We start from the raw sequence: 144179 nt of genomic DNA, 5'->3' as shown, positions 1-144179 counted from the left end.
TGTGTGTGTGTGTGTGTGTGTGTGTATGTGTGTGTGTGTGTGTGTGTGTGTGTGTGTGTGTGTGTGTGTGTGTGTCTATGATGTCCTATCTTCAACAGCCAACTGCCAGCTAAAAGTCATCTTTCTGCTCTTGTTCAGGTTTGGCCAAAGACGTCATTCTTTTGGACCTTAGTTATACTGGAATTATATTTTCCAACAAGCTGCTGCTGCTGCATCGATAATATAATCCGCTCTTTCCGTCGAGAACGTCAGCAAAAAAAGAATATATATATATATATATATATATATAAATCGAGAGTTCATCTAATAATAAATAATAATAATAAAACTTTATTTATATAGCACCTTTCATGACATGAAATGCAGCTCAAAGTGCTTTACAGAAAAATGGAGAATAAAAGAAAAGCTGTTCAAAATCTGTTCATTTCAAAACAGAATCCTGTTAACGGCATCCATGAAGCTGTTTATATTATCACCTACCAGAGCAATGTCACATAGTCTAGTAAATACAAGACACACACACACACACACACACACACACACACACACACACACACTTTAGAGCGACAGTGTGAAAGGTACACGTTAGTCCAGGGGTAATGAGTTAGCATGTTTGCTCTCGTTGCTTCCATTCTCTTCCTGTGTCATTAATGAAGCCTCAATTGGCCTCACAGCCAGGCCTCCTACCATCAGTCCTGCACCTGTACCGTTCGTTCTGCTCTCCAACAACCCACACTGGAGTCTCCGAGCTCTCATTCATTCTTTAAAACTCCACTTGTATACTTAATGAGTTGTTGTTAATAGTGGTTATTATGACAGAACGTGTGTGCGTTGTTATGTCTGCTAAGTTCTAGTGAAGGTGAAGTCATACCGGTGGTGACTCACATGCAGCAGGGCTTTGGCTGGACACTGTGCAGTGTTTTGTCTCAATAACAGTGACCTTGTATGTATGCTCTGTCACACGTGTGAGCTGCTACCTTTCCCATTCATCCATTCATTCAGGATGTTCAAGAGATGATTGAAACAAAACATTAGTGCGTTGTACTAGGTGGGACAGCTTAGACTGACCACAGAAAAACGGACATAAAATACGAACAGTCAGACTTTTCAGATACAGGTTTTGCTAACACAGGAGAGGGAGCTATGCCTTATTATTCTGAAAAGAAAACCAAAGAGTGAAAATAAAAGAGTGCTGGCTATTGTGCGATAAGACTATAGAAGCCTTCATTCAAGCATTCATGGGGGCAGACGGAGGAGTATTGAGGGCAATGGAGGAGGTTTCAACACCTTATTATCACGTTAAAGAGGACTGAAACTGTACAGTATGCATCCCACATGGCTATACGGCCTGGGGATTAGAAGCATGTGTGAGCAATAATGAGAACCAGGCAGGCTCAACAGTACTGTGCACTCTGCTCCATGTGAATGAGACGTATATACTGTAACTGTAACTGTACTGTACTGTACTGTACTGTACTGTACTCACATTACTGCGTAAAAGTAATAATACCACACCATATAGAAATACTTAAAAGTCCTGTATTCAAGAAATTACTTAGCATTGACATAAAGTACTAAAATAAATCTAATAGCCTAAGTATAAAGTATTAAGACAAGTGGCTGATGAATGTTTTGTAACATAACCATTTAAATATGCAAAGCAACTATAGTAACTAAACTTTTTGTAGTGTAGTTGAGTGTTTTCCGCTGAGATGTACAGTAAAGCGAAGTAGAAGTAAAAGTATAGAAAATTGGAAATATTCAAGTTAAAACAAAAAGAAAAATCTATAGAAATCGTACTGAGTTTGAGTTTGAGTCTCTCAGCCTGCCCCTCAGACCATGCAGCCCGGGTGACCCCCAATCCACACACGCATGCACTTACGGGTATTTATGCGCGCGCACACACGTTTGCTTTGCACCCATGTATGCCCACACGCACACACACACACCCACACGCACGGTGAAACCCTCAGTGTTAATGTATCCATTCGTAACTCTGAGAGTGTACAAATGGACCCAAATGGACCCCCATGATATAGCGTAGGTACACACACACGCACGTACGCACGCTTGCGCACGCACACGCACACACACACACACACACACACGCACACGCAGTCACACACACACAAACACACACACTGCATTTTTTCCCACCCGTCATCAGCATGCCTCCTCCAATGTCCTGAGAAAGTTTACGATGCGTATTATGCGAGACGTTGTCCAGGGCCCCTGATGAGAGCTACAGTAGGTGTTTGTGTTTTTGCCTGAGCGTGCCCTATTTAGAGGCAGAACAAAAACAACTCACTCCATCCAAATAATATATATATATATATAAAACGGGTATTAACTATCGGAAACAAGCGGAAGGCAGACTGAATGGCATGCGGACAGAATACACAGTAATGCATGTGAATGTGTGTGTTATGGGTCGTCTGTGTTGTTCTTAATGAATTGTTTTTAATGGCTGCATTTATATGAAACAATCCTTGTCCAGGGCTGTCATTTGTCAAAGTCTGTCTTATCTCATGCTCTCCGTCTGTCACCCACCCACTCCTCAACGAACCATTCTCAGCGCGCTCATTTCTGTGTGTGTGTGTGTGTGTGTGTGCGTGTGTGTGTGTTAGCGCATGCAGAAGGAGAGAAAGTAAGAGATAGACTAAGTAGCTGCAGTTTGAAGTATTTGCATAACAACGCGTTCACATTTTACAGTCATATAGAGCTAAAGGCAATGAGGCCCGTGGCCGTGGCAACAGAGTGTTGAGAACCTGTCTTTAATAGTTTCTGAGATGGCCATCTCGCGGCCCAGTCCCAGCTTTTGGATGAGTTTATGACATCAACCTTTGTTAGGGCTTTCACATTCCTGTCCTCCTTTCCCAGTTCTCTGTGTGGCAACCTTGGAATCTGCAAGGCAAACAGAGAGGTCAACAACTATCCCCGATGTCCCTGTCACTTTGTCAATATGGAAGGAAGGACACTCAGGGCTCATACATACTCCAGTTTCTGGTGATAGGTTATCACCGCGGTGTAGTTTTTAAAGGGTTGGAAAACTAGAACTACACCATTACGTCAGTCGCGGTGATGATCAGCTATCACCGCGGACACAGACCCATCTCTCTGTTTTTACTATCAGACAAGTCTTTTCACTCTGGAGCTATCACCCCGTTCACGGTCTAGAAGTTGGGTAAACCACAGGTCAATCCTTAAGGACATCACCGCGAGTATGATGGCCTCAACTCTTATCACCGTTTTAGGTGATAAGCTATCACCTAAAACGGTGATAACCTATCAACAAAAACTGGAGTTTGTATGAGCCTTCAGAGAGATGAAGAGTACTGTGGCTCAGCTCACGAAAACCCTGAAGAGTATATGATTATAGTTCCAAAATGCTTACCCCCATTTCAACTACCAACGTGAGGCACTTCGGACAGTCACTCAGCTTTGAGGCCAGTTAAAACCATGTTTTCAGCGTCACAGAGAGCCCCTCTTTTTGTTACAAATTGGCCCAATTTCTGGCAAGTATTGACGGCCCTCAAGGCAGATTCCTGAGCTACTTATACTGCTATGGGCTAACATGTACCTCTCCATGACGTCACGTATCTGTTGGTACTCTGCATGGACCGTATAGACTGATCTTATTGGCCCGTCCACCTCTAACACAAGTCAACAGGTGACGGATTTCCTCAGTATTCACAGTTTTACAATTGAACCTTTGTCCTTTGACTCTTCTATGGAGGTCACGCTGAAGCGGCATTAAACTGGACCGTCAGAGTGGAGCATATAGCATGTGTACGCATGCCCCCATGTATTCTACGTTGTATGAAAGTGTCCCATGACGAAAATAGCAGGCAATCTACGATCTATCGACAGGGACCTGGCGCAAAACTGAATATAGTGCACCATGAACAGTGTAAAGTGTAAACGTACAACAGTGGTTTTCGGATTGTGGCGCGGGGGGGGGGGGGGGGGGGGGGTATGGGGGAAGAGACATGCAGCAAGGGTCGTCATGAGCGGGACTCGAACACGCGGTCAGGCCAGAGCCTATATGTGGCATGCACACCTGGACAACCAGGCCACCAGGTGCCCCCAATTAGTCTTTAATTTTCAAATGTCATTGAAATGAAACTAAACTTAATTGTCATACGATATCACTTGTCTCTACGACTACGAATGGGGTGTCTATGGCCCAATTTGGGGGTCTCTGTACGGAGAACAAGTTTGAAAACCCCCTGCAGTACGAGACAGACATATATACGCAGAATATTGGTGGGTATTGGCATCCCCATGGAACACATGCTCAGCCCCAGTCTCAGCACAAGTGAAGAACGACAGATCCATAAGTTGTCAAATCCGTTCAAACAAAAGACAAATCCACGCATACAGCTTATCCTGTTTGTTGGCAATCACATTTATAGGCTATATATAGTCTCCATGATTTTCTTTAAATCCTTGTGCTCCCTTCCCACTGGCCCAGAAGGCACACCCTAATCCCCCCACCTGCTGCACGGTGGTGGGGGGTATATATACGTGAGAGGGGGTTTCAGCTCAAGTCTCCCAGTTTCACTGCCATACACCATGTGACGGCACTAAATCACATTTAAGAGCCCCCTTGTGTCATTCTAAAAGTGCCATTCTCATCACCAACAAGGCCAGGGGTTTGTTATTCTGTTTTTTTGTAAAAACAATCTTGTCGCTCACTCGGTGGGGGCTCTCAAGACTTAAACCCCCCCCCAACCTCCTGCCTCCTCAACGGCCTCAATACAATACACGTTACAATACCAGGGGTAAGGAGTGAGAAAGCTGTGGAAGGTCAAAATCCCACAGCCCCACTTTATCTGAAAAATGTGGAAATGATCGGTCATCTGTCACATTCTGTACTGTACACACATGCTGTACAGTAGAGAATGTGGGCTGAAGCGCGGCACGGCTTTCTGCGTCTCTGTTGTTTTTGTAATTCTCTCACTAAGTGTGCAATGTGTCCCCTGCTTGGAGAGGCCCCCTGGTCAATGTGTCCCCTGCTTGGAGAGGCCCCCCGGTCAATGTGTCCCCTGCTTGGAGAGGCCCCCTGGTCAATGTGTCCCCTGCTTGGAGAGGCCCCCTGGTCAATGTGTCCCCTGCTTGGAGAGGCCCCCTGGTCAATGTGTCCCCTGCTTGGAGAGGCCCCCTGGTCAATGTGTCCCCTGCTTGGAGAGGCCCCCTGGTCAATGTGTCCCCTGCTTGGAGAGGCCCCTGGTCAATGTGTCCCCTGCTTGGAGGCCCCCGGTCAATGTGTCCCCTGCTTGGAGAGGCCCCCTGGTCAATGTGTCCCCTGCTTGGAGGCCCCCGGTCGTGACTCAGGTCTGCCACCACCATTAAGACCAAAACGGTCTACACAGGGAATTAGGCTAATGGCATGATTCCACATATGGGCTATATCTTGCGCTATACCCCTTAACCCTTATCCCTAAACGTATTTGCCATTTTTTACTATTTAAAATAGTTCAAATAGCTGAACTATATATCACTAAATATCTACAAGCTCACAACGTGTAGATGTAGATCGGCTAGTTGAACTATTTTAAAAGGTTTTTTTTAAATAGTAAAAAATGGCAAATAAGCTTAGGGATAAAACCCCTAAGCTGGGGATAAAACCCCAAAACGTCTGAGAGTGTGTATGTATACTCTGTGACTGTGTGCATGTGCGTGTCTGGAAATCAAGGTAACGGGTCGCACACACCAAGACTCCATTTTAGTTTTTTTTTATTCTTGCACGATGGATGGAAGACAAACGTTTCATCGGTGTCTCTTCGATCCATCATCCAAGAATAAAAACTAAAATGCAGTCTTGGTGGTGTACAATGCGACCCATTACCTTTTTCCAGTACGTATATGATTTGAGTTTGTAAGCGTGGTGGTCTCAGGAAAAGTTATCTGCATGTGTGCGTCTGCCTGCCGTACATGTGCCTGTGCCTCTTCATACGCGGTGGGTTTATTTAGTTTTGGGAGTTTGCTGTGAATGTACAGGCCCTGCTCCCACTCCCCCACTCACAGATGGCCCGTACACAAAGACTAGTCTTCACACAGCGGTGTCGCACCCAAGTCCTCATTCGCGCACGCACACGTGTACACACAGGCATGCCATGTGTATATATGCATGGCGCGCACGAACACACACACACACACACACACACACACACACACACACACACACACACACACACACACACACACACACAAATTAGGGTGCAGAGAATGGTGTGTAGAGGAGTGGGTGAGACAGAGTTTGAGAGGCACACACACACACACACACACACACACAAAAGTGTCTGCTCTTCTACAGTATTTTCGCTGCACGCACGCACGTACGCACGCACGCACGCAGCCATGCAGCCACGCAGCCATGCAGCCACGCATGCACGCAGCCACGCACGCACACACACACACACACACACACGCACACGCGCCGGCCCACAGTCCCTTGTCTCAATCAACAGGCTGTAACATTCCAGTCACTCACCCGGGGCTGTCCGTGGCTATGACATCATTGCACCACGAGAGACGGGCACAGGGTTTACGAGGTTTGAGGGCCGAGGCGACGTGGTGGGGGGGGCGAGCCAGCCTGGTTTCAAAAGGCTCTCTCTCTCTCTCTCTCTCTCTCTCTCTCCCATGGGCCTACGTGAAAACAGCCGTTTATCCAAATGACAGACTTTACATACAGGACATCGAACGCAAACAGAATGAATCAACGATTCACTTTTGGAGGAATGTGCCTTTGTGTGCGCGACATGAGCATGGCACAGTGCGAGTCTGTGGCCACAAACCTGTGTGTGTGTGTGTGTGTGTGTGTGTGCGTGTGCATGTGTGTATGCGTGCGTCTGCATGCGTGTGTGTGTGTGTGCATGCTTGTGTGCGTCCTGGATGCATGCGTGTATGTATGCGTTGCGTGTTGCAGTCTATGTTAGCGTGTGGGATAATTGAATGTAAATGTAAAGTCACAGGACGGTTCAAAATGCACACAGAATCCTTAACTCCCCCGCCATCACACTATGGTACAACTAGCCCTGTTTTCATTCTACCACCCGTATACCTGCATGGAGCGAGTGGGACTGGGAGATGATCATATAAGTGATTTACTGTGAGACGTGTCTGTGTCAGACAAGTGCAGATAGAGTTTAAATCATGACATGTGGCATGTGGGACGTATACAGATCTGTAGACCAGTGGTGCGTGGGAGAGCGGAGACAGACGCACAGGAGGAGCGTGGGTTGGATTAAACTCCTCGGAGAAGTGTAAGGTATCAGAAAGTCAGCAGTCAGCACTGCAGCACACACACAACACAAGTAGCGGAATCTCCTTCGACGTTAACCCTTTAACCCATTTAGGAGGACTGAGACTTTAATGTCTACTAAATGTCTTCTAAAATCATTTTCTAAAAAAAACCTATGTTTCTATGTCAGTGGTTCATGTCAAGGCCGGACCCCAAAGATTTTATGTAGGCTATTATAAGGACCAAAAAGAAATCCTCACAAAATATACACTCAATTTCAAACGTGCATAGAAGTTAGCATGAGGTCAGTCCGCTTATCACCCCCCACCCATGCGTCACCCCCCCCACCCCCCAGAAGCAAAGATTTGAGTCAAAAACGTTGCTATATACTTTCACAGAACCGTTCTTCTGCTTTTGCTGAATGTTTTTTGCCTATCATGACATGCTCAGTATCATGAGGTCATGAATGTGGATAATGACCTACGACCTACGCTGTAGACGGTATATCATTTGTTTTGGGCGGAAGTTGCGGGATTTCGGCGGGAAGTATACATACCGCTCAAGGAAATGACGTCGACGCTTTCACAAATCAGTTTACATTCTCCGTGTATGAAACGAAGTGTCGTGATTGGTCGGGGGACATCTGACGGATGTTCCTGGCCCGACACTTCCGCCGATATACCGTCTCTGCATGGCCTTAGGTTGTGACCAGGCTTTTCTCTTCGTAGATGAGGAAGCCTGGGAGCGAGGCTATAGATAATGACCTCTCCCCTCCTCTCTTGACTTGCAGAACATAATGTGTAGCACTTCATGCATAAATCATTTCTGTTTAGATCCTCGCTCTAAGTCCTTCCACCTGCTTTGCTCACCTGACCTATCAAGACCTGTCCAGCCCATTATAGACCCTAATTCTTGCATTTTGACGTGAGGTGAAATTAAATTTTATTTCAGTTTTCTCCATTGACACTTTTCATTGTGAACTGTTGGCATTGGCATGAGTATACTGTATTTCTTCCAGGTGCATATCTTTGGTCCGAACAGTTCGACACCTTATACCCCAAACCCTATATAACCTAAAACCACACACGCAGAAGCCACGGGTGAGTCTTAACCCGCCACGTATCTGTCTTAACCAGCAACGCATGTCGGAGCCACGGGTGACGCACGGGCGGGGGGTGGGAAGCGGACTGACCTCATGCTATAACTTCTATGCACGTTTGAAATTGAGTTTATATTTTGTGAGGATTTCTTTTTTGTCTTTTTTTGTCCTAATAAAACAATTTGTATGAAACATCACATACTGTCGTCGGGACCCTCACAATTGTCCCACAACCTCAAAATGGGTCCTTATTTTTTGAAAACACTGAATTAGCACGTTGGATGCCATACTGTACGCTGGAGGAGGAGGTCAGGCTGAGTGCAGAGCAGGCAAGACGTACAGTACTGTACATGATGAAAAAACTATTCCACTAGGTGTCCAAAGCTATTCCTTTTTTGATATTATTTTCTTTTTTAAACAACCGATCTACAATCTCACAATGTGCTATTTTCTCTACATTTGCGCGACATTCCTTTATGATGAACTACTTGGGCATTAGGCCTACCTGCAATTTACGAAAAAGAAAAAAAAAACCCAAAAAGTTGAAATGTGGAAATACAAGGTGACAACAATGTCATGACCTCCCACATGTCACATTTCATCACTGAACATACTGTAGTATGCGGAAGGGTCAGGGGTATAACTGGCATTGGCAATCCTGTCTCTCTCTCACACACACACACACACACACACACACACACACACACACACACACACACACACACACACACACACACACACACACACACACACACACACACACACACACACACACACACACACACACACACACACACACACACACGATGGGCCGAGAGATGCAATATCTTGTTAAGAGGCGGGCCCCCTCCTCCTTCTCTTTCTCTATTAGCCTTTCCATTCACTCATTCTATCCAATAAATCATTTAACTAAAGAACTCATTCCCCTTTAGGTGAAAGGGTAAGGTGGTGGGCTATAAACATGGCTACTTACTGAAAGGGATTGTGGGTAGGGGATTCTGCAATGAGGTGCAAGTATGCATGGAATGCTCACAGTGCTCAGTGTTGACCTGGGACAAACAGAGAGCATGCTGGGATACTGCATATGGGGCCGAGTCATTTATGCACGGTAAAAGTCCCCAGTGTTAATTTAACTCTAAGAGTGTACAAAATGTAACTAAATGGTTATACACACATAGCTCAGATATTCAAAGCGATACGTTACTCAGTTACCGTAGTCTCGCATAGCCAGATGTTTCGATATCTCCGCCTATAGCTCTGCCTATAAGAAACAGTAGGCGCAGATCTCTGAAAGCCTAGCTACAGTATGTGAGACTAATGTTATTATAATGCTGAGGATTTTACATACAGTAAGCAATAGCAAACCGAAAATGAAAACAACTTTGACAATGGAGAGGTCCACTATATTTCCACAGTCACTCCAGAGGGCCACATTGCAAATTCTGTCGTAGCAACAATATAGACGATCTACAAGCTCAAAACGTGTCGCACTGTGACACATTTTGAACTTGTAGATCAGCTACTTTTGCTATATTTGAATTGAAATACTGATTTCTTTTGCCGTTTTTGAATTGTATAATTTAATTGTATAATTTAAAATGCATAGTTAGCATAAAGTTGACTTTATGGACTAAATACAAATAAAGGCAATAACAATTAGACTGAAGTAATTCAAGCGGGTCATGTTTGTAATTGTAACAGCTGAATAAATCAGTATTCTGATAAGCTGGGCTGCATTAAGTGGTGGTGGGGGCCAGTGGTGGTGGTGGTGAGGGCCCCCGGGCAGCCAGTTGCCCATTTGTGTTCTATGCAGCATTGCCTTATGGATTATTATTATCCAGGACGACCTAATCTGAGGTATATCATTGGCAGTCATAACGAGGCCGCCTGAGAGCATCTTAATTCCCCACGCCACCGTCAGCCATCTCTTCCAAACCGACCTCACCAGAGCCTTTCCTTTTCATGGCAGGTAGAGTTGTCCCGATGCCATTGGCCAATGGCAAAGGCCAAACATGTTTGCGAGGGTGGAAACCTTTCCGAACCCGAAGGGAGTCACCGAAAACACTTTCCTTTGGTAAACATTGTCTGAATTTTTTTCTTTTACCGTGTGCTATTAGTGCTAATGCATGATGATAAACACCTGTAGTCTGATTCCGTCAAAGAATAAATATTTAGACCCGTCTGGATGGATGAGCACATTACCACATTGGAACAACTGTTACTGTATCCAAAAACATGAGTCTCCATGAAGCGTCATGAATGACGAAGGGTGTCTGATTAACATTTGTATGTTGATTTTGCTCTGCCAAAGAATTACATCACCACATAGTGACAATACTTGACACTATAGTCTTTAACCCATTCTGACCTGAGATCAGATTCATACGAGGTTTCCACGGGACACACACTGGTCTGATTAACCCATTCTGACCTGAGATCAGATTCTAAAAATGTCAGTCGTTCTTCGAATTTTTCAAAAATAGCAGACCTACAAGCTCGTATCGCGCCACTCGGTGGCGCGATATGAGCTTGTAGATCTGCTATTTTTCAATAGCTAAAGCATAACATGATGCCAACACCAAAATGGGTGCCCGGTCAGAATGGGTTAAGTTATTTAAAAAATAATTTCATGACACGTATCCCCCTGCCACCACCAACATATCCAGCTCACAGAAATTCATGCCCTATCAAACATAACAGAATGTTCACAAGATTCATGTTTAATGTGTCTGCCTTATGTGGGTGAAAGCATGCTGAAAGAATCTGTATAATGACATATAAATGTTGGCACTGTGCACAAACCCCGTCCGAGTCTGCAGGGAGAACAGTTTGTGTACAGTCCACATTCCCCCGTGGCCCATAATAGTCGGACCACTGTACTAACCACTGTTATTCTACTCTACATACTGTGGCCATCATTAGATTATCAAAATAAGGCCTGTGACATTAAATGCAAAGCATGTCAGATATAATTTTCCTGTGAGAAATGTGGCTGTGTGATTTATGTTAATACAGACGCATGAAACAGTCTGTGGTTTTTAATATATTTGGATTCTAAAAAGGTGCTCACATCACGTCGTGACATTGATTTGTTTAAGTAAATCATACACTCTGTGCACAGGCTTTAGAGAACCTGCATCCTTTAAGCACTGTACACGCCCATGACCGCCAGCATGTTTTATGCTGGACTGCAACCGCAGGGCAATCCCTATAAATGTGAACGTCGCAGACTGACCGAATGACTGCATGGAAATGTTACACCACTGGTTGGCCAAAACAGCCAAACGACAATCTTGCCAATCGCAGAGCAATCATCACTCAGACGTTTGAGGGAGGTAGGTCCTGAAATCCTACGCTGCTACCACCCAGAGCATCGTGACGGGGGCAATCACGGTCTGGTATAGACCGTATTGATCATCATGCATCATTACTTAGCACGTAGCACTTGCCCTAGCCCCCTTAGATAGCACTTCATGTAGACTTATAGCCTTTTATACAGACTTATAGTATGTTACGTAGACTAGCACTAGAATTGCATTTTATGTAGTCAGAGCACTTTATAGTACATATGTATAGTATAATATAGTATATAGTAATATAGTATGTATAGTTTATATATAGTTTCATTACATAGATATTCCACTGTTACGTTCTTAGCTCACGCATGTTTCATGATAACTACTAAGCCTTGCTTTTTGTTATTGCTTAAATTTAATGTCGCTCTGGATTAAGAGCGTCTGCTAAATGCCTAAATTGCAAGCAGAGCGCGCAAGCACTGTAATCGGCCGCGTATGTCTGTGTGCGTATGTCGGTGTTGTCCGTCGGGCCAATGGGGGACCACCATTCTTGATGACGTAACTAAGGTACGTGGGTAAGAATGGTGGTCCCTTATTGGCTGTTGATGATGATGTAACTAAGGTACGTTTCAGGGTTGGCCATGTTGGCCTAGTTGGCACCTCGACAGAGTGCATTACTAGTTTAGTATTGTTCATCATAGGTTTGCCTAGTAGAAACAGAAAAGCATTGTATTATAATAACGCCAATGATGAACTTGAATAACAGGAGAACGTTGACAGTGACAGAGTGAGTAGCTTAGTGCCAAACATCGACCCCAGCAGAGGAAGTAGAGAACATTATACTGAGCTGAGCTTCAGCCTCAATGTTATGGCCCTGCAGGCTGATCAGAACCCAGGTGTCCTCACTCGGTGGTTAGACACAGCAGCGAGCTGATCAATTACAATTTACAGTTACAATTTAGGCATTTAGCAGATCGACGCTCTTAATCAAGAGAGATTTACAGTAAGCAAGAACAACACATGGTAATAACATCAAAAACATAACAATACTCATCGAGAATCATAAGGAAGCTAGGAACCTATAGCATCTGTCTAACAGTAGAAAAACTGTACAGTAAAGCTATGAGTATACATATATAGAGTGCTCTACATGAAATGCTATCTAAATGACATGAGTTTAGCCTGTGGGCAGAAACCGCGAGCAAATGGAGGGAGCGAAGAGGGGGGGACGGGGGGACGGGGGACGGACGTGAGAATTTTGGCTGGTTGAAGACCAAGCGTTCTGGATCAATTGGAGGCCAGTAAGGAGAGAGTTACAATAGTCAAGCTTTGATATGACTGATGTCATAACATGCTGGTCAGGGTGGCCCCATGGAGACACTGCACAAAGCCACAAACCCAACAAGACGACTCCACTAACCATGGTGTGGTCTGGATAATGATGATTGATTGTGAGACATTGTGAGACCCCCTGCACTGTAACTGTGAATGAAACTCACAAAAAAAAACAAAGGCAGTAGAAATGTCCAAGTGTCGTTCTCTTTAGAAGACTACAATTACCTCTGGGACCTCAGGACAGGAGCCCTGAGGACAAAGTGTTGTTGTAAACCCTGCAGCTCTGAATGCAGTTGCATTCTGGAGGCAGTGCTGAGCATCGAGGAATTACATTATACTGTATGTTTTGTTTTTACATTTTACTGTTTTTTTCCTGTCATTTTGACAGAGTAGGCAGGTATTTTGGAATGGTAATAACCTTGAATCCTCTTGTCTCCCTCCTCAACCCCTCCGTCAGGCAACATAATGTTAAGTGCATATCAAGCCTCTTACTTTTCAATTCAATTTGATTCTTAAAGTTAAAGGTATATTCAGTGATTTCACTTAATTCAAATAATGATAATCCTCTCTACTATAGAGTGTGCTGACCATATAAGGAGTTCCTCCCTGTCCCCAGTTAACCCCTGGGGGTCAAAAAACCTTAGGTTTCGTTTTTGACTCTCTATCCTGATGGGACGAAGGCTTAGGTCCCACAGCCAAAAACGAAACCTACGGTTTTTTGAGTGAAATCACTGAATATACCTTTAATACATGACAACGGTTTGATCTTAGACACTGAACGAAGCAAGATTATTTTTATAATTTTTTAAGATCTTTTTTTTTGCCTTTATTGATATGTTGAAAGTAATCCGACAGGAAATGGGGGGAGCGATATGGGGGGGGGGTGGGGGGGAGACACGCGGCAAAGGCCGTCGGGATCGGGAGTGGAACCCGCGGCACGCCGTCAGGCTGGCTCAGAGCCAGGACGGTTGAGCTCAGGCATGCAAACAGGCCCAAGGTGAAAAAGGTGACAGTGTGCGGGGCCGACGCTGTGCCGCGGCGCAAATCTTTTGAGCGTTTATCGGTACTAAACCCACTTTTTTTGGGGGGGGGGGGGTCGTGGGGGACAGTACATACTGCACTTAAGAGTCATCAGCACAAATCTATTACTCTCAGTATGTAGAAAGATGTTCAAATGAATTACTTCCTGTACTGTACTAGCCCTCCTCCCCGGCCTGTGTGTCTGTGTGTTAGGTTGTGCAACAGTGACACTTGGTGGTGAACAAATGCTATAACGCTATGTTCGTGCTCGGACACAGCCAGGGACACAGGGACACAGCCAGGGACAGACCCAATGACACAGGGACACAGCCAGGGACACAGCCAGGAACAGACCCAATGACACAGCCAGGGACACAGCCACACACACATACTGTAGCTGTCTATAGTGTGGTTGAGTGGCTGCACCACTCAAAAATGACAGATTTACTAAATCAGTACAAATCTAGTCATTATTGATCAAGATGTTAACATTCATGTCCCGATAGTCATAGAACAATTAATTTACTCCAACAGGAGCACTAGCCCCTCCTATATTCAGTAGATTTGTGTCCTAAATGCCATTGACAATGAATGGAGAATAATTGTCATATCTCAGCTTTTTGTCCTACACAATCCTACACATTCATTGTCACAAAAATGACAATGAATGGATGATGTATGATTATAAGAGTGCCGCTCACTTCACACGGGTGTGATTAAAAAAAACAGGTCCAGCACTCGCACTCCCATCTCAAAATCCCTTACAGTTACACTCTTCACATCATGTAAAATAGAAATTATATTCACTGGCAAAATAATACATTATAATACAAATAAAATGTTTACTTCAATATTTTAGCCTTAGTCAATTTAAGACATGTAGAGTAACATCCTCTCCTTATTCAACAGTAGCTGCATGTTTTCTTTTTTAATATATTCATTTAGTATAAGCCCTGGGGGGGGGGGGGTGTAGTACTACAAGTTGTATGTATCAAGAGTTTTATTTATTTACTCACACGCACGCACACACACACACACACACACATGTGCGTGTTTATTTACTCGCACGCATGCATGCACACACACACACACACACACACACACACACACAGCGAGAGAAACTGACGCCGGCGTGTCCACACCACAGACAGTATAACGTAAGGTGCTAACGTTGCTAATGCTAACTAGTAGCAGCTTAACTATGGAACTGACTGGCGAGTCACAGAGAGTCTGTCCCAACTCCCGCCGAGTGCCGAGTCCACACAAGCGGAGCGACCAGCGGCGGCGCACATCATGCCGCCCAGATGCAAGCAGAAATATCGTTCAGAATCATTAGTGATCGACTCACGAGACTAGTCCGTCAGTCTCGTCAGATAATTCTCCGGGCAGCGGGCTCGGGCTCCACCCCCACCCACAGACCCCCTCACCCCCCCCAAACATTTTTTTAACGGATTTGCATGAATCACACAGGTCCTATATTTGGGATAAAAACGGCGATTTTCGCCGAAAAGCTACACTTTTGCATGCCTGTGAGCTAACCGTCCGGGCAGCGAAACCCGAATGATGAATGCGCAGAGCAGAGTGATGACTATGCCACCGTCTCGGCCAAAACCACACTCTGAATCTCATCTTCTCTTAAACAGTCGGAGATGTATTGCACTATAGGCTGGCTGAAGTGCTTAACTCACCGGCCCCCCCCAGCCAAAACCCACATCTGACTGTTTCTCACTATAGGAGAGATAAACAGAGATCGCTACAGTCACAGAGCAGAACCGTGCGCTGCCACAGCAAGAGGAACACATGATAGTACCGACACAACCTCTACCACAGGAAGCCATCCGGTATCACAGTGACAGGACTCAAATCAACCAGCGTAAAAGACACATTGATCTAGACCCCTACAGTCTGGAGAAACCAAATAAGACCACAAGAAGACAAATGCCACCAGATGGCTCCCACTGGACAATTGACACAGACACCATCTCCCATAGGCATGCTAAGAGTTTGCAGTGTTGTACAGTACACACACACACACACACACACACACACACACACACACACACACACACACACACACACACACACACACACACACACACACACACACACACACACACACACACACACACACACACACACACACACACACACACACACACACACACACACACACACACAGATGAATGATCTAAAACACCTGGCCTTTGCCTTGTCTAGTATAGTATAGTATTCTGCCCCATTGAGATGACATGGGTCCTTGGCTGTGCGGTCAGCCCGGGTCTGACTCTTGTTTGTTTGGAGTGCGGAGTCGAGTCCCGCCTCGGTGGCAGCAAATTAACCAGGTGAGGAAAAAGTGGGCACTCACTCACCTCCTCTTAGGAGTGGAGTCATGGGCAAACAGTCTGGTCTACATCCCAGTGGTGGCACTGAGAGGCTTTTTGTATCCGCTGCAGGGCTGCGTGCCTGAGGCTTGGCATGGGGACGCTTACCAGCCGTATATAACACTGAAAAACCACATGGTCAAACTGGCTTTGTGTCAAACAGAAGCACAGTGAGGAGACCTCCTCCATACTAACGTCTACTATAGTCACGCTGGGCACACACACCGACTGTATGACTCTCTAGGAACAGAACCCAAACACACATATGTCACGCACATATAATGCTTTAAGTCTCAAAATGGAGCCAAACCTTCAGAGTTCAGTTATATATTTGAGTTGCCTTTCCACCAACGGCTTCCTGTCTTCCAGGAAAGCACGCATTATTTCCTTCCTTTAAATTCCCCAAAGTACACAACTTCTCTGGTCAACAGGTGTGGCACCTTCGAAACATGAGTGTTGAGACTGACACGGGACAGTTTGTTTGTGGGAAATATTTTGCTTATTTCCGGCTTTGGCAGCATAACTTCCCAAATGTGTAATGTAGCATATCCTCAACTCCCCCCAGAGTTGGTTTAACGGAGCAAAACCATCACATAGCCTCAATACATCAATAATATAAATGATATAAAATGAAACCAGGAACCTTCTATCGGTGAAGGTCATTGTTGAACTCCTTGGGAGACTTTACACAATGTGTAACAGGACCTCCATGATTGGGACACACATGCACACGTGCATATGCACTCAAGCACACAACACACTTGTGTGTGCACACACACACACACACACACACACACACACACACACACACACACACACACACACACACACACACACACACACACACACACACACACACACACACACACACACACACACACACACACACACACACACACACACACACACACACACACACACACACACACACACACACACACACACACACACACACACACACACACACACACACACACACACAGCTCCCTGTACCATATCCAAGGGGGAATGACTCATAAGGAGGACCTCCTAGAAGTTGACCGTTGAACTCAGTACAGTTATTGGTGCTTATTTAAACTACCTTGTGGGGTCAAACAATCCCAAACTGTCCCTCTCTGATGCCAGTTAAATAGCGCTACTGTAACAAACAACGCTGCTTCGGACATGTTAACTGTGTTTGACTTTGAATGAAATACGGCTGTGTCCGCCGGTTTCAGTGGAAAAATATTTCTAATGGAATAGAGTTGTTTAGGGCCCGAATGTCCCTTCCTTCCATAATGTACCATATTGCTTGATTCGGAGACAATGCTGAGTAAAGAAGACAAATTGAATGTAAGGCTGTATTGCCAGGAGAGGCGGAACATAATGTTTGACACTAACTGTATAAGACTTCAGACTCATCCTATACAATATAGAGAGAAAGAAAAGACAAACACAGTGTATTTGGTTAATGTATGCATCAAGCCTGTTGAGTTTACATAGGGGAATCATGCAGAATGGAAAGGAAAATACACAGCACCTGGTGCAGGAATGTATCGTGGCCAGACTGATAGGGCTAAGCGTTATTCATAGTCTGGATTTTCGGTGGTGAGGTGACCACCGGACTACGACATGGCGTCACGAGCCGCGGTGAAGAGCAAACCACCGCCAGTGGTTCTAGACAGACTCCTGGTCTCAACCATTGCAACTATAGCCCCTGGCCTGACCCAAACCCCTGATTCCAAATCCAGCCACAGTCACTGCTGTCCCTTAGCAATCCCTTTATAGCTACACCTGGCCAACAGGGCACTGCTCCATGGATGCAGTGCCCTGTTGGCGAGCTGTATAGCTAATCAGTGCTGTACCCCTCCGTGAATTCGTCTATACGGATTTACCCTGCATGTCAATTAAAGTCAAATAAGGCATTTTTCTTAAACAAAGGTTAAGTATTGTTTGTTTCCATTAAGGAACGTTTTCTCTTCTAAGTGCTACCCTCTCTGGAATATCTCATCAAACCTGCCGTCCCCACAGAACAACGCAAACAAATTGTGTGATTTTCTATTGCTCATTTGCATGTCAATTCTTTAGCAGCAGCAGCAGGAGCATCTGCCACCGGGACAATTTAGGTAGTGAATTCTGAACTCTGTGTGGGAAGTGTTTGTGTTTTCATTTTGTCAGGAACCGTGTGAGACTCTGTTTGAAACTGGGACAATCCTGGACAAAAGGGGACATCTGGCCACTGTACTGTATGGTAGAGAGGGCCCTCTAGACTAGAGGTCTGCTACTCCTGACTCCCAAACAGGGCGAGTATAGCTTGAACCAACGGACATTGCCATCGTTAGAGCCCTGCATGTGTGCTCTTCTCCAGTGGGGCTAAGAAATTAAAATAAGACATTAATAAGCTGTCTTATTTATAGACCGGAGGGTGGCGCTAGAGGAAAGGTCATGGGGTCAGCCAATGCGTTTAGGCTCGCTCAGCAAGTTCCACAGCAATTCACACATTCCAATTTGGGATACTGCATCTAGCGTGTGAGTGGACATTTTTGGTGGCTTCTTCTTAGGACATTATACCATAGCCTTTCGTCTATATAGTGTCACCACTAAGGCCTGACTCACACCTTCGCAACAGATTGATGTATGCTTGTTGTATGAGACTTATTGACTGATGCAAGCTCACGGTGCATTTCCAATGGGAGTCACATGGTTTGACACAACATTTGTGTTCTATGAGGGGGAGGGGGGGCAGTCGAAACACAGCCGAAAGCCGTACAACAAAAATGTTGTGTAAAAACCATGTGCCAAAACCAAATGCATTGACACTTAACCCTTTGTTTACATCTAGCATGCATCAATGTTGTGTGCTAGATCAAAAGGTGTGAGTGAGGCCTAAGCCTTATAGGCCAGGTGACAGGCATGAGCATGTGTGTGCTCGCACGTGCATGCATGTGTGTGTGTGTGTGTGTGTGTGTGTGTGTGTGTGTGTGTGTGTGTGTGTGTGTGTGTGTGTGTGTGTGTGTGTGTGTGTGTGTGTGTGTGTGTGTGTGCGTGTGTGTGTCTGTGTGTGTGCTTGAGCGTGTGCTTGTGTGTGTGATAAGTGGCACAGTGGCAGTGCTTCTACAGTGAAGAAGCAAACAGTCACATTCCTCTGCCGGTCAGGGCAAACAGCAGCTCATGGAGGAGGTCGGACGCCAAACAGCAGGCCATAATGACCCTGACCCACCCGTCCAGATCCAGGCTCCTCAATGACCATATACCAATACGGCAACTTCGTTACAAGTAAAAGTACGGAATTGAAAATGTACTTGAGTAAAAGTACAAAAGTATCTGCATCAAAAGGTACTTAAAAGTACTAAGAGTAAAAGCACTCATTTTGCAGAATGTCACATTTCACAAGTTCAATATGTGTAGAAAATCTATTGTAGAAAATAGCCGAAAATAGCCGAAAATAGCCGAAAATAGCCGATCTACAAGCTTTTATTAACTCCCTCCGCGCCATTGCCTTAGATTACCGTATATGTATTATTATTTTTTAAATCCATGTCATACTCTATACTGTATACAGAATGAACCAAAGAAAAAAGAATAATGTAGATCATGAGTGTGTGAGATGTTCAAGATGAGAAATCGAAACTCGAAAGTGAAGATTCATACCTGGCCTGATAATGAATTAAAGCTTAAAAATGATGCGCGCAACAACAGGTGCCATTTCATTGTAAAAGGGTTTCTGTAAGAGTCATCATGGGCCATAACAAGCCAGATGTGTTTGCTTCAATGAAGTGCTTAATCTGTATTCTAGCTGGTATGATAGCTTGTGTATGCTTCACATATAGGCCTATATGCCGATATGATGGAGTCCTTTGGGAAGAGTATACACATGACATACCGTAACACCATCTGCATTGTCTCTCAATGCAAAGCATGGTCTAAACTCTAAACTAAAGAATGAAGTTCATAGATCTGTTATTGTCAGCGTGCAACACATCTTCCGACAGTGTATAAGCATAATTTGACACAATACCTATATATACTGTATGTATTTGAGTGTGTGTGTGCGCACGTGTGTGTGTGTGTGTGTGTGTGTGTGTGTGTGTGAATGAGCTCTTTGTACAGTTGTTTATCCGTGTGTGTGTGTGTTCCACACTCCAAGAGGAGTCTAGTTGAGACAGAATGACACCCATCATTTACAGTCATCCCTGATTTGGAGGCTCTGTTCGTTGCTTATTATTGAGCGGGCCCACTCGTCTGCCAGAGTTCCTCCATCTACAATAAATTAGAGGCTCCAAACCATCTGTGCGGAGCATGGGATTACTTATATTGGTATATCCTCTAGGGATATTTGTATAAATGGGCGCACAAACATATGTCTGTATATTTGCATGTATGCGTGTGTATGTATAGTACGACTGTACACGTGTACGTACTGTATGTGTCTCCAGCATCCCAGAGGACGGGGCACTGTGGTTAACGGTCATATATATCGGTGGACCACCGGCCGCGATCCCCCACCAGGCCACGGGTGGTTCACTGAACCTGACTCAGCAAAGGCACAGATGTTTATTTGCAGAACGGAAAAATCGAACAAACCGGTAGCTAGCTAGCTTTACCCCTGTGTCTCCCACATAGTCTCCCCCCCCCTCCCCAAAGACACTGACAACCACAGACGGACCCTAGATATTTCAAACATAAGTGCGGATGATGGACTACACACAGACTACACACGCACACACACACACAGACATCACACACACAAAGAATCCCTCACACATGTACAGACGTGTCTTCTACACTCATATAAACACATTGACAAATGAACACAAACATGGATGCAAACATGCATAAGCGCACGCACATGCACATGCACACGCACACGTTCTGTTGTGTGATCAACCAGAACTCTGTCTTTAGTGCAACATAGAGAACTTTCTTCATCTAAATCAAATCAAACCTATTTCCTAATACATTCAAATGTAATACAATAAACTTTACATTAGACAATCATAATGACAGCTTCAGCCATGAACATTTTCCATTTCATTGACTAGTATTAAGATGTCAATATGTCGTCATCATTAAAGGTCCCTTGGCCAAACAGGGATTCCCTCGTCTTTTCCATGAGCTTTTTGGTCTCCCACATGGTAGACACAAGTTTGAATCCCGGGTGACACACACACACACACACACACACACACACACACACACACACACACACACACACACACACACACACACACACACACACACACACACACACACACACACACACACACACACACACACACACACACACACACACACACACACACACACACACACACACACACAGTGTCTCGTATACTGTAGAGAGTCTGCACACAGGTGTTTTCTTTGGTTGCTTTGGTTCCCATCCTTGCTATACAGGTATACAGCAGGTATATTATTCCCTCGGGTCACCTTTGACCCCTCTCTTACTCTTTGGGTTATTGAACACAAAGTGCTTCCCGGAAAGAGAATGCCATGAGGCCCCATGATCCTGTTACACTGGAGACATATGCCATGGTCCGTCTCTCAGCAGTGCCCTTAAATGTTGGTTGTGTTTGGCACAGAGCTGTGTGGCTGTGAGAAAAGACCTCACCCTCACCACTGAAATGAAACATTAAGTATGACATCACCTGCAGAGAGTCGGCGGCTCTCAAACTTCGAGCAGTTAAACAATTTAGGCAACAACGTCTTTTTAAAATGTCTTTTTTCAGTGGTGCTCAATATTTCATGTCAAGGACCCCAGAAACTATATGTAATATGCCGCCGACCCCCATCTGAAAATATGTTGTTCCAGGGACCCCCCCCCAGAAGCAAAGATTTGAGCTAAAAACTGAAACTCTGAAAGAATATATTCAAAGATTTGAGGCACATTTTCACTATTTTTCAAAAATAGCAGACCTACAAGTTCCGCGCTATGAGCTTGTAGATCTGCTATTTTTCAATAGCTTAAAGTATAACATACTTGCACCAAAAGGGATTCCTGCCCAAAATGGGTTAAGGTGCTAGATCGAGACAATGTCTGTTTGTCTTCTGCGGTCTTACAGTCTCACACCGGACCTCTGTCTGGTTGGGACGTTAAGGATTCATTTGCATTTTCTCCCACATTGTGAAAACATTTGTGGTGAGAGGAACGGCCAACACGCATACATGTAACAAATGTAATGTGTGTAAATGCATGAGGAGGAAAGAATGATGGCACAGTCCAGAGGGTGCCCACTATGGTAAAACTTGGTGGTGCCCTATACTGACACCTGGTGGCCGTATTATGTTGTGTAGTGTGTACTAGTGCGTTGATTTAACTTGGTGGGGTAACTACTACAGATGGTGTGTGACACTGGCACCAATCAGAAGAAAACTGAATAATAATTAAATATGCCACATGTGTGAGAACGTACCGTTTAAACTGCATTGAACAGCAAACACGACAAACTGCATCAGATGGTACAGAAACAGTGCCAACGGTACTCCTACTTCCAGGGTGTTGTTGGTGTTGGTTACCTGGAACTCCTGACCTGGAAACCTGGAAATCTGGAAACTCCTGACCTCCCCGGTCAGTGTCAGAACCTTGGCGGAATTCTTCAAAGTCCACTCTCTCCTTCAAAGCTCTGTGTGTTGGAATGCCAATCGGTTAGCTGCAGCCCTTCTAGAGCTGACTGGTCGAAAACAGTCCCATATCTTAAGTAAAACTTCTAACATTTGCAGGAAATTCCAGTAATTTCAATGAGATATTTAAGTAATTTACAACCCATATGTGCTTCAAAAGGCTATCATTTTTGTAGAAACCTTTCCATATCTATGTAGAGCAGAAAGCAGAACCTACAGTACCACTTCTAAACACTATACCATCCCATTTACAGTAGCCTCAAACTGCCTATAGTATTTATTACCGTTTAAAGATGAATAGGTACTAAATTTAACATTGTCTTTTTCATGCTGCCATATTTCTAATCCCATCTCTCCTAATAATAACTTGGGCCTGGTGACCAGATGGTATATACTTTAGACACAATCAAAGAGCCATTCATCTCCACTCGCGACATCTTCAAAAGGGGACGGCAGACCTGCGAGTGTGTGGTGATGACAGACGACTGTAGCATCATTGAAAAGAAGCGCCGGAGCACTAAATTCTGGGCTCTTTTTCCTCCCTGGGTATATCCTTTTGAAGTGCATGAAGCCCAGGGAGAAGCCTGGTTCTGCCTGTCATTTCCCATATTGGTTCCGGTGTTGGTTCTTGTCTAGACATGGAGCAGGGTCACGTAATGCCTTAACCCATTCTGAACGGGAACCCATTTTGGTGTTAAGCATCATGTCATGCTTTAGCTATTGAAAAATAGCAGATCTACAAGCTCATAGCGCGCCACCGAGTGGCGCGCTACGAGCTTGTAGGTCTGCTATTTTTGAAAAATCAAAGAACGACTGACATTTTTTAGAATCTGCTCTCAGGTCAGAATGGGTTAATCAGACCAGTGTGTGTCCAGTGGAAACCTCTTATGAATCTGATCTCAGGTCAGAATGGGTTAAGCTCTCTCATTCTCTCTCTCTCTCTCTCTCTCTCTCTCTCTCTTCATCTGTATGTTTACCCACTTGGCTGACACAAACCCTTCTTGACTTGTCCGACTGAAACTATGTTGTCTTCTTACATTTACCGTATATGTACAGTACAGCACGACTCTAACTACACACTGCCCGATGTGCAGTACATGTTGGTCAAAGTGGGAACCTATTAAAGATGAAATATTTTTGAGTGGTGCAACCACTCCAAGGAACAGCAATGTCCGTGTACTGTTCACCTATGTGTTGGTTCACCTATGTATGTGTTCATGAGCACCAGTATGACTTACTACCAGCAGGAGTTGCACCACTCAGTTCACACAGGTGTGATTTTAATATATAGGGGGCTGAATCCTATTAGTCTGTGTACATCAGTGTCCATGAATTAACATGTTTCACTTTGTAATAGTTTGTCTTACTGTATGTCAAATGGTAAATTCAAATAAACATAGTAACGAAAATATCTGAGAGATATATGCTGTCTGGACTGGATCCAGGCAGCATAATTATGTCTCATATATTTTCATTCAGGTAGTTGTGAAGGTATATGGATTAATTGAATAGGACTGACGTGTGTTGTTCATACAGTATTATCAACATGAATCAGGCTTGCCTGGAGTAAAATACAGACAGATATTAGGATTTGTGGAATGGCCAGCTAATGCCAACTTGCCCTATAGAGCGCCGCAGTCCCGCCCCCTTTCAGAAAAGTTTCAGGAAGTGGAAGCCCCATGCATTCTCCCATCGGCACTTTTAATATAATTTATTTAAAGACGGTTACGCCGCGGACAAAGCCAATTCGGATCGTGACGAATCATGACAATGAACACAATATTTTGGGCCGATCAAATAATTTACAAGACGAAAAATAAAACAAATGGTGTTGTCTCCTGACTTTCTTTTCTTCTTTCTAATGATTTGATCGTCCCAAAATTTTGTGTTCATTGTCATGATTCGTCACGATCCGAATTGGCTTTGTCCGCGGCGTAACCGTCTTTAAATAAATTATATTAAAAGTGCCGATGGGAGAATGCATGGGGCTTCCACTTCCTGGGCCACTCGCTTTTCTGAAAGGGGGCGGGGACTGCGGCGCTCTATAGCCTCGACGGATACCTGGAGAACTCGCCAGTTTACCAAGTCGCCACGACGAAGATTCTTAATCAATGTCTTCATCGTTATGCAAAAAGATGCTGTCTTCGTCAGTGTAGTATGTCAAAATCACAGATGTTATAGTTCATTTCCAAAGTGATCAAATTAAATGGTCAGCTAGAGGATGATAAAAAGGTGAGTACCAATGATAAGTAGGCCAAGCTCACGAGCTTGTAGGTCTGCTATTTCTTTTTTTATCGAAGAACGACTGACATAGAAACGTAGCTTTTTCAGAAAACTGTCAGGATGTAGAAGACATTTTTAGAATCTGATCCCAGGTCAAAATGGGTTAAGAGCGTCTGCTAAATGCCTAAATTGTCAATTGTAACTCGACATAGCTCTTTGAGTCCACTAAGTGGCATACTGCAGCCCACCAGCAGGTGTCCCCACTTACTACAATGTCTCAAAACAAAAACATTACCCATGTAATGATACTTCAACGACATGCAACAGACGGACAAGACAGACAGACCTTGAACTTTACTAGATACCTATACTTCCCACAGCGGGTGGTTCTGCTACAGTGTATTTACAAGAGCAACAGGCATGTTTTGAGAAAGAGAAGAAGATAAAAACACACCAAGAGGAGATGCTCGCAGGGCCTTGCAGAGACCACTACTAGACGGCGGCCAGGTGCTCAAAGTTCAAAAGGAGCACAGTTTAAATACATTTTAGAGATAAATGCATGAGAAGGTCAAGTGAAGTGAAGAGTCCCAGAAGAGTGGCTCAGCGGTCCAGACACCTTGGCTGGTAGTCCAGTCTGGCAGTGTGCCGCGGGTTCAACTCCCGATCCCGACGGCCTTTACTGTCTCTCCCCATTTCTCCCCTGTCAGCCTACTGTCTGAATCGTCTCCGCTTCTTCACTCCCTCCATATAACAATGGTGAATGTCTGCGAGGTCAGATTGATTGGTCAACTTAAACTGTACTTTTTTCCCTGTATTTTGTTTGCATTTCTTTCCTCTGTTTGTCCCCCCCCCCCCCCCCTATGTGTGTTAGATGTATTGTATACTGTATATTATTATTTCTGTTGGTGTAAATAGGATAGGCAAAATAAGCCTATACATTTTTGGTCTAAATATTAAGATATATAATATAAATATAAATCAAATGTAATCAATGTAATGTTCATTCTATGGCCAAAATAAACTAAACTGAACTGAAAAACTGAACGGAATCCGGGGAAAAGGGGTATTTTGATTGTACGACCATGGTTATAGGAGTTATAGGACCAAACGTGAAGAGGGCTTGAAAGATTAGTATGGTTCCTTGGCCTACTGTGAGTTTGCATGCAAAGGCAATCCAATCGAGCCACTGCCACACATTTTGGAAGCCAATTGTAGTCGATCGGAATGTAAATATGTAAAATATGACTGATCTTGACAATGACAGAGATTAAAATAGGGCACATTTTGCATCCCAGAACGCAGTTTATAGTTAAGGGACGCAATAAAACAAGCTCTGCATCCACGGGAGGCTCTACTGTACTACTGTACTGTTTTTTAATTCTAGTTTATTTTTGCTAGCTTTTAGTTATAATAATCATTTATTCTTCCGTTTTTCTACATGAATATGTATAAAAAGGTAGGTGGCTAGCGCACATCCAGTTCCTGTCTGGTGCTCGACTAAGGTAAGTACAGTGAAGAGAGGAGAGTCCGCACACAGGTTTGCTCCAAGGTGTTTGCTTTTTATTCAATACACCATGTTTTTATTCAATCACCTGATGAACGGCCTTCATCAGGTGATAATCGGCAGTATATGTGACACCTCCCTTTTAAACCCTGCAGTCGTCACATCACGTGACTGATGACGACTGCATGGGCAGGTGATTCACTAACACCAATAAGTGACATGACAATAAGTATAACAATAACTATGAACATGAATGACCACCACAGCAAGCAAGTTTACAATAAGGCAACACAGTTTCAAAAGAACAGTTTCAATAAAACTTGCTGGTATTCTTGCTTGTTACAGACTGTTTTAGTATTTTTTGCAGCTACCCCGGAGACGGCGGAGAGGTGGTGGGTGATATCCATAACCTCCTCCTAAGAAGGGAGGCATATTGGACCTACACCCTCCGCACCCTACAACCCCATGGACTAAATGAGGACTATGAGTTATCTGCCCTCCTGTAAATAGTGAGCAAGGATTTAACATTCAGATTCTTCTGTGTGAACTGAACTGCATGTTGACTCTTTATTCTATTCTTTTTGATATTTATACTTATTTTGGTTTTGTAAAGTATACTTCTCGGTATTTGTCTTGGGTTCTGTCTGGGTTCGTCCACTTTAAATTAAATTAATCTTGATGGCTTTACTGGCCAATGTCCAGAGAACCATTGATTGATCTTGAATGTTAGCCTTCATGTGTCTCTCACCTGTTCCCTTTGATATTGTTCTGACTGATTAACACTATTTTGGAGCAGATTGCCCAAACTGTAAACTACGTTTGGTACCAAAAGCTTTTTAAACCTTAAATCTTAAAAAACAAAAAAATGCAAAATCTCAAATATATAAAAAAATATTTAAAAAACGTATTTAAAAAAATACTAAAACAGTCTGTAACAAGCAAGAATACCAGCAAGTTTTATTGAAACTGTTCTTTTGAAACTGTGTTGCCTTGTTGTAAACTTGCTTGCTGTGGTAGTCATTCATGTTCATATTTATTGTTATACTTATTGTCATGTCACTTATTGGTGTTAGTGAATCACCTGCCCATGCAGTCGTCATCAGTCACGTGATGTGACGACTGGGTTTAAAAGGGAGTGGTCACCTCTTGCCAGTCTGAATCGAGACGATAAGATTCACGTTCAGATCAAACACAGCTTCCAGTGAGAGAGAACAGACTGTCTTTAGATCCACAGCTAGAGGAGGGAACACTGACCCAGACCACTGGAACTACCTGAACACTGACCCAGACCACTGGAACTACTGTACCTGAACACTGACCCAGACCCAGACCACTGGAACTACCTGATCACTGACCCAGACCACTGGAACTACCTGAACACTGACCCAGACCACTGGAACTACCTGCTGGCTCTATCAGCTGAATGGACTTTAACAACAACCACTTTCACAGTCAAAGTAAACTTCATTAGAATAATTCTAAAAGAAGGAGTGTTACCACCACTGACTGCATTTCCTGTCTTTGTAGCTAAACTCTGAAACAAAATGGCTTCCAACGCATCTCGCCCAGAAGAGGATTATTGCTGTCCCGTGTGTTGTGACATCTTTAAAGATCCTGTTATACTGCCGTGTAGCCACAGCTTCTGTAAAGCCTGTCTGCAGGAACGGTGGAAAAAGAAGGAAACAAAGGCATGTCCCACTTGTAAGAAGAGACATTCAATTGATTATCCACCTCTAAACCGGGCTCTGAAGAACGTGTGTGAGGCCTTCGTACAGGAGAGACATCAGAGAGCTTCAACTGGGTCTGGGCCCTCTGGGGTTCTCTGCCGTGTGCACGCTGATGAGAAATTCAAACTGTTCTGTCTGGAATGTCAACAGCCAGCGTGTGTCGTGTGTCGAGATTCTAAAAGACACTCCAACCACATTTTCAGACCCATCGATGAAGCTGCACCAGAACACAAGGAGAAAGTCCAGAAATCACTGAAGCCTTTAAAGGAGAAACTGAAGGTTTTTAATGAAGTTAAAACAAACTACGACCAAACGGCAGAACACATTAAGGTCCGGGCCCGGCACACTGAGACACAGATGAAGGAACAGTTTAATCAGTTTTATCAGTTTCTACATGATGAAGAAGAGGCCAGGATCACTGCACTGAGGAAGGAAGAGCAGCAGAAGAGTCAGATGATGAAGGAGAAGATCGAGGGTCTGAACAGAGACATATCAACCATTTCAGACACGATCAGAGCCACCGAGGAGGAGCTGAGAGCCGAACACGTCTCATTCCTGCAGAACTACAAGACCACAGTGGAAAGAGTCCAGCTCACACTGCAGGACCCACAGCCGGTCTCAGGAGCACTGATAGACGAGGCCAAACACCTGGGAAACCTGGCCTTCAGAGTCTGGGACAAGATGAAGGACATTGTCTCCTACACTCCTGTCATTCTGGATCCCAACACTGCACGTCCAGAACTCACCCTGTCTGATGATCTGACCAGCGTGAGACGGGGAGATGTACAGCAGCTTCCTGACAATCCAGAGAGGTTTGACACATTGCGCCGTGTCGTGGGTTCTGAGGGCTTTAACTCTGGGACTCACAGCTGGGATGTTGAGGTTGGAGACAATACAAACTGGGCACTGGGTGTGTTAGCGGAGTCTCATCAGAGGAAAGGAAACGCAGCGGGTCAACGTTGGGTCATAGAGTTCTATGAAGGTAAATACGGAGCAGGCCCCCCCTCAGGGTCAGTCACTCTTCTCTCATTGAAGCAGAAGGCCAAGAAGATCAGAGTCCAGCTGGACTGGAACAAAGGAACTCTGTCCTTCTCTGATCCTGATACCAACACACACATCCACACCTTCACACACACCTTCACTGGCACACTCCGTCCATACATTAACATTGGTCATACTCTCCCTCTGAAGATGTTACCATGGAAGGTCAGTGTGACTCTGGAACCACGTAGTTAGACATGATGATGATGATGTCGTCGTCATGTTATGGATATATTACTGCCTACTGTCAATAATCAAAAATGTTATACACAATATTTAGTTTCCATTGTCTGCTATCACTTTTCAATATAATAGTATGTATATGTAATAATATTAGGATTATTTGAATGATTTTAAAGGTGATTAATATTAGGGATTCATGTAGACATTAAATGACCTCAGTAGTAATCATGTTGAGGAATTGAGATACTTCACCATAAAATGTACACTATTATATTTATACGGTATATCTCTGCTGTTAGGAAGAAACCACCTAACTCCAACATGTTCAGTTTTTTCAGGAAATGGAAAATATACATTTATCAGGAAATTAAGAAAACCTTATATTTTGCAATACTGCCTCATCACAGTTGGTGTTGTGACTTTATATAGTCAATTAGTTGCATGAGAGGGAGAGAGGTGGTAGAGTTAATTCGCTGTTTTAGCAGACAGTTTGAGGGTCCAATGGAGTTAAGAGGTTTTGTCCAAAGTGCTTTTTACTACTTTTCATTGGTTCAATAATTTCTAAACAACACACTGACGTAAATGGTGTTTAATAGCTCTGATTTAAGCAAATACATTTTAATAAATAAGAAAAGTTAGGTATAGTTTCCTCCCGTGCAAACCTTTACACTTAACTGTACTGTACTTTTTACACAATGTCCTAAAATGTAATAATCAGGTTGGATGAATCTCTTTATGACATTATATAGTTTTATGATGGTTAGCAGAGGTCAGTATGTTAAATATTAGTTAATGTTAATTACTTTAATGAAACCACAGGATGAGGTAGACTATGAACCCTGCAGTCACTTGAATCACTGATAATAAAATGATAACATAAAAAAAAAATCCTTGAATTGACTATAGAATCATTTCAGATGTTGATTTCCATGACTATTTTATCATCTTACTATTTTATTCTATAAGGTGTCATTGAGCAGTCTGGGTGGGAGGGACTGAGGGTTTTCTTTTTGTCTGTTTTTTGAGGGGCGTTACATGTTTAATGTTTGTCTTTAGTTCAATGTTTGTTTGTAAACGCATTGACAATGAAGGGAAAATTTACGTTATAATGTGCCATTTCCGTCATATTGTCTCTTTATTGTTAATGGCATTTAATGTTTGTTTTACATCACCTAATCAACATGAGTTAGACTTTAATATATTAGCGCCCCTCACTTCACACAGGTGTGATTTATTTCTTTCCTTTCTTCTTTTTGTTTTAATAAAAAAGGGAAAAAATGTATACTGTACCAATGATATAATAATTTATGCCCTGCTTTTAATAAAAACGTATTTAACAAAAAGAAAAGAAAAGGTTAATCAATCAATGCATACAGCTGCCCCATACATCCCATAATACCATCCACTCCGACTTCTGATTGGCTGATAGATCCACAACCAGATGGAAAGAGAAGCCCTGTCTAGCAGTGTTGTTTTTGGCAGCAAATTTACATTTTAGTTTCAGTCATAGTCTCTTGAAACATTTTCATTTAGTTTTAGTCACGTTTTAGTCACCTGGAATGTTTTAGTGTTTAGTCTAATTTTAGTTGACTATAAATATCATGAGATTTTTGTCGACTAAATCTACAGTTGATTTAGTCGACTAAAATGTGTTTCGGCGGGCCTTAATGCCGTTGTAATGACTTAAACTTGCTGAAAATAGCAGATCTACAAGCTCACAATGTGTTGCGGCGCGTTGTGAGCTTGTAGATCGGCTATTTCCAATATGCAACCAAGTGTAAAATGACGTATAGTGGATCTCTTGTCCACTAACCCTTAAGCCAAGGTGTCGTTCTCACTTTAGACCAGGTAAATGCACAAATCTAATGTCACTTAGAACACACACCAGAGAAGTACTTACTTACTCCAGGTGTTCTTAGGCCGTCCTCTCTTCTGCTTCCCCTGGGGGTTCCAAGTCAGTGCCTGGCGCGTTGTACTAGCTGCCGGTTTCCTCAGGGTGTGGCCAATCCATCCCCACTTTCTCCTTAGGATCTGTTTCTCCACTGGTTCCTGACTCCCTTTCCTCCAGAGATCTTCACTTCTAATTTTGTTTGGCCACCAGATCTTGAAAATGCGCTTCAGACAGCTGTTGATGAATGTCTGGATCCTCTGCAATGTCCTCTTAGTCGTCCTCCACGTCTCTGAACCGTAGAGCAGTATGGATTTGACGTTGGAATTGAAGATCCGCACTTTGAGAAGTAGTCATGTAATATGGCACCACCTGGTGGAATAGCAACAACATCTCTGGTAAACCTCGATCCCTGAATCACAATCAATGTTCCAAAAAAAAAGTATGTGTGAAACATTAACAGGCAAGGTATATGCAAGGCAAGTAGAATGAAATAAGCAAAACAGTTTACATTAACCGATAAAGAATAGCTGCCAATGATGATCAGTTACAATCGCTGGTAAGTCAAATCTGCCACTGTAGAGAGAGACACATTTGCATGTAGCCTGGCTACAATACATCCACACTAAGTCATGTCATAATAACACAACAGGCCCATTCTAATCATAAGATCATCCACTCATTCGAAGGAACAAGGACATTAAAGTAAACTAGTTTCACTCAAGATAATATATATCTCTCTGACTTCAAAACGTCTTCCATCAATACTATTATGGGTTTAGACCAGGGGAGTAGTAGCCTAGTAGGTAGCCTACATAGCCTATTACAGTAGGACACACATACACAAAATATAAAATAGACGTGTTGGGCACCCATTTTGGTGTTGGCATCATGTTATGCTTTAGCTATTGAAAAATAGCAGATCTACAAGCTCATATCGCGCCACCGAGTGGCGCGATACGAGCTTGTAGGTCTGCTATTTTTGAAAAATTCGAAGAACGACTGACATTTTTAGAATCTGATCTCAGGTCAGAATGGGTTAATCAGACCAGTGTGTGTCCCGTGGAAACCTTGTATGAATCTGATCTCAGGTCAGAATGGGTTAAATCTGTATCCATTCCATATAAATGCGCTGCGCGTCATGCAAATTCAGGGAATAGAGGGGAGGGGGGGGGGAAATGTGTGGTGGATAATAGGTGGAAATAAAAGAAGGTTCAATCCACCAAATAAGGCCTGTCAGAAGAATTACTGACAAAAGGAGACAGACTGAGACACATATAGGGGCTACCAATTGACAATTTGTTCCCGTTCGCAGATGACTCGAGCCACTGCTGGTCTCAGACAACAACAAACACTGTAGGTTGAAAAGGCCCTCGGCTCTGAACTCGGTAGAATCTGCACTTGGCTCACTGATAACCTATCGTTTGTTACACCACCATGATACCCATGTACCTGTGTCTAAATACTTCCTTAATGTCAACGAATTCAACAAACTATGTGCAACCCAGATTCGGCACAAACAAGGGACTAAATTAGTTTCGCTCCTATGCCACCAAAATGTGGAACAGCCCATTAAGACATGCGAATCCCTTGAATCCTTCAAAAACATACAAGGTTTATTTGACTATGCATGCACCTCATGGTACCACAGCACCTCAAAGGCCCTTAAAACAAGGCTCCAGACTTCCCGAAACAAACTGAAACTGGTCAGGCTACTACTTGGCCATACTCCCAGAACCCACCTCACACCTGCCTATTTTGATAGGTTGGAATGGCTTAGGGTAGTACAGCAACTGGGCCTGGTCTACAAGATTCACTACACCACTAAGATACCCATGTACCTGTAAAAACACTTCATAAATGTCAACCAAGTCCACTCCACAATCACAACACCAGAGGGAGTTCAACAGCTGTTAAGAAATGTGAATCCCTAGCTTCCGTCAAAAAAAATGTGTATATTTGTGTATGTCTTTAAATGTTTTGATGAATTGAAAATGGAGGACCCTAATGTTTACAAACAAGTGTTAGTGCTTTCTGCCTTTTCTGGTTCTATGATTCTATCCTCCCTTAGCAGTATTTGTATTGGCCTGTACCCATACTGATACTACCCATTAGCCATGATTATTCTACAACCTGTTCAATAAATCAATCAGTCAGTCAGTCTGTCAGAATAATTACTGACAAAAGGAAAGGAGAGACAGACTGGGGCCACCACCACAAATATGATGTACAGGAAATAATATGAAGCGAGTGTGTGGCCAGTCAGTGCCCTAGCTGCTGTTCCTGGCTTTATTCGGTACAAATCAATTCGACTGACTCTTTCTTCATCATAATACTTACTGAATGTTGAGAGAGGGAACGCTTGCTGAACACCGGGACCATTTCGGACCACTTGGGGGACTCGGGGATTCCAATTGCAGAGTGGGAGGAGGAGCGGAAGTGGAGGAAGTCGTTCCACAGATTGGATGTGTGTTACGTGGTGTGTGTGTGTGTGTGTGTGTGTGTAACTGTGTGTAAAGCAGCCCCGCAGTTGCTTCTTCGATAGTGGGAAATCGGGGAATAGAGCGTAGCACTAGCACAGAGAACAGTCGAGCAACGGTCGGGGAGAGGCAAACGGAATTCGCAGAGGGGAGCCACGTAGGTCTACTCTAGAGGACTAGTCGGAACTGTCGGAAGTTTTACGGGGTCCGTCGGTGTCTCTTTTCTTTTCTGCTTTGTGAATAAACACGGTGTGGCCGCCCGGTGTGAAGCGAGCATTATGCATTCGGACTGCAGACTGCTATGGGCAGAGCGGTAATGGTGGGCAGGGGACCGACAGGGGCCGGGGTTCTCCTCCTGTCTATTCTCATCATTCTCCACGCGAGGAGCGCTCGGACGCAGAAAGGTTGGTTTCTCCACTCAACGGTCAACACCGTGTTGTTGTCATTTACTTTAACGGTCGGCGCAGGTTTATTGTGACGACGTCGACGCACGATCGGATACAGTGTTGTTGTATTTTTGCATTATTATTATTATTATTACGCACAGACTGGTTCAAAGTTAACAGCCTACCTTACATGGCTCTGTTGCACGTTCCCAGCCGATCCCCGAATCTGCGTGGAAGAAAAACACACCACGGTGTGACGGTGCTGCAATCCCACTTTCTTTTATTTGACTACTGTCATGTTTATATGCTGTTTAGACCAAACAGTGCTTGGATGTGATTTAACGGTATATTCAGGTAGTTCAAAGATACTGGAGGGGGAGGGGTTGAGCTGGGAGTATGACAATACAATACACATGACTCCAGGAGGTATTGTCATGCATTTGCAAACAGTTTTCTAACGTCCAGACACAGACGGTACATGGCAATATGGACATGTTAAGCCTACTCGTGAAATGTTTTGAGCAGGGTGATGTCTTCCACAAAAACCCCGTGGAATGCCATCCAGTTGTTCAGTAACAGTTGTGAGTCAGGGACAGGGGAAGCAGCTTTGTTTTTGTCCAATTCATCTGGTTAACGTCCATGTAGAGACAGTTATGTAACACCACACAGACCAAGGATCCACTTAGCGGCATGACACGACTGTTCACTGTCGTTGACAACAACACATACATAGACAGGCTTACTCGTTCACTATTGTATAACTTTCGAATTGCATTGTGATTTACAGTGACACTGATAGTTCCTCAAATCACAACTTTAAAGTGCAACAGCAAGCGAAGTAATTAGGACTATAGGAGTGGTTTTGTTTCTTAAATAGCCTCTGGGCTCTATACAGCACACTATAGCCTCATTTATCATAGTGCACCTCTATTCTACAGTTGCATCTCCTCCATTGCCCCCAAGGAACCCATTATTCCACTAAAGTGTGTGTGTGTGTGTGTGTGTGTGTGTGTGTGTGTGTACATACATCTTCCAGGTGATGGCTGTGGTCCCACTGTACTGGGCCCCATCAGTGGTACTCTGTCCTCTCTGGGTTATCCCGGGACGTACCCCAACCACACGGTGTGCGAGTGGGAGATCACCGTCCCACAGGGTAGCAGGATCCATTTCCACTTCGCAGAGTTGGACATAGAGGACCGCAACTGTCAGGTCAACTACCTCCGCCTTTACAACGGCATCGGACCCCAGCGCAGTGAGATTGGTGAGGAGAGAGAGAGAGAGTCAATGTAGGTCAGGAGGCTGTGGAATGCACAGTTGTTGGACTAGTACAAGGTGTATTTAGGGATACGATGTCTTTACAAGTAATTCATACCCAGGAAAACTCATCAAAAGTGCCATAACACTAACAGGACATTCCCTTGATCATGATGTGATGTATGACACACATGCACTTGGCCACTTGTGGAGAATTTGGTAAATGCACTACTTAACTCTCAAATGTGCATTCATCTTTGTAATGAGAGGTTAGTAGGGTCTGAAAAGCGCCGCATCCAGGAAGCCAAACTGAAGCGTCCACTCCGAAAGACCAGAGCCAGTTCCTCCCTCTCACCCAGCCCAGCCCCCAGACATCTCATGCCCTCACTGCAATAGGACATTCTGTCCTCAGACATCTTCGCACCCACAAGACGTGAAGTCAATTGGTCATCTTCGCTTGCGAAGGACGAACATGACCATAACGTCCTCTAATAATTTATTTACATGCATTGCACAGTCAACTGAGGAAGAGTTGCTTTTCTGTTTTTCCTTCCATATCACACGAATGCACAAGAATCGTTGTAACTGCTCCTAAACCATCTTCATCTGGTGCAGAAATAAGAAAACGTCCCAACTCATATCGAGAGGGCTTTTTATTAAGCGACAACGTGAAAAACTGCAAAGAAATCACATAATATTTTTTAACCACAATTAATTATTACCACATGAAATTATGAATGCCCTTGTCAGTCAGTCATGCTGTCTTTTTTAAATGACCATGAATTGTCCATATTCTTACAATGAAATGTCACAAACAAATACACGATACAATGGCAATATAACTTTTACACACACCAAACAAAACAACTGGGAACATACCGTATGTGCCTTCTGCACAGACTTTTAGGAGTTCAGTTAAGTTCTTGTTCTTTTTTATATTATTTTCTTTCTTATCTTTTGTGGAGACTCTCTGACATGAAAGAGCTCCTCTCTTCACCTCTGCTCTGTTTGTTCTGCTCAAACGTGCCCAAACCCAACAGGTGATTGAAATGAGGTGATTAGCTGCTTAGGTGAGCCTAATTCAACCTGCCCATCAAACAGACAAACAGACAAATACAGAGCACAGTAGATGGCACTATCTCACCATGCATTTACCATACAAATACCGAAATATACAGTTTGTTGCTCAAAACAAAAATACTATTTACCATATGCATTTTCAGAAAAATAAGCTAAATAGAATATTACAGCATACCCATAACTGGGACAGCTACAATCGTGATCATCGAATGACTGTGCTTTACACCACCATGTCTGACCATATTTACGGATGTCTTTCCCATAGATGAAAATGCAGATCATGTCACTCTTCCTATTAAAATACTAGTCAGTTGAGCTTCGATGATAATTGCTTACTGTAATTGAATCACGCAGTACACCTGTATGGAATGCATCTGTATTTGCTAGGTTTCTCCACACAATGTAACATCGGTTACAAAATATTCAATTTTGTGACATCGGTTACAAAATATTCAATACCAAGATTGACTTCTGGTATAATTTTTAAATGTATATATTATCCTCTTCTAACTGTACATCTTTAGGTGTTTACTAGACTGACCAGAAACGCCTGTGTTTCCATGTCATTCTCCCGTGGGGCGGCTGTGTACTGTGGAGCAGTGAAGTACTGTGGTTTAGGTCTAGATGTTGGAGTGCTGATTGAGTCCACGGGGAACCAGGTCACAGTGCAGTTCATGAGTGGAACCCATCGCACCGGACGAGGATTCTACCTGACCTACTCCACCACAGAGCACACAGGTACGGGAATGAGTCATTCATTATTGGCCATCTTAAGTTACTACTGCATCTTGGTCCATAAGCCGGGCCAAGCTGGGTTGATATTCCGTTGGAGTCATCTTGGGGTTGGAACGTGGTCATATTTCTGTTTTGGCCAGACTGTTAAAGTTGCCTTGACAATTGAGTGAGTGTGTGTGTGTGTATGTGTTTGTGTGTGAAATGCAATGAGTGAGCAGGAGTCTCATGTGAGTCTCATTACAGTCGCTTCTGTCCATCTCCTCCCTCTGGCTCCCCCATGGCATTTTACTGTATTGGAATAATAGTATTGTTGTCCAGCCTAGGCATGGACATCATAACAATCATGTGTTACTGTTAATTGAACTCTACAAGTGTAAAAATGGACACAAATCTGGACCTGTAATATATGTTGTGTTGTGTCAAAATGCTTACTTGGATTTGCTCTGTGCCCATATTCAGAAATGTGTGAGTGTTGGTGAGATGAGGTAATTGTGTGTGTGTGTGTGTCACATGTTGATAAAGCCATATATGTCCATGTGGTAGATTATTGGTAAAAGGAATAGTTCCCCCTTTGTCCATTAGACTGTAACGTAACAGTGCCTGTGGCGCCTAGCCCTAGAGGGAGTGAGTAAATATAGGGATGGCCTCATTCTACAGTTTAGTGGCAATGTTTTTGTATACTCTGAGTTAAACGAACACTGAGGAGTTTAATGTGCTCACAAAATTACAGGACAGGGGGGGACAGGACAGTGTAGTGTTTTCTTGAGTGTACGTGTACAGTACACACACACACACACACACACACACACGCATGCACACACTCACAAGATAAGGAGGTACTCTGTAGTGAATGTTACATTCTGAACAGCCAAATGTCTGGCATTCCAAACCTCAGTGCACAGGGTCAGCATGTTGGTGTGGATCATACGTTCACTCACTGCTTGGAGAAAGTGAATGAAAATGACATGCTCCTGGACAGCGATGTGAGAAGTGAGAGAACCACAGGATGTACCGTTGGCCGTTCAGAAGCTGCCCCTGATCCCTGTTCAGCAATGTTTCCGTTTCTGCGTTTCATCAGATTCACACTCCCAAGTCTTTGTGTGTATACATGAAGAGTGACTCATATAAATGTAGGTGCGTGTGCGCGTGGATGTGTGTAACTTGAATCCAGCTTCAATAGCTAGAGCATAACATAATGCTTACACCAAAAGGGGTTCTCGCCCAAAATGGGCTAATTGTGTCACTGAAAAAGTGATTATATACATACAGGTAATGACAGTGTTTCTCTACCGTTTTACTTTCAAGGACCACCAGTTTGTTGACAAAGAGGGTGTACAAATGGAGTCCTAGGGGTCCATTTGGTGACTCTCGGAATAACAGACCTAGGCTACAGTATATTGTCATCCAAACCCGGCCCATAATAACTACATTAGAGGACACCTAGTATGGGTGTAATATTTATTTATTGTTTACGGGGGAAGTAATTAAAAATATAATTTAACTTGGTCATTTGATGAAAAGGAATTGTGACAAACCCCAACCACTAATTATTATTGGAATATATACAACTACCGGTATACTCATTGTCTATCAGTACTTTGTGGGGCACTCATTTCCCAAATTCTGTATCCTAAAACTCATTTTTTTTAACCACTTTCAACCTACAGTACAGTATATCCCTATCCCTGTATCGGGGTCATTTTATAGGCAACAGTTTTTAATTTGAATGCAAATCTCTTTTTCACAAACAAATGGCAAATCTACAAGCTCACACAATGCTTGTCGCTTTTGATGCATTGTGAATTTGTGAGCTTATAGATCGGGGCTATTTATTGCCAGTATCAATACAGGCGTGCCTTGAGACTTTGACTTGCCCATCGGTGTCGTGTAGCTCGGGCACAAAAATAAAAGTTTGAAAACCACCGGCCGTAGATCAATGAGCGGTGGACTGATCCGTTTTTCTATGGTATGTGTATTTTCTTGTCGATGCCGTCACGAGCAAGGATTAGCGTGGGCTGAGACAGTTTGCACAGCTAAGTAAATCAGTGGCGTTACCATGGCGACTCGTGGTTCCTTGGGGGGGGGGGTAAGGTCACTCATGGTTTTGACTCACCGGTTGGCTAGCCGGGTGAGTTGGCCTGATGATGATGATGATGTAGAAGAGACATCAAAGGGTGACGGCCACCGTTGGGTAGAGTTTCCGACAGCACACACCATCCCGTTGTACATTTAGGGTGTACATTCAGTATGGTAAGAATTTCGTGTGTGTGGGTGGGTGGGGGGATGGGAGATTACTTTCCAATGAAGTTACTTACAAAAATAAAAATGTGGGAGAATACGCTCTGGACAATCTTGATGACGCATTATACCATGTTGTTTTCTTTGGTTGACTGCGCTTTAATTCGGTCTGCACTTTCAAACATTTGAAAATTCAAAAAAAGAAAGGGGGAAAAGAATGCAGTCAAAATGTTCTAAGCAGAAGTGGAGAAGGTTACAGGATACAGGAGGAGGTTTCTGGTAATTAGTCGTACAGAAGAATTGTCTGGACGGAAAATCTGAAGGTGATAGAGTTGGGCAAAAATACACTGCTGACACAAACTTGTTTGCTTCCTCGCAGATCTGATCACCTGCTTGGATAAAGGAATTGATTTCACCGAGGCAGAGTTCAGGTAAATAGATTTACGTGTGTGCGCGCGACACTGTACGCAACAATACGTTCTTGTGATTGTCCTAACAATATAACGTTTAATGTAATGTTTCATTGTCTTCTTTTTAGTAAATATTGTCCGGCGGGCTGCTTGATGTCATTCGGGGAGATTTCCGGAACCATACCCAATGGTTATCGAGAAGTGAGTACACGAAAGACCCGTGTGGCGCAATAATGCATCATGGCTGTGGTTGTTGTCCTTGTCTTCAGCTCCACATTCCCAGGTGAATCATGTTGCCCAGCCCCCCCCCCTTATCTCAGCTCATCATGCCCAAGGCAACCACTCGTCCATCTCTCTCATTTGTCATGGTGTTGTTCAACCCCCCCCCAACCTCCTTTTGCCAAGGAAACCGGTCTATACAGTCAATGGAATCTGTATCTTTTATTTAACACCGACCGAGCCCTGTCTCTCTTTTCTCTCCTTCATTAAGCTCTGTGTAAACATGGCCTCTTTCCGCGGTATGTGCATGTCCCGGACTGATGACCTAAGAGCTCGCCCCCACTGTGGTGTGGTGTGTGAGGTCATGTGGCGCCTGAGTCTCTCGCTGATGACCTCATGCTCAGAGGTCTGAGCACAGAGGGGGTGGGCCGTGGGGGGGGGTGGATGGGAGGGGGTGTGTTTTAGGGGAGAGGTGCCCCAGAGGCACAGGGGAGGGGCAGGGTCAGGACTCGAGAGGTGTGTGGGAGGTGAGCTAATTGTTTGGCCGAAGAAATGGTCCTCTCTCTAATCCAGTCCAGCTGCAAGAGGGTGCTGAGCGGAGTATCGTGCAAGAGAGAGAGTGTGTGTGTGCGCGTGTGTGAGAGAGAGAGAGAGAGAGAGAGAGAGAGGAGCTTGGGAATGTGACTGAGAAGATGAAAAATCACACCCGTGTGAAGTGAGGGGCGCTCTTATCGTCGTACATCATCATGACGTAAAATAGACTATATGTTCAGACACTGTGACGTAACATTTTCCATTCATTACAATGGGAAAATAATGTTTGCGTAGGACAAAGTTTGTGAACAATGAACATGCACTAAAAGCTGGATATATGAGGGCTAGCGCCCCTCAAAAATGCCGTATGCAATAACGAGGGGTATGCATGTGCACATGCATGTTCTCGTAAAGTGCTATTACTGAACAAAACATAAAAACAAAAACAAAACAATGAATGTTCTTCCAATTTCTTCATTACACTGTGACCTAATGGCAACTGGAGGAATGATGGAGTGTACGCATGCCATGTCCATGAGCCAATATAGCTGACAAGAGGTCAGCGAGCGTACCCCACCCACACAGCTCTCCCGTTTCTTTTTCAATCTGCCCCGGCTTGAGCTTTTCCTACCGTCATTCCCACATCCAGCCTATATCATCACGCGTCGCTTTGGATGTGTGTAAATCATGTTGTGTGTCTGGTTTCCTCTCGTAGAGGCAGGGTGCGGTGGTTTGGAGCTGTGCTTGATGTTTGTGTTAGTGGTTTGGTACGGCACTCCTTTTGGATGTGTGGTGTGGGTTTTCTTCGGGGGGGGAGGGGGGGGGGGGGGGGGGCTTACACTCAATGGGTAAGCCTTCATTGCTTGTGGCAGCTTTGTCCGTGTTTGTGTGTGAGAGAGCGCGAGAGAATGCGTGCACATGTTTACGCATGCTCGCAACCATATAGGACGGTCCACCAGGTTTCCCCCCCCCCACACAATCGTGTCAGCTGTGAAAAACCACTGTGTGCATCTTTTCCAGTAAAGTCATTCCCCCACTTCCCTCAACCAGCTGTTCATGGGGGGTAGGAGCTATACAGTGCTCGGAATGGAACCCAGGCTTTGTCCTTTTTCTCTGTGGTGATCGGGGTAGACTTGGTTTGACTTGGAATGCAGCCCGCAGTGAATCATCACCAATGCCACTCAGTGTTCCCCCTGCAGGCAGGGGGGGTGACATCATGTTGACTCATCAGCCTTTATCTACCACAGGGTTGAGAGCTTGATCTCTTGATCGCATCATAGAAACGGCACTTTTCCCATTAAAGTCCCACTCGTCTGGCAAAAAAATACACGCCCTTGTCTCGCTGTAAAATATGTTGCCGTGTTCTGTTTTGTGCTGCGTCTGTATACGCATATCTGTTAATATTTCAATAAAGCATTGTGTTAAAGGAAGGGGTTACGAGGAGGTGCATGCATGTGTTGCCGACTTCTCCTCCTCATTCCCTTCCTCTTTTGTCCTGTCTTTTCTCTCCAGTCATCTCCCGTGTGCTTGGCGGCCATCCACGCAGGAGTGGTGTCGAACGCCGTGGGAGGGAGGATCAGTGTGGTCAGCAGCAAGGGCATCCCTCACTATGAGGGCACGCTCGCCAACAATGTCACCTCCACGGGGTAAGAGTCCTCTGAACCACTGCCGCAGATTAGCCTCCTCTCCTCACTCCTTTTAATGGCTTTCACCCTCGCCTCGTCCATCCTCGCCTGTTTCACCTTGCCTCTCACCTCCACCTCACTAGTCATTCTCTAGTGCCATCTTTACGAGCGGTGTCTTTTGTTGGGTATATATATTGCACGTGAATCCTTCATGTTGTTTTGTTTTTCTCTCCTCAGGGGCACCTTGTCCAACAGCCTTTTTACATTCAGGACGGACGGTGAGATTTGTTTGCCTCTGTTGGCCATCTCTTTTAAAAACATATATATATATTTACAGAATAGTTATTGGTGAACGACGCTACAGTGGTGTTGATGGCACGAACCTTCTCTGTGCTCTTCAGGATGCATTGGAACGCTGGGCTTAGAGTCTGGGGTCGTTGCAGATTCTCAGCTCTCTTCTAGCTCCGAGTGGGAATGGAGCAACGCATGGGCGTCGTCTGGGGCACGCCTCAAAAAGCCAGGACTGCCGTGGGCCTCGGCTCAGGTCGACCAGCACCAATGGCTGCAGATAGACCTGAAGAGGGAGAAGAGGATCACAGGTACACACACACACATGACATGCACTTCCACGGGCATTTGTGTCAAGTACTGTTGCAGAATAAACTAGAAAAGGTGCCCCTCGGGGCACAGGTCTCCACCAGGGCAGGTCATGGTTGTGGCCTCCTGGTGGCGCTATAACAGGCCAATGTGAAAAGGGTGACATTTCTTCTTACGCCTTGGATGGCAATTGGATGATTTGAGGCATTTTGTTCCAAAAATGTGTTTTGCAAAAACCCACCTGTTGGTGGCGCTATAACAGGCCAATGTGAAAAGGGTGGGATATACTCTTCAGCTTAGTAGTAAAGTCTGTGAAAGATTTCACGTAAATTGCACGCTGCGTTCATGATTTGAGCCTTTTTGTTCAAAACGGGCCAATCCTGCAAAAATGTAAAGCCAATGTTAGCCAATTGGGAAGGAATCTGAAATATTGGACGGATCCGCCTTGAGCACATGACTATAGAGATACTGTGTAACGATTTGCGGGATGTACTGTGTTTTACAAAAGTCGGCCTCCTGGTGGCCGTATAACAGGCCGTTCTGGAGAATTTGGGGCAGAGGTTCATCGTTTGTATCAAGGGAATGTGTGTGCAAAATCTGGCATCGACCAGGTTAACGGTGCAGGAGATTATTTGTTAACAGACACACACGGACGGACGAACGGACCAGAGTGCAAAACATGGTGGAGACAATAATGGGCCTTTTATATGAAAATGGTTGAAAACCACTTTAACTGCCCTAAGGATCATTATAAAAAAAAACCTTGAACGATTACTATTGCAATTTGTTTTGGGTCACGCCACTTTTTTTTAGCTTAGATTGACTGACCTAATACTAGAGCAGTTCCACATAGGTCTTATCCAGTCTGTTAAACTCTTTCAGCGCCACCTGGTGGTCACCAGTTTAGGCTTTGAGTGCCAATTCTCCCATTATAAAGAGAAAGAATTTGTAATTATATTATGCATGTAATGTGCATGTCATCACCTGTACACCAGATTCGAGGAATTTTCAAAATATGGAAAAAAAAGGAAGACGTCTTGTCGTCTGTGGCATCCGGTACTTAATTGGAAATTAGACGTCTTGACGTTTATGGCTCTTAAACTGGTTTAACTTCCTCTCCATGTGCTCCTCAGGCATCAGCACCACCGGCTCCACCCGGAGAGAGTACTCTTAAACTGTTTTAACTTCCTCTCCATGTGCTCCTCAGGCATCAGCACCACCGGCTCCACCCGGAGAGAGTACTCTTAAACTGTTTTAACTTCCTCTCCATGTGCTCCTCAGGCATCAGCACCACCGGCTCCACCCGGAGAGAGTACTCTTAAACTGTTTTAACTTCCTCTCCATGTGCTCCTCAGGCATCAGCACCACCGGCTCCACCCGGAGAGAGTACTCTTAAACTGTTTTAACTTCCTCTCCATGTGCTCCTCAGGCATCAGCACCACCGGCTCCACCCGGAGAGAGTACCAGTTCTACGTCTCGGCGTATCGCGTCCTGTCCAGTAACAATGGGCAGGACTGGCATCCTTACCGGGAGGTAGATTCTACTCAAGACAAGGTAATGCATCCGGGCCAAATCAATATTATCCCATTCTGACCTGAGATCAGATTCTAAAGACGTCTTCTACAACCTGGCAGTTTTCTGAAAAAGCTATGTTTCTATGTCGGTGGTTCTTCGATAAAATTTTTTTATAGCAGACCTACAAGCTCGTAGCGCGCCGCTATGAGCTTGTAGATCTGCTATTTTTCAATAGCTAAAGCAAAACGGGTTCCCGCTCAAAATGGGTTATGCTGCTCTCTAGACAGTTGCATCATTGGCGTGGCTTTTTGTTTCTGTCTGCAAATTACTGCAAATGGACAAAAATGGACACTTTAGAGGTTTTGGGGAAGGGCTGCACTTGGATTGTTTCCATGGCGACTGGTATCGACTACGGGATGTTTATGGCAGGAAATGGGGAGATGGTCAGATGTCAGTGGTTTGAGTTAAGTGCTGTGGTAGACAAAGTCTGTACGCTGGGGCATGAATAATGAATGGGGGATGGATTTAGTGGGCTGCCTTGTTAGGCTTTAGCTACCACTACATATTCTATAGAGATTCCTACAGCACGTTATGGCAAACGGGAAAGTGGTTATTAGCTTGCCCAGCTGAAAACTAATCCGCTTATGCCTCATATTGTATTAGCTCATGGTTTGAAACAGGACCCAGTCCACTGAGGACAATCTTTGGTGACCCCCCCCCCCCCCCCCCCCAACCATGAGCCTTTGTATTTTAACATGGGGTTCTTTTCCTTCCTTGGTAGATTTTCCAAGGGAACACAAACTACCTGCACGAGGTCAGGAATAACTTCATCCCTCCCATTGAGGCCCGCTTTGTCCGGATAAATCCGACCCAATGGCACCAGAGAATTGCCCTGAAGTTGGAGCTGCTCGGCTGCCAGAAACCGGGTGAGCAAAATGTTGCTTGATAACTGTATCTGACAAAACAAAAACCTTTTAGTATCCACAATCTTTACATTTTTTTAACGTTTCCTTGTAGTGCTAATGCGGCCGAGGATGTCTCAACCCCGACCAACTCGCCCACCTGTGGTCACATACACCCCGCCCCTTTATGGAAGCACAACACGCACCCCTGACATCAGGAACACCACCATGCCTCCCCACACCAGCAATGGCAAGTCGTTTTTGTGTTTTATAATCATGTTTTTGAGGGGCGCGAGTCCCTCCTATTATGCACAGCGTTGTGTTTGTAGCACGGAATGTGATGATTTCGCTGGCCCCACCTATACAGCGTTTGACCCCTTACAGTAGTAATCCTCTTTAACGTGGCGTTTTCCCTCTTAACTAGACGTGGCGCTGGCTGCGGTGCTTGTGCCAGTGTTGGTCATGGCTCTGACGGCTCTCGTCCTGACTGTGGTCTGTGCCTGGCACTGGAGGAACAGGTAAGCTCTTCTCATTGTCTCCTGTGTTTTAGTCCTATACAGAGGAAAGACATTTTTATGTAGACATATAGCACTATAAAGTATACATGCGTGATTCCATTATATAGATATTCCACTGTTACGTTCTTAGCTTACGTACTGTATGACTCATAACTACTTTTTATATATGTGATGTATTCCCATGCTTTTGTTACTCTGGATTAAGAGCGTCTGCTAAATTATTGTAAAGACGACACTTAAAAAAGTTGTGTCTCTCCCATGGTCGCTGCACAGGAAGAAGAGTTCAGAGGGAACATATGACCTACCCCACTGGGATCGCACAGGTCTGTCTGAGTTGTGCAAAAGGATGCATTTATTAGCCCGAGGTCGACTTATGATGGCGTGTGCATTAGTCTGCTCACGGTGCTGGGTGTGATTAATAACATGCCATCTCCTCTGTATTTGGGTTTCCGTTTTTAGACTGGTGGAAGAGCATGAAGCAGCTGTTGCCCCTTAAGATGGCAGAGGGGGACGACTCGGTTCGATACAGCAGCAGTGAAGTGGGACGTCTCCGAGGGAGAGGGGTCACCCCCAGACTACGCGCTGAACCTGCAGGTAGAGCCTGTTAAAACAACCCCTCGTGAGCCCACTGCGTGTCATGTGTTATTCATGACCTCACGCTGCCCTTATCCGTGTTCCTCCTCAGAGTACGCGCAGCCCCTGGTGAACGGAGGGGTCACGTCCCTGGGCGCGAGGTCAACCTTCAAGCCGGAGGACACGACGTCTGACCCCGGATACACCGACCCCGACCTCTACGACGCCCCCATCTCGCCAGACATCTACCACGCGTACGCCGAGCCCCTCCCCGCCTCCGGAGCCGAGTACGCCACGCCCATTGTGATTGACATTGGCGGCCACGTATCGGGGAGCGGCTCCATCATGAGCCAGCCGACCATAGTGTCCAATTATCCCATGAGCTGTGGGCCCGCCTCCTCCCTGCTCACCAGGACGACAGACAATGGCCAGCCGGGGGGAAGGTCGGCATACGACACGCCTAAGAGTGCCACTGGCCAGGCCACTCCCACCGCGGAGCTGGCCTATCAGGTGCCGCAGAGTAGCACCCAGAAGTCGGTAGAACAGGGATGAAGTACAAGGCTTGGATGAAATGTATGGATTTAATTCAATCCTCACTCATAATAGACAAAAGGTAGACAGAGGGTGGATGCCCATGGGTGTGTACATGGCATCTGTGAGCCCTGGATCCTGGGATTGAGTCTTGAAAGAATGCTACCTTAGCTTTTTTAGTTTCCTCTGGAGATGTCTGTATGTGTGTGTCTACCTGTCTGCGCATGGCCACAACAGTCCTATCACTGAAACCACAGAGATGAATGTGTATGTTGTGAGATAGGAGGACATGGATAGAGGGGACAGCGAAGAACTGACTACTACTTGATAGAACTTTTAGTCCCCTCTCTGTGATTAGTAGTTTTTGTGTTTTGTCAAACTGTGATTGCCATATTTGTTTTACTGTCACATACTGAACTGGGTCCTTTTTTAAAAGCTTAAATGACGAATGACACATTCATCAAATCGAAATGGTTCTCTAATGATGTTTTGCATAAATCCCACCACGTCCCCATGTAAACCATACCACAAGGAACATTTCTCTAAATTTCAACGGTACATTTTTTTTTAAACGTTCTTTCTCTCATACCTTCAAAACACGACCTAACCTATTGTATATTGTTTCGACAAATTCCAGCAACACAAACCTGTGTGAAATTTTCTTTTAAAAGTTATTTACTGATATTTATTTTTCTTTTGACATCCTGCTGAAAAGGAGAGGCTCGCTTATTAAGGGAAAAAGCTTATCTGCCCCAACCACTACCCTCGTAGATCAAATTAAATGATGGTTGCACTGTTGTCAGGGTTACACTGTCATTGACCCCTTGCATTGTTGTGCCACACTTTGTTGTGATTGGTGGATCCGACCGACACATTGCTACGTTCTTTGATATTGACGTTGACTTGAAGAGGCAGAATTCCAAAAGGGTCAAAACAAAAGGAACTGCCCAAAGTAGAAAATGTCTTCTAATATATAGATGACCAAATGTTTGCCTTTGTCTTTTCTGGTCTTATTATATTCACACCAAAATATGGAGTTGCCAGTGTAGAAATAGTCTAGCTAAACACAAAAAATATATATAATACACCTCGACATTAGCAGAGCTAGTTCTGTGATCACAAAGCCTAGAAAATACGGTACAGGAGAACAGGGGAATTTGATAACTTCACAGAAACCTCTCTGAAGACAAGCATTTCCGTGTGTTGTGCATAATTTGTGGGTTCCGAGCGTTTTGAGTTGCTGTTCTGCATGTCATGGATGTATGTCTTTTAACTGTGTGATTACTCTGTATTCTCAGTGACTTGTGTGTGTGTCTGTACAATTCCATATCTTTGTCTGTGAATGTGTGCATCAGCACCCCCCAATGTCAAGCGGAGAGAGAGAGAGCTGTTGTGTGTTTGGCTGTCGTCTGTGTAGCAGTGCTTCTGTGTAGTGATCATTTTTGGACTAGTCTATAACGTGGCTTGTAGTGAGATGCCTTAATTCACTGTCTGAATCATTATCCACAGTAGCTGACCATCCGTCTGTACAACTGGCTCTGCCGAGTACTTGGTGGCATTGCAGATTGGAGCAGCAGTAGAAAAGGCTGCTCCTCACAGAAGGGATTGCTTTGTTTTGGACATTTAGAACCGTCAACAAATCTGAGGCTTCAGTTCTCTAGAGAGCTAAAAGCGAAATTTATACTTTGTTGAATGACCAGCACTCTGTGAAAGTAAACTTTTCGGTTTTTCTGTGACTATCTCCGATTCAACTGAAAAACGTGTCAAAAGTATAAGTTACGCTTAAGGCAGTTTACATGCAAGGCTTTGGTGCTGTCTGGTCGTTCTAGATGAGTTGTCTGTGTGACTCACTGATTGTATATAGAGAAATAAAGACTTTCTAAAAACAGGTATATTTTTATTTTCACAAATGCCACCCAGCGATCTGAACCTCTCTTTCTGACCATGATGGCTTATCGTATACATTTTAATGTTATTTAGAATACAAAAAGGTCAGCATCAGTAAATGGAGTGTACTATACTATAGTTACATAATTATTACAATCGTTTTTAACCGTTCATGTTTACTTGACACTCGTTCACAATACAATTGGTGAAAATTGATGGTCAAATGTATTTTTGATAAACCATTTCTTTAAATTGAATTACCGGTAGATAAAAAAAAAATCAAATAGAAATTTTAACAGTACAGAAGTGTGCCATTACCATACAATAAACCTGGGGATGGTCCATTTTCTCCCTCCTTATCCCGTTGGTGTGACGTCATCTGCATCCCTTTCCACTCAACTGCAAACCTTCATGCCTATTCCCCTTCATTCCTCCATGTTCTTTCCGTTCTTGCCAAACTTCCACCAGACAACGGTGAGGATGACAGCCAGCAGGAAGATCAGGCCACTGCTCACTAGGTAAGCAATGGGCAGGAAGCGGTTCTGACCTCCAAACCAGGTCACCGTTGACAACACTACCTCCTTTTTGCCCCTGAAGAACTGCACCGGGAAGTCTGGAGAGGAGAAGGTCAAGGCTGAAATAGCTGCCCATGAAAAAAACCCAAAACGAAGTGCTTAAAATAGTCAATTTAGTTAACTAAAATAGAACATTTTAGTTATATTTAGGAAATAAGATAACTCAATCCTGCCAATTCCTACGACCAAACGGCAAACGGAAGTCGACATCGACTGTGTAGAGCTGCCTTGTTCCCATGTTTGAGGGTGAGAGAGAGAGTGGAATGTGTGTGGTGCCTAAAGTTTGTAGTCTTTAAACCCAGGTTAGTGTTTTTGCGTGTCCAATTCCCTATAACAAAGTCTACAGGGTTGTTGAATCCATGGGTTTTTGGTTAGATACCTGAAATAAGGCTTAAATGCTCATATGATGGCACCATTTTTGTCGGTGGGGATTCCAAGATAACACCACAGCCTTTCTCTGCCTGGAAAGTTAGCATGCTGAAATAGATGATTAATGAAATTAAAGCTACTCAGGATTGATGCGAGTTGGGAACTTTGTATGTGTTGTTAAAAAGTATCCATTGTACCCGTCTGACTGGGTCTCTTTTATGCCCATATATGGGGATTTCGGTGTCTGTCTTTTACTGCTCGGTTAACCCATTATGTTATGCTTTAGCTATTGAAAAATCGAAGAACGGCTGACATAGAAACATAGCTTTTTCAGAAAACTGTCATTTTCAAACAGACATTTTTTTAATCTGATCTCAGGTCAGAATGGGTTTAAGGATACTGTAGGAGATCTCAATGCTGTAGTTCCCCACTGGCAGTCCATCGACGAAGGGCCCTCTGCGGTTCACGATCCCATAGAGCTTCTTGAAGTTGGGGAAGGCCGCCTCCCGCATCCACACGATCAGGTCCTCGTTGATGAAGCCATTGTTACTGGGGTCATGGGGGGCCAGCTCATAAACCGGTTTCTGCCAATATGGCGGCTTTGCTGTGCCTGTGGATGGAGTCTGTGTTTTTATTTTTATTTCTAACGTGCAAATGAAGCACTGACGCCTTTCTTCGTCCTTTTTTTTTCAAACTCGACTACGGTAGCGGTGGTCTCAAAAACATAAGGGAAACTTTGACGGGAAAAGACTCGCTCACCGTATAGAAAATAGTAAAACTCCTTAGACTGAGACTTGAGATTTTTTTTCCCTTTTATTTTATCATGCTCATAAAGTGCTCTGTGCTCAAAGTGCAATTAAAAAGCAAACGTTTCGGTCCTATAAGACCTTCGTCAGTGCTATATGATTTTCACAGACAAAGAACTTGCTCTTAAAGAGCTCCAAAACAATACAGCTCAGGTGCTGAGAATTACTAATATGATGATGATGACATCAGCAGATTGTGGGCATGGACATTACAGAATAGATATACAAAATCACACAGTTGTATAGGAAACAAGATTATTAATGTTCAAACATTTTACGTTCAAGTAGATAATACCTATTAAGGAGCTACCAGAAACTACAATATATACTTATAGCAGATCTACAAGCTCATAGCGCGGCTAAATCGTGAAAATGTGGCGCAAAAATGTGTTCTCAGCCTGTCAAATCTGACCGTACCAAAACACAGAAGTGGACTATGGTATTACTGTTCATTAAATGAGTGAAAGGATCAACAAGGTGGTGCTTTACTGTTGCATCTTAGTAGTACACAAGAGTCAAGCGTATTCTTGTTTGGCTTCCTTCGGACAATGACAACAATACGATCACAATTAACTAGATATGGATACTCAGGGCACGGAACAACATTACTAATGTGAATGTTGACCAGTGTGGGATGGGGCTGCAGTGCTGCACAGGCACAGTTCCAAGCAATTGGACCTAGTGTGACAGCAGCCTATATACAGTATGTATGTAGTGTATCTCACTGTCTGCAAATATGTCCACCAGAGGGTGCCACTAACTGTTTTTATTATATTATTTGTTATATCAATTTTCATTAGTCGTAGACAATTTCATAATTCATAATTTATTTTGATACGTTTAGGTCGTGGGAGACACCACTTTTTTATTATTTGGGGCTTAAGCTGAAACAGTTTGGGAACCCCTGCCTCTAGGTCGTCTCGTTTTGAAATAGCTGTACCCCAAAAATTCACCTTCAAACACCTGTGCCAGAGTCTGGTTCTCTGGCTCTCTGGTCGGGTTACGGAACTTGATGTTCTGGTCTGTGTACCAGGTGATGCCCTTCCTATGCAGAGGAACCGGCAACGTCAAACCTTCAGGGCTGTGGTACGTCAGAGTGAAGGAGTCTGAGGGGGACAAAACACAAACATCAAACGGGTTGCTGTCTGAGGTGGTGTGTTGACAGGGAAAGGCACAGGGGGGGGGAATGCACTTTCGACAGGAAAAGAACAGAGCATGAAAGCGAATTTTACCATTGAAAATACTGTTGGCCACCGCACCACACGGGGCAATGGGGAGTCCGGCTGAATTCAGCCTAAAAGGCAGGCAGTAAGAACTGGGCGACTATAAAGAGAAAAGGTTCATGGAATTAAACACAATGTTTTGAAAAGAATGGATAATAGTCTTATAGACAGACAGAAGTAGTTCCTCGGTGGCAGAGCTATACTGCACCTTGAGATATGATTTCCTGCCAACCATCTGTGTATCGTCTCTGGAGTCCATGTATCTGCGGAGGTTCTGGTGGAAGTTTATCAGGCCATAATAGAAATACACATTACCCTGAGACAAAGAAATGGACATGTGTGTGATTAACAAAGGCACATATTAGAATATTGGCGACGCACAATTGTGTCTTCAAAATGAAAAAAATCGGCATTATAATATGTTATACGGGAGGACAGCAATCTGATCTGAAACGGAACTCACCGTGAAGGCTTTTTCAATGGGGAACATCACTGTGCAATTGCAGGGCTTTAATGCGTCGCTGACATTTTTACGCTTCTCAAAGCATCGATCGCATGAACCGGCTAATGTGTAATCCACCTGGGAAGGAAGAGAGACGGAACAAATAAACCGACTTCTATTCTCACATCAAAACCTTGTTTACATCAAAACCTTGATCTCTTCTCGACATGTCACTCTCCCTTTTATGGCATCCTGGTTACTCTGCTTATCTTATCAGAGCAGAAATCACCTAAAGCTTTTTTTCCCCTCATACTGCTATTTATTTGCAGTGCACATCACATAGTATCGGTTTCTCTCTTCGTATACGTTATATAAAACAGCCGGGGTTGTTTTCTGTAACCTTAACTGACTGTCAGACCAAACAGTATTACAGGAAATGTGTGCTCGCCCACCCACACACACACACACACCCACACCCACACACACACACGTGTATGCTCTATACTATAGTCTACAGTATTTTCAAATATTTTACCCGAAATGTGCAATACCAAGTACGTAACCAACTCATAAAGTGAGAACACCACACTCACCCACCTTCAGTTCCTGTGTGCCTTGCACAGTAATGAGCAGCCAGACTCCCAGCAGCATGCACAGCACAGACATACAGTAGAAAAAGGGCAGGACAGTGCTAGCCGTTAGCATGGGAGACCAGGCCGGCAGCCTCTGCTGTTTGAAGGCCGAGTTGTCCGGCCTCCGAGCCAAGGGCCCGGTTCTGGCCTTCACTTTGCCCATGAAGAGAAACGCTTATAGCTGGAGTCAAGAGAGCTAATTCGCGCAGGGTTCGATAGCCAGAAAACTGGCTGCGTGGACAGCAACAGGGTGCTCTTCTCTTCCGTGTTTCTCTTTCTTTCTTTTTTTCTTCTTTTTTTTTCACTTCAGCAGTGTTATCTCTCCGTACACTGGCTCACTGCTGCTTGGCCTGCCCAGCAGGCCTTGCGCAGGGTGGGGGGAGAACTTTGGAACTAGGCTGTAAGCTGTTACTCATTAACCACAAGCTCTTCCTTTACTTCCTCTTTCTGTCGGCCTCGTCCATTTTCTGTTTCTCCTTCTTTGCTTCTTATTTATTGCTTCCCCCACCGAAACATACACACTGGGGTGGTTTAAAAATGTAATAAAACTATGTTTCTTTACTTGATCTATACGAATTTGCAGTTGCCTAGTTATCTGCATTGGTTCTTGCCCTTCTGATTGCTGGTTTAAAGACGTTTCTCACAGGATGTTTTGATAAATGGGACTTCCTAGTGGATGAGCAAACCCATGAGCTCACATTCTCAATGGGAGGGACATCCCTTGGTCAAAGTAAACAAACGGAGGGATGCTGGTTTCATTCAGAGTCAGTTTATTCAACCCATCACACTGGGAGATCATGTTGGATGACAATACTGAGTAAACAACGTCACACGGTCCACATTGGTTCTCTGAAAAATAGTAAAAGCACAACACAAGTTTCACACTGAGACAAAAGAAAAACAAACAGGATGGTGCCTGCCTGCGGGCCATAAGTCACTCAACGACTTATGAAAAATGTATAATGGGGCCAGCTGTACAGTCAGTAAATCAGTGACTGTGTGGAATATCAACACCAGGAATCTTTTTTTGTCCTCAGAAGAGACCAATTTTGACTTGGCCACCTCTAGATCTGCTCACAAGACCGCCCGTTTCCAGGAGCTTCAGTAAGTCCACTTTCACCTGGAGGAGACAAGGACAGATTGTATATGCACAACACAGAACCACCTTTGAAATATAAAAGGGGAAAGTTTTATTCGTTTGGTAATGGCATTTAATTCAATTACCTCTCTGATTGAGTCCCCACCCCCCCAAAAGATGTGTCAGCCAAACATTTATCATCTCAGAGTAACACAGAGTGAGTCAACGCTCACGTCAGTGTCCATTTAAAGCCAGCAGGGGGCACTAACTCACCTCGGCAACATCCACCATCCTACGGAGCTTCTGGTCCCTCCAGTTCCAGTCCAGAACCAGGTAGCGTAGAGTCTGCACGTTCAACCCCTCTGAGAGAGAGAGATAGAGAGAGAGATAGATAGAGAGAGAGAGAGCCAGAGAGGTCAGAGAATATACAGTACATGCCATTTTTAAAAACCGGGAAAGCACCCGTGTCATTCTTTTTTCTCCACACAATTTTGCAACCCATTGTTTCACCCAGTGTCAATTATCTCATTGAGAGAGTTTCCCCGGCCGGACGTAGCGCGTGGAAGGAACACGTTATTCTGACCAGTTCCTTTCCCCTCCATCAGGCACCCCGGGAGGTAGTTTAGATACCAGGATTACTGCATGTTTTTTGTGAGGGTACCTATCCTAGGGGACACGGGGAGAACATGCAAACTCCACACAGAAAGGACCTTTCGCCAACCCCGCCTCGGGTATGGGCACTGATGACACACGGAGGAGAGAACACGCCCCCAGTGCCCAACGCGGGAATCGAACCCAGGACCTTCTAGCTGTGAGGCGACAGCACTACAGACTGTGCCACCGTGCCCCCTATGTCATTTTAGATATAACAGGATTAATGATTTATTGGGAGAAACCAAGCAAGTATATCTCTGATGTCCAAAATGTAAAATTTTCAGCTAAATGAAAAAAAAAGCAAACACAAAGGTAGGAGCGTACACCAAGAGTAGGGAGGTGCTGACCACGGGAGACACACTTTAAAATAGAAAGGAGAGGTTGCACAGCTCGCAGCTCCGATGCCAACATTTCTTTTTTTAAAGAAAATGAAGAAAACATTATATTTTTAAAGTTGGTATTCTTCTGACTTTGTATATTGTCAGTTACTTGCATGTATCATACAATTAACACCACTTTACCCGAATCCAGCTCAAGTAGCGAGTGGTTTTCTCCTTCATTATCCGTCATTGATAAGAACAGCTGACAATGGATGAGCTCACACAATGCATCGCAATGCGACCGATGACACCGCTTACTGTACGTATATATAGGCTTACAATAATAAGCAGGACTATAAATCTTAACTTCTGCAAAGAGGAATTCGTGGAGAGACACAGTTGCAGTTTCAGTAAACCAACGATAGAAATGCTGTATGAACTCATTTCTTGTCACATTGCTCTCCCCAGAAAACATATATACAGTAGATTTTAGAAATAGATTGAATTGTTTTCATAATATTAGCACCAGTGCTAAGTTTCATAAACTGGTACACTGCAGTTGCTTTTAATAACAGACTACGGTGGGAAAAAAAAACCTGCCTCGCCAAAGTCTGTCTATCTTGGAGTTAGTTGCTTTTATACACAGTCCGACTGCAGCAGCCCTGTGGCGTGCAGCATAGAGGGGCTGGAGTTAGTTGCTTTTATAGACAGTCCGACTGCAGCAGCCCTGTGGCGTGCAGCATAGAGGGGCTGGAGTTAGTTGCTTTTAAAGACAGTCCGACTGCAGCAGCCCTGTGGCATGCAGCATAGAGGGGCTGGAGTTAGTTGCTTTTATAGAAGTAGCTTGAGGATGCAATGGAGTCGAGAGGTTCTTTCTGAGGCGGCTTATGATACTTTTCATTGGTTCAATATTTTCAAAACAACAATGGCGTTAACAATTATTGTTAAGTGGTATCCTCCAGACAGCGACGATACGTTAAATCAAGGGGGGGGGGGGGGGTCCCTGGCACAGAACATTTTCAGATAGGGGTCATGGACCGCGGCCAATATCAATTCGGGGGTCCTCGAAAAAAGAATTGAGAACTACTGATTTAGAAGGCATGTAGATATTGGTAATTCCGTGTCCACATGGTGTACCTCTGTCAATGAGAGAGCAGATCCTGGCAGGCGTCCCCACTCCGATGTGTGTGATGCCCTTCTGCAGAAGCTTCACTTGTTCCTCTACCTGTAAACGACAAGGCACAAGACACACAAACAAGACTGGTCATTCTTCATTCAAGCATAGTATACAGTATACAGTAGAATCTACTGTATACTGTACTATCACCTGGTCCAGTAGATGCAGACACAGCACACACAGATAGGGTCTCCATCAGCTCTGCTACCTTGATGTGTTTCGCAAACAGCTTCAGCACTTTGGCGTCGCCCTTGAAGGTAGTCAGCTGCCTGGTGATTACACAAAATAAACCAGGTAAAAATAATACACATTACTTGTATAGCATCTTTGCAACAAATGTGACCAAATTAGACTGAGGGACTGCCACTGGATTCTTTTGAATTTTCGTATTTCATGTCATATGAAAGCAGGGAATCATAGCTTCAAATTGACATATTGGTTGTTCAGTTTGACCCACCAGTTTTGGAGATATTATGGTTTATAGAGTAATGTCTTGCAGAAAATAGCGAGTTGAGAAAACAGGCGTGAAAGGTTCACTTCTGTGGTCTCTAACATTACACCTAGCTACATGTTTAAGCATTTAATTCATATTTACATTTCAGCTCTGACACTTATTTCAGACATGCTCTGGTGAAAAGCTGGAGTTTGCGTGATGGCAGGCTCTCAGTCAAATCCAAAGCCTTTTTCATAGCAGACAGGTAAACACAGGTGAAGGTAATAGCATTAATGTGGGTGCGTGCATTTCAAACGAAGTGTTACTGTGCCAGAATGGAGAGCTGCTGCACAGTTAATTTAATGTGGCATAGTAGTATGTCTCCGAATGATGTCTCCCCATAGCATGCATTGTATGCCATGCCATACAACATCCACAAATAACATCATTCATGACCGAACCTACTGCAGCTGCATCAAAATATCAGCTGTGAATTAGATCAATTGCAGGGCAAAATCCCCAGTCCGCCTACTGAACAAAGCAGTTCTTGTGACAGGGCTTTTTTTAAGGTCTCAATGGCCTACTTTTGGTATGTGACACACACCACCATGATTAGATAGTAACCTTGTACCAAGTCTGGTCTTCCCGGGCATTATGGTGCATGCTTCAGGCAAGATATTTGTAATGCCTGACAGAAGACCCGGAGGACTGCTGGGGGGACTAATAACAATGTGCTTTACATAGACTGTACTGGGAGTTACATAATTATATTAAGCATTGCAACGTAATTACAGTATTACAGTCTACTGTCCTATCAATAAAAGGCATAGAAAAGCCTAAAAAATACACATCATATCAATGGTTATAAAATACCAAAAAATACACTGAGAAGGTGATTTTGGAGATTTCCTGGATAATTATATTCAAGTTTGTGTATCTACATTTTGAGTCGTGAATTGTACAGGGTTTGATGGCGCGCCAAATACAGTGAACAGGTCTTGCAGTGCGATTTTTCTAAAATCCATGCTAGAGGAGATGCAGAGCTTGGGAGAGTTCCCCTTCCAGCTATGACTGAAATGAAGCTCAGGAATGTTTTTTACGGAACAGGACACGAGTAGGGCCACCTTCTGGAAGCTTTGACACCACAGTAATGCACAGAGCCTATTGACTAGAACCGGTACTGCACATTCCATTGAATCAGAGGGACAGGAGCCTTGTAGTTTAACCCATTCTGACCGGGCACCCATTTTGGTGTTAGCATCATGTTATGCTTTACCTATTGAAAAATAGCAGATCTACAAGCTCATATCGCGCCACCGAGTGGCGCGCTACGAGCTTGTAGGTCTGCTATTTTTGAAAGATTCGAAGAACGACTGACATTTTTAGAATCTGATCTCAGGTCAGAATGGGTTCATCAGACCAGTGTGTGTCCAGTGGAAACCTTGTATGAATCTGATCTCAGGTCAGAATGGGTTAATTGGCTAGTAGTACTAGTGTAGATCCTCTATAACTTGTGCCCGGCTGGCCAGTAACATAGCCTGGAGGGATCATTGCTTATGCGAGTATTAATATTAGACATTTTCAAATATCCAGGAATTGAGATTCCTGGTCTGATGGCTGTGTGCATAATTAATAAGACGCTGATTCGTCTAGTAGTAGTTTGCGAGATTAGCTGCGGGGCAGATAGAAAGACACACACATACATACATACAGGGCTAAATGTGCAATATCTCCCCCGTCTGGCAGAGAATGCAAAAATGACGGTTATGAAGCAGAGAACAATGGAACAGACATCACTGGTGTGTGACTCACTTGATGAGCTCAATAGTGCGGAGCGCAGAGCTGCAGACGATAAGCAGAACCACAGAACACTTCTCCGTGTGCTGCTTTTGGACCTTCGCCCATTTGGGACAAACTAGTGTACAAGACAGATAGAATAGAATTAAACTCGAAACTCACTTATTTTATTTAAATAAGAACTACATTTGTCATGATAACAGACTGGAATTGCCATTGGAAGCTTTTTTTTTACCCAAACTCACTTTCTTTCAAATAGGAAGACAGAGTGTGTGACAAGTCATTACTGGTCAGGAAACTGGAGTCTGGAAGACAACAGGATAGACAGAGAGATGTTGAGTCAGCAGGGCAGCATGCAGCTTCCAGAATCACAATCAATGTCGTCACATCACATTACAACAGTGGCGTGCACAGATAAACCACCGAGTGGCGCGCTATGAGCTTGCTATTTTTGAAAAATCGCGAAAATATTTATTTCAGAAAACTGGAGGATTTAGAAGACTTAAAAAAAAAAAATTGAGGTCAGGCCTAAATGGGTTAAAAGGTAGAGAGCAGAGAAGAGCATAAAGTGCATAACATGACACATTGTGAGTGTATAATAAATAAAAGTTTGTCATGGGTGAATGTATGTAAATAATAAAATAATAAATCAACAGGGAGACCCTGGCCCCGACACACGCAGTGCTAACAGTCACTTCCAGGTCAACAGGGACTCACCCGGCAGCGCGAGCTCTTCCTGTTCAATAACGGAGCGCTTGTCCGAGAAGTAATTTACAACAAGGTTCTGCAGGTCTGCCGGACCGCCTGGTTTGGGCTCAGAGGAGGCTAGGACATCTGTGATGGTCTTCTTCTTCCTCTGAACAGAACATATAATATTCACGAGACCTTTAGACCAGTGTTGGTCAATACAAACATCTTTGTGACATCTTTGTTGGTGGAGTATACACAAACAAAGAGAGAAAAGTGAAGCAAGTGAAGACAGTGTCAGGGCGTTTTGTATTATTTTTGCCACTTTCCAACATCAACAAGTGTCACTGCATGTTCTTCACTCTCACCTTCCTCTTTTTGGGGTTTTTTGTTGACTTGTCATCTTCATTCTTCTCTTCATTCTTCTCCGTCACAGCTTTCTGTGACAACCAGGTAAGAGGACATGTTTTAGGATAAATTCAATGTAACCAAATATGTGTCTTATTTGTTGATCCACAGCTGATAGAAAAGCCTGGTGACGCGTAGAACTACTGCTACAGTATCGTTCGGCCGTAATAGGCTTCCGAACCTTAAACGATTGTTGCAAAAACATGATTTTGGGGGGATAAATCCCCTCCAAATGAATTACACAGGATCACAGAGGTGACTCGACATTGAAATTGTTAGCAAAATCAGTGGGAGGGGCCTACATTTCCAAAGGCGTCTGTTCTGTACAACTTGCCCAACGAGCAAGTGCCTCTGAGACCAGACTGATTACACCTCAGAAATACATACAATCAACAATATGATCTATTCAATCGCATTACCCACACTGTACATCATTTGGTGCTCATATATTTGAACGGGTAAGGACTAGTATGCTGGTTTTGGGTTTGCTGTGGTACTGGTGAGAGGGCCATGACAGGCAGGGATTTAATGCTTTCTCTCTGATAGGTAGAGCGATATAGAAGTATAGAGTACAGAATGAATAGGGTTGGGACATAAATATTATTTTCTCCAGGGGGAGTTTTTTTCTTTTTTAAATACAGTGCTAGTCCAACATTTGCTGAATAGAGCACCGAAGTCCTGACGTAACTCGCTCATCCCGACGATTCCCCTGGTTCGCGGAAGTAATTTCTCTATGGAGAATAACATGGGGTGATCTTAATATCGTTTACGTTGTGGTCCAAAAATAAACAAGCTGTCTCGGCGTTATTGTTAGGGAGGTGTCTCTGTATCGTTTGCAACCGTCAGTCACTCATATATGATACAGTCTGCTTCTAGCGAAAATGTAACTAATTCAGCAGCAGTAACATTAGCGTTTTCTCTCAGTCAGTTCTTCATATCCATATGAGTGAAGCGGCGGGGTGACATGTTTATTTTTCAAACACAGTTGTTATATGAGGCGATCTAAAATCGCCTCAATGGGGATTTCAATGCAACTAAACAAATACATGAACCTGGGGACTGACGCCCTCTACTGAAAGTGACGTCAGACTTCGGTGCTCTATACACAAAAAGGTACTGCCACATCAGTTTTCAAATTCACTACAATGCAACACAACATAACACTACCACACTGTACCTTCAGTTCAGGTTTTTTCTTTTTCTTCCGGGCGTCGTCTGGATTTTCCGTTACACTCTTCCTCTTTTTTGTCGATTTCTTCTGGGGGATTTCTGTGGATTGTGTCTGTTCGTCGTTCTCCTCCTCTTTCTCAGACACATCTGAAAAAAAGAAGACAATTGAGCATCACTCAACCAGTCAAACCCTGGAGGTGCTGCTAAGACAACGTCGAAATGAACAGAACCTGTCATTTGGTTCCAACTGAACTAGAGAGACAATATACATTCACTGACATTGAGGAGATATAGTCATTTAAGAGAAGTTCAGTCTGTTTTACTGAGGCCAATGTGCTAATGCTTGGAAATGACTTATATCATTAGGTATATTCCTGTGCATAGTGCACACTAACATGGACAAAGTAGGACAAGTGGACACCAATATAGCAGTCACTGAAACAAGCATGAGCATCTAGTTATCTTTACCCTCCTGTTCTTCCCCACTTTTAACTACCGGTGCGGCGATAGAGGGCACAGGAGACCGCTAGCTCATAAATACCTTGGCTTTGATAAAAAAAAAAAAAAGGGACAAATGCCAGTGTGAGAGGACTATAAATATTTTGGTTTTTACACCGTGTCCTTATTGACTGTCCTTACTGTGCATGATATCCAAATTAAATAGAAATAGATCGCACAGGTGGAGAACATCCGTCTCACTTTTTGACTAGCACTAATGACTAGCACTTTTATATTAAAAACATTCACTTTGAAAGAAAATGTATTCAAAGATTTGCGCCACATTTTTACGATTTTGCTAAAATAGCAGACCTAAAAGCTAGTAGCGCGCCACTTGGTGGCACACTATGAGCTTGTAGATCTGCTATTTTCCTATGGCTAAATTACAACATAATGTTTAAAACACCGAAAGGGGTTCCCGCCCAAAATGGGTTAAAATGTAATTGTAATTGGTAAATAAATGTATTTTGGAAAGGTTAACAAAGTGTATCGTTTGAGTTACAAACCACACGCAACATCTGCGATAAAAAAAATAATACTTAAGAATAGAACTTTATTTATATCGGATAACAACGAGAGATGAGAGAATGAGATGATGGGGAAGATGGCCCCCCAGATGGCTCCGGTCTTCCACCACCTTCCCATATACAGTACATATGACGGACCACACACCGTGGTTGAGTACCAGAGGGCCATGGCTACCAAATGTGACAAGAGCTGTAGGGAGAATGCAGTGACACCCGAAGTTCTAAAAGTACGTGCCCATATAGATGTGGAAGTGCTGGACTTTATCAACCAAGCTGTGTCATTGCTGGCCTTGCGGTCCGGGGCACCTAGGCTGCGATGCAGCGTGTGTCGGATTCAAGATTCAGTTTTCTACGCGTCACTTCTCGTCTCTCTCCCCCCTGTTCCTGTCCATCTACTTAACACTATCAATAAAGGTAGAAAAAGCCCAAAAAGAGTCTACCCCAAAAAAGGTATACTCCTGCCTTGTGCCATATAAATGAGTTTGGTCAAGCCACTATGCTTTAATTTCTACACCGAATAGTTATGCAGTTATGCATGGCATTTCCTGAGGAGGCTTATCCACTGCCTGTTTAACTGAACATGGCTATTCGCAGTAAGCCATCTCTAGGAGTCCCGTAATTCACTTCAAAGTAGGCTTAGTGCCTAATGCTGAGAGACGTTGGCAGATTAAGACATTTTTTGGTGACTACACACTCGAATACTTGACCTTAAGCATGGAATTGACAGCCGAGTTATATGAAGCACCACAGGATTATATTTGGAGAAGGATTACATGAAGGCAGCATGGTGATGTTTTTAGCCACAGTGTACTGTATTACCCCCTGGGGACTGCCAAGGTGCTGCGGTCTTTTCCATTGTCAGGATATTTGGCATCCCCGGGGCAGGAGTGAAGTACGTTAGAGAGATTATGAGAATATTTCAGAATTCCTGATGAGGTATGAAGTATACGAGCAAAAATGTCCACCTCCACCATGTGAATATGGCATAGTTCCGCCAATTCCCATTCCGACGGCTAGCACCAAACACGACAACTAGAGCCTAGCCACTGCCAGATGTCTGTGTATGATTTTTTGTCATTTTTTTTCCTGTCAAGTTTTCCTCTATGTTTTTGAGACCACCGCTCCTGTAGTCAAGTTTTGAAAAAAGGACAAAGAAAGTGCTTCTGTGTATGATGATGCTGATCACCATTTTGGAGAGTCCTAGACCACCGAGACAATACCACATTTTCTAATAAAAACCTTTGTTTATTTTTTGTGTCAGAACCTTGAGCCTCTTCACCGTACAATGTAAGTCAACGAGGAGCATATTTTTAAATGATCTATTTCTAGTCAATGGAAAAAATATCTTTTGATTTATTGCCTTTGTTATTACATCATGACAAGGCAACAACACAACAAAAATCTCTACCAAAGTGGTTTTGCTCTTTAAGCCCTATTCAACTCTCTACCAGGCTAATCTACATATAAACTCACCACGTGTCACAGACAGTGCGATGGAAAAGTGAGATAGTAGATCTACTAATTTTTTATTTATTTTTTAAACAAAATGACATGCCCCAAATTGGGACACATCTGCATAATGTCTGACAACAATATCATTCAAAGGAAAAGTCAAATAGTGGCCGGTATTATCGGCCAAACCGATCGGTACGGTTCATACGACAACGTCCAGCCTGTCCCTTAAGACGGAGATGAAGGAGAGAAGAAGCAGTTTCAGGCGATTGGAGTTTTTTTGTCATCTCCCTGCTGTCCAGCTTTCTAGCCACACCCATTTCTCCCCCTTTCATCCTCCCTCAATCTCTCTCTCTCTCTCTCTCTCTCTCTCTCTCTCTCTCTCTCTCTCTCTCAACCTTTATCCTTCTTCACCCCCTCCCCCCCTCCCCCCCACCCCCCAACCAACCACCGACCATCAATATCATTATGATACCAAACCAGCCACTCTCTCAAACCCGTCCACTCTTTGGCATACACATGCTTTCCTTCCATTCAACCTGGAGCGTTCCGACCGAGAGAGAATGTGTGAGGACACGTAGTGGAGGAACAGGAGCAGAGAGAGAGTAGAAATACCTGCAGTGGCGCAAAAGGAATAAGGAGTTGATTATTAAGAGGCTGCATAAACCCAGGCTTTACTCCTGTTCTCCCCTTTGGTCCACCTGTCCGGCAGGTAAGACTTATATAGTAGTCCGTCTGTCCTTTCAGCTCTTTGTCAATTAGATAATCAGGAAGGATACTTTGGAGATTTCTCCGGAGAGATGTCTGGCAATGATTATTATGACAATCAACTCAATGTAATGGGGAAGTGTGATGAGAATAGAGATATTAAAATCAAAAACCATCATCACATTTGTGCTTTAATGATAGATCAAGGTGACTTCATCCTTTGCGGTGGGTTTTATATTAGCGTAGAGAAGGGACTCATTTTGGGTGAACTCGGGGAGCAATCAATGATGAGCTGAGCTGCATTTGAAATGACATGCCAATGTCACACTCGCCGTTCAACTGACTGTTGAAGTTAACATCGGCCAATGTGATTGCTCTAATTCTTTCTACATGACATGAAATTGCTCCCGACAAATGACACTGACCCAGTTAAAGGTGCTGAGCGGGGCAGACAGATGACAGTGGGCTTACTTACACCCAATTCTAATCTCTTTAAACACCACAAAGATATACCCTGACAAGCTGTCCCACTGTACACCTCTGAGAGTGTGTGTGTGTGTGTGTGTGTCTGTGTGCGTGCGTGTGTGCGTTTGTGTGTATATATGCAAGTATGTATGCACGCACGCATGCGCGTGTGTTTCTGTGTGTCAGTGACGTGTTGCCGTTTCAGCAAAGGATTGATTCTAGGATTATACCACCTGCTGGGGTGGGGGTATACCCTGAAAGTTAATTACAAATAGGGTGGGTTCACTCGGTTTTATGCGAGCGCATGCGTGATGGCTACGCTTACGGTCACACACAGGGGGCATTGAGTGTCATGAGGGGCGGAGTGGCGGGTTTCCCCCTGTGAGACAGTACAGGCATCACATATCCATGCAGAATGGCCATGGATGTGGCTCTATGAAAAGCCCTCTCTATTAATAAAAACACTGAGATGCATTGCTTGCAGAGCAGTTGACCCGAAAGCATGTGAGTTAAGTTAACCACTTATAGGGCCTATTTTAATACTTTGTCGTCCCACACTGCCCGTCATGTTCCTGCCAAGCATCTCAATAGTTGTTGAGGGGCAGTGCAGTGGTGACCGAACGGTTTGCGGAGCGGTCTTGATACCGAAAGGTCGCCAGTTCGAATCCCCGGACCAGCACGTTAAAATTACCACCGCTGAAGTGCCCTTGAGCAAGGCAAGCATCTCGAGCTTAGTCCACTTCCCTGGGTAAATAAAGAACTTTGCTTTGCTTTTGCTTTGTTGGCCCTTCAGTGACGTGTATCACTCACACAGAGGTAATTCTGCACAAGGAATAGCCACTTTGAGGATGCATTGTAGGTATATTATTACACATGGAGGGACTCCTGTGTGTGTTTGAGGTACCATTTAACCATAATTATTATTATGAGCCCTACACCGTCCCTATTCTACAAGCCCACAACGCACAGTGTTGCGACATGTTGTGGGCGTTGTGCACATTGTGTCTATTACTACAAAGGAAGTGATAGACTGGAGGACACCAGTCTATTACAATAAGTATATAGCGTTTAAGAAGTGGTTAAATCAACTTTCCTCAAAAGAGCCAAACAGACAAAAGCCCTGAAGCGACGGCCAGGCAGGCTAAAGACTAAATGGACTAAACACTATAGCTGTGGTGGAGTGTTTATTAGCATAACACCTAAATTGGTAGCCTGGCTCCAGCCCTGAATCGCTACCATTAAAAAAAACATGTCCTGGCGATTCAGTTTTGTTTTCAATTGAATAATGAAGTGAAACGAAATGAAAATCCAGACCGAGTGACAGGCTACTAAATTGGCACAGTCACAGTGTGTCTAAATGTGCACTACTGCTGAACACTTGGATTACAGTCCATTTAGTGCCTGTGAGATGACAAGGAAGAACATGGGAGTGTGTACGGGTGGGAGAGAGAACATAATATCTAGTCTAACTGTATTTATAATTATGCCAGATATGCCAGTGTTTAAAGATTTTATTTTATTTTAAACGCAGTCAAATTGGAACAAAAATAATAATTGGTACATTTCAAGTGTAACATCTCTGTTCAAATAAAAATGCAATCTCTGGTGTCCCCCTCTAGTACTCCTGCAGGAGTATGCACAGTAGAAATAAGGTCACAAATAATATGGACATCTAGTGAGACATGACTGTAGAGGACATAAAACAGTATGCAAATTGACCTACAAGGTTAAGTAAAAGGAACAATAAAACTAGACTATGTGTGACCCCCCCGGGTCAGGGCCAGCAGCACAGATGGTAGACACTAGAGGAGGGCCGTCTGTCTGTGTGGGCTCAGATATTGAATACAGGTCAATTAATTCAACCTCTCAGATTACCAGAGATCAATAGAAGTGAATGGCGAGTGGAGTCTGGTGGGGGCTGGTGGTATGAGAAGAGCATGTGGGAAGCTTGAAGCCTTTAATCTATTTAGACCCGTTATTATTATGTCTCCTAAATCGTGACCGTTTTCTGTTTCTATGTCAATCGTTCTCAAACATTTTGAGGTAAAGGACCCCCAATAATCATATGTAATTGGCCTCCGACACCCATCTGAAAATATGTTGTTCCAGGGACCCCCCCCCCTCCCCCAGAAGCAAAGATTTGAGTTAAAAATGTTTACTCTGAAAGAATATATATTCGAAACGTGCGCCACATTTTCACGAGTGCCGCGCTACGAGCTTGTAGATCTGCTGTTTTTCAATAGCTAAAGTATAACATACCGGTAATGCTTTAAACTCCAACAGTGGGGGGTCCCGTTCAGAATGGCTTTAATTCAAAGCTCGGACAACCCAGGGATCAATAGAAGTGAATGGCTCGAGTCTGGTGGGGCTGGCGGTATGAGAAGAAATGGGGGGCCGCTCGGTCCGCCTTTAATGGATGATCAATAGAGGTGACCAGTTTTAATGGATGGTCAATGGATCCGACTGGTTTTAATGGGACTCGATAAAAGTTGTTTCAGCAAAAGAGCTGACTCGCCTCCAGACAGATGAAGGCTGATTGATTTGGGCTATGAGAGGGTTTGGAGGAGCGTCGCAGACACATGTACTTGCACGCTTATAATATATGACTTGCATAGAGATCCTGTTTTGAACGGATCTTATGGGAGCAAATAGGTGTGCCTCGATAAAGCTCTTAATCAACACAGCTTTATCTTAATGTGATTAATGTAGCTGTGGTGGAGAGGTACAACAATAGACAGTAGACACGGCCATTTACACCTGCTACTAAAACCCACACATATCTGATTACACTTTCAACACGAGTACACCTAGACAGGCCAAACAACTCTCTTGTTGTGCCGCTAATAAGAGCCAATAGTGTGGGTTGTGATTCCGTTTCATGGTCACAATGCGATGTGTGTGTGTGTTTCTCTAAAAGCAATAGAATACTGCTTTCTATGAAATCAATCCGTGTGGCTGGTTGTTTTCCAAAGATCAATAGCTCCTCCGGGGACATGTAGCAACTACCCAATTTGGAAAGGTTAGATATTGGTTTGGACTAGCGGTCCCACCGCTTTCCTCTCCCCAACGCTGCTATTGAGCATGTGCTATTGTTAACCCATTCTGACCTGAGATCAGATTCATACAAGGTTTCCACGGGACACACACTGGTCTGATTAACCCATTCTGACCTGAGATCAGATTCTAAAAATGTCAGTCGTTCTTCGAATTTTTCAAAAATAGCAGACCTACAAGCTCGTATCGCGCCACTCGGTGGCGCGATATGAGCTTGTAGATCTGCTATTTTTCAATAGCTAAAGCACAACATGATGCTAGCACCAAAATGGGTTCCCGTTCAGAATGGGTTAAATCAATAGGAGAATTTAGGGTACACTCAAAGTAGAAAGCTATAGTGCAATGAGGGACTGGACCAAAGCCAGAATTGATTACCAGTGTGTAGGACATTCGGGGAGGGATGCAGCATTCCTTTAGTGTTCCTATTGTCTAAGGGCCGATTCATACTCCTATTTTAGAGCCGAATAAAAGTCGGTTTGGGGCACGGTGGCACAGTTGGTAGTGCTGTCGCCTCAAAAGGAACTGGTTGGAATACAGTGTTCCTTCCACGCGCTACGTCCAACCAGGGAAACTCCCCCCTGTCAGGTGTAAAGGAGCGACTTGGACACTCAGGCATGAAGGAAGCATGAGTTCAAGTCCGTTGCTCTCCCCTTGTCCCCCATATATGGGGACTAGGTTGGCGGAGGGTGTGTAGAGCCCAGGATCACATTATTAGATAATTGACACAGGGGTGAAAAAATGGGTTACAAAATCGTGGGATAAAAATTATTAAAAAATAATTTAAAAAAGTCGGCGCTGTAGAGCCTACAATGTGACGTCATTTGAGGTTCGGGGGGGGGGGCGGGTACCGTCCTAAAGTCGACTCTTCGGTGCTACTGAAAAATTCTGACGACCCGGAATCATTTCGGCACTACAGCGCCGAAACAGCGGTAAAATAGGAGCATGAATCGGCCCTTAGCGTCTCACACTTGCCGTCACTTGGTTGGTGTCTTCCCAGGGGTTTGGGAATGTGGAAGACAAAACTTATGCCATGTACTACATTAACATGTTTTATGTTATCTACTAAGTCAAGGTGAAATAAAGTTAGAGAAGTAGAAAGAGCCGATACATTCAGATTGAAACAGTCCAACAGGGTATTACAGACAGTAGCTAGAGGTTGTTTCTTAACTGCCTTGTTGTGGCATTAGGATAATTATTCACTCTCTATTGGATAGAATGCCAGTGTGCCTGTTAATTGGATGCGTGTATGCTTGTTAGGCTCAGAGCTAGACAGACAAGGAGTTGCAGTACAGCGTGTACCCAGCAGGTGGAGCAGCAGTAGCATAGAACATTACACCATCCTCTTGACTGAAAGTTAATAATCGGATCCTGATCTCCTCTGCAGAACAAAACAATTGCCATAAGTACACACACACAGAGAAAACAGGCACACGCACACACACCCTTTTGCTATATCTCAGATCCAAGTTTGTAATGTGTAGCTTCCAACAGAACCGTGTCATGTACTGCACAAGCACTGTTGAACTATGTCAAACCAGTCTACACACTGACAGATACAAACGAGTCCCCAGGACCTTTTTGTGTTATCCATTTAGCATTAAATTAATGTCTTTCACTGCCACGTGCCGTTTACATTTCTGACTAATAAATATTCATTATTCAATCAATAAACAACAACAACAACAACAACAAAAAGATTATTAGCCAAGTGTGGGGGTTGGGGGGGCTGGACACATGGCCGTTTCCCAGCTGTTTCTCTTTTCTTCTAAGCAATGCTCAGCAGGGCTGGGTTTATTGAATGCCACAGAGTGAAGCTGCGACCCTTGACCCCTATGATGTCGCAACAGCTCCATATGAGGTCCATGTGTCTGCAGGGATTCTTGTATTGGCCTCTAACAAACGGTTCGTCTGTATGAGAACTCAGGAATCTTCTACTTCCATGGGACAGGAATGTATTAGAAAATATAACATCATCGCAAACAATTCTTAAATGTAATCTTTGCAGACTTTGTTTTGACCTAATCCCCATTGTTCTCAATGTGTTGATGTGAGAAGTGTGCGACAAAACGTTTATTTCTCGACAAAATGCTGACGTTGTGAAATGATGATGTTAGAGTCATTGAATGCCATTGGGCTTACATTCCATAATTGCTTGATGACAGAATGTATTATTGATCTTATCTGAACAATGGGAAGTGTTTTAACTATAGCATTTAGGTTTTTTTTGTATTGTTTTGACCACTTTCCACCTGGCATTTTGGGCATGTTAATTTGGGCGATAATCTTCAGAAATCATATTTGGCTTAAGGACCCACGTCGTTACATTCATGTCACTATTACACAAGAGGGTGTCGTTTAATCTTTATGGTCATTAATGCACTCCTGCGATGCTGCAGGAACTCGCCCGCAGGTGTGTAATATTGCAATTATACAACCGTTAAAACTATTTGCTAAATATAATAATAATATAATTTAATGATAGATGTAGCCACTCCGACCACAAATGTCCCAAGAAACTAGCTAGCATAGCCACCAAGTCTGCTGCGCTCTGGGAGAACAGAGCAGGTGATTTCTTTGTTTTGATTAGGTGTTCCAATATCGTGATTTAAGCACGGCTAGAAAGTGGTTTCAACAAATCGGATTACTTTCTCGAAATTATCCTGTTGGATAATTTACAATAGTACCGTTTTTGTCAATCAGAAATTACCCCAATTCTACGTTGACATGCTTTCTTGTGATTGTCTCAAACTTTGTCTTGTGTTGACGCAAGTCCCAACCATCTTCCACCGTACATTTATTGGCATAAAATCTGATTTCAAAGAAGAAGTTCTACATGTTTCAGGTTTGAACTCAAATGAAACAGAACCCCCCCCCCCCACCCCCCAGTACAGCTGCAACTTATTTTGAATGCCAACTTAGCTCAAAACAGGCTGTAGGCTTTTCAAGCCATAATTCGCGCCATAATTCCTCTCTACAAACGAAATAAAACTGCAGCCCACTCCACCGTCTATACCTTATAGCCTTATAACCATCCCCTCGGATGTGTGGCATGCATCATGTGGACGATATTTGTAACACTCTGCGCTCTCATCTTTCGCTCCCCATCAATCACTCTGATGCAATTTTGCCAAAGGATCTAAGATCTGATACGAGTGAGGAAGGATAGAGGGGGGTCAAACATGTGTTAGTGTGAAATCCGCACGCACACGCCAACACACACTCATGGCCTGTACGTACGGACGGGTGTGCAGGGAAAATCAAGGGGCAGTGGTAGAATTTCACATGTCTTCCCCATCCAGGGAGCAAACGCTCTGTGAAAGAAGTCCAAACTTCCACAAGAGGACACGGGGCTTACATCAGAGCTAAACAATGTATACCGTATTGCATTACATCACTCTGGCAGCCAAGTAGTCTCTGTTTTGCTTTCCACACCTAAAAAAGGTTCAGGCAAAATCTCTTGATTAAGAGATGTGAATTATACTAGATTTTGGGAAAGCTCAGTCTGTCAAGACACTTTACTTATGCAAGAAAATGGATTTACGAGCAGGATCCAAAAAAACAGAGGGGGGGGGGGGGGGGGGGGGGGGGGTTGGTATATCTGATTTCTGCCAGCCAGGCATCATAAGTAACACTTACGCCATACTGAAAATGGCTTTAATATAACGTCAATGACGTCAACATGCATGTGAGTGCTGGAAAGTGCAGCGTTGACCCCTGCGTCAAACTCGTTACAAAACCTTTAGGGTTTGACTCATTTTTAATCATTCGATTAACTTCTAGAAGCAATAAGCCTGCAACTACAAGCGTGCTCTAGGACTTCAAAGACCGTTTTAAAATGACAGCTCTGTGGCGGCTCACAGTTAACTGATGGCAACGGAGTGTGATTTCTATTCACACACATCTACAAAGTAAGAACAGATACAATCACACAAGTTGAGCCAGGGGTTCGCATCATAAATTCCTAGGACTTGTTGAAAGGAATTTATAATGGCATTGGTTTGTAGTCTCGTTAGTCAACTCCTGACTGTCGCTGCTCAGCAATCTTAACCCGTTTTGGACTGAAGTCGATTAATAAAAATTCTGAAAAACCCGGGAAAAACCCATGTTTCTATGTCAGTGGAGCTCAACCTTTTTCATGTCAAGGACCCCCAGAATGATCTCTATTGGGCCACGGACCCCCATCTCAAAATATGTAGTTCCAGGGACCCCTCAGAAGGCAATAGTTTAGTTAAAAATGTTCGCTCTGAAATATATATTCAAAGATTTGTGCCACATTTTCACGATAAAAAAATAAATAGCAGACCTACAAGCTTGTAGCGCGCCACTCGCTATGAGCTTGTAGATCTGCTATTTTTCAATAGCTAAATTATAACATCATGTTTAAAACACCAAAAGGGGTTCCCGCCCAAAATGGATTAAAGGACTGCATGTGACTGTGCGGTGCTTTCAACAATATGGAGGACAGGAGCGCTTGCAGCATCTGGCACTTTCTCTTATCAATGCCCGTGAATGGGGCAGGAGAGGAAGCCAAAGTCAAATATTTAACACGTTCCGTCAGGCGCGTCAAACAAAATACCTCACTGGGCTGAAGGAAAGGGAAGGAAGTTCAGGAAAAGAAAAAGGAGGATGTTTGAAATAATTCCTCCTCGCCAAGTGCAATAAATTCACAGATGCAAAACATTGAACAGCCCTGGTTCAATTCTCAACTATTTAGAGTAGACAATGCTTTATTATTCCTCTATCATTCACCGTCATTAATAATAAAATACAATCCGAATCAAGAAACAAAATAATACATTCATATTAAAACTGGAATGATGTAATGTCTCCCAAGATTTGAACGCCTCATCTTCAATAGGGCCTATTCAAAAGATTCAGTAAAATAAAACCATGCACTGAACGACACCAGTGGAGGAACTGTGAGGATTTGACTAACTGGATTTCATACAGTTGTATACTGAAAATGACGACATATCTCAGCCTCAATTTGCCTCTGCATTGTCATGTACTCTTCTCTGGCTTTTTGAGCATGGCAGGAGCTTCACTAACTGGCTAGGGTTTCCAGAGGAACATTGACTAAACTTAAGGTCCCCGGTACTTCCAGACCCACAGGAACGTGTCCAGGGTGGTGGGCCGGTTGCGGCGAGCCGCCCCGCGTCCAAAACGGTCGAGAAATGACGAGTTACGGTGTGGGGGAATTAGGAGACAACACTCTCCCTCTCTCTCTCATGCACTGCACACTCCACATTGTAATTAGCAGGCAACAGTGCAACACTATATCTCTCTCCGTTTCTAGCACAACAGCGTCACTTTTGCCCCTATTGGTACCCTAAACATAGGGACATACAGACATCGGGATAGGGCACCACTCAAAAACAGGAGAGCACCCCTTTCTCAGCTGACTGACAATGCCGGACATTATTTATCAGACTGTGTCTCATAAGCCATGTTGCCTCCCACACTTTTCAAATGTTTCCGTCATACAGTCTGGACCACTGAAGCTCTGCAAATGATCAGCCTTCTCCCCGCTTCCGTTTTCCTCTTTACAGTTGTGCAAATTAGTTCTAATCAAAATAGTCAAAGCATAATAGCTTTGACTCTCGGCTTGACTCTATATAGCATTCGGAGATGGTGTAGTTGTCTGGCAAGAGACAACTACACACTCAAAAGTTGACGAAAACAGAGAGGACGTTGTAGTAGCGTTGCAGTCCTCTTTACAAAAGACAAATGCATATTTAAGAGTTTAGTTGCGCAAAAGCCATATAGGCACTGGTCAACAGAGACATGTGGGGAAAAAGTGATATGGTCATACGAGTCATCCTGGTGGGCGAGTGCATGTGCATGCACAAAGAATACAGTACAGGCCTGAATACTTGAGCCCTACAGTGATGAGGTTAGGCGACTCCGTTATGCTGTGGGGCATTTACCTGCCTGGCATAGGTTCGGGTCCACTTTTCCCCTTAGAGGGAAGGGTCGCTGCAAAATCAATAAAGTAATTCGGAGTGATCTCCTTATATATATATATATCTTTGGAGAAACACTATCTTCTATCCTGAAAGCGGAGTGGTCTCTTCCCAAGAAAATCAATGCACACATCCACAGGCGGTCGGATAATGGTTTGATGAGTATGAAGAATAGTGTGCTATCCTCAAACCGGAACCGAGGGGTTGTTCCAGAACTCTTGGCTGCTTTATTGATGGTATCAATGTCTCCTTTGCAATGACCTTAAGTGCCATGCCTGAGGAACGGCACTCCCAAAAGCACCAAGAGTTCAGCCATAAAAGCCTCTGATTTAGTGCTGCAGTTTTATGCTGCAGACGTCCGTGTGCCAATTTGACCCTGGCACCAGCAGCCACTTCAGGGTCCAGAGGACAGACCGAGAGCCAGGGGTACACATGACAGGTGTATATAAAGAGAGTTTGAACAGGCCGAGGGGAAACGTCTACTAGCCAGAGAGACAAAACTGGTAGAAGCGGAGACTCGCCCACTCGGGGTATTATTAATGCCTTCATACGCAGGTGATAAACCTCCACCATGGTTTATTACTGCTTACATAGTCCGGTTGAGAATGTCAGGGACAACAGGTGACCATTCACTGGTCTCAGCTTATGACCATATTCACCTTACTGTAACATACCGGCTGCATGTGATGTGTGCGCAAAAGAGCTGTGTGTGGGGTGGAGGTGAATGTTATTATTTGTAAGTGTTAATGGTATATTCCCAGGGCTGCTGGTGAACCTTCCGTGTAGACGGGGCAAGCAGTCGGGACAGGCTGCCCTAGGTACTAGTTTAGATAAATAAACAGAGGCGGGCCAGCCACATGTGTGGCTGCCAACCTGCACAGCCAAGGGACAGCCCTCGGCGGTGTAACCCTGGCGACTGGAATTAAAGTTGACCTTGGGTACGAGCCAGATTTTAAATCAAGTTTGAGCATGCGCCTGGTATTGTGTGCACTTTGTGTGTTTTGGGCACTTAAGTTGTACATCATTGTGCATTTGCCTGCAGCCGCTGTACACAAAATTAAGACAATCTGATCTGACGCACGTAAGGTTTGTGCGAGTGAACTCTAGAGGTGTTCAGGTCTCATCAGCGTCAGTCATCAGGAGGCTGAGGGCAAGGAAACGGCAGCACGTGTCTTGGCTTCGACAACCACGGTAGCGTTAATGGCACCGCCGAAGGATAGGCGGAGGAGGAAAATATACACGCTCCGTTCCAAAGGAAACAGACCCAGGGCCAGCCACAGAAACCCTGTGACAAAGTTCACCACCTCGCAGCAGTTTTTCATGCGTGCCCCGTTCTGTCTTAATCCATCCCAATCTTGAGGCTACACCTTTTTCACGTTGATTAATACAGGCCTATTTGGCTCAGCAGTCCAACATGTCAACCCCTTCCCGTAATGGCTGTAAGAAAATAGAGCAGAACACCTAAGACTTGAACCTGGGCCGGCGTATATTATGACATAGGACGTAGGCAAGAAAAATATAGGCGAAGGCAAAGCAGGAAAGATGATGCCGTGATTGTGTGGGCCATGCACATGCAGACATACAATACAAGCTCACGATGTGTGCGACACTAGTACGTAGTATGAATCACACATCAGTGTATGGACACATTTTAGATCGCATTACAAAGCACCTATCTGACTTGAGAGACATTTCCATGTGGGTTTTTTTTTTTTTTTTTGGTGTTCAGACTTTACAAAACCAATCTGATTCCAATCTGGATGGACCAAAAAATTGATTTGGGCTGCCAGTCTGAACATACTGCAGCCTCCGATTCCTGGGTAGAAGTCCAAGCTGCTAGAAAGAAGCCTTATTAAAAGAAAAGGCCCGCTGTGCTCATGCTAAGAGCTTTATCATTCCTTCCATTGCCATAAATGAGAAGAGTGAAGGAACAGGGAGGAAGCATAGACAGCTCCATCTGTCTTAGTGATTGATACAGGGACGATAACAACCCTGAAGGAGGGAGGTCGCGCATGTCACTCAGTGCTCAAAGCAGTCTCTCACTCTTGTCCACGCAGGAGCAAAAAGAGAAGGGCCCTATCTTGCGTGCCGCCGTACCCCTTATCCCTAAACCTAGTATTAGCCATATTTTACTATTTTGAAAAACATTTTGAAATAAACTTTGCTGATCTACATCAACATTGGGAGCTTGTCAATCAGCTATTTGAACCATTTTGTTTTACAAAAATAGTTAAGCCTCACAGCTAGAAGGTCCTGGGTTCGATTCCCGCTGGGGGAGCTGTGGGCGTGTTCTCTCCTTCACGTCATCAGTGCCCATACCCTGGGTGGGATTGGCAAAAGGGCTTTCTGTGTGGATGTTCTCCCTGTTCCACCTAGAGAAGGTACCCTCATAAAAACAGTAATCCTGGTCTGATGGAGGGGAAAATAACTGGTTGGAATAACGTGTTCCTTCCACGTGCTATGTCCAACTGGGGGAAACTCCCCCCCCTGTCAGGTGAAATTAAGCGGCTTGGACTCCTCATGCATAGAAGGAAGCATGAGGTCAGTACCATTGCTCTCCCCAGGTTGGGAGAGGGAGTGTAGCACCCAGGATTAGATAATTGACACTGGGTGAAAAAAATGGGTCGCAAAATCGTGGGATAAAATTTAGACAAAATAGTAAAACATATTACAAAAAAAAAGAGTTTAGGGATAAGGTGGCACGCAAGATAGATCTTCTATGCACAAAGCATCAAGCTTGCATTCTCTCACAAAGCATCGATTTGGTACCTCAAGGATCTTTTACATTTTTATTTATAGTCCAAGACAGGCTAAACGGCTCCATTTAGTCTCCATTTCCATAATCAGTGTTTGTCCCTGATGCACCCGGGCTCACCTTGTAGAGAGGGACTCCAAGCTGCGCTCAGGCCTTGATGAAAACAAACAGCTGTTGCTCGAGTGTGTGCTCGTGTGCACAAGAGACAGATAAAGCTTTCAGTCTGCACCACTCGCAATAATCTAAAAGAAAACATAATACTAATAAGATGATGCATTGTAAACACAAACAAATCTTTCCTTCACATTGAAAAAGGAAGACATTTAATAAACAACAAGAAATACTTTTTTGTCGCCAGCACACTTTAACGATTAATGCTGTCCACTGTGTCCAGAAAATACAGTGAACCCATGACTGACTACCCATCTAAAAATGCTTGACATGTCAGCTAGGCGGAGAAGTCCTTCCGTCCAATCCACCACCATTTGATTAAGGTCTGATGATATCATCAGAGTACGAGAACAAAGAGATTAGCTCATGTTCTGCATGCTGGACAGACATGCTCATTTTCTGGCTCTAAATATGGGATGAGGAGGTTAGAGAAGATAAACACTCCCCCCCCCCCCCACACACACACACACACACACACACACACACACACACACACACACACACACACACACAATAAAAGCCACAGTCTAGGAAGGTACACATCGAGGCCTCCTCATATGGTCAGTAATTAAAGGCACTACTTACTGGCGCCCTCTGGTCCTTTCATATGTCATTCTGACTGCGATAGCTGCATGGCTGGTTGTAATGCGCTACGGCTGCGACATGAGATGACATACACGCTAACATCAAACAAATGTTAACAGGAGGCATGTCTCCTGCACTGTAACACAAACTATTATGACACCGCCTCAGGAGTTTAGATTAGCTCATGACATCATGGAGGCACTCGGCAAAGTCCCTTATTAAACCATTGGCAATGTCCACTTATCCATGACAGAACTCTTACTCTGCATCATCTTTTTAACCCTTCATTTTGTTCCTGTGCCCACCCTTCATCATCTCATCCCCCTCTCATCCTACTGCTTCTTACATTTGTCCTTTCCTCAGAGGTTGCCTTGTAAAGAGATGCATTCACACAGCAACACAAGCAAAATGGCTTCCTGGACTCAAGGTGGTCCAAAGAGACCCGACTCCCACTTCATTCAGCCCCAGGGGGCCGGCAAGACGAGCGACTGGATAGAGACGGGAGAGGGCAGAAGCATGGGAGAACAGCTGTGCCGGCGTGACTTACTGTACCTTCTTAGTGTACTCGACGCCGAGCTCCTGGTGAGTAATTTGAACCATTCACATGAGACACTATCACATCAGCGCTATAGATGAGTGTCTGAGTCTCGAAATGAGACTTCAAATCCTATGATTAACTCTCTGGAACAGCACACACTGTCAATGTGACCCGGACTCTGATCATGAGCCACAGCAGCCTCCAGATGCTTAGTCATTACAAAGTCTGTGAGAAACAGAGAGTGTTAAGTCCATGCTTGCTCATGCTACTGCGAGCAAAGCAAGCCAAGAGCTCACTAGCATACTGTTCATTACACCAGGTCAAAGATGAGGTGATTACAGTTTTGAAAGCGGAGAAGATGGATTCGGCTCGGCTGGAGGCCCATTACGGCTTCAGGGGTCCAGAGAGCGTGCTGCGCGCCCTGCAGAGAGACTCGTTCCGGGCCCAGCAGGACCAACTGCAGGACGTCTATGAAAAACCAATGGATGAGGTAATGTTAAACCACGACACACACTGTGCCTATTACAATAAACCTCAGCCTCGTTTTTCAATTTTATAGACACAACTTAGATTTAGAGGAGTTTGGATACACCGATACGATCTCCACCGTCCTCTGCATGGCTAATATTCTCTCCTAATGCTGCTCCGAATCAGCTGGATCGCCTCGTGGAGTCCCAGAGAAGGTCATCGAGACGGATGCTGCGGCAACTGGTGGAGGTGGAGCGCTCCCACAGCGGCGCCCTCTGCAGGCTGGAGGAGCAAGAGAGGAACCACAGGGACTTCATCCAGAAGAGCGACGACCTCACTGCTCTGCTGGAGCAGGACAGAGAGAGGTCAGTGGACCAGACAGCCAGGGGCCCTAAGAAATGCCTCAGCAAAGTCAAGGAGACGACCAACAGTGGACTAGTGTGAATAGTTCACATTTTTCCTCTCTCCAACTGGCGGGTCCCTTAAAACAATCATGACTTTACAAAATATGCAAGCATTCAGTATTCCTCAGAGTGGAAGAGAGACAAGAATTAAGAGTGAAATGGGGAAAAATGAATGAATGATTTTAAAGTATTTGAGCGTATATGGGAATGAGCCACGTCTGTGCTCTGTGATGCACAGACGTTGCACGCTTAGATTCTTTTGGTGTGTACTGGTCTGTAATGCTCTTCATGGCTGAGTGAGAGCGCCGAGCTGCTGTTGCCGCTGTGTTTCTTCTACAGTGTGTGTTTGACCTCAAGCCTGTACTTAAGACTACTGCACTCAGACACAGACCATTAGATCCCGGGCCTGGTTAGGCCTGTGGGCAGCCTGGCTTGGGTCACTCTGCCTTGTAAACACACAAACATACACTCACAGACAATTATATGTGCAACCTAAATTGGCACTCTCGCTCAACCTCCGAGCCAACACAACATCGAACAATCAATGCAGTCTCAATCGTCAATGTGAAGACTGATGTGAAGTGAAAGAGTTAAGAGACCAGTTCCACTCCACATGAGTGAAAATGTTCAACTCTGGGAGAAATGGGGTTAGGTGGTATGATTCTGGTTCGAAATGACTAACAATCAAATGTGGCCTATGCCGATAGCTGGGGCCCACTCCAGGAGGTGGTCACTGGTTCTGTAATTCCAGCTATTTGAGGCCCATATCGGTATCGTTGTGTTGAGGTCTCTCCGGTCGTCTCGGCCCATGTAGTGCCAGAGTCCACTCTGTAATCTAGTCGTGAGCGGACTGGACCCATACTGGGCTCTTTGCCTTGGGAGGAGACGACTAGTCTGCCTCGTAGTGCCAAGCTCCAAGCCCTCTGAACGATCTACTGCGAGCAAACATGTTCAATTAAAGAGCACAAATAGCCACGCCAAGGCAAAAGGGATTTGAGTTTACCATAACTTTGACTTTCAAGTACAATGGAGGAACCTTAAACATCGCACACGTGAAGCCTCTGTGGTCCATCTCAGCCTAATGATGATTAATACATTGAGTAGACAGCATGTCTGTGGTGTGGTGTGAACCCAGCGTTGCTCATACATTCCTGGCTGATAGAACAGAGAGGGTTTTCATCCCCTGTCCTGCCCTTCTCTATACAGTCCATTAGGAACATGTGTCTCTCCACAATGCATTGTACTGCATCTTAGAAATGTAAAACTCAAGTTATGTGGAACAATTGACATGTGCAGACTTTTCTGTGACTGTGACACAAAGTCAGGTCAAGAGATGGTAGAACAGCTGTGTGTGCTTTCCATGTGTGGCCCGAAGTTGTGCACTACATTGTCAATAAAGGCCTCATCCTTTGTAGTAAACTCCCCCCGAAGCCAACTCTCCTCTCTCCTTATGGCTGTCTTGTGTTCTGCCCCTCGGTCCAAAAATGATGTCATGCAGGGAAGCAGGTGATAAAACACAGATGCAAAGACACACAAACACACGCACGCACGTACGTACGCACAATTTACAGACATGGCTGTTTGTCTCCGTCACTATGTTCATTGATATCAGACACACTTTTCCTCACCTTCCCAATCAAGTCATGCTCATCATGTTGAGCATGAGCTGAACTCAATTAATCAAGTATTTTCAATTACGGTTTTGGCTTCGAAAAATGTGCTGCATTCCGGTTCATAATAATGCTCTCATTTTGTCTTGAGTCATAAATAATAGAGCCAGACAGATATATCGGTTTGGCTGTTATATCAGAAATTTACTCTTTTTTTTTTTAACTGCAATTATGCAGCAGATGTGTCCTGAATCTGATTTTAACCACTTTCAACCTGGTGTCCCCATTTTGAGCATTTTCAAAGGTTTTCCAAAAAAGTCACAAAACTCTTCAGTCGGAATCTAATAAATACAGTGCCGTCTCAGCTAGGATGTGGCATGTTTAGAATCTAATAAATACAGCGCAGTCTCAGTTAGGATGTGGCATGTTTAGTTCAGCTCAAGGCAAGCCAAGATGATGACAAGAGAGCCCGACGTCAACAAGAAAAGCTAAACAAATTCAGTTGTTGCACCACAAGGAAATACGACCCATCACCTGATAAAGGAATAAAGGAGAAGAAAAATGAAAAGTTAAAAGAAAAGTTCTTTCCAAAGTCAAAGTGTAAATGATCTTAATATTGACCAAAACAATTGTGATTACTGTATGACGTCTTCCATATTCAAGCAGCCCTAGGCGAGTCAATGATGCACGCAGGGTACACATAATTAAGTACACGGTACTCCGCCTAACTTTCTTAACTTCTTTTATCTACCCTCTTCACCGAGCTCATCCCGCCGTTACTGTTACATCTGGGCTCAGTAGTAATAGTATCCTAAATATTTAACCAAAATAATTTCCTCCTCTTCTGAAGGCTGTTCTCGGCCTCTTTTTCAAAGCGTGCTTCAACTTCAAGAGCCAAGTGCGCCACTTAGCTTGGACAAATACATAACGGAGTCATGTCTCAGTTCAATCACTCACCCACACAGGAAACAAAATTAAATACACTTCAACTGTAACATCCTGAATGTTGATTTAAGAGGCACGGGCCAGATCGTAGCATGTAGTCAATGATAATAGCAGTGTGACGTGGTGCGATCCCTGTTGCGTGTCTAAGAGTGATTACATTGACTCATCAGAATGCAGCCGAACAGACCGTTCCAACCTCATCTATCGGGGGGCATGCTTAAAGCCTGTGTGTGTGTGTACATCGTCTATGATCTGTCATTGAGCTAACTGGTTCTCAATGTTAACCATACACACATGTTCACCACACATGCATGTTCTCTTCTCTTCACCTGTCCACTCACTCAGGCATTTGATTCACCAACACTTCCCAAACTAAAAGCTGCATCCGCAAACCACTTCAGAGCTCTTTCATATTTTCACCCCTAAATTAGTATGGCTATGACTCATCATCTTCAATATAGTTTTTCTTCCGTTTTTGTTTTGTCAGAAATCCAGGCAGGCAGATGGAGGAAGATGATGAGACTAGCCTTTATTGTCCCCCGTGGCACCAACCATTCCTTTCCACAGCAGTACTGTACATATACAGTACAATAGCACATAATAAGAGCAGTAATATTGCTTGTTATATTAGAAGTTTAGAACAATAATAACATTGCATGACTGCATCACTCTGGCCTGTTGTTTAAGGCGGCTATGAATGTGGGTCTTTCGGACTTTTTTTCCAAAGCAAGCCCTTCTAATCTACACTTTAATGTTCTGTACCCCAGCCCAGAACAGTGCAGTGGGTTAAGGAAGGTGGTGCCTTAAGCAATAATATATCAAAATTTTAATGACCTTTCTATTTATATATCTTTTGGTATTCATACAGCCAGCAATGGGTAAAACACTCCACAAAAACATTTTGTCTCTGGGCCACAATCTGCATTCAAATATTTTCCTAGAAGCTTTGTCATTGGTCAAATTGCCTGTCTACTTCCTGATTGGTTATAGTCATTTCGACCGGGTTTTTTTTTTCGACCAATGACAAAGCTTCTAGAAACATCTTTGAATGCAGATTGTGGTCCCTAGATGTGTCACAGAGACTACATTTTTTGGGAGCGTTGTACTCATTGCTGGCTGTCTGAATACCAAAAAATAAATAAAAACCAAAGTCATTAAAACTGACATATTATTGCTTACAGCAGCTTTAATGTGTGTGTGAAGTCTTGAAATTTCAATGCATGCAATGCTTTCTTCATTGCTCACTTCCACTTGGTTCGCAGTGGAGGAAGTGTTGTGCAGGTTCTGCCCAAAAAGGAACAGGACAAAGTGAACTTGGCAATACCCACAGCTGCTCTGTCCATCCCACACACTTACACATCATCTACCATCAGCCTGCACAGCCAGTAATGTGTCAGTGGGGAGAGAGAGAGAGAGAGAGAGAGAGCAGGAATTACCATTGGAGTCTGGAAGTGGTGACGCCTGCCAGAACAGAACCACTCTCGGATCTCAAACCGTCTGGATCCATTCGTTACCTCTGCTGGGTACAGGGGAGGTCATGTTTGGGCGGCACAGCTCCATTTAATTTCATCAGCCTGCTGATAAGGGGCAGAGAAAAGGTCTTGCCTTTGGGATATCTTCCCTGTCCACACTGCTTTTTCTCAGAGCATCCTCGGTGATCCGTCCTGTTGCCATAGTGCAAAGGCCAACCGCTGGGGGACTCAGCACTCACAAATTGGTGCTGTCGGGTGGACACCTTGTATGCCCATGACCGTTCCCGTTTGATTATATTAAAACATAGCAGCTCTACAAGCTCACAACACGTTGCGATATGACACGCTGTGAGGTTGTGCAGTTTTCACTACTTTTGTGTAACGCTCTTGTATGATGAAGTAGGGCTTACTATTACTATTATGGAAAAAAAAACAATCTCTCAGAGACAGAGCTCTGCAGCTGAATCTGTTTGCAACTCCCATTGCACCATCATGTAGAGTTGTTTGTTAGGAATGGAAAGTGTGTGTTGAATGTGAAGTTGAATGGGCCGTGATCCGGTCTCTACACAGAGAATTGGGCGGGTTGACGATAGGTTCCCAGATTGCGGGAAAAAAAGGTTTCACAGCCACACACAGTCTCTCTCACACACACACAGTCTCACACACACACACACACACACACACACACCAAAATATATACAGCGAGAGCAATGAGGATTGAGGCAAGAGTCCAGTCTCGACACAACTGGCCTATTACATGCCGCCATGTTTGAGGGATTTCCTGGAAATGCCTTTGAGGAATCCAATCATCATGCATGTAATTGAGGACAAGCAATGAAGCGGCCAGTCCCTCCTTGAGGGGAAACGGGACCTCATGAACCCTGCTTTAAGAGTTGGTCTGTGGACAGAAATGTTTAGCAATGTGTGGAGGACTCGCTTTCTCACATTCCATTAACTTCAGAGAAATAACTTGCCTTACTTGCCCGTCTTTTCTAACGTATATATGCTACAGTGGCCGTCACAGAATAAAGCATTCAGTGCCCAAATCATATCATCAATTTGCATATATTGTTGCAGTTGGGCAGAAACCTTGTATGTTGATATTTGAACCTTTTTGTTTAAAATAATGCCCTACTTCATCGTACAAGAGTGTCGCACAAAAGTAGTGAAAGTAACACAATGAGTCATGATGCGATGCATTGTGAGCTTGTAGATTGGGAATTGTCACTATTTTTTAATGTTTTTAAAATAATGATAAAAAATGGAACAGTCTTGGACATACAAGTTGTCCACACGGCAGCAACGATAATATATAGATGAATAGCAAAAAAATACCCCCCCAGCCCCCCCTGATTGATAAGGGTGCCAGCTGTGGACTGGCTGACACGTCTATAAATAGAAGTTTCCAGCAGGTCTTTGGGCTGTTTTGCAAATAGTTGCCCGATGACGAAAAGTCACAGGGGAAATATTTCACCCTTAATTGGGGAGTGGACTTCAGAGTTGTGCACAAAAAAAAGACGTGTATTTCCTCCTGTAAAGCAAGAACGACCAGCCATATTAACCATTCCCAGTTGGGAATGCATGCCAGAGTCAGACCGATTTGTATTCCTTCTGCAGCACTTGGCTATAGCATTAGGAGGAGTGTGATCTAGCAAGCATAAAGGTGAAGGAGACGGACCCTTTTTCCCCCCATGACGATTTTTGTCATTCTTATCATGACAGGCATGACTAGTAGTGAGAGCAATGGGGGTATCATCCGTCATTCGTCCCTACTTCCCACCGAGCACCTTGCATTGATTAGAATAATCCATCAGAAAGGCAGAGATCAGAGTGGTGTCGAGGGAGGGCTGGAGTAGAATTGAGATGAATACAGGGCTATACAAGGAAAGAGAAGAACGGGAGAAAAAGATACGAGTAGCGAAAAGAAAAAAAAGGAAAAACAAGAAAAGAAAAACATGAAGGTGGGATGGAGGCTGAGGGTGAACGAGCTAGAGCCAGACTGTGTGGATGAGAGAGAGAGAGAGAGAGACATATGGATGTAATTGTGTGGCGATGAGATGATGTCATCTCTCACTCAGGTTATCAGGCCCCAGGCGCAGGAGCTACAACACAAAACATGTCCTTCTCTTTAAGCGCACACGCGCTCCACGGTCCACACGCACAAGGCACATACAAGTCCTTTTATTAGGAGGGCGGCATGCTAGACCTCACAGTCATGTAGCCTGGCTCCATTGTTAACAAGTTTACTCAGGCTAATCCGGCAAATTGAAAGTGTTAGCCTCTGTAGTTTGAATTCTGATTGAGAGTTAGGCTTCCTTGTGCACACGCACACACACACACACACACAAACACACACACATCCTCTGTCCTTCCCATCAGCCTATCTGGCATGGCTGCACCATGACCTCATCTGGAATGGGCTGAACACACGCACGCACGCACACACGCACGCACGCACGCACGCACACACAGAGAGAGAGAGAGAGAGAGAGAGAGAGAGAGTTGAGGAGACTGTACAGTCCCATATAAGGTCTTGCTGATGATGTAATGGGCGCCTTGGGCTGCCAGTGGGGCTCAGTGTGCAGAGCACTTCTCATAATGTTTGGTTTTCCGGATGGAATGTCCACATTGCTGGGAACGCCGGGACAGGGGGAGAGAGAGAGAGAGAGAGAGAGAGAGGTGGGAGAACATAGGAAATAGAATCTATTCTCTGCGGATATTGAGCACAGAGCCCAACAACACAGGTAGGAACAACCACAGGACTGGTGAACAAGAGCAGAAAGTAGCCTTCAACATGCCTTTAGAAGCATGACAAAACCTTTTGAACACAGCGTGCGTAACTAACAGCCAAGCCATCTGCAGTTTCTTTGTATCTTTGATGCCAAAGAAACTAAATTGAATATTCTTGAGTGAGTCTAAATTAGGTTAAATAACTCTTGGAGAGTTTAAGTAAATACATCGGCTGTGATTTTCATTTAAATTAATCTTAGGCCTTTTTAGTCATATATATTTTTTATTTTCTACAGACCTGCATTTTGTGTTAATTATTAAGAAAGATGTGACGGTGAAACTACTGGGTGCAGCCTGCTAGTCAGTCTGCAACTTACCACCAGTCCACCACCAATGTTTATTAGAAGCTTATCTGCAAGTTTATCGGCAAGCATTTGAAAGAAGAAACTAGAAGAAAGCATATCTGAATTCGACTGACTTTAATAACCTGTATAAACTAGCAACAAAAACACTTTCTTTAAATTTACTTTAGTATTAAAGGGGTGTTTGAGGTTTGACTTACTGAGGCTTACTGTACTTGATTTATTTACTCTCTAAACATCGGAATGTGGTGTATGCCTTTTGTAGAAGCCCACATATTAATTATTAATCAACATCCCTGAAGGCTGTTCTCGGCCCCTTTCTTACTCTTTTTCAAAGTGTGCTTCAACTTCAACAAGAGCCAAGTGCGCCACTTAGCTTGGACAAATACATAGCACAGTCATGTCTCAACTACAATTCATTATACCTAAGCTATGCTTTTAACTTTAACCAAAATACAAGTAGACTGATGTCAAATACATACAAATTGTTATTCTAAATACAATTTAGAATTCACTGCAGCTTCGTTGCTATATGCCAAGTTGCAAGAATTATGCATATTGCTAGGCTAAAGGAAAAAGGCTCATATACAGTAAGCATCCAAATCAATTACAGAGAAACAATGCTGTAATGTATCAGGCACATACAACATTGTTCTACCATCACTCCATAGTTACCACATGGCCTTACTGATACCTTCATGTCATTTTTCTGAAGTAAAAAGATAGCCGATATGGGCTCTGGCATACTAAATGAATAAGGCTAACAAAAAAGATTAAGCCCACCATGGCATAAAACATGAAGTCAATAAGTGTGTAATAACTATGTGTGTATGCTGTATATGTGTGTCTGGAGAAAAGTAAGTAAGTAAGTAGTGACATGAGCAAGAAGACATAGCCAGTCTGTAATTACATAGAGAACAGGGGAAATTCCTGCCTCTGCTGAGCACAAGAGAGGGTGGATGTAAACGGGCACAGAGGGAGGGTGATGGGGTGCAGTCGCGAGGGTACTCAAGGGTTGAGGAACTTCTTAATTAACAAATGTCCCCTGCCATGGGAGCATCTGTCGTGCCAGTCAAAACATTGCACAGTGCATACACACACCCGAGAGCGAGCGACAGGGAGCAACAAGAAAACACAGGACCTATAATGACACGTTCCTGTAGACACAGAGAGACATTTACATACTCTTTGATAGGTGCAAACATAATGAACAGAGAAAGTAATATATGAACAACGTGAAAGTGTGTGCACCTTCTCTACAGAGCTGTGAATAAATTATGTAATTGCTGTATTATTTCCTGGAGGAAAGCAGTTTGTAATGTAAGAAGCGTTCACAGTGGAAAAGAGAAAAAGGAATAGTTAATTGTCCAAGAGAATTGTAAACAGAAGAACGTTGACTTAATGTCTACTATAAATCAAGTCAATTATACAATAAACCAGGCCAATAAACCAGCATTTCACTTTTTTTTTTTTAACTAACATGATTTATTTGTCCCCTATCTCCACAGACTCAAATTGCTGATTGTAAAGGACAAAGAATACCAGGAGAGAAAGGAGGAAGAGAGTAACAGAGAGGCCTCAGGCCTGCAAGAGGAACTGACTGAGCTCAAAGCGTTCGCCCTGTTGGTCGTTAACGAGCAGCAGAGTCTGACGGAGCAGCTGGAAGAGCAGCGCCGGCGTGTCCAAGAGCTCACCACCGCCGCTGACCACGCCAATCAGGAGCTCGCCGCCACACATTCCCGGGCGAAGGAGGGCAAGCTCAGAGCCCTGCAACAGCGGGCAGAGCTGCGCGGTCAGGCCTCCGTCTTACACCGAACGCAAGAAGCCATGACGGCCAAATTGGCCAACGAGGATGCCCAGAACCAGCAGCTTCGACAGCGGCTGGCGGCCCTCAGCCGTCAGCTGGATGAACTGGAGGGGACGAGGGACGCCCTGAGGAGAGCTGGGGAGGAGCTCCAAGAGCTGAGGGACAGGGTGAGGCGTGGGGAGGAGGCAAATGAGAGAGTGGCAGCGACGACAGCACCACCGCTGGGCCTTCTCTCAGAGGTGGAGGCACTGAGGAGGAGGGTGGTGGAGATGGAGGGGAAGGATGAGGAGCTGATTCGCATGGGAGACCAGTGCAGAGATCTGGACCGCAGGTTGGGAAGGGAGAGCAGTCAGTGCCGCAGCCTGAAGGCAGAGGTGGATAAGCTCAACGGCAGAATCAGTGAACTGGACAGGATAGAGGAGGCTTTAGGCAAGAGCAGACAGGACTGCGGCACACTGAAGAGCAACTTGGAGAAAGAAAGAGGAATCACCAAGCAACTGTCTGGTGAGGTAGACTCTCTGAAGGTCAGGGTGAGAGAGCTGGACGCTGTGGAGGCACAGCTGGAGAAAACAGAGGGGGCACTGAGGCAAGATCTAGCCAAACTCCGAACGCTCACTGTGGCGCTGGTAGAAGACAGGAAGACTGTGACCGAGAGGCTCCATCAGGCCGAGCAAAAACTTAGCAGGAGGGAGGATGAACCAAAGGAGCAAAATGCTCCAACAGTATCCATGGCAGTGAGAATGAGAGAGGAGAGACAGCAGGTGTTGAGGTCTAAGGCAGGTCTGGAGGAGAGGATAAAGAGTTTAGCAAAGGAAAATGATGAGCTGCTTGGCAGGCTAAAAGCAGAGGAGGAGAGGAATGGAGATCTGCAGAGCAAAGTCAACATCTTGAGGAGAAGGGCACAGGTCCTGGAAAGTAGAAGGGAAAAGGGGGAAACAGATGAGAAAGAGATGGACATCAATGACCCTCTGTCAAATAACTCTAACCATGGCTGCCAAGAAGAGGATAATAAAATCAAAGAGTTGAGCCAGGAGGTGGACATGCTGCGGAAAAGACTCCAGGAGAAAGAAGTGGTTGAGGGGGAGCTGATAAGGGTACAGGAGGACTTTGAGTCCCTCGAACTGAGCTTTGGGGAGGAGCTGGAGAGGTCCAAGGCCCTAACAGAAGAGCTGGAGGAGGCCAAAAAGGAGCTTTCCAAGTACCAGCTGGCAGAGAAGCAGGAGGTCAACCAGGAGCACCACCTCCTTCGTCGTCTCCAGCAGGAGCAGGTCAAGTCCAGACTCATGGCCAGGGAGGTAGATGCACTGAAAGAGAAGGTGCACAGGCTGATGGGGACAGACGAGTCCATCTCCAGAGTCCAGATGGACCACTCCACCCTGCATAAGAAACTGTTGCAGCAGGAGGCCAGGAACAGAGAGCTGGCTAGAGAGATGGAGGAACTCTCTGGTGAGCTGGAGAGGTACAGACGATTCAGTAAGACTCTGAGACCTGGTGTGAATGGACGTCGTTTTTCAGACCTCCACCAGTCCACCAAGGAGGTACAGACTGAGCAAACAGAGAGCCTGCCTCCAGAGTACAGTAACCTGTCTCCTCTAGAGTTTGACGGAAGCGACGATGAGGACCCCAACCACAATAAGGACCAAGCCATAAAGAGACGGAATTCAACTCCAGTTAAAGACTTCAACAGCCTGAACTACTCAAATAATGTGAGGCGATACAGCGGCCAATCAGCAAATGGCATAGATATGCACTTAACCGCCAACAGAGAGGTGATAAATGGTCACCTTGTCAAGAAAGGGGACGTGGTGCTAACACACACACCAGGGCAGCCCTTGCAGATCAAAGTAACACCAGACCACGGACTCAACACAGCCACGTTAGAGATCAGCAGCCCCACTACAGACGCTGCAACATCCTATACCAGCACAGCCGTCATCCCAACAAGCGGAGCCCCACCCAAACAGAGAATCACCATCATACAAAGTTCTAACTTGTCAGCGGTAACAACCAGGAGCTCCCCTTCCAGCCCCGAAAGAGCTCTGTCACCGCCACTCACCATAACACCCGTGTCTCAGGTCACAAGTCCCGATTCATCACGCTCCGCGACACCTGACCACACCAGCCCCCCTGTGCAGATCGTGACCGTCAGCACCTGCTCCCCGGAGCCCACAGACGTGGCAGGCCAGAGTGTCTTCAGGATGAGTCCAGAGCGGCAGAACAGCTGGCACGTCCAGAGGTCCAGCAGCACCGGCACCAGTCCCAGCGTCTTCACCACAGAGGACAACAAGATCCACATCCACCTCGGAAGCCCCTACATACAAGGAGTGAGTGGTGTAGCCAATGGTGGTGGGTCATACTACTCTCTTCGTCAAGAGCAAAGGACTCAAATTCTGACGAATGGCTCCTGTCACGTCAGAGGTGGTGGCAAGATTACCAGTAGCATCACTATAACTCCTACTACCTCCCCAGTCTCACACCCCTCAAATATTACAGTAAGTGGCCTTTATGATTAACAAGTGAAGTCCACTCCCCAAACCCATCCTGATTAAATCACCCATCCCTCAACCATCCTCCTTACTAGCATAGTGCCCCCCCCCCCCCCCCCCTCAGCCGCGCACACACACACACACACACACACACACACACACACACACACACACACACACACACACACACAGACACACACACACACAGTGTAACAATTAATACAATATATTTGGCATTTCTTCCACAGCTACATCTGTAAAGCATTCTTAACCTAAGAAGTGGGCCCGAATTCAGCCTAGATTAACTCACTTACACAACCCTGTGTGCCGTATGTGAAATGTTGTTTACCTAATGCTTGTGTGAAATCCTCCAGCCTAACCACCAACAAAGTATGTGCCTTTTATCCTTTTGTTATGTTCATTGTTTTTGCCTCCCTACCCTGTCCATTAAAAGTGATTTATCTTGATTTCATTTATTTCATTCTTTCAGTATACTTTTTGGCAGTTTTGGCATGCGTTTGTTTAAACGTGTATTGGTCAAATCATGCCACAATACCAATTAGCAGCAACTGTGTACAAATCAATACTATTGTGCAGAAAGAATATTAATTATAAAACTAAATCTGATGTGACTGTGGTCTTTTATTAATTACACTTGACCTTATTGGTTGACCTCAAGAAGGTAAACACATCAATGCTCCTAAAATACTCCATACTCTATTCGTACACGTTTAGTTAGTTTGCCCTCTGCAAGCTAATTATCGGATCTGAAGTCTATATAAAATATATGGTACTGTAGCTTCAATTAGGTGGACCGAGTGACATGGTACACATCCAAGCACAAAGTTTACATGCAGTCAAACATTACAGTCGAGCAACATGCCATTTTGTCCCATTTTGCCGATTACACAGTATAACAGCCTTTTCTAACTTCTAGTGAAATATTAGATGAACAGCTGTCATGTTTGAGCACTTTGAGCACCCTTTGAGACAGCTACGGCCAAGCCAGGAATTTACAATCTTTATGCAACAACTCACAAAATACATTTTCAGCCAACAGCAACAATTGAGCCATTTTTTTAAATGAACCGGCCAATTTTAATTCTCATCAAAGATTTGCAGTGTAACCGGAGGAACACATTGAATATTAATGCAAAAATCCAACATGTGTTTGCTGGGCTCAGTTATGCATTATGCTTAATTTATACTTCATCATACTATGGTGTTGAGTGCCGAATATAGCTGATGTACAAGTTGACAAGTTAACCCATTCTGAACGGGAACCCATTTTGGTTTTAGCATCATGTCATGCTTTAGCCATTGAAAAATAGCAGATCTACAAGCTCATAGCGCGCCACCGAGTGGCGCGCTACGAGCTTGTAGGTCTGCTATTTTTTGAAAAAACGACTGACATTTTTTAGAATCTGCTCTCAGGTCAGAATGGGTTCATCAGACCAGTTGTGTGTCCAGCAGAAACCTCGTGTGAATCTGATCTCAGGTCAGAATGGGTTAATTTATACTTCATCATACTATGGTGTTGAGTGCCGAATATAGCTGATGTACAAGTTGACAAGTTAACCATGGTCCATCGCTATGCGACGTGCTGCAAGCTATTTTCGGCGTGTGACACCGGCCGGCGCACAACAAAGTATAAACTAGGCTTTAAGATTCACAGGCTGATGTCACCACCCATCTCTCCCTGCAATTTGTGTGTGTGTGCATGCAGTATGCACTTGTAGGGAAACATGCACTGCACATGTGTGAAGGCTGAAGTCTTATCCCATGAATGATACACTGGAAAAGTCAGCTAAACATCAAACGCTCCCTGTTGGGTACATACATACGCAGCCAATCATGTCTGTGAAGAACTGACTAGGGATAAATCTTATGTTAATTAATTGATATCTTAAGTTCTGGCATATTTCCTTTTTTTTTCAGTCTCAGAAAAAGGGGTGTTATATGCTTTATATTCATTCAACAGTATGCAGTGTTATGCACACAACACTAACAAATCTGCCATCAACTTTTCCATTGTAACAGACCAGCCCAGCAACTGCAAGTATTATTGGCTAATGGCAAGAACAACTTTAACACAAGAGCCTGAGTCATACCTAATAAATTGGTTATTCAGCGGAATACGTGGAATCAGGTTTCCTTATAGCTTATGTGCACTGAAAGGCTGTCCCTGTTGCTTGACTGAGTATCATCATGATAACAAACAGACCATAGGGCTGTATACGGGGCCATTAAAAAAAGTCTCCCAAGGGAGCCGAGGGATCCTTGCCAGAGAGTGAGCCATCCTCCCTAACAGATAGACGATGACAAATGTGAAGGAGCGTTTACCACCCTGACATCACCGGCTGGCGAGGCCGAGGCCAGATGAGGCATTTGACAAACAGTTTTGGGCTGATTATAGCGTGACAGAAGGCTCATGGGAGACGATGCGTTTGAGTGTGACATTTGCACATTTAGCCACAGGACACATCAGCGTAAAAGGTGGACTGCTCTCGTGAGCCCAGAATCCATTCTCTACTACAGTATGTGCTCTTAAAGACGTCAAGGTTTATTCCAACCTAAAGCTCAGAGTTAAGTTATTCTCATGTTCCATGTCAAACTATTATCCATTCACTTCATCCGTGCCATTCATCCCTACCTTGTCTGATTTATAAACATGGGATGAAGAATAAAATGTCATCAATCATGGTAAATCTAAACAAATGTGCACAACTACTTTCATCTGTGTGTGTGTGTGTGTGTGTGTGTGTGTGTGTGTGTCCGTCCACATTCAAGGATCCACTTTTAGTTACATCACTCCTAAATCAACCTTTATAAACACCGTCAGGGATAATTAAAACAGAACCTTTAAGAATATTTCCAGATAATACTGCCTAATAGGTTGCCATGTTTCTGTTTCCTCTGTTCAGATCCCTATGGCCATGGAGTCACTCCAGAAACCTGGCCCAACAAGGATTCCCAAGCCTAAAGGATACAGCTTCAACAGAGGGACCAACAACAGAGCTATGAATACTGGACCGAATAATATAAAACATCCCACCGTGTATACAGGGAAAAACACTGGCTTGAGAATGCCCAACAGGCCTAAAGCTACATCTACAACATAGATTATAGACACAATGCATTCTTTTTCAGCCTGTAGAAATTGGGCAGGACAGGTATTAACTTGGAAGGACCACTTCACCACTTTTCAACCTATCTTCACATAATATGTCCTCACTAATAATCATGATAAAATGGCACAATTTCTTTCTACTCAGTCTGTGTCTCAAAGGAGGGCTGTGGGCAGTTCAGAAACCCATCCACCAGGGACATCATCGTTAGGCATCGTTAACTTTTAACAAAAATGTTTGTTTGTTTTTATTATTGTGAGAACGATGGCTTCCATTTTCGCATTGCAACTAGAAAGCCTGCAGTTTCTATTAGCTTGGATTGATGGATTCCCCATCGATGATGTCACTGGTGGACGGGTTTCTGAACTGCCCACTGAGACACAGACTGAGTAGAAAAAAATAGTGCCATTTTATCATAATTATTAGTGAGGACATATTATAAGAAGGTCCTTTAACATTATCCATTAACTAATTGTCATATATAATGAGCATCTTTCAACCAAAGAGCCTGTAGAAAAAAAATGATTCAACACTATATGAACAAACTATCCATCTAGCCTACAGAATTTGATAATTAGCCTATGTTACTACAACAACCTGTGAAATTAATTATGTGACCATAGTAAACATTTGTACAGCCAATCCAAATAAATGCTTTTAATAAATGAAAATACATGATTGAAATGTGATTTTATCATCTTCTGAAACACTGTGCAACTGCAAACTGCAACCCCTGACTTAGGTCGCATTCTCACCAGAGAGCTTTGCTGCGATTAAAACGAATCCTGCTGCGCATTTTCAGAAAGTGCGCTTCGTTTGGCAGGTGTGAAGGCTCTTTCGAATCCTAATGCGCAACAAAGAACCGCATTTTACTCCGAGCAAAAACGGGGGTTTCGCTTCGCTTCCAATCGCGCTTGACTACGATTCGGTGCAGGTGTGAATGCAATCCGCAGCAAATACAGGAAATGAAGCAAACATACGTCAGGCGGGTGAGGAGCTGAACACAGTTGGAGACGGAGAAGGCATATTTTACGCAGCGCAAAGATGTCCCGTTACCGTGGATAGACGTGGTCGAATGAGGAGAGTGGAGACTGAAGCCCTGATCGAAATGAGGACGAGTACATTAATCAATTGCTTAAGAAAACACAAACACTGCAGTGCAGTGTAATAGTATTATAGCCTACAGAATATTCTGTCTGTCTGTGCGTGCCGTAAACATGGAGTGCTGTCACTGCGTGGGGACTAGTGGGGAGTAGGAACTTTCATCTCGATAAACTTGTAAACATTTTGCGCTGCTGTCTGTTATATCAGTGCGCTCAGCGCTGTGCCTCCATGCCCAAAAGAACAGTGCGTGCGTGGCTGCGTGCTTATAGTGAGAGAGCGAGAGAGGGGGGGGCAGTCCCAGACCGTCGGCACGACACATAATGCACGTTATGAGTATAATTATCACCATAGATTTATCATTTCACTGTGTAGGCTAGTTTATGAATGTAACACATTGATAAAGGTCCCCCCTGCTGCGTTTCCAATTGCTGCGGATCATGACAGTGTGAAGGCAAACCGTAGCCAATTAAATATGCAAGAATCCCATTTCTCCTCCCATACGCATTCGAGTCTACCGAAGTATTAGGTGAGAATGCGACCTTATAGTGCTGCTGTGGAGTTAGGGCAGGCTAAAATGAATAAATCATAATGTAACAGTGCAGGGCTGCCCTCTATCGGTATGCACCGCACAGTGAACTGTGCACTGCTAGTCTGCCGGAAAACCAAGAAGTGCACTGTGAAAATAGCTCCTGGAAGAATATATAATCATCAGATGAACGCATAAACTAAAGTTGCTGTAATTAAATATGCGATACAAAAGACAAGTCTGGTTCAAAATAAAAGGCGGGGCAGACGAATCATGATGTAACTAACAGCATAATCATGTTCGTGATTGACCCCACGTGTGTACATGACAACAAGCCGGGTGTGTTAGCTGAAGACTTCATGCACGCACGTGAAACTCCAGTCGAAATAGCACGTTTAAAAGACATGTAAACTGAGTGTGAACGGGAGTTTATTGTCATTTCCAACTTCTCATTGACACTTGTTTGACAGCTGCTATAATAAACGTAAACCGAATTAGCATTTGAACAGCTAACTAGCTAGCCACGACTACGCGCAGTCAGTGACGCTAAACACTAACAACTGCTTGTTAACAAGTCTGTTAATATGAGCGGGAGCATGTATGAAGACCTTCACAGCGACATGGAGCATAAAGGTAAGGGTGTTCATCATAGTAAATACCTGAGTTACCCTCGTGTTGCCACCACTCATCGCCCAAGTCGTCTCCCATCTTCCCAAATTCCTGTAGTTCTGCGTCTTCTATCAAATAAAAAACTACAGCGCTAGGGATTAATTTGCTCTGCAGGTTGTAGATCCGTTCTAGAGCGGATACGGAAAGTCTTTGTATGCTTCCGTGTGAAAATTACCGGGCTTTGAGAAAAGGGCGCCAGGGAGTGGTGTTGGTTGTTTATAAATATGAACTGTACTATAGACAAGAGACAGACATCAAGATGCAAGTTCCTTTTCTTCCCTTTTGTGAACCTCAGGATAAGCTGTATAACACTGCATTTCAGTTTAATAATGTATGTATAATTGTATAAACAGTATGTATCTAATTTTTTCTACCCACCAAGTCTCAGGGGTATTTGTCTGGTGTATTTGTTTCAAATGGAATATTATCTAAATGGAAGCATAATTTGACGGAAGTATATTCATGTGCTTTAAATGCAGCAGTTGTGTGCAATTTGGTAAATGCTAATCCAGTTCTTATGACAGGGGAAGAAGACTGCAGTCAGAAGAAGAAGACAGAAGAAGAAGAAGAAAGTCTGAAGTCTTTGAAGAAGACTGAGGCAGACCGGAGGTGCCCAGAGAAGGAGAAAACACTGAGGACGTGAGGAGACCAGGTAGGCCACATAGTAAAATGTTCAGTGTTCATTTAGTTTAAATGTAAACACATGGGCTGGCAAGGGTCAATGTGTTAAAAATTGATAAATACTGAGGTATTTAAGTGATAGGAAAATTAAATTAGGTGAAAATGAGACGCTGTTCACTGACTGTACACACATGATAATGACGCTGCGACTTATTTTTGCTATGGTATGGTTGGTACAGTATGGTGTATGGTTATGTTACAAATAATAATAACAGAGATAAATGTATAGCTTTTGACATTGCCGCATGTAAAATGTGTCTGGCACTTGTAGCATATAATATATTAATACTACTGTGAGTACACCGCATGTTTCATTATCAACATTTAGGATTAATGTTAAGATAATGAAAACATAGCTTATTATGAATGTTTATTTCAAATTCTAAATACGGCAGATGCTTTTTTCTCCTCGATAAACCAACGTTTTACTTTTGGCCCATTTGGGGGGTATTTTCTGTGCACGGGACATATTTAACAGCGGTTGATGATTTGTTTTGAGAATTGGCTTCTATTTGGCACTTGGCGGTGGCTTTCACTGAATCTGTAGTGCCTGCCTGTCTGGGTAGCTGAGCTATAACGTTTGGAGATACTAAATGTGCGACACCAGACCCATCCATATGTTTTGTAGTCATTGCTATCGAGTGTTTGTTAGGACAGTCAGATAAAAAGGGGTGTGACCCAAAATAAATTGGTTCAAGGTTTTTTATGATACTTAGGATTATCCAAATATCATATTAAAAATGGTAAATTAAATAATTAGTGGATCACGGTAAATTCAGGGGTTGAAAGTTGGTGTACCATTAAATAACAACCTTAAAAAAAATCATTATGCTTTAAGTATACAGCATGTGACGTGTCAAACTAGGGGGTTTTCATGATTCTGAATCCATTGCAAGTATTAGTTTTGCCTTGGGCTAAAAACGGCCATAGCCGTCACCACAAATGTGTGATGAGGTCATCACATTTGGGCAAGTGGCTATGGCCTAATTTAGCCTAAGCTAAGCCTCAGCAACGTTACTTACTACCTTTAACCAATATTAGTAGTGCCTAATCTTTAATTAGCCTAAATTTATTCATATTCAAAAACACCAAGCACATTTTACATTTTCTTTTTATTGATTGTATACTTTATTAGCAGTTTGTTTCCATTCTTCTCCATTCCTTGCTACTCAATTCATCGAGGAATCTCTCATCTTGAGAAAGTTTACTCATTGAAATATCTTGGATTTTGGCTGGATTCAGAGCTTGAAGAGGACATTTGTATAGCCGCACACTCGTAGCTGCCAATGCCAAAAGTTCATTAGGACACAGAGAAAAGAAACCAACGTTTTGGACAGAAATACTGCCTTCTTCAGGGTAGGGTATACCTGAAAAACGTATAAAACGTTTGGCATTGGCAGCTACGAGTGTGCGGCTATACATTTGAACTGTTGGCACCTCACAAGGACCGGTATGCTGTGCAGCCGTTGGCCTATAGTGGATTCAGAGCTTAGTATATGCTTACCTTTAAAACATGATTTTACATTATGTTTTTCATGAAGTTAAGTTAGTTTCATTTGAAGTTAGGAGAAGAATAATCTCTTAAGTGTTATGTTGATATTGTGTATCAGACACAAAAACACCACAGACACTCATCTTAAGCCTCTTAATGTTTTCTAACTCTTTATGCAGGCTCAATTGTTTGCAGCCTAAGCCTAAATCAATAATGTGTTTATACTTTAGTTGCCCTTCTTATTTGAAACAGTTTCCATCTACATCATATCCACTTAGACACGTATAGGATATCCTTACTTTGTTGTCCCACAACACAAATCATTAAAGAGGTGTTGGCAATTCTGCTACAAATCTCCATTTCATTGGAATAATCTTCCTCTATCTCTACATCCTTCTGTCGCTTCAGAATTCAGATACAACTACTACTGTGCTTTGAATCTAAATGTACCATACTTGTAAGGATACACTGATGCACTATTGCACTCTCTACCCTTCTGCTGGTGTGGTGGTTGCTGGGGTGGGTGGGAGAGGGTGAGCAATCTGTATGAATGTATCAGTATACTGTACTTGTATGTATGTATGTATGTTGTATGTATCTGTCTGTTCACGTGAGGTACCCGACCACAGACAAAACTCAAGTTTTATTTACATTTTATTTTGGCTGTGGGCTTGGCACTTGAGAAGATAAGTAGTATAAAACTTGCTTTGCTAAATATCAGATCTTTAGCAAACACATTGTTTTTAATTGATGACGTGATTGTTTGCTACTTATAAACTCACTCTCTCACCCGAGTCCTCCCTCACGGAAGGAGGGTGACAGACCTCTGAGCACTGACCACTGAGACAGATGCGCCATGATGTTACCAACTAAACTGTAGGGGTGTGAAGGGTTCACAAAAGCTGTACATGGGAACTGCAAACACCAGATATCTAGGGGATAAACGTTCATTTTGGAATTTTGAATGGTGTTAAACACACACAGGCTTTGGATACTGGTAATTGAGAATCTATCAGTGAAGCCTGCCGAGCCCCACTTTGCAGGTCACTGATTATGGCAAAACATCCATCCTAATTATTACTGGATTTTAGTACTGCTTTCAACACTGGAGAGAGACCTTACAAACTTATACTGCTAAACCGACTGGACAACTGGGTTGGATTATGTGGATGAGACTGACATTTACTGAATGATATTGGCTGCATAGATTTGCTGTGTCAGTGCATTGAACAAATCAATCCCTTCAACTAAAAATGCAAAAAGGAGAAATACATTTTGTCTTTGTTGCCATTGAAGGTAGTACCTTAATGACTATCTTTGAAGGCTGAATGCCAAGCAATATTTTGTTGTAATTATAGATGCAGAAAAAAAGAAATCTATCAAGACAGATCCAGCTCATTTAGCTACTATGAGCTCTAACTAGAACTAAAGCTGAACACAGTACAGTACAGCACAGCACACCAATTACCAGATCCCTTCACTGGCTTCCATTCAGTCATTGCTATATTGAGCATATTGCCTTTATATGATTCAGTGGTTTACTTTAGAGACAAATGCATCTTTAACTAGCTTTCACAGTACGAATCTCGGGTCATGTGGGACCCCCTTCCCACAGTTAAAACAAATCCTGATGAGGCCGCATTCAGTTTAGTCACAGATCAAACTATGGAAAGGATATACATTCTATAACGACTTAAAACATTGGCGTTCTCCACTGGCTTCTATATTCTAAAAATGCAGCATACACCAGTTTCCTTTTCATGACTTTTAAGGTGTCGTCTGGTGGCTTTTGATATTTTGTTGTAGGCAGAAAGTATACAGTAAACAACATTTTGCACTTTTCCAGTTCTGTGATGGCAGGATGGCGGGATATATCAATGGAGCCATAGTCATGGCATGGAATTCAGGTTATACCTCAGAACCATAGTCATGGCAGGAATTCAGGTTATACCTCAGAACCCTATAGTCATGGCAGGAATTCAGGTTATACCTCAGAACCATAGTCATGGCAGGAATTCAGGTTATACCTCAGAACCATAGTCATGGCAGGAATTCAGGTTATACCTCAGAACCATAGTCATGGCATGGAATTCAGGTTATACCTCAGAACCATAGTCATGGCAGGAATTCAGGTTATACCTCAGAACCATAGTCATGGCAGGAATTCAGGTTATACCTCAGAACCCTATAGTCATGGCAGGAATTCAGGTTATACCTCAGAACCATAGTCATGGCAGGAATTCAGGTTATACCTCAGAACCCTATAGTCATGGCAGGAATTCAGGTTATACCTCAGAACCCTAGTCATGGCGGGAATTCAGGTTATACCTCAGAACCCTATAATTATGGCGGGAATTCAGGTTATACCTCAGAACCATAGTCATGGCAGGAATTCAGGTTATACCTCAGAACCATAGTCATGGCAGGAATTCAGGTTATACCTCAGAACCATAGTCATGGCAGGAATTCAGGTTATACCTCAGAACCATAGTCATGGCAGGAATTCAGGTTATACCTCAGAACCCTATAGTCATGGCGGGAATTCAGGTTATACCTCAGAACCCTATAATTATGGCGGGAATTCAGGTTATACCTCAGAACCATAGTCATGGCAGGAATTCAGGTTATACCTCAGAACCATAGTCATGGCAGGAATTCAGGTTATACCTCAGAACCATAGTCATGGCGGGAATTCAGGTTATACCTCAGAACCCTATAATTATGGCGGGAATTCAGGTTATACCTCAGAACCATAGTCATGGCAGGAATTCAGGTTATACCTCAGAACCATAGTCATGGCAGGAATTCAGGTTATACCTCAGAACCCTATAGTCATGGCAGGAATTCAGGTTATACCTCAGAACCATAGTCATGGCAGGAATTCAGGTTATACCTCAGAACCATAGTCATGGCAGGAATTCAGGTTATACCTCAGAACCATAGTCATGGCAGGAATTCAGGTTATACCTCAGAACCATAGTCATGGCAGGAATTCAGGTTATACCTCAGAACCATAGTCATGGTGGGAATTCAGGTTATACCTCAGAACCATAGTCATGGCATGGAATTCAGGTTATACCTCAGAACCCTATAGTCCTGGCAGGAATTCAGGTTATACCTCAGAACTATAGTCATGGTGGGAATTCAGGTTATACCTCAGAACCATAGTCATGGCATGGAATTCAGGTTATACCTCAGAACCATAGTCATGGTGGGAATTCAGGTTATACCTCAGAACCCTATAGTCATGGCAGGAATTCAGGTTATACCTCAGAACCATAGTCATGGCAGGAATTCAGGTTATACCTCAGAACCATAGTCATGGCGGGAATTCAGGTTATACCTCAGAACCCTATAGTCATGGCAGGAATTCAGGTTATACCTCAGAACCATAGTCATGGCGGGATGCATGGTGGGTTAAGCGGCTGGAGCCATGGCACATATACAATTTCAGTTGTATATGAAGCCAACTGCACATTAATAATTTGGCTGTTTGATAAACCGCAGTTTTTATATACAGTATAGATGTGGTTTTCTTGTCGTCTGTGTGTGTGCCGGCGTGCAAAGAAACACCACTGTTAGACAGATTTGTCTCCCCCTTTGGTGCATGGGTTAAAGTACCACATGCCTCATAATTACACCATGGCATTCTTATCTATCCGCCCGCCCGCCCATCCGTCTGTCTGTCTGTCCATCCGTCCGTCCATCCGTCTATCTATACCGGTAATATATCTAATTACGTGTTACGTATTTATGCTTGTGAATGCCTATTCATTCCTTATGGAAGTGCTTTGAATTGAAACACAAGCACACACAGCACACACATGTGCACACATGCACACACATGCACGGCGCACACACACACGCGCACGCATGCGCACACATGCGCACGCATACATGTGCACACATACATGTGCACGCATACATGCACGGCGTGCACGCACGCACACACACACACACACACACACACACCCACCACAAGTACTATTTTATAGAAGAAGAAAAAGCAATGAAATAGTTATCATCTACGGTGGCATATCATCCAAATATAAACGGTGACTTTTGTTCTCTTCCAGCTGACATTTAATTAAGTGTCAAATAAAAGAAAGAGTATGATGTGTTATATTTGGTCCATAAAACTCAGATTTTGACCTTTTTACAAACGACAGATGCAATTATAATAGTGTAAAGCCTCATTATTCATCATAATCATGATCAGGTGATGCTTCCAAGGGAGGGGAGTAAGACACACAGCCTATACTCATCCCCTGAGTGTCTATGTGGCATTGTACATTACAGAGAACTTGTACAACCCTTCTTTGGCATTCGCTGTCATTATGGCAGGACTGGGCTGCTCTCATTAGTGTGGCGCACAGAGAGAAGAAGGGGAAACGGAAAGAAAGGCGGATGACGTGATTGGAATGGTGCCCTGGTTCCTGCAGCTGTACTGTGTGGAGAAGGGAAGGAGGGACAGGTCCTCTGAGAGTAATTGCATGCTTTTTTGTGTGTTTCTGTCGCATTTGTGGCTAGCACAGGCTGCGAGACGCTTGATTAAAGCTTTGCCACCCAGAGAGAGAACAGCCTGATTACTGAGGAAATTATACAGGGTCAAAATGATTATGCTGCATAACCCTTAAAATGCAGGGGAGGGAAAGAAGCAAATCAAGAACGAGTGACAACGGAAGGATGAAATGAACATTGCACTGGGATCTGCCAACATGCAGGCCATGACAATGGACTTTAAATGGAAGGCATTGTATGTAATTAACACATTCTGACCGGGCACCCATTTTGGTGTTAGCATCATGTTATGCTTTACCTATTGAAAAATAGCAGATCTACAAGCTCATATCGCGCCACCGAGTGGCGCGATACGAGCTTGTAGGTCTGCTATTTTTGAAAAAATCGAAGAACGACTGACATTTTTAGAATCTGATCTCAGGTCAGAATGGGTTCATCAGACCAGTGTGTGTCCAGTGGAAACCTCGTATGAATCTGATCTCAGGTCAGAATGGGTTAAGTATCATCCCTGGGAAAGACGGGCAGTGTTTGGCTGTATTATACAGCAGAGGATATACAATATTATCTTCGTGAACAAAACAACGTTTCCCGGCAACTCTGCGGAAACTATAGCACATTTGCATCTTACTGTGATTATACTACTATTTGCAAAATAGTAATCACATATTTACTGATTTAAAATAATAGGGGTTGAGTGGTTATAAACTTCTTCCGAAAAAAGACTAGAGATTGGGGCTGTTAACATTATTATTATGCATTTTTTCCTATAGAAAATGATTTGTTAATGTAAAAACAGGATACTAACGGAAGAGGGACAGCGTGTGCTGCTCGGATCCAATTAATTCGTTTTTTTGTATAACTTGATACATTGTTTCCCCCCATATTCGAGGAATATTCGATTTTTATTTACCGCTATTTATTTACCAGCCCTACTAGCGATAACCTTTTACAGTTTAATTGAGACGTTGGGGGGGGGGGGGAAAGCAATTCTCTCAAGATTTAGCTCACCATCCATGTGAGGCATTTCTTTGCAGGCCAGGTCAGAACTGCAGACTGACTCCCAAGTTGTCCACCACAGTCTGAAGACTCAACAGACACAGACTCCACCTCACCCCCCAGCTCTCCTCTCTTGTTTACTAGTATATTGTCTCTCTCAATTCAATGCAATTTAAATAAAGGTGAAGTATAGGGATGCACCGAAAGGGAAATTCTTGGCCGAAACCGAATACCGAATATAAGAAACAGTTGGCCGAAAACCGAATACCGAATATATTTAATATTATATGTATTTTTGCCTACCATTGCTGTCATTGCCGACCCTTAAAGCTACCTGATTTATGGTTATGGCAAAACTTAACTTCAATAATAATCACTGTTATGGGTCCATAAAACATTTATTCAGCTCATTTGAATGCATTAATTGCATACACTATTCGGTGATATATTTTCTGCCTATTCGGGCCGAAACCGAATAGGCCGAAAATATTTTCTGCAGCCGAATATTCGGTGCATCACTAAGTAAAACTAAAATGCACAAAACCGCAGTGAGTCGGAAAACCGGCGAGTTCTCCGGTAACGGTTAGTTAGTAGGTTACCTTCCACTGCAAAGAAAGATCAAGAACGCTTCAGTAGTTTGAACCTTGATAGCATCGGTGGAACGGAATGGAAGTATTGCGTTTGCTTTCACCACTACAGGTCACGTATTTAAAGATGGTATTATCTCATTGTCACGTCGGTGTGGGGCAAGGGTTCAGCTAGATAGTCAGGGGTTGGACAGCTGCACAAGGAAGAAACGGATAAACTGGAAGTGACCTTGAGCTTTCCAAAAACTTTCACTGCAAATAACTTCCTAGGTCTCTGAATTACGACTGTAGCCTATTCATGAGCATCTGGCTGTGGCTGACCTATGCAGGTCAGGAGGCGCGCTGCATTCTAAATACTTGGCAGAGGTAGTATTATTTTGTTTTTGTTGTTTTGCCTTTGTCCGTCTTTTGGTAAAGACACCTAATGTCTTCCGTTTGTAATTAGTATGTATTGCCACCCACAGGGCAAGATTTATTGCACTTTTGTTTGTTTAACTACTTAACTACACTATATACTTAGTAGACTAAAGTCCGGTCCTTTTTTCCCCTTTCTAGTCTACACCACATCTCAGCCCAGAATAGGGACACTTGGGTTGGTATGGTTCAGTATTAATTTAAGGCATGTTCAACTAGAAAAGTGTGCTCCTTGGAGCACATGGTCTCCACCAGGCTTGGTTGCTTACCCAGGGCCTGAAAACTTTTATCATAGCCACCTGGAATGGGATCTGAAAAATCTCATAGTGTATATCTTGATCATAGCAGTAGTAGCAAAAGGTGTGTTTTGAAGAAAACTCACTAATAATAACATGCTAGTCAGTGGTAGAACAAATATATATATATACTGTATATATATGTTTTTGTTTGTGATTTTCTTTGGTTGCAATAAGTATTAAATAGCTCTATATTCTATAGTGCTCGGGATACCAATTTTGTCGGATGTCTAATCAGGATAGAGAACTCAGAAATGAGCAGACAAAATTGCAACTGGAACACTATTAAATGAAGCTATTCTTTCATGGAAATATGCAACCCACCTGAAAATGTATTATGTTTATTAAAGAGGTGGCAAGATACAGAGACCTCTGTTATTGAACAATAGTATCAGAAGATAGTGCTTTAACCTATAACAAATATCACTTATCCTCTCTTTAAATGTAGCTATTTCTTTTTTTTTTATCTATAGTTTTCAGAATATATTTGAAACTATATTATCTGGCTGTATGCATGGGTATGTAACAAAGGTGGATCAGCGTTTGTTAGCGTGTGCATGTGTCGTGTGCATGTCTATATTGCCACAGATGGGGCGAGCAAGTTGGAGCCTTCCTGTGGATGTGTCAGGGGGTTAGAAGTGAGACAGAAGGCATCCCAGTGCAGGTATCCTAATGGCATAGGTCCCAGTTACTGTCAACCTGCACCAAATGTCTAACCACATGGGTCAGGCTAGCTCAGCTGTCAACACTGGAGCTCCCAAGTCAACACTCAGGGTCTGATGGCCTTTGAGCTGCAATCTGCTCCCTGCACCTGATGGGAGATTTAAGACTACACACACGGTGAAATGTTTTAGCGAGGTAGCGAGAGCTTTGAGGTTAGAGCAGATTTGTCAGAACAAATCCCCAGGTCATGTAGTGACATTTCGATGTACACTAGGTTCCGTGATCATTTAGATAAAATGCTACTCGATTAAAAAACATGTGAAGCCATCACTGTTGAGATTCCAAGTCATAACAGAGATGACGTTCTTTATATATATATATATATACACACACACACACACATATACAATTTTATCCCACGATTTTGTAACCCATTTCTTCACCCAGTGTCAATTATCTAATGTAATCCTGGGCTCTACACTCCAACTGACTGACCTCATGCTTCCTTCAATGCATGAGGAGTCCAAACCGCTACCGCTTCCCCGTTTTTACTACCCCGTTTCGCACCAGTAAGGGGAGGGAGGGGCTAGCCCACACCGTGCCCGCCGCAGTCAGCACACACAGAAGTCAAGGCTGTGGAACGGCACAACGGTTATGACTGAAAGATTCAGAAAGAAACAACACAAATAAACCTTCGGCGAAAGCAGAATCTCAACACGAGAATAAAGGAAACATTCAGTCCAAATTTCCAGTTTGCTAATTAGTACTATACTACTTTGGTGTTGAAACTTTGAATTTCTTTAACTATTATAAACTTTCACGACTGTAGCCTACAAATAAAATGTATGCAACGGCTATACTAAATTACACTAATTGTTCAATATAAGTAAAAAATAATATATTTAATATTTGTCCAAGAAGAATACAGCGGCAGCCAGTAGCATATTAAGTCAAACATTATAGTGGCTATAGGCTATTATGGGTTACTTACAGGGATCCCCACAAATGGTCAGGGCGCCTGTTCAGGGGGGGATAGCGTGTACCTCCACATGCGTTATGCCCCCCTAGTGAGACCTGTCACTGTCAGGTGGAAAGAAGATGTTGGCTTGACGGCCCGGGTATCGGAGGAGACCTGAGGCTTTCTTCACCCTCCCAATAACTGCTTGTGGGGGTTAGCAGAGATGGAGTAGAGAGGCTGGGGAATTGGGAATTGGCTTTACTAAATTGGGACTTGAAGGGGTGAAAATGTTCACTTTTGTCTTGAAGGGGCATGTAATAATAGTCTTTTCATTATGTCTGCCCGATGATCTCTGAGATTTATATTATTGAAATTACAATTAAAAAGATTTTGAAAAGAAAGAACAGGTTACAGGTTACAAGGAGAAACAAAAGTACAGTTGATACAGCATGATTGAGAGAAACCATAATTCAGGCAACAATAAATATTTTTCATAAAGGAGACTGCACTGCTTGTTATCAAGCAATTAGTCCTGAGCGGGATATGCGACCAACATGATCCTCGTTGTACATCTTCTCATTACATGGCTCGGTTGAATGCTTGATTCTGATTGGTCTGTCGCTGAATTCAGCGGTGCGTTATTTCTTGATCATGACTGATCGATCAGCTCTATAACAGTTACATGCAGTAACCGAAAATGGATTCTATTTGATCAACACTTAATTGTTTTCCGAGGCGACTGTGTTGACAGTTTGACACCGTATTGCGTCCACCATGTTTTAGAAATGTGCCTCCTGGTTTATAATCCTGCACCCGTTTCTCCGTTCGCCTTTGTCACCTTCTCCTGTCAACTGTCATCATTACTGTACAGTTTGCATTTGGCTAGGACCGTCATAGCTAAAAGCTGCTTCTACTGTACATGTCTTTTTGTATATCCTCTGGAACAGTTACGAGACCAGTGTTAGAAGATCTAAAGGTCTTGCTGTGCACAAACCTAGAAAGCATCGCAGACTAAATACAGTAGGCAGGGCATTTCCATTTAGGTCATATTCACACCAGAAAGCTTAACTGCGATTTAAAACGAATCCTGCTGCACATTGTTAGAAAGTGCGCTTCGTTTGGCAGGTGTGAAGCGTCGTTCGAATCCTAATGCGCATCAAAGAACTGCATTCTACTCCGCCAAAAAACAGGGCTTTTTCTGCCTTTTATTGATAGGATGAAAGTAGTCTGACAGGGGAAGACACGCGTCAAAGGCTGTCGACAGTGTCGAGATCGGGAGTCGAACCCGCGGCACACCGTCAGGCTGGCTCAGCAGCCTAGGTGCCCAGACGGTTGAGTTAACCGTCCGAGCCCCCAGTTTACTTGAATTAATTAATTCATAATTAATCATTTGGAATGCGTTTTTCCTTCCCTCAGAGATCATAGATGGTAAAATATTCTTGTTTTTGTTATGAGATATGTGACATCTGAATACACAGATGCTACTTGCCGGCGTTCAGAGGACGAAGCCAGGATACTTTATAGCTTGAGTTGAATGACATTAATATATTTGCCCCTTTGTAATTAGAAGAGTAAGTGACAGAGGTGATAGTTGTTAATTCAGGAAGTGGCAGTGCTAAAGACTGGAGGGCCAGCTGGGAACTTGGTGACACATTCGTCACCATAGCAACACCAGCCACCTGCGTCAGAGGCCCTCTGGATCAGGTGAGAGTGCATAGTGGGAAAAAACAAGGTCAGAAGGGACTTGTCACCCAACAGGATCAGGCCAGGGACAAAACATTATGGCTGTGTAATTAAAGATCTCACACTTATTTACTATAAACTCTTGAAAGGAAACTATGGATTAAGCTAATCATGTACCAAATAACTTCTAGCACCGCTAGCAGGCAGGGTTCTAAAGATTGCATCGTCGTCAGTTGATCCGTCTGTGCAATACCTTTAGACCAATACAAGACATCTTGAAAATTATTGGTTGGATTGCCATGGAATTAGTTGTGCAGTCTGTGCACCTTAATATTCCTTGGAGGATGAAACTTACTTTGGCGTACCATGGCCTTTTATTGAATGCCTCCCCTTGAGGCCTCAAGATAAGTCCTCAAGATAATTTAACAAATTGTTTTGATAAGGAAAACATTTTGGCCAACTTTAACATGTTGCAAAGATGAATTTGTAAGCATGGATTTATAAAAGATTGAGTATAGAGCGTTGCAGTCCCGCCCCCTCGAGAGACCCGGAAAATAAATCTCGTTCATTTTCCTCATAGACTTCTCAGAAAGTATTTATTTAAAGACGTTTACGCCGCAGACAAAGCCAACTCTTGTCGTGACAAATCATGACAACAAACACAATTTTTCGGGCTGAACAAATAATTAGAAAGAAGAAGAAAACGGCAGGTTACAACACTTTTTTTGTAATTATTTGTTTGGTCCAAAATATTGTGTTTGTTGTCATGATTTTGCTTTGTACGACGCTTGTAAGGTCTTTAAATAAATACGTTTTGAAATGTCTATGGGAAAAATGCATTGGAACGAAGAACGACTGACATAGAAACATGGCTTTTTCAGAAAACCTTTCAGAAAAAGGATGTAGAAGACATTTTTTTTAATCTGATCTCAGGTCAGAATGGGTTAAGCTATAACTAGGCTAGGAGCCAGTTGCACCACCTCACACAGGTGGTGCAACTGGCCCCAGGTCCAGGACCGTTGGTCTGATACAGTAGGTGCGATCCTATCCAATCCACTTTATTTATAAAGCACATTTTACAATTCAAGGTTTTACAAAGTGCTGTACAGAAAAATAAATCTACTTTGCACCCACACTCCCTGGAGGCCAAGGAAGAACCTCTGCCCCAAATTCTTCAAATGGTGGCCTATAACTTAAATATGCAGTGCTCCCATTGAAAACAATTCAAAACATCCACTGCGCTTAGGAAAAACGCCTTGGTGGCCTTAGTCTTATTTCTTTAGGTTGTCCCACATAGATGTATTCTCTTTGGACTGCCGCCCATGGCCATGACAAACCCCTAACCAATTACACCCTATACTTTCTTTTTTTTCATGTTGCAAACTTGCAATGTGATGCATTGTGAGCTTGTACATCTCTTGTTTTCGGCAAGTGCATATGAACTTGAAGATAGTATTTTAGACAGACTTATAGCTTGTTACATAGACAGCACTAGAATTGCATTTTAGCACAGTTATAGTACACATGTATATTGTATAATATATAATATAGTATAGTATGTATAGTTGACATAGATACTCCACTGTTAACGTTCTTAGTTTATACATGATTCATGATAACTACTTTTTATATATTTGATGTATGCCATGCTTTTGTTTTTGATTAAATGTAAGTCGCTCTGGATCAAGAGCGTCTGCTAAATGCCTAAATTGTAATGAATCTATTTTGCAGACGCTAGGGTTCATGGGGTTAATTGTGAAAATATAGAAAGAGAATAAAATCTGCAATCTCAGTCGTAGTAAGAGTCTAGTTTAATAATGATGATGATCCGCAGCAGCAGTCAAACCAGACAAACACATTTCGGCACGCAGGCCTTCGTCAGTGTCAGAATTAAATTAGTGTATAGGGGTCATCTACTTAGTAGTTTAATAATGATGATGATTAGTAGATGACCCCTATTGGTGTTTTTGGCAGACTTTTAGGATTCATGTGAGGACACACATGAATAGAAATATACACAGGTGACCCACTCATGAACCTGTCGGAGAACTACCTGGAATACTCAACATGCATCTTTGATACACTTCAGACTGACGCGTAGAACGGTAGAAGCGCCTGTGAAAGCTCATTGTCAAATTATCAATACCAATTTCCCAGAAACTCAATGAGAATATCGAGTTAAACCTGTATGGGCCAAGAAAAGAGCATGAATCAAATGTCTGCTTCTATCGACTATGTGTCTACAATACAGATATGACATTTACCGACATCTGATTCGCTCCTTTGTTACAGGCCTCTATATTGTTGTTTTCTGTTGTGCAACTGTCATATTCATCTGTGTTTCAACAGGATGGAGAACAAAATGTATTCATGATAGCAACACGGTAAAGTCTGCCATGTGGAGAGTTGACAAATTTGCCTTTCCCAAAACTGGGGGAAGAGTACAGAAAAGCTTTAGAAACACCACATTTCAGTTATTTCCATTGTTTCTTTTGACAGTTTTTGTTCTTGAAACTTGTGAATTGTCTGGAATGGATGAGCAGACATAAAATATTGCTGGAGACAGTCCTCTATCAAATATAAGTATTCTTCCCAAATTAATAGAATCTTCAGATTGTAATGGTTTGTGCTCTGGTGTATTGTGGATGACATGGTGATCTAAAAGAGTGCAATATTTTGAGACACTTGCAATTCTTTCACTATTTTTGATGCAGGTACTTACGTTCTGTAGGTTTTTACTAATAATTTCCCCAAGAGGTCAAAATGGAAAGCCCCTAGACAAAAAGCAAAGATTGCACAGTGATATTAAGTTTGAGGTTATTTATACGACTGGATTGTCACTGTGAACCTGGATTATTTTCTGTTTCTGTCATTCTGTTGTTTATCTAGATAACAGAAAGAGACAGTCTACTATAGTTTGCAGTAGTTTTGCAGTACCACCAGCTCATGTAATTTAAAACGTACATTTATTCCATGCTGATCTGAAGCAAGGTCCCATTGACTTTTAAGTTATAATGAATCAATGAACACGTGACTTTGCTAAATATGATTAGCTTCGACCAGACAGCTGAGCTACAGTAAGCCACTTTGTCGTTCGGGTTAACATTTTCAAGCACAAAACAAGTCGCAGCATATCATGAAGTTCAATTAAACCATTCTGATGTGTCCTTTTATCAAAGCCTGTCCTTTTTTCAATCGTGAAAATCTAAGAGACATAAAACGGTGTGTACACTATACATTATGTAAGTACTGTAAGTTATCACAGAAGGGGATGATAAAATGGAGAGAATTACAGATGATAGGAGCACAGAGAGGGCGGTGATCAAGTTTGACTATGCGCCGAGCAGTGAGGGAGTAAAACCCACATTATACTGTACATGATCATCGTTACGCAGTCAGTGGTGACACAATAACAGATTTTCAGGGTAACGGGCCGGCACAATTTGAGACATTAGCCACAATATCCCTGAGAGCCTGAATGAATAGGAAAGGAATAGTCAAGACGTTATTCAGCTCAGTGTGGAACATCACAGCGTGGACATCAGAGATAAGCAACATTGATTAATTTCTCTCTCGCACGCACGCACGCACGCACGCATGCACGCACACACGCACTATGGCTCCTCTGTACATTAGTATGGCTTCCCTGTAAGACCAGTCACCAGAGGGAATTTTCATGCTGCAAATTAGGCTGGATTTCATCCTTAGAGAAGCTATTAGCCCCTCACTCTCTCTCTCTCTCTCTCTCTCTCTCTCTCTCTCTCTGCAAGTATGCGTGTGTGTGTGTGTGTGTGTGTGTGTGTGTGTGTGCACGCATGTGCATGTGTGATGTTATCAAGGAGTGTTCACTCTCTTCATTACGATAGGGAAGGGAATTCTCTTCCATTTGCAGAATAATTAACTAACTTGACAAAGACAAAACACTACTACAAAATACTACTACGGGCATCATTAGAGCCTGTGCTCAGATAGCATACAAAATTATATAGTTTCTGCATTGATCACTTGGCTTCTTCATCTTCACTGACAGTGTGGGATAGACTAGTTTGATGTCAGAAGGAGGACCTTTCAGCAGCTATTAATTTTCATATATTGGAGATGGCAAGTAGGAGCGGACAATGTTTTAAAGACGTTTTTTATGAGCCCTATTGTGAGCGATATTGTTATATAATTTGTTTTGGTATACCGGTGGTACTGTAAGGGGTAGAGGACAGCTCAGCACAACCACATACAGTTGTGTGTGTGTGTGTGTGTGTGTGTGTGTGTGTGTGTGTGTGTGTGTGTGTGTGTGTGTGTGTGAAACTGACTTTGTCCCATAAGCTTGTTATCTTAAAGCTTCTGTAAACATACATTTGAAATTGCTTTCAAATGTATGTATAATCGTACATTATACAATATAAGACTATCCAAGACAAATGCAAAATTGCAGTTGTTTGACAAACACTGTACGACAAACGGTTGACACCGTTGAGAGCGTTTTACAAATAGAAACTCCAAATCCAAATTCTGCTATTTTGCTTGTCTGTGGACAGGAGACTGGCACTGGAGCACTGTCTGACTGGAGACTACTATGCAGCATCTGGTCAATTAATATAATTGCAACACCAGTTCCACCAATTTACTCAGTTGATGGTATCTCTGTCTTTATTAACCCATTTGTAACTCTGAGAGCATACAAGTGGAACCAAATGGATGCACTTTGTATTTCCATTTGCTTCCACTTGTACACTCTCAGAGTTAAATTCATACACGTTGATGTTGGTGTGCGGTCTGTAATAGTGCTGTTGAGCAGCCAATTGACCTACTCTCAAATAGCCTAGTTGAAATGTTAGGCTTTATCGGTCTTATACAAGTAGGTAGGCATTTCCCTTTTCTATTCATGGATATTTAGTGTTTGAACTGATGTTCTGCTAATTTAAAATACCATGGCTGCAGTACTTAGAGGTCATTCATAACCCCACCAGTAGATGGAGCTGAGATCCTCTCTATGCTCATGGGTAGTGTTTACTGTGCTTTGTTTTTGTGTGTGTGTGTGTGTGTGTGTGTGTGTGTGTGTGTGTGTGTGCTCTGCATGTTTGTGTGTAGTTGTATCTGCTCAAGTGCTATATGAGTCAGCCTAGTTAGCGACATGATGATCACACATTCCTCACATTCCTTCCTTCGCTGTGATCTTTTGGGAGATTCTTCTTCAGTTTTTCACTTCTGTTATTATGTGTGTTCTTCACTACTGTAGTACCACCTGGTATGGATGTTTGTCTGTAGCCTTAAAGTCACAATTGCTGCAACAACTGAGCATTTGTTCAAAGATTGTTGAACAACCAACCACTCCAGAGACTCTATACATCCATGTATGATAACGGCATCCTAAGGTTAGCAAGGAATATCATCTCAACCACTAGCCATGTATGGAGAGTATAGGCTGCTGCCTTCAGGAAGGAGATATGGTCTAAAGAGGTCCTATACTGTATGTCCATCAGTCTACGGTACTTTGAGTTTGGCCAGGATTAGACTATAGATTTAGTTTACTTTTCTGTTCTCTGTGTTATGTCAAATGTGTATATGTGTTGCATACAAGGCCACTGAGTCGCAACTCGCAAGAAACATTTCAGTGCAACCTGACAATAAAGTACTACCGGCGTATCGTATCGTATCGTATCGTATCGATGCACAAGTTCTCTTTGGATAGTTTGTTGTTATTTGAAGTCAGAGGAGTACAGGAGGACACTGCTGCACTCAGAGATAGGGCATATCTACTCAAGGTGTACCTCATTGGGACCTCGTCGTGAAGAAGTATAGCACTTCAGAGGCCATGTTATCGGAGGCTAAATTGGGGCTTTGGTTCCGCTCGGTATAAGAATTGACTTTGGTCGGTCGGTGTCTCTCATTTCTTCACTTTTTTTCCCCTATCAAGCCTCCAGCCCGAAGGAGCATCTGTGTTCCCCTCCCTATATTTCCTCCATATGCCCCATGCCTCTAAGCCTGGCCCCCAACGCTGGGGCAAATTACTTATTCATCAGCTACATTAATTAACAATTAGTTATTTTCCATCCCACCAACAATCTGACGGGTAGGTTTTACTTACACCAGGCTACTTGCATGTCATGCAAACACACAGATGTATGGTGCATGGCACAGTAAGTGACCTCAACACGCACGCACGGAAACGCACACACACATTATCAACAGGCAACTGCTGAGGCACATCGGCCAGCCCATTCTGGCATTGTAACAGATTCAGCAAATGTCATGCTGAAAAAGTAGTTGACATAATTTTAAGACACAACATTAAAAACTACTTATTTTGGGTGCTCTGTTGGCTCACACTTAAGGTGAAATCTGACCTGAGGCCCATTTTGCTGCATATCCTTCCCCATCTTGCTCATCTGCCCTTGAATGTCTCTCTCCACTATTGCTATTAAATCGAGGCTTGAAAATGCCACAATAAATATTTAAAACATTCATGATAATAATAAAAAAACTGCAAAACGGGCCACCGTTTTGGCAGCTAGTTTTAACAGAAAACGTTTTTTTTGTTTGGCACCTTTTAGTGAGACCGAAATGAATTCCACCGGAGGCTGCAGTGCAGGTTACAGCCGGGTTATCGCCGCACCGCAGACATCAAAATCCAAGTGGGTGCCATTCCAGCTACACTTTCTGAGGTAACTCTTGTTTTTTCATGAAACATCAAAGGCAGACATAATTGGCACAGGAGGAATCATATCCATGCATCCCATAGGTGCATTTCAGTAGATGGGGAGCTTGAGCCCTGGAAAGCTATAGTACAAGATATGAATGGTAATTGGTTGATTGTCCTCCGTGGTGTCACGGTGATTCTGCTGACAAATGTAAGCTATTCACGTGTGGCCCGATAAGAAACAATATTGCTCATGTGGAGAGGAAGGCAAGGCCTCCGCTTATACCCATCAATGTCTTGCGCATTGGCCGCAGGGAAGCACAGACCATGGAGTGTGTGTGTGTGTGTGTGTGTGTGTGTGTGTGTGTGTGTGTGTGTGTGTGTGTGTGTGTGTGCGTTTGTGCATGTGTGCCCAACAGCAGCTGCATGTGTGCACAGTGGAGGCAGTGAGGCAATGACGACGAGCTGTCATTCCTACCAGTGTGCACCTGTCTCCGTTTTATCATCCACATATAAACGTCATGCACAGAGTGTCTGTCTGTCTGTCCGTCCGTACGACAGTCACACAGAGAGCCAGCTCAAAGACATGCTTCAAAGCATAGCAGGTTTCAGCCACTCCCAGAGCAGCATACCTTTGAAGCCTTTTTTCTTTCCCTCCTAAAGAAGTAGATGAGAAAGAAAGAGCGGATGCAAAAGCACAGTTTCTTTTTTTTTAATATTTTGCAATGCCTCGTGTGGTGTTTATGCCTAGCTGGAACTTAAATTGCTTTTCAGCCATGAGAGAGATGCTACTCCCTTGATGTGAAGTGTCTTCAAAGCATTTCTCCACCCTTCTCATCACACATGCACTCATTCCATCGCCCTGGAACCACCACTTTGCGCAGCTTAACCTCTGAGAAACAAACAGCCACCAAATCCAAACCAATACACATACAGTATACACACATGTCCATGCACACACGTGCACGCATGCACGTGTGCGTAACGCACGCATGCATGCATGCATGCATGCGCACACACATACACACACGCACACACGCACACACACACACACACACACACACACACACACACACACACACACAATGCAGCATTTTGAAGGCAGGATAGTGGTGCCCAGAGCCACATTAGCATGGCAAACTCGGCGTGACAGCAGTTTTGCTACAGTGCTGTTAGTGATGGAGTGAATATGCTCACAGTTTGGGCTGCTCTGGGGGTAAAGCAGCTCCCTCCAAAGTGTATTATCATGTAGCCCGGGGTGGAACTGGAGGGGTGGGGGAGGAAGGTTTGCTAAAGACGGGGAGGGGATGCGAGCCTTGCGAGGGTGGGGGAAGAAAGTGAAGGGTTGAGGGTGGAAACGTGGAGGTAATCTGAAATTCTAGTTCAAAGCCGCCGAAACGTGAGGGAAGGAGAGAGCCGAGGAGGAGCCGATAAAGTGCAGGGAGTTTTGAATGTGGGCTGTGCATTGAATGGGTCTCTTGGCTGGTTGACAGTCAGTCCACACATGAGTTTGAGTGAGAGAGGAGGCGACAGCACTGGGCTTATTGGAAAAGACAGAGCGAACGCCGCCATCAACCTCCTCCCCTCCTGTGAGAGAGTGCAAAATCACATTGAATAAATGGATAGTGCTTTTGAACACTGCCTCTGCCACATGCACACACATACCCTCTGGCTGCGTGTAACACATAACGCCTGTTAACCCATTCTGACCGGGCACCCATTTTGGTGTTAGCATCATGTTATGCTTTACCTATTGAAAAATAGCAGATCTACAAGCTCATAGCGCGCCACCGAGTGGCGCGCTACGAGCTTGTAGGTCTGCTATTTTTGAAAAATCGAAAGAACGACTGACATTTTTAGAATCTGATCTCAGGTCAGAATGGGTTAATCAGACCAGTGTGTGTCCAGTGGAAACCTCGTATGAATCTGATCTCAGGTCAGAATGGGTTAACAAGTATTATCATTCATTCACATTCCCTCCCTTGTATTCATTATTCGCTCTTCGTGCTTATACTGCTACAAGCTCTCTGTTATGCTAACTAATAAGCTATACCACAGGAGGCGACAAGAAAATAGTTCTCAGCATTCATAGTTCTGCATGTCTTGTCTTGCCCTGCCTTGCATTTCTAAAACTGTTACTTTTCAGTAAATGGAACAAAGATGTGTTCCTTCCAACTTCCAAGATCTTCAGTTATTATTTAGCTATTGTTAATACTTTTCATTGGTATCCTACCAGTAAGAAGACGCCAGAGGGCGAGAAGTGACCTTGCCCTTCGGGGTCACCGAAGTGGCCAAATCCATATGGCCACCATTGACAACCTATAGCAAAATGTCATAATGCTTTAAGTAGCAACTAGCATGATGTGACGTGTCAAACTAGGGGTTTTTCATGATTCTGAATCCATTCCAAGCATTAGTTTTGATCACATTTTGTGATGACGGCTATGGCCAGGGCCCAGGAGGACAATTAATAGAAAAAGTGTGTTTATAATTATTGTAGAAAAGGGAACCTGTGTTAGCAGGGGTCTCAATCCTAACGTGCTTCCCATGCAGTTGGGGAAGTTCCATCTTTCATTGAACCTCCTGTACTGGCCATGTGCTGAAAGGTCCCCTGTGTTGGTGGTGGCATGTGTTGATCCTTGATCTGCAGCCAGATTTGGTCACACGTCTCTTTCACTATCTTTCCCACTGTGGAGATGCCCTCCTCAGTGGGATGTAGTTTGTAGTCATGTAGCTTTCCGCAATGGTGTTGATTGAAGGAGTCCCCAGTGCTTAGAAATCTGAAATCAAATCATGCAAATGTTGTTATAACACAGGGGTGGTCAACAGGGGGTCCTCAGAATTACTGCAGGAGGGAGTAGTAGGAAGAAAAGGCATTTCTTTTCGGGTTTCTTTTTTTTATCGTTAACTCGTAATCAACTGGGGAAGTTTCATGTTTTAACCCTATTCTCCTATCATTTACTGTATAGGTGAAAACAAAATGTGTGATAAATAATAATTACATATATTTATTATTATGAATGATGTTTTGCTTTGAAGCTTGAGTGGCCCACATACTGTACTTGATGAGTACATGGCTCATTTAATTATAGTATTTCTTAGAATACTACCACTCTAAAAGTCCATTGAGAAAGTTTTGCCAAATATATGTTTATTTTACCTTTTCAAAGATTCTGTCCAATTAATTGTCACAAAAAATAATGATTTGGTATAGTACAATAGTGAATTAGTGACCTACGTAAAACAAAATCATAATTGAGTGAGTATCGTCAAGGTACAGTATGTCAGAAGTATGTCAATTCGATCAGTCCCTGCCAATTTCCAGTGTAACTACAGATCTTGATATACCAAATCCAAAGGTAAAACCTTTATTATATAGTAAAGTAAAAACAGCAACAGAGTACAGTCAAACACTCAGTTCAAAAGGGACTTGTTTCCATTTAGGCCCTATGCAATCAATTCATAGACATAGACATGAAGAATTACAACAAAATTCATCAACCTATCATCTGAAAGGTGGATTTTCAGGCCTGTTTTAAAAGATGCAAGTCATCTGCATTATTCTTTTGAGGGAGAGATTGTAATTCTTTGGACATTGTTGTTGTTCTAGACCACTGTGACGGCAGAGAGCTGCTGCCCCTCTCTCCTCGTGCGTTGGACCAGATCCATGACCCCCTGGGCAGCCTCCTCCAGCCCCCGGGTGGAGTCCACAGGACCGGGGAGAGGCCCAAACGGACCTCGGCTACCGGGCCCTGTGGAAGACTGCCATTCACCAGCAGATCCTGCTGCTCCGCATGGAGAAAGAGAACCAGAGGCTGGAGGGTGAGTTACAGTATAAGTTGGGCACGGGACGGGTCACATGATTTATTGACCATCTATTTAGTTAGTCATCCGGTCACATGAATCTCACAAATATGAATGAATTGAATGAATGATTTTATTTAAGTGTCATGCCACCCCCTCATGGGATTATATGACACCTTTACATACAGTATACACTTCTTTACCGGCATTGCATTACTGATCGCATACAACATAAATACAAATACAACAAAACATAAAACAAAACGGCATACATATCCCTTACTGGCTGTACATTGCTTTTTTTCCCCAGGCTTTCTCTAAATAGTTTGCCAATTTAAATAAATCTTTTTCGTATAAACGGTTATTTAGTTGTGCATCATTCATATCCATCATATTAAAACTCTTTCAGCGCCACCTGGTGGTCACCAGTTTAGGCTCTGAGTGCCAATTCTCCCATTATAAAGAAAGAAAGAATTTGTAATTCTATTATGCATGTAATGTGCATGTCATCACCTGTACACCAGATTAGAGTAATTTTCAAAATATGGATGAAAAAAATGGCTATGTTTCGTGTTTTTATTGTAGGCTATTCTGATTTCTGACCCCTGCAAGAGAATAGCCTATTGCAGATTCAGCGGCCACGGGCGCACTTTACCGATACATTTTTCACTGTGTGTGTGTGTGTGTGTGTGTGTGTGTGCGTGTGCGTGTGTACCGCTGTTCAGCCTCAATTGGTTGGTGGTAGCATCGAGTACAAAACAATCAGCATCACTGCTGCTCGACTCCATTTCACTCTGAATTTCGTTTCTGCGAAAACATTTCAATAATACGCATCACACTCTGTGTGCAAGGATGTTTTGTGGGACTTTTCTTTGCTGCAGATTTCGGATCTGCTTTCGGAGGTTTTGGATACATGTTTTATCTATATACGTTTGAATGAACGTTTCAGCATATCCCTGGCTTCCCTGGCTGTTGTTTAGAGGACGTCGTGTTGAAATTAGTCCCTGGAGGAAAGAATATATAGATAGACCTTTGTTGAACCACATCCAGAAGTTGTCATAGCAGCATTGATTCAATTACAACATTGAAACAGACTTATTAGCCACACATGACGTCTAGGCCCCAGGGTGACCAGACTTCCCGGTTTGGCCGGGATTGTCCCAGTTTCAAGTTGAGTCCTGACAATTATCTCTAGATATGTCATGGCACCAGTTTTGTCTGTCCGTCTGTGTACGTCCTCCTTGTGCAGTATGATGGCACAGGTATGGTCCATTGATATAAATGTAGCTGAGAAAACTTAACTTGAAAGGGTTGACATTTTTGTATAATCTCAAAATACTTCTTAATGCATGTCCCTTAATACAAAAACCTGAGGTATTTTACCTCAGGACTGCATGTAGCCAATGTTGACCACTCCTTTATGTAAAATGCAATATTGTCAGTTACTGATTTTCTCATCTTTTCATCACTCTGTTCTGTAATTATGTTCGTAGAGTAGGAGAGAAAAATGACATATTTTCCCAGATTGGAGAGGAGAGATGCAACCTGTTAACTGTCTAATCAATTTCAGCAATCACTTGGAGGAGATATTTATTAATATACAGTGTAAATTCCACTAAGGCACAGCTGCATTATTTTTTCCCCCTTCATTATTGTCAAAACAAGCCAGAAAACCAGGTGTTCATGTTGGCAGGGAACAGAAATATAAGACGTCTTTGCAATTGAGAACAATTACTAGCCGCCTCCACTCAGCTTCAAGACTCTCTCTCTCCATCATTAAAAAGGTGTACTGTAGTAACTCGCATGCAATGTCGTGTGCAGTTCACAGTTTTAAGTCTCCTGCAGACCTGCACTAAAAGTAACTTTATATATGATACAATGAGTCAAGTATGCTTTGTGCTTTGTGATTCTGTTGACTGGAGTACGCTCGCATGGGGGCAGCCATTGTGTGATAGAGACTAGTCTACACGATGCACATTTGCGCCCCTCCCGTCCTGTTTTCAGGAAGGGAGGGGAGAGTCTTTTCTTTTGGGGGGGGGGGGTCACGTGACCAGAGGGCTGTACGTTGAATCAGGACTGCTTGATGTATTGTCCAGGTGTGTACAAATTGGCGATGAAAAGTAATCAATAAAAACATGCTATAAACGGACATCTACGTGTCCCGCACCGGACCGTTGGGATTCGAACCACGGAGAAAACCGATTCCCGCACGGACTGTGTTAAAGGGAACATTGCTTTCAGAGAACAAGACACAAATACACTGGTTGTGCACTGGTGTGGCTATGCCTGTGAGACTGGGGATAGTGGGCAGCCTGCCCACTGAATTCATTAGGAAACACAGACGCTTCACCTCCACTGACCCGTCCACAGTCCACACTCGGAGCTAAGCCCACCCGTTTCCATGGCAGCACACAATGAACTTCCTGCAGGTCCTAGGGGGGTCAGTTAGTTCCATTATTCACCCGGTGACATCATCATTAGGGGACATCAAAGCACCAATAGCATGCCACCTGGGATTCCTTTCAAGGGCTACAGTGAGCATTAACGGTGAAGGAGAAGCCATGCAGTCAAAAGAGGACACTGACAGGTCATGGAAATTCACAATAGGTCATAGTTGGTCAAGCTGAAAGAAGAAATGAATCTCAATTAATTAAAAGGTTATGGAAGGCCTAAGGTTTGGAAAGCTGCGATGTTCTGCTTTAACAGCATTAACATGGAATCTGCATGCAGAGAAAAGTTATGTAACTTTTATGTATATACTGTAGCATAATATGCTACAGTAAACTAGTAATAATATGCTGTAGGCTAAACAAACAAAAGTTAACATTATTAACACATTTACCTTGGAGAAAGTAATAGATTAATTACATACTGTACTTGATTATACAAGCACGTTCAAGCAGTGTGGTGGTGAGTGTGGCTGTGGCCTATCCTGTAAGTCATGCACCTCTTGTGCCATCATGACAGACAAAAGAATATCACGATACACACACTACACTACATAGGTTAAACGATAAACATCCTTCACAGGTTTGAAATCTGACCTTTTCCCTAAAATGCACATACGTACTAGCAGCCTTCATGGCACTGCAACACGTTTCGGTCAACTGCCTCCTTGGCGGAGGTCTGCTCTCTACTGTGTGCAGTTTTTTCTCATTTATTTTTTTAAACAAGTTTCAGAGACCTGGCTGAAGTTCAAGAACATATATCATTGACTTAGTCTTAGTGCTATCTGAATGATATGAAGTTTGAAGCTCTATAAACAACATTTTTAACATCCATCTTAGAATTATATTGGACCCTAATTTCACTCATTTAGATGTGTGGGTGTGTGTGTGTGGTTATAAGAGTATCGTAAAATGACGAAGCGATTGGAAACTTTATTGATAAAGATTGATGGCGTATTATGCGCCTCTTCTCTGACCCTTTGCCTTGTCCTCTCTCTCTCTCTCTCCCTCTACTAGAGAGACCATAAAGTGGCCCTTAGGGGGTCACATCATCTGTCCTTCCATTTGTTTATTACAAGTACAACCATCAATATGAAATAGGCGATAAACTCATAAAATCACCAGACACACAGATGGACAGAGATATATAAAATGAAGCTTGGACGGGGCTCGTCGCCACTCAAATGTCTGACTTCAAAGACCTTTTTTTTCTCTTTTTTTCTTTCTCCTTTACCATTTTAATGAAGCCTTCTCTGAGGGGAACAGGCAGCGAGACTCTCTTTATTAGAGCACAGCCACTAAGGGCCCCCCGCGGACCCACATAACAAAGTGTGTCATTAAAAATTAACTTTGGGTGGAAGAGACTTGGCCACAGAGGAGACGCTATAGAACAGGCAGGCGCAGAGCGTGGAGGGCTGACTAGTGACCTCAGCATTGTAGGGTCTAATAAGCACCACCAGGCTGTTATCATGTATCATCATACAGGTCCACACACTCTCTGAGTTAAATCAACACTGAGGACGTGTCCGTGCTGTGTCCACTATACACCTTCGACATTCAGGCAGCCTCTGTAGACACTTTTAAAGCACAGCTCAAGACCTACTTCTATACACTCTTGCTTTTAGTTTATCTTTAAAATTCGTTTGTCATTCATGTCCCCACTGTATTGCATTACTGCTATTATTTTAATGTTTTATGGCTTGCTTTCTTTTCTTTTTTTCTCCATTGCTCTGTAAAGCACTTTGAGCTGCATTTCATTATCATGAAAGGTGCTGTACAAATACAGTTTTATTATTTTTATTACTTGAGCAAGCAGAGCATGCAAGTATTGTGGTCGACTGGACGAGAAGTGGTACTGTATGTATGTATGTATGTATGTATGGTATAGCGTGGTTATAATCAGCTGTTGATGGTGACGTCATTAAAATAGGTTTCAGATTACATACATGTACAGTATACTGTACATGTATGCTGCAAGATTAGTGCTGAACTGCTCTTGTAAAACCAGTGTTGCTAGGATGCACCACAGTTTTAAATTAAGCGCTAGTCTTATAACATTTACCAGAAATGCAATCATTGAGGGAAAGCCAGATTTCTACAGAGATCAATTATTTAGTTCAGGTCTAAAGCAAACTAGACAGGTAAGCTCAGGGTAATTGGAACTTCCAAAACCAAAGACAGAAACACTTTAAAAAATCTGTTATTTATAGATCCACCGTGGAACAGTGGAACTCATTATCTGTTAACACAAAACAAATCAAAAGTAAATACTCTTTTAAAAAATCGCTTAAATTCTTTTTTTTGGGATAGGTCACACAATTGGACTGATGTGCTTTTTGTACAACTGTTGTAGCCGAGTGACGTGTTGTAGCAAAATAATTGTATTTTTTTTAAAATATGTTGTTCTTTAAAGATGTTGATTTAGTATTTAATTTTAAAATTTTATAGAGTGGGTGATAGTAAGTTCGTAGAGGTCGGTACAGTACTTGCGTGCTCTGCTTGCGCACTACTTGTGTGCAACGCGCAAGTTGGCACTCGACAGAGTGCAGTTCTAGTTATTATTTATTATTATTATACTGTATAATGGTACAGGTACCTGTTCTTTGTATATGTTGACAATGACCTACAATACTAAATGGAGCCAAAGTCTAGAGATACTGTAGGGAAGGTTGGGAAGGAAGGGAGGGCGAGGGTAAGCAAGATTAATTCACTTTTATTTTCCAAATTATGAAACGTTCCCATGTTGTAGTACCTATCGACCCTTCCCAATCTGTAATTAGACATAGTGATGCCATTATTTGAAGAAAAAAAAAAATCTGGAATAAGGTCAGTTTTCCTGTCAATAAAGGTCCCTAGTGCATGCTGTTGATTTGATTCTGAAAATGACATGGCACCGTGATATGATACGATGAGGTAAAGAAACATTGCTGAGGTTGGAGCATTATCGGGTCCCAAAGCAGTGCTCTTTCCTTCAGTGCTCCCAAAGCTTATGACTTTTTCATATTCCCCCTTTAAAGACAGCCCTTTCAACTGTTTCTGTGGAGGAGGAAACAAGCCCTCCCGCTGCTCTCACAGTGAGTGCAGGTGCAGGCCACTTGTGGGATGTGGGATCAGCTTTAGCCATGTCAAATTGAATGGATGGCGCTGGACTCCGAATTGGCCGTGATACTTTGCTCTCACCCGACAACCAGAACTCATGTTTTAGGAAACCTTCACCTGAGGTTTCGAGGAAGCTGTGCAGCAGTTCGCATATATACCATCCTATTCCCCATGCGGAATACAATAAATACAACCCATTCTAGCACCTTTCAGAGCCTTTGCACATGTGTCATGGTGTGGGTCACTGACATGTGGGTCAACTGGTTTCAATGCTTATTGGAACCACTAGGTGGCACACCGACTGGTGAGTTGTATGCCGTTTTTTGGACGCTGTCTCCCAGAGGCAGCAGCAAGCTGGCCAGCAGGCAGGCGTTCATCTCTCCTCTCACTTATCAAAGCCTCTCCTCCTGTCAATTCAGACAAACCGTGGATGTCTCGAGAAGGACAAAAAAAAAGAGAAGAGTGCTGTTCTTTTCTGGAAGGAATCCGGGCAGGGGTAAAAAATAAAACAAGAAATGATGGTAGTCTGCTGTGCTGTGCTGTCATGCTCTATATGTCACATTTCTCTTCCACACAATAGCTGTGGGGGCGGATGGGGGTTAGAACACCCGTCAGCCTAATGGCTCCTCTTCCTATCATGATGAGGTAATAAAGATCCCCGCCCCCCTCTTCCCCCCCCCCCAAAAAAAGAGGCCAATCTGTGTGTCTGCCACATGAAGGAATGCCCCATGCACACGTAGAGTAGATAAAGCACTGGAACCTGCATGTGTCAACTCATGAGGCTTGGTGAAAAGGAACCACGCGCACCACTAGTGGGATTTCCACCCTATATTTCCGCACTAAAACCGCTACAGAGTAAAGCTCGTAGTGTTCATTTCACTCTGAGAGTGTACAAATGTAACCAAATTGATTACGTGTCGTGTACTTTCAGACCGAGTTCCAAATGGTTAAATAAAAAATTGGTACAATTGGTTAAAAGAAAATCTGTGACTGCTGATATTGCACTGCTGGGGGGGGGGAGCATTTTTCATGGTAGATTACATGCATATTCATTAAGATTATATTACATTTGATATGGATTTTTCCTCTCTACTTTAAATGCCATCTGAGCAATTGAAGAGACTTTGTGACCGGAATGGACAATGCCGCGGTTTGATTTTTCCCAACAAGCTGTTGGCCACAAACCAGCAGTGGGCTTTTGGGGAGGGCATAATGACTAGATGGAGTCAAGAGTTCATACGGTCATCTCCGACACTGACCCCTGACTCCTGAATCTTAATGTGCAGTGATTCTCTTGTCTTGTGACAAGCAAATGTGGTCTAGAATTAAGTGATGCCGTCGGAGCAGCATTATGAAATTGCTTATCGTTTCTCCCCCAGGCTTCCCTTGTGTGTCTGCACTGCAGGCTTTGGTTCTTAGGAATTACATAAGAAATCCCATTTGTATTGAAAACCCCCATATAGCTAGGGCCTGACAGACTGGGTCATTCATTGGAACTGCTAATCATAAGGCTTTGACATTAGCTCAATTCTATCCCTCTGATGCACCTGTGTGTGTGTGTGTGTGTGTGTGTGTGTGTGTGTGTGTGTGTGTGTGTGTGTGTGTGTGTGTGTGTGTGTGTGTGTGTGTGTGTGTGTGTGTGTGTGTGTGTGTGTGTGTGTGTGTGTGTGTGTGTGTGTGTGTGTGTGTGTGTGTGTGTGTGTGTGTGTGTGTGTGTGTGTGTGTGTGTGTGTGTGTGTGTGTGTGTGTGTGTGTTCATGCGTGTATGCGTGCGCGCATGCACTCCCATATGCAGCCAATGTAAATTCGTAGTTGGTGTGTGACTCTTGGTCATTAGCAGACAGAAACTGTTTCCGTGTGTCACAAATACAGGGGTGGACGGGAGAGAAAGAGGCAATTTGGAATCCTCATTAAATTTTCAAAAGTCCTGATGGCTCTCTGAAAATTGAACCAACTGTTCCAAAGCAACGTTAATTTTATGCTACAGTAAGTGCAAATTAGTTTCACAAAAATTATTTTTAATCACACTCAGCCAAGTTAATTTGCTGCTCCCCCCTTAACCCCCCCCCCCCCGCATCCCCCTCATGAACCATGGTGTTGTGCCGTGATCTGCGTTCACCTCAGGTCTGGCCCGTGTAGTCTAAACCCTGTGTTCCATTTAAACCATTCCTCTTAGCCATCCGTGCTGGTGGTCTGATGTACTATTCTACAGTACCAGTGAGTGCTAAGGTTCCTTCTAAGGCCCTGGTTGTCAGCCCTTTTCATATCAAGGCCCATTATTCATTCACCCCAGATTTTGTCTCGCAGACCTAGACCTTTCATTTCACTTCATTCAACAGAAAATATTTTCTTAATGGGCGTGGCTAGTGATTCAGGGGCTGGAGCCAGGCCATCGCAGACCCAAAACGAAATGATATTTTGTCATCGTTGGATACGATTCTGTCCACAATTCCATAGTACCATAGGAGAGACAACAGGCAAACGTTGATCAAAATAACAATTATTCTACATTCTCTCTCTCTTAATTGTGTAGATTTCTTGTAAAATAAGTAATGCAGATGTTAACTCTCTTGATAGTGTAAAATTAATGATTAATTTTAATATCTATAAGGGTCCATCCATTTGGTTACCAACTCTCCTTCATTTATCCACTGTTCTAAGCGGTCAGTACCCATAGCTAATACGCATAATACAAATGATACTGTATCAAAGCTGCACGTTCCTGTTCTACCCTGGATTTGACCTGCAGATTGACAGGTTCATGTCCTGTGCAAGTGCTGAGATTTTTACCCGCTAAATAATAGAGAATGCCTGCGTGCTCTGGGGAGGACTTGCATCTTGACCTTCAGGTCAAAATTCACATCAAACCAGAAACGGGATCATGTCAGAGGTTGTGTCCAATGAACCCAACTGTATAGTTATCAACTGAAGAGCAGGGAGACCAAGTGCAACCACACCCCAATTGTAGGCCCATAATGTTATATTGTATTAACATACAAGCGTCCTAATTAATCACTGCAACCGTATACACTGATGTACGCTGAATAGAAAAAAATAGATATACTATTTTGGACACTTTATTACAAAATGTCTATCTATTTTAAAGCTTTTTGGGTATGTTAACCCATATCCCATAATAATACTGGGAGAGCATAGTAAGGCCACAGCACGTTTGTGCCCACGCTGCGAGCTTGCGACCGGTACATCGGATATTTTTTTTAATGTTTTGAAAAATGTTGAATTACGAAAAAGTGTCAATTTGTAGGTGCGCGCGTGCGTGTGTAAAAGATGTTTTGCTGCGGTCAGCTGGCACACTGATTTCTAGGTTGCGTTGGGGGTAATTAACCTCATGCACTATATCTTGTCATTGATTATCCGTTGTGCCTGATGAATTACATTCTGTAATAATGCATAGCAACATGGACTTTCTTTTCCATGAGGCAACCGAATGAATTACCACGAAAACAAGTAAATTGTTTCGTCATGGCAACGGAGAACAGAAATAGAATGCTGGGGCCGTTCCTGTCACTCTAGCTCTGGAACGTTCCTTAATTAATGTAAAGTAAGTAGTAAGTCATAATAAAGAACTGATCTAACTTGACAAGCAGGCATGCTTCTGGGATAACATTCTTTAATTTTGTATATTATAAAAGTGTGCTCCTCTGAGCACAGATACTCTAAAATACTTTTAGCTCATGACCCAATAGAGAAAGTCTTCCTGTAACCCTTTATAGTGACACAACGTGTGACACAAAGTGTCACATCACCATGTGTTGTGAGCATGTAGATCGGCTATTTTCACTCCTTTAAAAAAAAATCCCCTATGATTTTTTTATAATTTTTATTATTTATTTATTTTTAAGATTTATTTTGGGGCATTTTTTTTGCCTTTATTGATAGGTAGTGAAGATAGACAGGAAACAGGGGGAGAGAGAGATGGGGAGTGACACGCAGTGAAGGCCGTCTGTATCAGGACGCGGAACACTATTTTGGGACATGTGAGGAAAATATGGTCCGCATTATTCTCCCCACATTCCCCCCAGCTGCTAGTGTGTACTAGGATATAGAGAAAGGTGTTTGGGAATACCGTATATGTTCATCTTCCAAGCATATTCCTGCCAAAAAATGTGATCTTATATCGTTGAAAATGTCTTAAACTCTTGATTCCACTCATTGCCTTATAATTATCCTCAATTATCCTTCTTTACCCCATTTGTCCTTAAAGGAGAATTCCATGCTAGAAGGCTTTCTTACCTTTCTTTGTAGTTGTTACGTCCCCACAAAGAGGTCCAGGTGTTATTTTGTGCAAAACCTCCTTATTGTCTATTTACCCTATCATAAGCCCTAAATGAATTGAATGGGAATTGAATGGAGCTATGGGTTGTTGTGCACCCCCTGTGGTGGGGTGGACTGCGTTGTTTTGAATTTGTTACGTGGATTACAGACGTACAGAGACTTGGTGCATTTATAGTTAGATGTCTTTGATGGGAATTTACTAGATAATTCGAGAGGTTGGAGGCTTCCGAGAGTTCTAATTTCCAGAGTCTCTTTTACTCCTCACTTGCAGATAAAAAATGATTCATATAGGAGGAATACCATAATTGAAAGAGACCCCTCCATGCTTTTGATATAATCTTGTTAGACCTTTCCCTTCCCATATCTTACAGACATGATCAATGTGAAATGAAAAGACTTGAAGCATATGTTGTAGGAATGCTATTTCTCCCGCAGCTTGCTTGGGCCCTGACAGCTGCAACCCTCACCTTACGTACGTAGTCCTTGGCCATCTATACTGGCGGAATTATGTTCTGCAGAACACCCCTTTCTACTTTTGTTTATTCAACACGCACTCGGCAACACAACGTGAAGTACAAGATAGTTGTCTTCTCTATACATCTCTTGCTTACACGTGTTCTTCTTATCGACACCCTGTGATGATCTTTAACCCTACAGCCTACACTATAAGAAACATACAGCTATACTGATGTGCATAATATTCAGTTTTATTATTATTTGGCTGTACTATGGTTGTTTTCACATTTTCCTATGTGGATTAATTAATCAGGGTGGTTAAGGCTACTTAAATTACCAACTAGAGCTATAATTACGTATTCTATTGTCTTCCAAGGAATGTAATTAAAAAGGGTAGTTTTCTGTTTATGAGTTCACTGGCCTTCATTTAGCAATCTGTGCTGTGTGTGAGTGTTGCCGATTTAAATCTATGCATAAATTACTGTTATTGTAAACAATTGCACATAATATCAACAGTGTGAACACAAGGGAATATATTCCTATGACTTTTAATCAGATGAGGGATCGGGGAATGCAAGGCTCATGCAACATGTTCATTAACCCATTCTGACCGGGCACCCATTTTGGTGTTGGCATCATGTTATGCTTTAGCTATTGAAAAATAGCAGATCTACAAGCTCATAGCGCGCCACCGAGTGGCGCGATACGAGCTTGTAGGTCTGCTATTTTTGAAAAATTCGAAGAACGACTGACATTTTTAGAATCTGATCTCAGGTCAGAATGGGTTAATCAGACCAGTGTGTGTCCCGTGGAAACCTCGTATGAATCTGATCTCAGGTCAGAATGGGTTAACATGCATTAAAATCAAGTCCATTAATTTGCACATTAGTAGCATACAGTAGTGAACAGTGAACAGTTTCCTATGATTTGTGGATGGCGACCACACCCGTTTTGAATGCCGTCAACGCATTGAAATGGACAAAATCACGTTTAATCAGAGCATTGAATGCTCTCAGTAGCCGTCTACTGTCGACCTATACCAATTTAGGCATTTAGCAGACGGTCTTATGTCTACATAAAATGCTATCTAGATTGCATAAGGTGAGCTTTTGCATTCGCCTATAAAGTTGTCATCACGGTTTGCTGGCCACTGCTACAGAGCTGATCACGAGGTTATATCTTCCCTTCTTCTCTGGAATCTGGAATCTGGTTCCCTGATGTCATCGCTAGGGACACATGCATCAGTAAGCAGAGAACTGGGGATGGCAATGAAGGACCGGGAAGTCTGGCGTGGCATTGTGAAATCCATGATCTAGACTGCGGTCGAAAAATGATCGTTGTCAAGGTTAGGGCAATTGCTACAAGTGCTGCGGGCTCATTCCATGCCAGATGACGCCTTTGGAGACGTCTCCCCCTGGTGGCCAAGAGTGCCAATAGCGAAAAAATCCTCTAATCTGGTGTGCAGGTGATGATATGCACATTACATGCACAATAGAATTACATTTTCTTTCTTTTATTTTTTTTATAATGGGCTTCGGTGGCAACAAGGGCTAAAACTGGTGTCCACCAGGTGGCACTGAAGTCTGAAGAGGTGGGTTTTCAGATTATGGTGGAAGAATTTGGGAGTGAGTCTGCGGTTCTGATTGCAATGGGAAGTGCATCCCATAGTGTGTGTGGAGTGTTGTAGTTGTCCCAGCATCTTTAGTGAATGCTGTTCCAGTTTCCCTGTGTTGGCTGATCTGAGCGTGCGGGAGGGTGGGAGGCTGATGTGCACATGTCGGTAGGCCAGTAGGAGAGAGTTCAAATACAATAGTCAGTTTTACGTCTGATGTCTGGAAGGAGCTGGGCTGACTCCTGGGTAAGGAAGGGTCTAATTCGTAGAATGTAAACCTACAGGATTGAGTGACGCTGTACCGCTGTGCCAAGATCTGAGTATAGGCTGCATTCTGTGCGGTTGATCATGGCTACTGTTTTTACAGCGATGACGCACATTGTCAACTGACTTATGTGGCTGATTAACCCATTCTGACCGGGCACCCATTTTGGTGTTGGCATCATGTTATGCTTTAGCTATTGAAAAATAGCAGATCTACAAGCTCATATCGCGCCACCGAGTGGCGCGATACGAGCTTGTAGGTCTGCTATTTTTGAAAAATTCGAAGAACGACTGACATTTTTAGAATCTGATCTCAGGTCAGAATGGGTTAATCAGACCAGTGTGTGTCCCGTGGAAACGTCGTATGAATCTGATCTCAGGTCAGAATGGGTTAAAACTGATATGTTATGTTGGGGAACTTACATGGCCGGTTAAAACTGAGGTTAGGGTTAGGTTTCTGGTTTAATCTAAATCGCTCTTTGTGCTTATGCTATTGCCCTGGAGTATCTATCTATTTAATTGTGGTTTTTTTAAAGGTTGATTTGGTTCCTCCCCTGTTTTCCATTGTTGAATTATTTTGGAGTGCTTTTGAGTGACCTCCAGTTTACATTACATTACAAATACATGGTGGCCATTCGGATACTAGGATAATCTGTCCAAGCCCTCACCTTGTGCCTAGCTGGATCCACAGTGCACTATGGTGGTCTTTAATGTCAGGTTTTGCCTTGGGCTCTTTTAGAATGCATAACGGTGTTCTGCCATTTCATGAATGATCAGTTTTAAAATACCACTCGTCTCCAGGAATTGTCTGATGTAATGAGACATTGATTCAATGGAAAAGGTTGTCGGATATTTACATGCTTAACTGAATTGCAATGAAAGGAGTAATCAACCTTTAATCAAATAGATGCACAGATGAACAACTGTACACCATGTCGGGCTGCAACGGCTCATTCCCACTGATTTCTCTCTCTCTCTCTCTCTCTCTCTCTCACACACACACACACACCGCCCTTGAAGCATGCACGTGTGCACACACACACACACACACACACACACACACACACACACACACACACACACACACACTAGGTAGTTAACAGCCGGAGGGTGTGCCGGGCCTATTACTATCAATGGCATCCTGTTATCTATTGATTCCCTCATTCCTCCGCTAGTATTCTCACTGATTTAACCCATTCTGAACGGGAACCCATTTTGGTGTTATAGCATCATGTTATGCTTTAGCTATTGAAAAATAGCAGATCTACAAGCTCGTAGCGCGCCACCGAGTGGCGCGCTACGAGCTTGTAGGTCTGCTATTTTTTGAAAAATCGAAGAACGACTGACATTTTTAGAATCTGATCTCAGGTCAGAATGGGTTAATCAGACCAGTGTGTGTCCAGTGGAAACCTCGTTATGAATCTGATCTCAGGTCAGAATGGGTTAAGCTAATAGTTATTGGCCACTTGGTTATTATGGAAGCATGATCAGCTCTTATTCAAATGGTCAATAGAGATAAAGAGCCGTTCTACTGTTGCCAGACTGAAGCAAGGCGAGTAACAACACCCACCATGACCGGTCGATGCTTTGGAAAGCCACAGCAGACACGGCACACCGTCTATTTTAGGCACATTAATGTGCCCTGAAATCTTTTGTAGGTTAACTTCATTATTACCTTTGTGATTGCCTGACGGATAATCTCCCGCGTTGCGCTCCTCCTTTTCTATTGTTCTCTCAGAAACCATTAAAAAGAAGGGCTCAGATGGGAGATGGTGGCTGGTTTAATAACACACTACCTGGATGAAAATTGCTTTTAATGGTGCTCCGACATCACCAAAGTGAAAGGAATATTGGAAAGAGTTAATTGGCTTTTAACCGAAGGGCTGAAATGGGCCAGTGGTTTTTGCACCATGCTCACTAGGGCTGAACACTTGGTGTTTCGTGTGCTGATACACAATTACACAGACGTTAAAGAGATTGCGATAGATTGTCTCTTGTCTCTTTCAGAAGTGTACGATAAGTGTACAAGCAAGGTCCTCACAGCAATGTGACCAGTCAGAGGTTGTTAGTGGGACTGCACATTGTAGCGCAAGGCAACGTCCACATCGACTCGTTCCTTTCTTTCTCCAAGTTTTGATACTGCAGAGCAGGTTGATCTGTGCCCTGCATGCGACGTCGGCATTGAACCCAAGCCTGTCCATCAAAGCAGAGTCCAGAAGGCCCGGCCGGGCAGAACAATAAAAAGCCTTTGGGAAAGGCGCCAAGTCCCAGGGCTTTGGCCCTTCTCCGAGATTTTGCACTTCCTTCAAGAAGTCACGCATATGTTCCCCGGGGCGGGCCGCATGGCGTTGCCTGGGAGAATAGGGGAGAAGGAGGATGGAGGATGAGAAACGAGGATCCTCCATCTGTCTGTGGATCCCGGGGCTCACAGACCGTTACATCTCCCCCTGGAAGAGGAGGGGGAGTCTTGGGCACAAATCATCAGACATCCTTCGTTTTCCCCAGCCCTCCGGCCTATAGCACTCTATGCTGCCATCTCACAGCCAATGTTTGCCAACAATGGAACGGGCAACAAAACCACATATGGCCACAGAGAAAGCACATACGGTTTCACACTTTCTCTATGCCAGTTTCAGTGTTACTGTTGATGATTGGGTTTGACTGAGCTATATTCTAATCCCTATAATAATAATACTAATAATAATAATATAAATAATGATATGAATGAATGTGTTCTCGTACTCATTTGGGGTTCAGACCACCAACGTCTGCTGTCCCATCTGGTGCTTTGATTTGAATAGGTCTCTGTGTGTACATAGTGTATAGTGTATACATGTAGTGTATATGTGTATATTCGGGGGAGTTCACGCCCCTCTCCCTGGCAGAAGCTGGCCATCTGTCCAATGGCTTTGGAGACAGCCTCTGTCTGTTAACCCGTTCTGACCGGGCACCCATTTTGGTGTTGGCATCATGTTATGCTTTAGCTATTGAAAAATAGCAGATCTACAAGCTCATAGCGCGCCACCGAGTGGCGCGCTACGAGCTTGTAGGTCTGCTATTTTTGAAAAATCGAAGAGCGACTGACATTTTTAGAATCTGATCTCAGGTCAAGAATGGGTTAATCAGACCAGTGTGTGTCCGGTGGAAACCTCGTATGAATCTGATCTCAGGTCAGAATGGGTTAAGCTCCATAACCCTTATCGTCATGCCATGTCTCACATGCCCATGCCACTCTCTGTGGATTCCTTTTCACACCAGGAAGTGAATGGCTGGAGAGATGACAGACGGGGGTGTCTAGCAGGCCTGGATCTATAGGGGAAGTGTACAACAAGATGGAAAGGCGGCAGATTAATTGGGGGGAAAAAATGGGGGAGAAAAAAAAAAAACCCTCCACTAAACTGAATTCGGGTTTGTCAATTCGCCAAACCCAACCAGACGTCTATCACCATTTGTTTGGGCTCGGATCCAAAATCGATATCTTATTATCGACGAAGCCGGGAGTTTTGATGTATCTTGTTGTTTTTCAGCTCGTAGGTTTGATCACACATCACTGGTCCTGGAGTGTGAGGGACTGCGGAAGCATTAGTTGTGATGGTATGAGGCAGTAGCTCAAGGCTGGGGATGCGTTTTGGTTCATTGAGGATGGCTCTCCACAGTTTGTCATGTCTCTCTCTCAGTTCTCTCGCTGACAGATGAGAGGCCCTTATGATTATAAATCAGGGCCGATGCAGTGATTTCCGCCTCAGGCACAGAGCAGGGCAGCCCTGCTTAGCCACAGCAAATATCAATCATAAATGGGACTGGTACGCATTATGGACACATACAGATACGCCCGTGCATGCGCTGACATGCTGACAAGTTGTTATGTATGGCATACTGAATCAAGGGAAAGAGAAGGAAAATTGTGAGACTGACAGAAAAAGTAGAAACTCCAAACAGATGAGAAGGAGTAGCGGTATAGTGGAAGTCAGCGCCAAAGGGGAGAAGAACATATGGCAAAGATTTTACGCGTCCATTTTAAATCAACACTCCGGATTTTACCGTGTGTGTTGGATGGGAAGCACTGCAACAGAAGGAGACGAGGTGAAACAGCGAGTGGCCATAAAAGCTATAAAAGCACAGTTTCATAATTGAAATGATGTTCGACTGACAGGGATGATGTTGTGTATTTACTACAACAATTCAGAGGAGAGGCACTTCTCGCTCTGTGCCAGGCCATAGCTCGGTGTGAGGGATCCTTTAGAGAAGAAAATACAGAAATAAGACTGAATATGCAGATTATGCAAAGGGACTCGATCGAGCATGGCGAGACTGACTTGCCATTAGGCAAAGTAAGAGTAATTGCCAGGGGAAAAAAAGGTGCAATGTTGTCCTGGGATATAGCAGTTGTTTCTCATAATGAACAATATAATCAGATCTAATAGAAGACTTTTCCTTGGGCGAAATATCCCACTCCCTTCCTTCCTTCCTTGCGGTCTTAACTCCCCTGATATTAAAACCGATGCACTGATTTCTGTAATGCTATAACCTTTAAATTAATTCATAGCATATACAGTAGCATGGAACCTATCAACCTACACATTAAGGTATATAATACACAATGATGATTGAGTGGGTGGAATGGAGGGCAAATTGTGCTGGTTCAGATAAATGTGTCAAGCTATTAGAACCACCATGTTTACAGCTCTGACCCCCTTATCTGAATATACACTACATGTACGGTAATCGTCAGTTTCCTGCTTGCACATTAAACCATGTTATATTTATACACAGCATGTGCGTGCGTGCGTGCGTGCGCGCGCGCACACACACACACTATCACACACTATCACACACTCACACACACACACTATCACACACTCACACACACACATTGCAATTAAAAAAGTGTTGCCATGGCTCCATGAAGGGAACGCTCAAACACCCTTGTTCAACTAAAATGTAGACTTCTGCATTTCCCCATTAATTATCTTACGTAATTACCCCCCACCCCCCCCCCCCCCCCCCACACACACACACACACACACACACACACACACACACACACACACACACACACACATACACGCTGGCGCGCGCACACTCCATTTTCTCTCACTGTACCCCTCCCTACCTGCCCTTCTTTAACTATCCTCTATCTTCTCTCTGTGCTGATGTGAGGGATCAGTCATCACTCAGAGAGAGAGAGAGCCCGCCTACATGTTGTGCTCCCAGCGAGGAGTAAGATCAGGAGGAAGAACTGTTGTTGTTCAGGTTTATGTTAAAGTGCATCCGTGTGTGAACCCTGTGCCGCTCTTCGACGAGAATACACACGGCAACGAAGGACAAAGCCGGTCTCTCACGAACACACACACACACACACACACACACACACACACACACACACACACACACACACACACACACACAGCGTGTTGCGTGCATGTTCTCTTGTGTAGATTCGATCAGAAATGTTGATTGGATGGAAAGCGATCGGAACAGAACTTTAACTTGGGAAATGTTTTCTCGATGTACGTTAAACTCCTATTGCCGAAGATTGTTGTCAATTGAAGCCTAATTTTGATACTGACGCTTAACGCCATTGCCGAAGATTATAATGGCAATTGCGCTTTTATAGTGCATTCGATCGATCGAGCCATAATGCCGATTAAGCTAGCTTTGTTGTTAGCGCAGCACTGGATCGCCCATCTTAGATCGTCGTCGCCATAATAATCCATTCTATCCGTTTCTTTCAATCGCCTGTATCTAAATGCTGCCGTGAATTAGATCCTAATTTTTCAATAAATGCTATAGCGGAGTAAGAAAGTTAAGAAAGTTAGATGCTTGATGATGGGTGATTGAATAAAAGTGAATCAGAAGTTTGATCTGCATGTTGGATGTGATCCCCGAGCCCTGATTGCGACAGACAGACTCATAAATATCAGGGCAGCTCTTTACTTTCAATTTGGATGCCGCTTCGAGGAATAGCACATCGTTACAGCCCGGCTTGTCAGCCGCAAGGAGAGAAAGAGACAAAGAGAGAGAGAGAGCTGAAAGCATGAGCATTCAGAGTGCACCGTTATTAATAAATCATATGCACGAGCGTGGCGTTATTGAGCCGACCCAGCCTACATTCAACTGTACTTCTGTTCAAGCTCTTTAACCTATTTTGGGCGGGAACCCCTTTTGGTGTTTTAAGAATTATGTTATGCTTTAGCAGATCTATGGCTCATGGCTATGAGCTTGTAGATTTGCTATTTTTTGGAAAATCGTGAAAATGTTGTGAAAATCTTTGAATATATTCTTTCAGAGCGAATGTTTTTAACTCAAATCTTTGCTTCTGGGTTGTCCCTGGGACATCATATTTTCAGATGTGGGTGGCAGGCAGCGGCCAAATACATATATTTTTGGGGGTCCTTGTTTGAGAACGACTGACACAGAAACATTGGTTTTAGAACATGATTTAGAAGACATTTTGTAGAATCGGTCTCGGTCCAAATGGGTTAAACAGAAGGGAGCGGTGGAGAGCATAATTCTGGACCATTATGCCGGAGGCTTATCTATACAGATGACCCTCTGTATTGCTGTATTAGCATTAGCCTTCTCAAGGAGGTCCTCACCTTATGTAATGAGAGTCGGTATAAGTAAAGGCTTGAGCTTTCATAAAATAAACATGGAGTGGTAATAGTAGTGGGTGGTGGAATCGCATCTGCTGCTGCTGCTGCTGCATCGATTGGAATATTTTGTTACAGGGCATTATGTTTGTGTCCATCCACTTGAACACAACAAGCACACGCAGTAAGAATTTGTTTAACAGCGCTGAAGTGAATATTCCCCTTCCAGTGCTGTCTCTATCTGAAGTATAGATCTTCTGTCACTCTCGCTGTGTGGGAGGAGGACTAACCGGCGCTGTATATGCACCCCTCTGCCACTGGCGGTACAATCGCGGCACACATCTTCAAAAAGGCTTCGAGTCGAGTCAATAGTCAATACTACATATACATATACAATACAAGGCAATTTTCCAATTGCCATATCAACAAATGCATGATTCCACAAGAGGATGCAGGCAGACCGTATTTTCGTATTTGGATTCTACACTGTACTGTATATATGCATTCATCATGCCCCACCATATTAAAAATACATCCTGTTTTCATAAGAGGTCAAGAGGAAGACCGTATATTTCCACATTGGGATTCTACATTATGCATTCTTCATGCGTATAGAGGTCAAAGTTCAATGGCATCCCCTGTTCAAATGAGTCGGCATGTGCACTTTATTTAGTTATGTATTACTTTTCTGTAGTAGGTAAGGTATCCGTCTCCACTGGATATACTTCACAGAGCTGCAATGCAGCACCGGGCCATCTTGCCTCCTTATTCTACGGCAATTAATTATTAGTGGTATCTGGGTCCTCGGGGCGAACAACACTATCAATACAGCAGTCTACATGCTGCAATCAATGAACAAGTTATTTAGGGAATTAGCAGCAAGTACACACCCCCCACCCACCCCTCCACTGCCCAAACGCTCAACCATCCATTCCTCACTGTTGTGTGGAAGTTTCAAATTCATCACAGTCATATTAAATAGTTACAAAACCGCCATGTGTACGCGACACCACTTTTCTTTATCAGCATACCTTGTGGCTCTTCTTCCCCGTTCCCCTCCACCCCCTCCCACTCCCCACTCCCTCCTCTCCATTGCAATGAACAGTTCATTAGCAAATGCCAATAAGCCCTGTGTAGCGTGACAGCGTGTTCTCAAACAAATTAGAGCCCTAAAGACAACTAGAATATTGTTATTTTCAATCCTCCATCATGTGTTCATTAATCTTCATTTGGACATGATGAGTGTGGCAATCAAACAAAATTATGTCCCTGTTTCGGACTCTTGTGTATACCACACACGCGCTCGCACGCACACAGACGCACGCACGCACGCACACAGTCCCTCCCGTGAGCTATTTCAATGCAAGAACATCTCCAAATGACTTCAGATTAATTTGAGTGATTAGCGTCTAAATATATCACCAGCTCCTCCAAGTCATTAACAGTAACAACAGCAGCACCAAAAGCATATCAGACAGTGCATAGTCAGGACGGGGACCTTCAAATGTTGAACAATCAACATAATAAAGCAGTCCTTGTTTGATTATGCACACTGCTGCTCCAGTATTAGTGAGAGCACATGCCAAATCCCTCACAGTTGCCCCTGTGATCCGAGATCTCGCTGGTAATTAGAAGGTGTGTGTTCAGGGCCTGGCTCCTTTGCTCTAAATCACTGTAATTGCCCCTGATCTCCCCTTAAAACACCACTATTTATTCCCCCGTAATTACCGGCACATCTGTGGGAGCGCATGTGTGCCGCGCTGCCCTGCGTGACATCATCCTGTGGCCCGCCTGGCTACTCTGAGGGCATCTGTGGAAGGACAGATCCAGGGACTGCTTCATGGAAGTTCTGCCTATATGGGCTCGTGTGTCTTAATTTCAAGGCCCATTATTTATTTAGCATGTGAGCCACGGACCACCATTCGTTGGATTTAGCCTCTCAGACCCCAAAACCATTATGTCCACAAGTCCATGCTATATTGGTGTTGGTACCATAGTAGAGATAACAGGCAAATGTTGATCAAAATAACAATTCTTCTAAGTTCTCTAATTGTATAGACTTCTTGTAAATTAACTTAACCCAGATTCTAAAAATGTCAAGTTCTTCGATTTTTCAAAAATAGCAGACCTACAAGCTCGTAGCGCGCCACTCGGTGGCGCGCTATGAGCTTGTAGATCTGCTATTTTTCAATAGCTAAAGCATAACATAGTGCTAACACCAAAATGGGTACCCGGACAGAATGGGTTAAAGGACAACTTTAGTTTGGACATTGATTTTTTTTGTCGTATGATTGTGTCACTTGCTGAAAATAGCAGAGGCTTAGCTATTCAACAGAGTAAAAGTGTAACGTCATTACTATACCAACATTACATAAATCCAATTGAACACGTATAACAGTATGGACAGTTGGTCCGAAAGATCATATATTTGTCTGAACAAAGCCTAGGCTTAGACCGATGTCAATGTGACCGTACAACATTTATTTTCCCATCTTTTTCCATATACTTATACTGTACTTTCTTTTTCTGAGATGCCAGAAAGCGACTCCACTACCCGATGCTCATTACAGAGACCTAACGTTTATAGGCTCTCAGCTACAACTTGGGCTTTGACAGACCATTGTCATTTTTCTGAATATTTGTAATGTAGTGGACCTTGTCTTGCTTCTGTGAAAAGGTTAAGGTTAAAACTACAAAGGAATGGATGATTACACTATGGGATATACTTGTCACACAGAAGCTGGAAATACAATCAACACCACCACCCCTCATTAATAAACACAATAATAACGATCCATATTTTAAGTGCATCTGTGAACACACGGGGGCTTGGCACTATATATGCTATTGATTTCCATATCATCTGTGACTGTGAATATTATTATGCAGAACACAATGCAGCTCTGTCAAGGTCTCACCTTGAAACTTGGCTGGATGTCTGCATCCATTCTGCCTAGTCATTGTTGACAAACGTGGGTGGAAGGAAGATGAGCGCAAGAAAACTTTGAGGTGTGGTGGTGGTGCCTCGATGCGGCGGCCTGGGGCCAGTGGAGTCACGTGTGACCCAATTCTTAGCTGCCCTAGATATAAACACTTGGCTTTCAGTGGATTACTGTCCTCCTCAGCTCATGATCAAAGACGGACAGAAACGTCAGTGACACAAGGAAGAGAGAGAGAGATAGAGAGAGAGAGAGAGAGACAGACAGACAGAGAGAGAGAGAGATGCGCTGAAGCCTATTATATTTTGGTAAGGTGTTGTGTGACATGCCCCTAGACAAAAATTACGTTTGCCTGTTCCGCAAAGCAAACTCTCGGCGAGAATGCACGTCAGAACGATGTCACAGTGGGAATAGAGATGAGAGCAAAGAGCTTCTATACTGAGCTCCTACTGTTGTGAATAGAAGTTCCTGAGACAAATGTCCCAGAAGTCCCACCTGTATTTTGGCTGGCTTCAACTACACTGCGTGATGACACCATTAATCATAGATGCCCCTCGATAACTGAACAGTGTTGTGTAGTCATTAATCGTAGTTGTGGAGGTCGCTATTGACTGTAGAAGGTGTAGAGTGACTGTCGCTGTCACTCAGCGCCATGGGCACGGGCACAGCTCCACTGCATATGTGACATCCTTTTTTTCTGTTTCGTGTTTCCCTGTACCCTCCAAGTCTGCGAAAAGTAGAGTTGGATCAATAAATGATTGATTATACTCTTCAGTCTTCATTCATTAACATTAATTCTATTTGCATTGATTGATTGATTACTTTATTTTAAAGGTACCGGTATAGGTGGCAGCACACAAGTTGAAAACATGCCAAATTACACAAAAAGGCCAAATTATACACTCAAACAGCTGGACAAAACAACTATACACACAAATATAGAAAATCTAAATACAGGTTAAAATCATGACAATGACAGACAGGGGGGGGGGGGGGGGGGGGGATATGTCACTCACAGGGAGTGAGCCGTGGGTGGACGGAGGCCAGCCGGGGAAATAATTTAGCTAAGTCCAAATTGAATGTTGGTGGAGTCATGCTTTTAGGTCAGCCTTAAACTTTAATGGGGGAAGTTAAAACTTTCAGGGCTGTTGGTAGAGCACTGTGTTGTTGTGTACTGTGTAGTTCGATTGACTTAAGTCATCACTTTTTGATGCCATTTCTTCACTGGAAAAAATACAAGTCAGTAACCTTGTCTTTGTTTGTGACCACATTGGCACCGACTCTGATCGTGAAGCCATTAGCCCATTCTTAACGGGAACCCATTTTGGTGTTGGCATCATGTTATGCTTTAACTATTGAAAAACAGCAGATCTACAAGCTCATAGCGCGCCACCGAGTGGCGCGCTACGAGCTTGTAGGTCTGCTATTTTAGAAAAATCGAAAGAGCGACTGACATTTTTTAGAATCTGATCTCAGGTCAGAATGGGTCAATCAGACCAGTGTGTGTCCAGTGGAAACCTCGTATGAATCTGATCTCAGGTCAGAATGGGTTAGGAAGCAACTGCCACAGCAAAGGAAACACTGCTGCGGTAAATGCACTCTCTGTCCCTCCAAATAGTATATGGATTCTGCTTTTTCCCCAGGTGTTTGTTATCAGAAAGCCAAGTGCAAATATTGCTGAGCTCAGTGCTATGAGGACTTTTTTGACCTGCAATTTGTCACTGTCCGAGACCAGGAGTGGAGAGTTGTCTGCGAACAGCAATCTGGGAACCCATAGGCAAAGAAAAGGGGAATCAGTTTTCCTTTGAATTTGCCTCTGGGGGCGGCGCCAAAGAGAATGTGATAGCAGGATGTTGCCCGTTTGCTCTACGCAATGGGTTCTGAATGACCATGCCCCATGCCCCATGCCGACAGACACAGTAGCGTAGCTCAGAATCTGTTCTTGAGCGATTAGCGAACAGTAACCATTGCAGTTACATGCTGATTTCATGTATATTAAGAATAATAATGACCCCAGCATGCTTCCCTGTGGGACCCCACAGCTCACCGGGAGGGACGAGGACAGGAGATAGGTACAGCAGTCAAAGAAGTTTACAGCCTCATGAAATTTCAATAAAAAACATAAAAGGAACAAACACCCACACACTGTCTTCAAATGCAGTAACCAACTTTTATTTAGGGAAACAGCAACGTTTCGGCCTCTCGGCCTTCATCAGGCTATCTTTATATGAACACAATGAGAAAGCATCCTTTTTGTAGGCTGTCTGACCTAATAAGCCTATCGGACAAACCAAGAAATGACATCACTCACTTAAGGTGACAGGTACTCTCATGAATTTTCACAAAACAGAAGTTATCATTGGCTCAAAAAAAACTGAATTTTTTTTCACTTAAAAATGTACTACGATATTTTGTCCGTATAGGTCCGAAGTTCACGTGTAGAAGTTTTCGTGCATTTTGATCAAATATCCTGGGAGGAGATACATTTTAACTGTTTTTCATATAATTCAAAATATGTGGCGGATCAACTTTTTCAATGCCGCAAAAAAGTAATGAAGAAATGTCATGCTTGTGATCATTAAAATGTACCCCCACTGGGTAGTGTCTATCTGTTCTCCGTATAGTGCTTTTATCCTCGCTTATCCTTTAGTTTTAATTTCCTAAACCACAAGGACAGCGCAGCATATAAACGACATGAGTGGAAGCGCACGTTATGACACGGTTAATGGGAAACACTTTGCTTGAATGCGGGTGGCAAAAATGATCAGTTTTATAAGTGTTGTGTGTTTTTATAAGCGAGCATAAAAGCTCTACACGGAGAAATGAGACTACCTATTGGCGGTACATTTTAATGATCACAAGCATGACATTATTTCTTCATCACGTTTCTGCGGCATTGAAAAAGTTGATCCGCCACATAGAGGTGGTGATCATGATTTGCTGTTAAAAAGACCAGAAGCATTTTGGATCTTCACACTACAAACATTGGCACCATGCTGTGATCTCTTCAGCTTGCTCCATATAGTTTTTAACTTATTGTAATGTTGGTTATTTTCTTTTGTACCCGTTTTTACCATTTGTAAACGTTTCCCTTCATGAAGCTTCAACCTGCAAAAATGTTTGATTTATCATCATTCTCAATGATTTTTTGTATACCCTAGAACTGGTGTATTGAGCTTTTATATGACTGTTCTCATTTAACCACATGAGAGTACCTGTCACCTTAAGTGAGTGATGTCATTTCTTGGTTTGTCCCGATAGGCTTACCATTAGGTCAGACAGCCTATACAAAAAGGATGCTTTCTCATTTGTGTTCATACAGATAGCCTGATGAAGGCCGAATAGGCCGAAACGTTGCTGTTACCCTAAATAAAAGTTGGTCACTGCATTTGAAGACGGTGTGTGGGACGGTGTTTGTTCCTTTTTCAATTTTGGGCACTGTACCCTCTCCTACGCGCCTGTAGGTGTGCAAAAGCCTTGCTTTTTAATAGAAAACATAAAGTACAACACTGTCTCGTACCAATGCTAGTCGAGAAAACCCACCATGATTAATTTGCTGGATTTTTAAGACCTTTTTAGAAACACAAACTCGTCTCCGATCAAATTAAAGAAAATAAAAGCAAACTTGTATTTAATCAACCTTCAAGATATTTATTTTCAAAGTTTAATTAATACTCAATGTGAAGAGAACCTGAGCATGCAAATGGTTGATGAAATACTGTGTGGCAAAATGAGATTTAATTAAATGCTGAAAAAGTTGAACTCATGTCAGTAATAAGCAACATTTGCGTAATTGATTCACTTCAGGAGAAAGAGGCATCACAGCCAGATGGCATTTTTGACTGTCATTTTTGGCAGTATACAACAACCAAGAAATGCTACATGAAAGTCAGTCTGGGTGGCGAGACTGACCGCAGACTGACCTGGTCAACATGCCCACACGCAGCACAATACACAGACAGGGCAATGGTGATGCCATGCAAATTATTTGCTTGCTGAAGGAAGCGAATGAGAAGGGATGGTAATATACTGGGGAATAAAGCAGACAGTGAAGAATGTGAGGTTATAGACTGCATGGTGAGATGAAGGTGTGTTCATACTTTAAATATTCGCCTTGGTTCGTCCCGTTTGTGCTGCGCCAGGTCGCGCCTTCTCGTCTTGGCATTGACTTTGTATGTAATTGCGCCGCTCTAACCATCCAAGTCTGAATGCACCTTATTAAGGCAATTGATTGTCAAATGAAACGGACCTTCATACATACACATCTCACATTGTATTCACGTATTTCCTTTCGGATGGACCTTTAAGCACACACACAGGCCTACTTTTAGATTGAAATCTGTTCGCCACCAGCAGACATTCTGCTGGCATTATCTGACGGACAACAATGTACAGTACAGGAGGGTCCTATTTGTCCATTTCAAATGGCTGTGTGTCACACAACACTGGGCTGCAGGCTTACCAGGGGCTGCCAGGCAGTAGAGCAATCATCTCTCCCCCCCCGCCCCCCCCCCTGTCT

At 43.5% G+C, this 144179-nt stretch overlaps 5 protein-coding genes across 7 annotated transcripts; 3 read left to right on the top strand and 2 right to left on the bottom strand.

Annotated features, from left to right (window-relative positions):
• Nucleotides 1-28248: 28248 nt before the first annotated feature.
• On the top strand, nucleotides 28249-29663 carry LOC308330399 (E3 ubiquitin-protein ligase TRIM35-like; the record flags this gene model as incomplete). The annotated part of the gene is made up of 3 exons (XM_080785246.1): nucleotides 28249-29180; nucleotides 29224-29243; nucleotides 29623-29663. The coding sequence occupies 3 exons, from the start codon at nucleotides 28249-28251 to the stop codon at nucleotides 29661-29663; spliced, it is 993 nt and encodes a 330-aa protein (XP_080641372.1).
• A 4364-nt stretch (nucleotides 29664-34027) lies between these two features.
• Nucleotides 34028-49028, top strand: dcbld2 (discoidin, CUB and LCCL domain containing 2). Its single transcript, XM_080786110.1, has 15 exons — nucleotides 34028-34427; nucleotides 35446-35670; nucleotides 37344-37481; nucleotides 40096-40147; nucleotides 40255-40327; nucleotides 42392-42525; nucleotides 42742-42782; nucleotides 42906-43103; nucleotides 44531-44655; nucleotides 45398-45542; nucleotides 45634-45768; nucleotides 45943-46036; nucleotides 46310-46359; nucleotides 46496-46630; nucleotides 46722-49028. The coding sequence occupies exons 1-15, from the start codon at nucleotides 34325-34327 to the stop codon at nucleotides 47159-47161; spliced, it is 2088 nt and encodes a 695-aa protein (XP_080642236.1). The 5' UTR covers nucleotides 34028-34324; the 3' UTR covers nucleotides 47162-49028.
• tmem30c (transmembrane protein 30C) lies at nucleotides 48880-53707 on the bottom strand. The gene is made up of 7 exons (XM_080786111.1): nucleotides 53040-53707; nucleotides 52464-52580; nucleotides 52209-52316; nucleotides 52010-52100; nucleotides 51731-51883; nucleotides 50372-50581; nucleotides 48880-49640 (listed from the first exon to the last, which is right to left on the bottom strand). The coding sequence occupies exons 1-7, from the start codon at nucleotides 53235-53237 to the stop codon at nucleotides 49453-49455; spliced, it is 1065 nt and encodes a 354-aa protein (XP_080642237.1). The 5' UTR covers nucleotides 53238-53707; the 3' UTR covers nucleotides 48880-49452.
• A 126-nt stretch (nucleotides 53708-53833) lies between these two features.
• Nucleotides 53834-95279, bottom strand: cmss1 (cms1 ribosomal small subunit homolog). Its single transcript, XM_080785553.1, has 10 exons — nucleotides 95225-95279; nucleotides 60806-60945; nucleotides 59589-59660; nucleotides 59251-59389; nucleotides 58779-58838; nucleotides 58549-58651; nucleotides 56512-56572; nucleotides 56264-56351; nucleotides 54426-54514; nucleotides 53834-54194 (listed from the first exon to the last, which is right to left on the bottom strand). Exons 1-10 carry the CDS (start codon nucleotides 95262-95264, stop codon nucleotides 54108-54110), a joined length of 879 nt encoding a protein of 292 aa, XP_080641679.1. The 5' UTR covers nucleotides 95265-95279; the 3' UTR covers nucleotides 53834-54107.
• On the top strand, nucleotides 63852-93632 carry LOC308330610 (filamin A-interacting protein 1-like). Of its 3 annotated transcripts, none has more exons than XM_080785552.1 (6): nucleotides 63852-63987; nucleotides 77340-77558; nucleotides 77834-78004; nucleotides 78169-78347; nucleotides 87014-89636; nucleotides 92723-93632. In XM_080785552.1, exons 2-6 carry the CDS (start codon nucleotides 77358-77360, stop codon nucleotides 92918-92920), a joined length of 3372 nt encoding a protein of 1123 aa, XP_080641678.1. In that variant the 5' UTR covers nucleotides 63852-63987; nucleotides 77340-77357; the 3' UTR covers nucleotides 92921-93632. The 3 variants fall into 3 exon arrangements, 2 of the variants coding, with proteins under 2 accessions (XP_080641678.1, XP_080641677.1); XM_080785551.1 differs by having other exon boundaries at nucleotides 87014-89804; XR_013965506.1 differs by lacking the exons at nucleotides 63852-63987; nucleotides 77340-77558; nucleotides 77834-78004; nucleotides 78169-78347; nucleotides 92723-93632 and adding an exon at nucleotides 84938-85157 and having other exon boundaries at nucleotides 87014-87150.
• Nucleotides 95280-144179: the final 48900 nt, after the last annotated feature.

This window comes from Protomyctophum bolini (genome assembly GCF_963924005.1).
Source record: "Protomyctophum bolini genome assembly, chromosome: 16".
Lineage (NCBI taxonomy): Eukaryota > Metazoa > Chordata > Actinopteri > Myctophiformes > Myctophidae > Protomyctophum > Protomyctophum bolini.
Note: the sequence above shows the minus strand (reverse complement) of the source record. Positions and strands in the feature narration are given on the sequence as shown.

What these genes read in the sequence shown, in the direction of transcription:
- LOC308330610 (XM_080785551.1), top strand. Translation starts at nt 77,358, where the DNA reads ATGCATTCACACAGCAACACAAGCAAAATGGCTTCCTGGACTCAAGGT. An exon ending in TACTCGACGCCGAGCTCCTG is followed by an intron (nt 77,559 to 77,833) that starts GTGAGTAATTTG and finishes TCATTACACCAG; the next exon opens with GTCAAAGATGAGGTGATTAC. An exon ending in CTGGAGCAGGACAGAGAGAG is followed by an intron (nt 78,348 to 87,013) that starts GTCAGTGGACCA and finishes CTATCTCCACAG; the next exon opens with ACTCAAATTGCTGATTGTAA.
- dcbld2 (XM_080786110.1), top strand. Translation starts at nt 34,325, where the DNA reads ATGGGCAGAGCGGTAATGGTGGGCAGGGGACCGACAGGGGCCGGGGTT. An exon ending in GAGCGCTCGGACGCAGAAAG is followed by an intron (nt 34,428 to 35,445) that starts GTTGGTTTCTCC and finishes TACATCTTCCAG; the next exon opens with GTGATGGCTGTGGTCCCACT. An exon ending in TAGATTCTACTCAAGACAAG is followed by an intron (nt 44,656 to 45,397) that starts GTAATGCATCCG and finishes CTTCCTTGGTAG; the next exon opens with ATTTTCCAAGGGAACACAAA.
- tmem30c (XM_080786111.1), bottom strand. Translation starts at nt 53,237, where the DNA reads ATGGGCAAAGTGAAGGCCAGAACCGGGCCCTTGGCTCGGAGGCCGGAC. An exon ending in AAGGCACACAGGAACTGAAG is followed by an intron (nt 52,581 to 53,039) that starts GTGGGTGAGTGT and finishes CTTCCTTCCCAG; the next exon opens with GTGGATTACACATTAGCCGG. An exon ending in CCATTGAAAAAGCCTTCACG is followed by an intron (nt 52,317 to 52,463) that starts GTGAGTTCCGTT and finishes TCTTTGTCTCAG; the next exon opens with GGTAATGTGTATTTCTATTA.
- cmss1 (XM_080785553.1), bottom strand. Translation starts at nt 95,264, where the DNA reads ATGGGAGACGACTTGGGCGATGAGTGGTGGCAACACGAGG. An exon ending in GTCTTCCTATTTGAAAGAAA is followed by an intron (nt 58,652 to 58,778) that starts GTGAGTTTGGGT and finishes CTTGTACACTAG; the next exon opens with TTTGTCCCAAATGGGCGAAG. An exon ending in GGATGGTGGATGTTGCCGAG is followed by an intron (nt 54,195 to 54,425) that starts GTGAGTTAGTGC and finishes TGTCTCCTCCAG; the next exon opens with GTGAAAGTGGACTTACTGAA.